The sequence below is a fragment of the Pseudonaja textilis genome, chromosome 2, assembly GCF_049901715.1.
Source record: "Pseudonaja textilis isolate UNSWEBS1 chromosome 2, rPseTex1.2, whole genome shotgun sequence".
NCBI classification, from domain to species: Eukaryota; Metazoa; Chordata; class Lepidosauria; order Squamata; family Elapidae; genus Pseudonaja; species Pseudonaja textilis.
Genome location: NC_141991.1, coordinates 87,579,465 through 87,684,957, shown reverse-complemented (window position 1 = coordinate 87,684,957; position 105,493 = coordinate 87,579,465). Strand labels below are relative to the sequence as shown.

The window sequence follows — 105,493 nt, the reverse complement described above, 5'->3', positions numbered from 1 at the left end:
TTTAAATGGAGTCGGGGGCTTTTCAAAAACTGGTGTTACAATTTGTCTGAAATAATCTGTAGGCAATGGGCATAACTATTTTCTATTTGAAATGACAGAATTGAAATGAGCGAGCATTTGTTTTTTTACAGATATCAAGTAGATATGAAGGTTGAGAACAAATGAGACATTACAGAGAGGGAGCAGTAATATGTTTTCTTTTCCTGCAAAAGTAAGAGCTTAATTTGTTACAACATCCAAAAATGATCAACTGTTGTGTAGTGTTTTTTTTTATCAGCATAAAAATGAGAGTGTTTCTTGTATTTTTTTTTTTCAATTTCCAACTGTCAGGTGGCTGCATCTTTTAAACTTTATTCTGTTTTTCAGACAGCCCCTGTTTTGTTAAATGTTGAGATCAGAAAGAGTCTCATGTTGACTTCTCTTTATTATATTTCTTGGTGATCAGACACAGTGATTTTGTCCCAAGTTTGCAGGGAATAAAAAGATTTGGTGTAAGTAACTGCTGCCATCTACTGACTATAGAAACACTAGATTTATTTTCCTTCATCCATCTTCTTTGTAAATATGTTTTTGTGCTGGCCAGGAAGAAAGAAGGAAAAAAGAAATAGCTTTTACTAAGTAAAGATATTACCGTAGCTCTTTCCTTCAGTTTGAATGTCATATGTATAATAGCATTGTCATTCATTTTGTACAATTTTGCGTGCCAGTTTGGCCTCACTGTGTGACAATCTTGTATTTTAGATGATAGGTATCAAATGGTGCTGTAGAACTTTAGCCTAGGTTGATTTGTACCTTGAAATAACAAGCTCTGGGACATAGGCTGATATTGTTATCGAAAACAAAATTGCCACGAATTAAGGCAACACGCCTGCTGTAGCTTTTCAACCTGAACATTTCAAGATAAAAAGTTTCTTCCCACCTCCCACATCATTTATTGCATATTTGTAATCATAATCTTTGCTGTTCTTTGTTCCAAAGGAAATGATGTGTTGAAGGCAAGACTGCCCTGAACTTCCTGTCACTCAGAAAGAAGAAGCAAGGCAAAGAAAACTTGCTTTATTAGCTCTCTCCCCACTACAGTTTTTGGAGAACTTTGACCTATTTTTAAATTTGTAAATCTTTTAAAATGGTCATAACAATAATTTCATCGAACTATACCTCAGAATGGGCAGCTGGCAACAACCCTCCCCCAGATGTTCTTTGAAATTCCCTCTTAGTTCTTTGCCAAAAACTGAGAAGTGAAATTGAAAGTGTTTTTCTCTTGTTGCTCATTTGCTGAGCAAAGAAGAAAGTGACAAGTTGCAAAGGGTCTTGTGCTTGTGCTCCTCCAAGTTTCCTGGAGCTGCCCCCACTTCCAAGTTGCGTATCTTGCCTAGTGTGTAACAATGGGCCTTTTGAGCGCTTGCCAACTGATCTCAGAAAGGGGACTGCAATGACGGATTATTAAGTGATTTTAATGAGGTTAGTTAGTGCTCTGTGTTTTATCAGAATTCCTGTTGAGGTTTCTGAAGGGAGGAGTTGCCTGTATCTAGATAAAAAGTTGTGCATCAACTGGTTTCCTGCATTTAATAGACATTGACAATCTGCTTTATTTTTCTTTTAGTGCTGAGAAAAATTACAGTTTTTTCTCGTCAGTACAATCCTCAGTAATTCGGGCTATTTTTTCCAATGTATGAGAGATCATTTTTTCCAATACACGAGAACGTGAAAGCAATGAAGAACTCTTGAAAAACTCAATTAGTTGTATGGACAGATAAACCTACTATCGGAAATAAATGCAAGGCACCGCTTCAAGTAAGTAAAAGAAGACTACATTTCAGAATATATCCTTTCAAACATTAATGTACATTTCATATTATTCCCTTTATTCTTTATGTTATTGCATTATTATGTTGTTATTATTCCATTTTTCTTACTTTATGTTAAAGATAACGTTAAAGCTAGCTGCTGTGTCTTAGCTATTTCCAAGACTAATTGAAAGAGACAAAAATGTGATATGGGTGTTTAAGAATTTTCTTTTTAAACAGAAGTTCTTCAGATATTAAAATAACTAAAAGTAGATCTTATATGTAGATATCAAAAAATGGTTTTAAGCAACCTGTTTCTCATATTATGAAAAATTTAAGACACAAATGCATACTGATTTTATTCAAACTTGTGTTTCATTTCCCACTTTGATTTTTACAGCTGTTAGATGGGACTAATATCTTAGAAGCATGCTGCTTAAGTAAATGGGTTTTGTCCAGAGGTTCTATTTTGCCCTCTTTGCAATCTGTGCCATAACCTACCTATGCTTGTAAACCCAGATGTGTTATATTTTTTTCACATAAAGGACATACTTCAGCTTTGAACAGATTGGGATAAAAATTAAATCTGTTTCATTTAATTCATATTTAAATGCAATTAATTGTTATTAATAGCAGAGCTGTATAATCTGAAGCCTGGAACTACAAAAAGTATGGATATGGCTTATATAGCAGAGGGTCACAAATGGAAGCCAGCCATTTCTTTTCTCAGATCTTTAACCTACCATGCTTTCTACCCTAGTTCCAGAGTGTAACCATTCCCCAATATAAAATAATTCTTATGGGTATCCCTTCTTAAAATTTTATGATTTCTCTTTCCCAGAATAAAGCATTTAAATAAATAACTCCCATTTCCCCTAATCATAGAATTAAAAACAACTCTTGAGTAACAAGGACTAAAGAATTCGAATAAATACAAGAAAGTGAATACTTACAGAGTAAAATAGCTGTAGAAACTAGGATGGTGTAGTGGCTAAGACAATAGGCTAGAAACTGGGAGCCTGTGAATTCTAATCCCATCTGAGATACAAAGCCAGCTGGTTACATGGGCCAGTCACTTTCTCTCAACCCTAGAAGCAGGCAATAGCAAACTTACTTCTCAAAAAAAACTTGCAGGGACCAATCCAGGCACTCACCAGGAGTCAAAACTGAATTAAAGGCGTGCATGTATGTGTTCATGCACACACACTGCTGAATTATGTTAAAGAAAGCCTACATCTTATAGCATGCTTATTAATAGAGGTACATCAAAGTTCTATTTCGGACCAGTGCTCTTCAACATCCTCCTAAATGATCTAGATGAAAGAATAGAAAAAGTCTTCATCAAGTTTACATCAAGTTGGAAGGAGTTGATAACACTTTGGAGGCTAGACTCAAGATTCAGAAGGATTTTGACAGATTTGAGCATTGGGCCCTAGCTAACAAGAAGCAGTTCAGTGGTGAGAAAATTAAGGTCCTGCACCTACGCAGGGAAAAAAAATCAAATGCATAAGTATAGAATAGGCAGTATATGGCTCAACAGTAGTAACTGTGAGTGAGATCTAGATATCCTAGTAGACCACCACTTTAGTATTAGCCAGCAGTGTGCTGCAGCTGCCAAAAAAGCCAACACAGTCCTGGGCTGCATCAGCTGAGGGATAGCATCAAGACCATGAAAAGTGATAGTGCCAATTTATGCTGCACTAGTGAAGCCACAGTTGGAATACTGCACCCAGTTCTGTTCACCATGATGCAAAAAGAAAAATGCTATGACTCTATAAAGAGTGCAGAGAAAAGGTGATAAAGGATCTGTAGGATAAATCATATGAAGAACGGTTAAAGGAACAAGGTATTCTGGTCTAAAGAGAAGACATCATAGCTATGTTCGGGGACATGAGGGGTTGCCACAGAGAGGTGGGATTGAATTTATTTTCCAAAGCTCCTGAGGATAGAACAAGAAACAATGATTGGAAGCTCATTAAAGAGAAACCTGAAACTAAGGAGAAACCTTTTGACTGTGAGAACGATTAACTAAGCTTGCCCCCCCAGATTTGTGGGTACATCATCACTGGAAATTTTCAAGAAAGGATTGGACACCCATTTGTCCGAGATGGGATAAGGTCTCCTGCCATAGGCAGGAAGTTGAACAAGAAGGCCTCCAATGTCCCTTCCAGCCCTATGACTCTATGATTCTATAATCATTAATCATTAAATTAAGGAATAGAAGCAGAAAACATGAACAAAAGTTTAACCACTGAACAAAAGCAATATTTTCCTATGCTTCTCCCTATATTTTTCCTGCCAACTTTATTCTCCTGAGTTGCAGTCTGGGCAAGAAATCTGATTTGCGTTCATGCCAGTCTCAGACCTGACTAGGAAGGAAGAAACTTCCAGCTGCACCTTAGAATAGAATAGAATAACAGAGTTTGAAGGGACCTTGGAGGTCTTCTAGTCCAACTCCCTACTTAGGCAGGAAACCCTATAGTACTTCAGACAAACCCACACAGAGATGTACTGTAAATAGAGCTCAAGGCAAACATTTAAGATGCTTTTTTCCTGTGGTAAGAAAGACCACTTCACTTCCATTGCTCAAAGTTGCTTAACTGTTTCATTTTTTTCCCTGAGATCTTGTTTCATTGCCCAAATACAGGCTGCCTTATTCCAGTTTAGGATTGCCAACTCTTGTTACAAGACTTCTCTTTACACACTTTCTCCAGTTCTCCGAATGCTAAGTACAAACTTCACCTTGGTATTTAGAACAATACTGGGATTTATGCTCTGAGTGAAGAAACGTTCAGGTTCAACCTCTGACAGCTCCAGGTAGGAATGGAAAAAATTCTGCCTGAAGAGACTTCGTTGGTGGGATGGTTTCAACATGAGATAAATTTTACGTTTCATCAAGTAGCATTGCAGCTACAAAGAAAATAGTACCACAGCACTCTGGGTAAATGTAAATAGAGCAAAGAACATAATGCTAGTAATTAGGAACAATTTAACATCATGGAACATAATGCTCCTGAGTCTCCACTTCTGTCAAAATGGCCCATGAATAGCTCTTGGTGTTTACTGTCTTTTAGGGCAGTGTTCCCCAACCTTTCCAGCTTGGCAGCCTGGCCCTGGGTGGTGTGTTCATGTGTGAGTGGCAAGTGCACATGCACATCTCCATTTGTATGAGGGATGGGCACGTGAGTCCTCCCCATGCATACATTTACCTTTGCGCATGAGCAGAGGTGCTCGTGTCTGAAGCTCCACTTGCGTGAGTGGAGGGCTTTTGAGTGGAGGGTGTTTGTGAATGGAGCTTTGCACATGAGCACAAGCGCCCTCTGCTTGTAGCCTGGTTTCAAACAGGTCATGGCCCATTAGTGGACCAAGGCCCGTGGACTGGGGGAACCCATTTTAGAAATTCACTTGTTACAGAGGGGATCTTAGGAAGTGGCATACAGACTTCTGGTTTGCAAGGCTTCGGCGGCAGCAGGAATCCGCGATCATGCGCGGTTTCTGCTGCGCTTGCCACTGGAGTGCCCCCGATCCAGCTGGATTTGGGGGCTATAGTTACCCCGTAGAGGTAACTGAAGACAGGGGAGATCCGGCAGGGGTCCAGAGGAATTGCAACCCCCCTCCTCAGCTGGCTTAACTCCCTTTTCCAAAAGCGGTGGAGCGGCGGTCAGCAATGGTCGCCACAAAGAAGCTTTCATCCGGACAAGAATGCCCAGGAGGAAGCTAAGAAGTGAAAGGTTTTGGCTGACCGGGACAACAGGAAGTGACATACAGTCTCCCAAAGACTTCCACCAATTACCTGAGGCTTCCAGTCTCCCTGGCATAGTCATCTGGATTACAGTCAAGTCTGTAATCTTAAGAAAGGCCTGTAACATCCTGCTATGCAGATTGATGCTTCAACTCTACCTGCATCCAATGACCATTGATTATCCTGCATTATTCATGGACTTCAAGATACAGTACTTAGCACAACTGAAGATGCAAGATAGCAGATATTTCTAGCAAGGCTTAAGAGCAAAACAAAATAGCCCAAGAGTGAAAATAGCAACTACAAGGTGAAGAGCAAATGAAGGTGAATCCAACTGACCACCACTTGATAGATGCCATGTGAGCAATGAGAAAGCAACCTGCCAGAAGCAGTTCCCTGTCTTCCAGATGCCTTTTCCTTTAGAGAGCTAGAAGGAGGATTCTAATCTGGAGAAATACCATATTGACCTATTGTGCCATCTATGGAATGAAGACCAGACTGGAGAAACTAGCACTGAAAGAACTGGAATCCATCCCATTGCCAGAAGGAAGGGAACAGGCATCGAGGCTCTATGGGATACTATTCCCTTTGTGCTTCTGGGCTCCTATCCTTTAAGGAAAAAGTGCAACTTTTGGCCAATGTTTTTGGGTTTCCAATGAAAACAGACCTGCAACATTGGAGCTACCGGTTCCGTAGTTGAATTCTGAGAATAAGAATCTGACATGCAGAAGCATGACCACATCTGCATGGTGATAATGAGTGGTATCTAGACAAGATTCTGTTTTGAAAGTGAATATGCTGAAACCAGAGGAAAATATAATTTTTTAGCCTCTTCTGGAAAATTAAACTAAAACCAGACCGCCATTTCACATTTCAGGGAGAAATCAGGAAAATTCAAGGTAAGATTCCTAAACATTTTGAAAGCAGGTGCTATGATTATTTTGATATCCTGCCACACAATAAGAGAAATAAGAATGAATAAAGTGGGGTCGGTGCACGTATAGAAAAAGTGGTGAGTTTTTCTTCTAAAGCTTTGTTCACTCAGGTGAAGAGAAAACAAAATGAGAAAATTTTGGGGAATCACTGGGTTACTGAAGCTTCCCTCTCTGCATTTGATAACAAAGTCTCCTAATTCATAGAGCTAAATGGTATATCTCATGTCTTTTTATCTTGCAATATCTCAGTACATCACAGGGCTTTTGCCTTGTGTGACTTTGAGTTACAATGTCTATGCTTTAGGAATCTCTCTGTGAATATATGCGTGTGTGCATGATGCTATTAATGTTACTTTAAGGATGAGTGCATGGTTTCATTTCATTGCAACTGGTTATTTTTAAGCAAACTTTTTTTTCCAAGTCAAACTCAATTCTTGGTAACCTATATGCAGGGGTGGGATGCTGCCGGTATAACAACTGGTTTGGCGATTGCGTGCTTCGCCTTCAACATCGTAATATTCCATGGGATATGGCAGGGCAATTTGAAAAGATAAGCTTTTCTTGGAAGCATTCTGCCCCCTTAATAGAGAAGGACCAGCAGTAATTCTGTTGATTCTATCATGAGCTGAAGGATCCTGGGTAAAAGGTCCTTCAAAGAGTTAAAGTGGCCCTTCCTAATGCTCCTCCTACTCTTTATTTCTCTGCCTCTTATTAATTTCTCTCTCTGCCAACACACTTTCTCTCTGCTGACCCTCACCCATTCTCTGGCAGAATCATGACCAGCTTTCTCTCTTTCTCTCTCTCTCTTTCCTTTATATCTCTAATGAGTCTTTGGAGAAAAAAGGGAGAATAGTAGAGGCAGAAAAATTGCTTGCTTATGCAGGATTGTATTTACAGGCCCTTCAGTGAAGCACCAGTAGGCTAATCTTTGCAGTGCCTCTTTTACTCTGTTTCCCCAGGAGGTTTAAGCTTGCAGGTCTATGTTTTTATATAATTTTATTTAAAGATTCAAAAGGAAAACAGCAGAATCAATCCTACTCTTAAGGACAAATTGAAAAGAAGAGGGCGGCAAATTTAATTTTGTATGCATGCTCCTGCAAGAAATGATAGGATTATGTGTGTGCTTGCATTTAACAGTAGCCTTGCAAGCAAACATAATTCTGTACATACACACACACACACCACACACACCCCAGTAGTGTGATAGTCAATGAAGCAAACAGTGCGCACTTCAAACAAGTCGGGATATGGATTCCCACAACGTGTTAAGCCTGTAAACTATCCCAGCAATCTTTATCCAGTTCAGCAAGATGCCTTCTCCTCAAAAACACCACATTTTCTTGTGTCCTGGCTTCCTAAGGAAATCCCTTTCCCCTTTAAACAATCAAGGAATTATTGTCCTATTTCCTCTCCCTCCCCTGTTCACTTTTCTGAGCAGCCAAAATACCAACTTACTGACAGTTACAGGACAGGCGTGCAATGCCTTTGCAGCTGCATTCTTTGCATTCCTCTTGTAAGTATTATCTGCCAAAGGTCAAAATGGTAGGTGAGCCATAGACAAACACCTAGGCTTGCCACAGTTCTACTGCTATTATATTATTGCACCCTCTCTGGAAAGCAGAAAATGCTCTGGGTTGCCTATATTGCTTAGCACCTGAAGATTTCTTATGGTGGGACTATTCCGCTTATAAAGTAAGTATTGCTTGCAACTTGTACATATCGGAAGGGCATTTGGCTGCTTTGTAATTATAATGATTAGATTCACAGCACTGATAAAACAGATTTTAGAGTAAAAGAAAAGGGGATCAAAGTCAGGGAGAATCATATTGTTTGGGATGGTTTTGTCTGATCCCAGAATGATAAGCTGGGTCAAATCTATTTAACCCTTGGGCTGGAGATCTCCAGGAAATTCCATACCTGGAAAGCTGGGGGGGAGGTAGGCTTTGTTATTTTTAATCCTGCCTTTATCATTTTGGTAAATTGGTCAAGGACACACCTAATACACCTTCCTATTTTTTCTACTGAAAAAAGCCCAAAGTCACCCAGATGGCTTTTAGGCCTAAGGCAGGAGTAGAGATTTTTAGTCGGGTGCTTTAACCATTAGACCAAAGCGGCTGAAAAATAAATATCCCCAAAGAAAGAGTGTACCAGGAACTATTTGAGCTTATTCTGCCTTGCAAGGGTATTGTGAGGGCCAAAACACAAGACAGCAGAAAGCAATAGTGGTAATTTACAGTGATTCCATCAGGTTTTGTAAAGCAGGAAATATTATTTCAAAATGCCTAATATACGTTTCTTTGACTAAGTGTACCTTGTAGCATCGATGTTACCACAATAGCAAGTGAGGAGGCATAATATTTCAAATATGCCTGTGTATGCAAAGGCCTATTCTTTTAGCTGCAAGGCTCCCTTGAGTTCTCTGTGTCTGTCTGTCTGTCTGTCTGTCTCTCTCTCTCTCTCTCTCTCTCTCTCTCACACACACACACACACACACCAAAACCAAAAACAGGTACAAACACCCCCGTCCCCCTGTACTTTCTTCTTAACTCTGCCATTTCGGTTGATGTTTAACTAGCGGCGAAACTTCTCGCGTTCATTTCAAGGGCAGAGAGGGACACTGGAAAGGGTTGGCTTGCGCAGGTGGCCAGACCAGAAGAGCTAGTTTTAGCAAAAAAACCCAGGCGGGCCCTTCTTCTCTCGATCCAAGCCGCTGGGAATCCGACGGTAAACAAATCGATGGCCCGTTTCTCCAGCGGCCTTTGCCAAGCTTCCCCTCGCATCTCACCGTTAAGGGAGCGGGACGCGCCGCAGGAAGGGCGCAAGCCGCGCCGGCTACACAAGCTTCGCCACGGGAGCTGTTTAAGGGTTTGGCTCCCGGGGAAACTCTGACCTCACCGCGCAAAGGTGCTGCTGGGAAACGGAGCTCCCTTGACAGATAAGCCTCGGAGAGGACATTCCTTTTGCTTTTGCGGGCGAGCCAGCGAGGTTGGCAGGCAGGGTAGGAGGAGCGGAGAAGGGGCGCCCGCCTCCTTTTTTGCGCGGGGAAGCTTGTCCGGATCTCTGAAAGTTTTGGAGTTCCTTCCTCTCGGGAGTCCCTTTGAACCTCGCGACCATCGGGTGGAAGAGGGAAAAGGACACCAGAGGGTCGGAGCCCGAAGTGAATGTCTCCAGATGAAAGGCCAGGTCAGTGAAGTTGGTTCTCCCGGCTGTTTCTCGAAAAGAATGGGTCCCTTCCTGATCGTGGGGTTGTTGGTCCAGGTCCGCCTTCTGGGACAGCCTTATCTGTTACCGCAGCGGCGGCAGCAAAGCCAAAGCATTCCTGGCTCAGTCCTTCTTACGTGCTGGCCTCAGCCAACCCTTGTAAGGTTAAGGATTAGAGCTCCCAACCTGGTCATGGGCACCAAACCTCCACTGTAAATACCCGGATTTTGGCAGCCCATTTTGTTGCAAAGGCCCCGTAATTGGGCTGGGCTGGCAGAAGTTGGGATGGAAGTCCACAAGGGGAGGGATCTCAGGTTCAGGAGGTCTGCTGAGAGCACCCAATGCTATTTCCACTGAATCCCAGGACTTGAGAAATAAAGAGAAAATTATGAATGACTTCTCATTTGAAAGTTTTCATAAGATGACTACAACGCTGTAAAATAACGCCTTTGGGTAGATAATCTCCACCCAACCATGTGATTTTATAGCTTTGTAGTCATTTTATGTTCTTATCTGAAATGATGGAAGAAGCAGTGAAAAGAGATGTTGGGAGGCAGCATCTGGATACTTGCTAGAATTCTGTAAACGAAGCAGGACATTTGTACAATTAAAAAAAGACTTATCTGGAAGAACTTCTGTTAGTGGCACAGGCTGGTGGAATGTTGCATTTTTTTTAAAAGGTTGCAATGTGCTAGCTACTTCCAAGATCCACAGATCTTCCTTGGCAAATGCTCCCCTCAACCTGTACAAATCCTCATAAAATGCTACTTCTTTTTGCCTGAACTCATTGCATAACAAATTATTAACAACAAAGACCCAGCTTCTTTAAATAGCCTCCTTACAACTGAATCCTACCTCTTCCTCCAAAAAATAAAGTGTGCCTTTTTTTTCAAACAACCATCTGAAGGAGGCAGGTGAGACCAGAGGGATTATTAAATTATCTTTAAGGCCACCCACCCTGAGTTTTGAAGTTAGTCAGTCTCTCCAATCCTTGCCTAGCACTTCAGATTATTCAACACATTGGCCTCAGTAGCTAAACAGAGAAATCAAAACCAGCCTGCAGCTATTAATTACCAACAGGCATATCAATCACTTCTTTTCAAAGAAGTGTTGAAGAGCTTCGGTGGCGCAATGGTTAGAATGCAGTACTACAGGCTACTTCTGCTGATTGCCGGCTGTCTGCAATTTGGCAGATCGAATCTCACCAGCTCAAGGTTGACTCAGCCTTCCATCCTTCCGAGGTGGGTAAAATGAGGACCCAAATTGTTGGGGGCAATAGGCTGACTCTGTAAACCACCTAGAAAGGACTGTAAAGAACTGTAAAGTGGCTTGTAAGTCTAAGTGTTATTACTATTGCTAAGAGACATCTCAGTAAAACCTGTATGGTCCAATTCTGCATGTCTGTTCAGAAGTTACTTCCAGGTAAATTCATTGCAGCAACTTTATTATTCCGGGATGCTTTCATTACTTTAGCCCTTTCTTTACATCATTGGTGGAATTAAGATAAGTTTACTTAGGTATAATCTATGATATGCTGGACAAGCAGCATGATTCATGGGAGATGGAGGGTAAATGAGATCAGACTAACAAAAACAGAATCACAGTGTTGTGCACCCTGTTTCTACATCCATTGTAGTGTTGTGTGTGGTCCCATTCTAAGGTGTTCTCACAGATTCCGTTCTCTGCAGCTCTTCTAAAGACTGTTTAGAAGTCTCTGTTCTCTTTGATCCCATCCATTACCTTTTAAAAATTTTCCTCCATCAACCTACAGCTTTGGATAAATTAGCTATGGTTAGTGCCAGACTTGACTTAATGTCTACAGCAAATACATTTAGAATGAAGATCTCTTACTAGTGTGGTTATTTTTCATTCCCCTTTATCAAATAGCTTAGTTGCGGTTTTCCCAGTCTTGAGCAGGGAAACAAACAGGCAAATATTTTTATTTCAACTTTTGATAAAGAATGGGTTCTCAATTCATTGTCCCAGTTATGAGGGTCTCCTTCCCTCCCTCCCTCTCTCTATCTCTCTATCTCCCTCTCCCTCTCTCCCCTTTTTTTGGAACAAGGCTATATTCCCCCTCTGCCCCATGACTAAGATCCTCAGCTCATATTTCCAATGATGATCAGAATCATATTTCTGATGGTTAGCGAAGAGCAATAGGTTACATTCTATAAACTCTCATTAATAAATATGAACGTACGTTGCCCAATTTCAGACATATGCAAAGTACCTAAAATAAACCTTATATAAACATTGCTGACCTTTGGAAGTATAAGATTATTATTCTAGCTAGCCGTGTGCGGGATGGTGGCTTACATTAAGTTGCTCTGTTTTTAGAAAACAGAATATTAAAAAGATTTCCTGGTACAGAATAACAGAGAGGAATATCTCTTTAATTATGAAAAAGCTAGATATGGCGCTGTATCTTTTCATTGTTTCCAATTAAATTGCCAGAAGTCATCAGCTTATCATGAGTGAGAGTGGCGATGGACATGATTTACACAAACAGCGGTTCCCGTATGCCTGATTTGCAACGTGTGCCAACTCAAAAGTTATGAGGTTTCCAAAGGGGCATCCAAATCAACTGTATAAAAAGCTTTTGAGTTTCCCATTACCACCCACCAAAAAGCTCAGAATGCTGAGAATGTGTTGCCTGGCATTTGAAACACAATCCGAAAAGATGTGCATGTGTGTGTGTTTGTGGTGCTGGGAGGAGCAGACCACTGAAATGGGTGAGTTATTCTGAGCATTCCCTGCCTGTTGGGCGACTGGCCCAGCTATACCTCCCACCTCACAAGGCCCATCAACAGATGCATTGTGTTCTGAGAGGCTGGCTTTGCCATAACTAATGGAACGCTTTGAAAGACCTGACGCAGAGATCTGCTTTAGTCTTGTCCTGGGTCTGCTAGAGGGAGGACTTGTGAGGGGGGATCAGTTGGGCTGGTGGACACATGGGCTGCTGCTTTGGTTTCCCTTTACAGAGGAAAGGTTCCATGTGGTCAACAGGTGAGCTGCCTCCAACCCCACCCTTAGCAAAGCGTTAGGACTTTCTGCCTCTTCTTGTTTGCCTTTAAGCCTTTTTGTGACAGCTCTTCATGAATAGCTGGCAATGCTGCAGGAAAAAATAAATAAATCTAACCTGCTTCTCTGTTCTCCATTGTTTCCTGCCTCTCTATCAGCAATTAATGGTTGAGGGGCCTGGAAACACGCCATAAACAGGAAATCTATTGTAATTCAGGGCTGTGAAGCCAGGGGCTTATGGCTTCCCTCATGGAAAATATGTAGCATTTCTCACTTCTAGCTTTCCTGCTCATATGCTTCAAAGGGAGTACTTGATAGTTTTACACTATGTATATTTAATACCTATGTGACTAAGGATGGACGGGTGGAGGAACTTGGATTTGTTGCCTTGTATCAACCATATGCAATTGCTTTTCTGTCTTTTGGGGCAATCTCTTACTATTTCTTCCCTTTTCATTCATGCTTAATATGCTTTTCTCTTGGTTTTCTACATCTTCTCCCCTAGTTTTATAATAATATTCCTTTCAAAATGAGACATTCCAGCTTCACACAGAATGTATGCTGGGACTTATGGATTTATAAAAGAGCAGCTGATTTTTCTATCTTTATAGCTGCAGCACAATAATGATGCTGCTGTTTTTCTGCTGACAGAGGAAACCCCAAATCCCTTTACATCATTTCTTTTCAACTTTCTGCAGGACTAGCTAGAGTAAAATGTTAACAGCAATAGGGATGTACTGGACTTTCTCTATCACCAGAGTAATTTTTCAAAATCAGAACAAAATAGGACCAAATTTGATGTGGGGGAGAGAGGGAGGGAGGGAAGGAAGGAAGGAAGATCATTAGGGCTGCAGAGAAGAGCATATCCCTAATGCATACCAATAGAAAAAGCAATTGAGTATTGGGCCTGAACGTTAGTGATTTGTCAATGCGAAGCTTCTTCTCTTCTTACTCCCAGTCATGTTATCCAGAGTGAAGCTATTACAAGGGATTGGAAAGAATTCCAGAAGCCTTATTCTGCAAGTTCCTCTTCCTTGTTTCCCCCACTAAAGCTGGTCTCGTTAGCCTGAGAAAATCCTGAGCGGTGATTTTTACTCTAGCTTTAATAGTAGCTGTTACTATGAATAATTCATTAACAATTCATACGAAATTATAATAAAACATTTGGCTTTGGTAAGCTTATCTAATAGCTTCAGTGTTGGGAAGAACATGAAACATGAAATAAGAGATATTAATCTTAATGAGTACAATTATGTGACTTCTTTCTTCATTTCACTTAAAGCAATGAGAATGGATTGGATGACGTAAATATGACAAGTTCACAAATGCGTGGTCATCATTAATTATACTGGCTTTTCATTGTGTGGTCTAGTTTGCAGCAGTTTGATTGCAACATCTGAATTTCTGAGAAATGTAGCTGAATACTCTTGATAGTGTTCCTTCCCATGCTTGCAGTGCTGTAGTTTTCAGCAGTGGATTGAAATTAAGCTACTATCTGAGCAATGCAGCCAGGAGCCACAACACTGTAGCTCCTGAACTTAAAAGGATGTTTTGTCAGGCATACAGAGCAGTGGTGGGATTTAAATATTTTTACTACTGGTTCTGTGGGTGTGGCTTGGTGGGCATGGCAGGGGAAAGATACTGTAAAATCTCCAGTCAGAGGTGACCAGAACTGATCAGAACCTGCTGAATATCATCTTTGTACCTAACAGTACCTAACCCATTTCTTCAAACATTAAATGCAGAAATTCTGTATTTTTTTGAATGCTACTCCCCCCACCCCATCATGCATTAGATCATGGATAGTCCATTCTGTTATTTTCCAGAACTTTGGGGCTGCAGTTTTTATAAACTACAGTCAGTATGACCAGAGATGAAGGATTAAGGGAATGCAACTGGCAGCACCTAACTGACTTTCACAATCTCATAAATTAAGCAAAGTTAGCCCTTATATTGGAGAATTACCTGGCTAGTCCAGAGATATTGACTGGCTCGAGAAGTTTAAAAAATAGCTGGAAGAAGGCAGTAGGAAATTAGTTCTATAATGCTAGGGAAAAACTGCTTAGGTACAGTTATATGGAATCAAGCTTAATACAAGGACATCTGACAATGGAAATAATCCAGAGGGTCAGATTGCCCACTCACACCTAGTTCTGCTTATTCCAGATGAAGTGTAAAGTAACCCAGGGTGTGAGAAATCAGAATCATCCATTAGGCTGATATCAGTGCAAAAATGTATCATTGCCCTGTTTCTGTCACTGTATTGATGCTCAAAGAGTAAATTGATACTCAGGGCACTCCACAATCCTGTTCTTATGGAAATGTTGTTATTTAAAAATAAGATTCTGAACATTAGCATAATTTGTGCAAACAGTGGAATTAGTTTCAGTTCACTTATTTAACCATTTAGTTCCCCATTTCTAGGCAGTTTGAACTAAAATAAATAAGTAACTATAGTTGCATTTCTGAACTTTCAGCTGACAACAATTGCAAAAGAGGCAGATCAGATCCATTGTAACAAGGACCTGATTTCTTTGTTTTCTTTCTCTCTGTTTCTGGACTAGCGAAATATACCAGTTAGCATTAACAATATTGGTTTAACTTGTATCTCATTTGCTCCATGCATTTTCCAGGTGCAGAGTCAAAATCATCTTCTATCCAATCTGTACTCCTGGCTACTTGGTCAAGTCTGCAACATTGTCAAGCTGAAACCCCAGAAAAATGCTTCCCAGAGAAGAAGATGGCATCAGGTGCATTTTTTTAAAAAAACCAACCCACAATCTTGTTTTCAGCTTTGAAACTGTGGGTATGGTTGTGTGGGTGACTACAATAGATCATCAAGTGTGGCTTGGCCTGTAGGGTAAAGCTGAGCCCGTAGGTACAGTTTGCACTGTAAAATGAACTTCAGAATTTATTTCAAAGATAATTGAGTATTGAAAGAAAAGGCAACCTTTAGAAAAGATCAAAGCATTTATTGGCATACTGGTAGTCCTCAATTTACAACCATAACTGATCTTGAAATTATAGTTGTAAGTTGTGTTGCTTGTTAAGTGGGCTATTACAACCCCAACCCAAGTTTACAACATTCTATGTGGCAATTGTTAATCAAACATGGAGATAGCAAAGCAAACATGGCAGTCGTTAAGCAAACACATTGTTCGCTATTGGGCAAAAACACTGTAAGTCATGGTCATGTGATCACAGGATGCTGCAAACAGCTGTAAATAAGGGCTGGTTGCTAAATCCCCAAAATGTAGTCATGTGATTGGAGGGGGTGGCGGCTGTTGGAAGTTCAAATCTGGATAAGTAACTTTTTCAGAGTTCATTGTAATTTCAAACAGTCGCTAATTGGCTGGTCATAAGTTGAGCACTACCTGTACATGTTAGCCCTGAATTTAAGTAATTTATCTGTTTTAATTATTTCTATGGAAAGGAGGCAAGAACCCCACAGGATTCTTAAATTTCTATCTCAGAGAAGAGGTAGAAGGGAGAAACAAATTGTTTCCCTCAGAAGTTTCCAGGCCTTCAATTACCCATTAGGGAAAAGGGAGAAGGATAAATGCAACTGCCTGTAAAGGTATTTGAAGTGCTTTGAAGAGATGGTTACTGAAGGAGCAGGTCCTTTTTCACTACTATAGCAAGAGTAAAGAGAGAACTGCCTGGTGGTGTATAATGTGAATGGGGGCAGGTATGTAAGTATGTAAGAGAAAAGTTTAGACCAGTAGACTTGGAATCTTGAACCAGGTCATGGTTACCATAAGCTCACAATGTACTCCTAGGGGTTTCTAGCTCAGATGGCAAAGAAAGATTCCTTATCCCTGAATTAATCAAAGTTCAATGGCAAGTTAGGGCCATTTCCTACTATGTAAAATATGTTATTGCTGTGGCTATATTGTAAATATTTATGTTCTAGGAGCCATCATTTCCCAGAGTCCTTGTTGCAGAATGACTTCAGTTAGCAAAGTGCCTGCACCCATCATAAGGATGAGATTAGTATGATAAGAGCTAGAGTTATTTAGATTTACAATAACTCTGGAAAATATGGTTACCATATAAAATCCGGCTTGTCACTTCCTCCCTTTTTGAGAAAAAAAAATCTTTTATTATAACAAATACAGTGAAGGACATGGCTATGGCGTCCCTGTTACAAGATGTGCCTTTGCGCTATTTGAATTGCTTGTTGGGGGCTTAAAATTCAACCCTACATAGAGAAACTACAAGAAAAAGCAAAACACAGTAGGAGACTTTTTTAAAAAATACAACACGATTAATAAACTTCAAAGAAACCATTATTTTTTACTTGGAACTCCATTAGAGTTTATACTTCAGCATAAATCAAATCACATTTTATGTTTATAGATGGAGCTGACAATGAAGAGGGGAAAATTTAAGTGAGCCTGCCATTGTTTACAACCCATATTCTCTATCTTGGCAGTTTTGAAGCCTTTGTCAGCTATTGATGTATTCCAGACTTTTAAACCTTATCAGACTGCTAGAACAGGTGGGAAAATGCATTGTGGTTTTTAAAAAAGGGGCCTTAGTCTTCAATAATATAATTACTGCCCAAATTTCCTCATTCTGGGAGCTTTATGGCTATGTTTGATATATGAACCTGGCTGGATTTTTCAGTTTATAGCTATTACAGGTTATCTCAGCTTCCCCAAATAAAGCATACAATTGGGTGTAAAACAGCTGCATTTCTTCCAGAACAGCAGCATCCTAGTGCTCCTTTTCTCCAAGGCAGTTTTTGCAGACTCCACTTGAGAGGCACCAGAAAGATTAATGTTACTCTAGAGCAGGGGTGTCAAACTCGTGTCATCAAGGCATCATCATGGGATGTATCATGACCTTTTTCCCCTTCATTAAACTGGGCGTGGGTGTGATGCATCCAGCCCGCAGGCCGTGAGTTTGACAGCCCTGCCGTTTTAGTGATACCAGTTATTATATAGTGAAATGATTTCAAGGATCTCTCATTCAATCAAGGCTTTATTAAAGTAACAAGTTGTGCTTTGTTTTATCAGTAACATTTTGAGTTCACCTCTAAGATTCAAGGCAGGTTAGAATAAACCATCATAAACCATCCAAATTACTTCTGGCACTTCCTATTTTTACTATAAATTTTATTACAAAGTTGATTGATACATTTATTAAGGAATGAATGTCCTAGATATATAATTTCACATGCCGTACACCATATAACTCCTTCAATTGAACTGGCAAGGGGCAAAAGATATGGATATTTAAAAGTGAACTTTCATCTGCACTAAATAATACACAAATATATAATTGTTCTCAGACTCCATATTACCAAAAGTATTTTGATTTATTTAATCTTTCAAGAGCAACATTACAATAACCAGAGAAATGGGAAACTGACATCTCAAATAAAATGAAAGCCCATCTGATGTAGTGGTGAAAGTGTTAGCTTAAAAACCAGGAGGCTGTGAATTCTAGTCCCTCCATAGGCATGAAAAACCAGCTGAGTGACTTTGGTCACCTTCTCTTTCTCAGCCCAGCTCTTTAAAGATTAACTAATTTTATTACCCATAAAATTTCATGGGTCTCATTCACTTCATGAGATAAAATACTCATGAATGAGGTATTTTTAGTTGGGAGAGAAGCAAGTGAAAAGTAATCATGAAAATAGGTAACATGGTTTTAAAGCCTTGAAGAAACAGAAACAACATTCCTTAGATCATGATAATAAATAATGTGGTGATATTACACTGCTGTTTTGTCTTTAAGTCCTTAAAACAATCCTGCCCTTTGTCACAATTCCATTCTCCCTTGCACCTCATTTTCTGTATTTATTCTACTCATCTGATAAAATGTACTTGAATGTCAGAGGATTTTCAAAATAATAAGTGTAGAAAAATGTAAAATGTGGGAATCAATGAGGAAAGTAAAGCTAAAAGTGGCCATCTGGGATGTGGGGTGAGAGTTGGAATACTCTTAGCTTCTCTACCTTGGTAAAAGTCATACCAATTCTACCCCAATACTAAAGGGTATAATAGATTTATTTGGGGAATGTAATTCCCCAAATAAATTCAGTCCCAGCTTAGATTGTAAGTCTGGAAAAGATTTCTGAGACGTCAGGGAGCTGGTGCTACTCAGTTGACATCCTTGGACTTGATTGTCCATTCATTTGTCAGTGTTTAGCAGCTCCTTTTATATTCCCATGTCCCCCTTCAATACAGCCGTACTTTACTTCCTCTAAAAAAGTTGACAGTAGTCCTTCTGCCTGCATGGTGACTTATCAGGTAACCCCAAAGAACTGGATCCAGGAAGTCATCCTGCACAGATAGGAGAGGGCACTCTGGAAACTGAGTCCGTTTCATTGGCAGTAGGGGAAGGGTTCCCAAATGGTAAGTTTTTGTCTTAATTGCTATTTTATGTTGGGAAAGAAGAAAGGAAGGAAGGAAGGAAGGAAGGAAGGAAGGAAGGAAGGAAGGAAGGAAGGAAGGAAGGAAGGAAGGAAGGAAGGAAGGAAGGAAGGGTCATTGAATTTCATTTCTTGGAAATGAGCACTAGTGTTCTTCACATCATATTGCTATTAGCAGTATCAAAGATTGAGCTATGAAAATGGAAGAAGTGAAGGAGAATAAAAATTTTGATAGCTGATCTGTAATACCTGGAAGATGTCAGGGCAAAAGGCATCAAGATTGATCAAATGATGTGCCAATTTCTTATATCAGCTGACACCTTGCCAACAGTTAAGCAGTATTCAAAGTGTTTGTGTGCAGTAGAACCTATTCAGATTTAATTTACAAGTATAGGGTTTACAACTGAAACAGAGCTCCCACTCTGAAACATTTTCAGATAACTATTGATTTCCCTGCAATAATGTATTATGAAGTCAGCCAGAGAGAAAAGGTACATGCTAAAAAAAATGTTTTATCCATGATAGAAAATTTTGGGGGAAATGAAGTGCTCTGACTTAAAACTTGAGAGTAAAATGACAATTGTAGAATTATGTTAATGCCTTTTAATGGATTGCAGTAACAATAAATGGTGAAGGAAATAAGGTCTGGATGGAAAAGGAGTTATTGAGTTCGTTTGGGCAGAGTTAGCAAAGGAGACGTCTTATATTAGGCAGAACTTGGCAAGCATCTTATTCTATAAGTTCCTCTTAGACTTGCTGGGCTGATCAACAATGCCACTTTTTGCCTGTTGAGACCTTTTATGCAATATTTTCTGTTTGTGTGTGAATCTTCTCTGAGCATGGAAGACCAACAGCAACAGAGGTAACCCATACATTCTTAGCATCCCTTCCCAGAACCATGAAGAAACCCAGTTGCTATTTCAACTACTGCACTACTAATCAGATGCTGACTGCAGATGTTTATTGCTTTCCAACTGTAATTACAGGAGTGGGATGCTACTAGTTCTGCCCGGCTCTATAGAACCGGAAGTTCTGGAGAGCAGCAGACACTGAACCAGTTCTGTGTTTGCTGCTGTTTGGCCCACCTGCCCGCCCAGGCTCTTACCTGTCCTTTATTTCCTGCTTTTTCAACCTCAGCTACTTTGCGTGGCACAGATGAGGTTGAAAAAGCAGGAAAAAAAGTGGCTTTTCAGATGCTATGCACCTGCGTGCCGTGCTTTTCAGGTCTCCAGGTGGCACAGCTTAAGATTTTTTTACACATGCGTGCAGCAAAACATAGTCACTGAACTGGTAATTACACCAGTTGAATCCCACCCCTGTGTAATTATGTCACCCAGTGCAGGGATAACCAATATGATACCTTTTAAATGTCTTAAATGGTAACTTTCATAATCTTCAGAAAATGTCTTTTAGCTGGATGCCAACCAACCTTTTTCTTTCTAAGAATCTCTAGAGGAGGATAACTTTCCTGCTTCTGTTCTCTTACATCTTTTAAAAACTAGTGTGGTGGAGCTGATTGTTATGCAGCTATAGCTACAGTTATAGTGTTTTAAATAGGCCTTCCAATAATGAGCATTCCAGAGTCCTTATCTATTCAAAGTGACAGAAGTAAGAAATGTTTAAATGTATCATTTTCTCCCATTTAATTTCTTCTCTTTCTCTTTTTCTTGAAGCAATTTCTCTCTCATTTTCTGTCAAGAGTCGCTCTGCACAAGATCTCAATCTGCAGCTACAAGAAATAGCGAGAAAGAAATTATGGGCCCTGGAAAATGACGATAAAGATGTTTGTGCTGTTTTCAAGGTAAAGTGCTGGTTGCTATTGTTTTCAAAGGAAACTGTATTAGTGTAACTTTTTGAAAAAACAAAACAAAACTGTGAATCAGATCTCTGGTCATCTTGCCATTAATGAAGTAACAGTTCCTCAGTATGATCTTTTGCTGATGTACTGCCTAGAATACCTTTAATTGGAAATACTGAAGATTGAACTACAAGCAAAGCATATGTTGTTGTACAGCTGTATGGCATCTGCTCATAGTGTTTCTCATGGCTGCATAGCCCCACCAGAGGCTGGAACATTACCATCTCCATTTATTATTTATTGCTAAGTGGCATTGTGAGTGCAGTAAAATGTGGAGATCAAACCATCAACAAGCCTCTGACCTATAAAATCAAATGCTATGCGTAAACACACACACACACACACACACACACACACACACACACACACACACACACGGAGCCTTTTCCTCCTATCTCAAAACAATTTAAACATGATGTGTGATAGCTAGGCTAAAACTGCATTGGGCCCAAATTATAGTCATATACTTCATGCCTGTGCAAATTTTAATCTAGATATTTGGACACAATTTAAATGCTGCAGAATGTTTTAGGATGATTTTATCAACATACATTAACATCTTAAATATGCATAGCCCACTCATTCCCACAGTACTGATCTGTAATTATAGTAAAACCACTTGGAAGAGACACAGGGTTTTGGATTTAGGACAAAACTGAAAGACGTATAAGCTGTTTGGGTAAAAACCAACCAAGGGATCATACTCAATGGGCTGATTACAAAATGCTATGTTTTGGGGAACAGAGATGATGGGAAAATAGGAGAATAGATTGTCATATTTTGAAGAAGATACAGCTGGCTAGCACATGGATCTGATCAAGTTTCACTCTATACTTTATTTTAGACCCCATATTTGAGGGTGAATCCTTAATTCTTGATTAGATGTCATTGTCCCAGGGTAGCTCGCACCTTGTCTAAAGTTCTAAATTCCAAATGTCATACCTATAATTTGCAAGAAATACGATAAGGCACATGCTAATCTTTTATGATAGTTAAATTTTCTCATTTTCTGTCTTTTTGCAGGAGCTATCAGCTAGGCTGGCATGCATCCAGGCACAGGAGAATCGCTTTCTGCTTTCCTTCAGAACTGTGGAAGAAATCTGGAAGTTTTCCACTTATTTGGCACTTGGTAAATCACACTCCACTGACAAATGACTGGCATTCCATCAGAGGGGCAGTTGTGGGAACATAAAATATATTGGCCATAGTATTAAGGCAGAACTACAGTGCAAAACATGAACCTCTTCTAATTTTCTTTTCAAAGATTAGTTTAATATGCTATGAATGTCTCTGCTATTCAGGCACTGGAAAAACACACGCTTTGTTGTTCATATGACTCTATGGAATGGCTGACAATTTGGGTTAAACGTTGGTCTGTAATAATAATAATATAAATACTGCTTTGACTTTTGGGGAAAGCACATTGCAGGTTTTCATTCTATCTTTGGTATGATGAAATAGGATATGTGGGTTGCTGCCTGGAACACCTTCTCTTCACTCCTGAGTACTGGTTGAACTGTGCTCAAGTAGATGATACTGAGATTACTGTCACTGTTGATGAGGACTGCATGACCACCATGTATCTGGGTCTTCTCCTCCAGGAAGGTAAGAAACCAAGTCAGAATCCACCCCCCACCCACCCACCCCCGATGCTGTAAAGTAGGTCTCCAGTATGACGAGGAAGAAGGATATGGGAAAAAGATATGCAAGAAAATATTGGATTGGAGGATAAATCTATGCATGTTCAAATATCTCTAAAACTTATTCTGGTAACAGATAGTATCTACACATTTACTTCCAATATCAGGGGACCCTTCCAGCAGCAGAGAACTGTCTAGTACTAATCCTAAGCTATGGCTAGGCAAAGGGTGGAGGAGTTCAGTGTATATAAATAATTTTCTTCAGCTGAAACGAAGTGTTTCTGATCCTTCCCCATTGCAGATGTCTCTGTATGTAATTTTCTACTTCTTTCCCCCCCTTTTTTTGCACGTTAAAAAAACATTTTAAACTATTGGGAAATATTGAACTGTCTCCATGTTAGACTACAGTGAGGAAAAATAATTTGTACTATGTGTTTAAAGTGACATTGAACTATATGAGATATTCTTGCAGAGAAGAAAGCCTCTGAGATCTTTTTGAAGAGAATCCTATGCTAACAGATAATTTCATGGTGGCAGCACCATGACAGGAAAAACCGATGTTAAACTGTCAGCATAGTCTTGGTATTGCATGGAAATTGAAATGACCTGGAATAGAACTTTTAGAGATCTAAAAATGTGCAAGCGTTCTTAGGAAAGTAGATACTGGCACACTATTTGCAGAAGTCATGTTGTTTCTTTCTGTTCTCCTCCTTCTGTCCATAGGCAATTTTTTTGCCAGAGCAACACTCACCGTCCTTGCAGAGGAAGAAGAAGAGGATTTAAAGCTCCTCAGGAATGAATTAGTCCATGTGAAAGACATTGGCCATGAAACTAAGTGGGAAGGGACATCATTGTTGACCGATCAGAAGGGACTGATACATGTCACAACCATAGAGCCATTGCCCCATCCCTTTTACCAGTAAGTAGATTGCCTGCTGCCATGTTTACATCCAGCTGTTGTTCTGTAAGCAGAGGATAAAGGGCTAGTGGAGCTTGGAAAATGTGGTTGGTGGGTAGAGGGTTAAAACAGCTCTTCCCTAGCTTTTCTAAGAGCATATCTATGGTTAAGCAAATAGTTGTTTTAGTCTGGCAAGATTCTGTCTATAGATCAAGAACAATGAAGGAAATTTCTCTTAAGTAGTTCCACGTGTCATTCTTAGTTCTTGGCAAAAGCCCTCCATGGCATAGGACTGGGTTATTTGATTTCCAGATTTCATCTCCCCATCCCAACAGATCCAACAAAATGGGCATGTTCTTGTGCTGTGAACATGCTGAATTCACTTCTACTACTTCAAGCAAAATATCATTTTGTAACTTTGAGATTTAAATCAGTTGCTGTTTCCCATGTGTACTTAAAATCTTATTTTCAACTTCTAATTCACTTATAGCTTTTGCAATAATGTTCTCATTAGATGGTTTGCAAATTTGTTTTTTATGCAAAGATGTATGTTTGTTTAATGGGATTTTGGGAGGGCTCTTCAGTTTCCCCCGTTTGTCATATTGGCCAAATGAAGATTTAGCATGTCAGATTTAAAAGTGCTGTCAAGCTTTTTAAAACAGAAAAATATTTCCTTTTTGTGCTTTTTAAAAGTCATGTCTGTCAAAATGTAGGTAGAAGCTGCATTGAAAGGTCAAATCAATATTCTTTCTACAGAACATTATCTTATTCCTAGACAATCTTCTCTAGATTTACTTTGGCTTCCCTGACTGACAATATCTCTCTGACAATTATTCCTGTCATCTCCTACCTGCCTTTCTTAAAGTGTAGTAGTTGGGGATGTAATTTTGTCTGAAAAGCATTTGCTCTAGTACCAAGCTGAAGTTCAAGATCAACTGTCTCCATCTCCAATAGCATAAGTCAGATATTTTGAAAACACTCATGAGTGATCCTAATATTTGCATCTATATTTTCACTCCAGAATCTTGATTTGTATTATAATTGTGTAACACTCTTTTAAGACAGGCATCTAGACTATTGCTATTACTATTACCATACTTTTGGATCATGGATTCCATGAATGAATTATAAAAGAGGAGTCATGCAAGGAATCTGATGCCATAGAGTAAATCTAATAATTAATTGTCTCCTACCTTGGGCATCAGCCATATAGTTCTCTCAGAGGAGCAGTTTGTTCATAGCTGTTTGCATTTGCAGGTGGTTTTTGAAGAACTATCCAATCAGTTGTGGCATATCCAAAGAAATCAATGGGCCCGACTCTTTGCAGATTGGTGAGTGTAATAAAACTCAAGATCAGTTTGCTTAAAAATTATCAATTGATCATCTCCCTTTTTATTTCACTTGCTGTCTATGTGTCACATTCATAGGATTTTCAAGCAGTCATTTGTTCTCTCTCTCTCTCTGTCTCTTTCTCTCTGTATGTGTGTGTGTATGTGTATGCATGTACTGTATGTATTTACACACACACAAATACACAAACGTGTCTCTGTGTGTATATTTATTTAAAAGAATAAAAACAATACGAATTTTGAAAGAAAAAGAAAAGGAAAGAAAAATAAAAAGTGCAAAGAAAAAATAAAGAAAGGGAAGGAAAGGAGATGTAACGCGAGTTACAGAGAAGCTGCTTCCAATCTTCTTAACAGCAATTAAAAGTACATTGTTATTTTATGCTCTGTCTCTAAGGTTACAACACAGTTTTCTTTTTTTCATAGTCTTTTTAACCATTAAAGCTATAAATCACAAGTTTTTTTTCTTCTCTTCTCAGCAAAAAGTCTATAAAGGGTTACAATATAGTCATTGTCCTTTCTCTAATCAAACAAGTCAATTTTGCTATCTCTGCCAATTCTGTCATCTTCACCAGCCATTTTTCCCTTAAGGATATTTCATAATCTTCAAGCAGTCACCATACATAAAAGCAATCTTTCACAATTATTTTCTAATTGTCTGTCTATTAGTCTCCCAAGAAGAACTCGGTTTTCAATTGAGTATTAATCATTAAAAGTCTTTGCACCATGTGTGTGTATTTGAACCCCAAATTTTCCGGCTTCATTTGTTCTCATTATGGGAGTGTTGCTTTTGAACAGAATGATAAAGTGAGTATAACCCTGCAGGAAAGAGAGAGGGGGGGGGAGGGAGGGAGAGAGAGAGAGAGAGAGAGAAAATGGTGAAACACATAAAAAAATGTTCTGTAGCAGACTCAGAGGAAGCCTATCAGTATGTATGTACAATTTCTATTCCTAATTTATCCAGCCCAGCACGATTATTGTGGTTACCTATTTCGGAGTAGTTTAATTCATAAAAAGACAGACAAAAATACTGCCAAGCATGACATTTGTCTTATTTTAACTAACAAATGGAATCATTGGAAAACATTTTCCTTTCTATTTAGTTTTCTTTAGAACATGCTAGTTTAAAGTCTAAAAATATTGAGAACAATCCCCTCCAGTTTCAAATAATGGATTTTTTGAGGATGTTTGTGTTGATTTGGATTTATGAATGATCATCCCTGGTGCTTCTATTATTTTATAGCCTGCTGAGACAGTGGGGAATTTCATGAATGCTTGGCCAACATTTAAAGTGCTATATTTACACACACACACACACACACACACACACACACACACACACAGGATTTTCCAGCAATCAGTGAAAAAGGGTTTATTTGTTCAGGATGTCACTTTGAACAGTTTTCATTTGCCTTCCTGTTTGGTTAAAAAAAACATCTGTGTGACCAATTTAGACTGAGTTGCTCTCGGTGTTAATTAATCTGCCTTGAGTGGCATCTGGAAAAAGTCGCTGATAACCTATATGAGATCAAGATACCATCCCAGGAAGATATGATATAATGGAATTTGTATTTGTATGAAGCAGGGAAGAAATAAGGGCAGTGGACTAGGTGAAGAAGTAGCAACAAAATGCATCATGTAAGGCAAATATTTTTCTCAATGGCTGTTCCCCTCCTACCCAGAAAACCCTCAGTAACAAATTGAAATGTCTTCAGAACTTCTTATAGGTCTGTAGAATAAATAACTGCCTGGTGTATTTTCTTTTTATTAAAAAAAAACAGACTAGGCTTGCCTGTGAGGTCTAAGCTACTGAAGAAAACAAAAATGTCAAGGAACACAAAGAGTTTTTGTTACCAGGCTTTGTTTGCACACACACTCTCCACTGCCTCTAGCCATGCATTTGCTGTGAGAGAATGACACAATTGTTCAGCCTTCTGACGTGAGAATGGTTTCATTCTATTTTTCAGGCCAAGGGAGGTGCATAGCCACTGAAGATCACAGGGGGAAAAGCTGGGATGAATTGAGTTACTGCAAAGGGGATATCCTAGAGGTGATCGGCTTCTTCATTACGGGTCTCCGTTGGTTTATAGGGAAATCCACTACGAGTGGGATGATTGGCTTTGTCCAAACCAAATCAGTGCAGCTTGAGAGTTATGAATCAATGTAAGTATGACATGTATGTGTTTATATAAAAATAGAAAACATAGGTAGAAACCAAGGCAGAACTCATGACTTTCAAATCATCTAGTTGAAACATGGCATGATCCAAACTTTTTATATTTAAGATGAGAAAAAGCATGCAAAGAAATAAATATTTACTTGTTCAAATCACATGATAAGAATTAAAAAAACAAAACAAAAACCAGAAGGTTTCACCTGCCCTCAATTTTTTCTTGACTATTTGTGGCTGAAATAGTTAGAGGAACACTGAGTTCTCTTTCTCCGTGGATTGTAAGTTTTCTCTGCTCCCAAAGCTGTATGGCATCAAGCAATCAGGATTTATTATTTGAGTTTTGTGGGCTTTTTCATTTTTACTGAATCTTCTCACCAGCTCGAAATTGACTCATCCTTCCAAGGTCAGTAAAATGAGGACCCAGACTGTTGGGGGCAATAGGCTGACTCAGTAAACCGCTTAGCGAGGGCTGTAAAACACTTTGGAGTTGGGTTTAAATGTGCTATCTTAAGCATTATAGCCATTTTCACCAAACTTATTAAACACTCCTTTAGAATATTTTATTAATATTTTATTAAAACATATGCCCTTTTTCTCTCAGTTGTTCTTACATCAGCTATAAATAAGCTTGTCTGAGGTTGTGATAAATGTTACCTATGATATAATAAGCATAAATATTCTGGCAAACATTAGCACAATATTAGAAGAGGTTTCAGTTTTCATGTACAGGAATTACACACTATGTTTATTTTATCATTCTTTGTTGAAGAAGTCCCAGGTGGCTAGATTCATATCTTGAGATATTATCCAAACACTGTTTTACAGACAAATATAGTTAAGTGAACATGTGCTAAGCCAGAATTAACAATGCGTAAAACCTACAGAATTTTATTTTAGGAAGCCTCAAGTAATAGATTTAAAAAACCCACCAAGTATGCAAAAAATTGTGTCATTTAATTTCAATAGGCACTGTGCGTGATTTACACAAACTGATAAACCTGAAGATTCACCAGGAAAAACTGACACAGCAATGTTGTTGTACATTAGTGCAGTTTTAAGAGTAGAAACCAACTCTTAGCTAATAATTAATAGCACTTAGCACTTAGACTTATATACCACTTCACAATGTTTTACAGCCCACTCTAAAAGATTTACAGAGTCAGCATATTGCCCCAGCAAGCTGGGTCCTCATTTTACTGACTTGAAAGTATAGAAGGCTGAGTCAACTTTGAGCTGGTCAGAATTGAAATGCTTCCTACAGTGAAGTTCATTCCATTAATTTGGGGTAGTTTGTCTTTTGCCCAAAGGTTTATAACTTTTTAATAGCTTTGGGATATGTTTTTTTTTTCAGAACATTGGTATAGATTTCTTTTGGCAGAGCTTTCTACAGAGCTCTGACAGAGGTAAATAACTACTAGCCAGGCCAAGATAGGTCAAGGAGTAATTTGGATACTTGGATACAAGATGTAGAATAGGGAAATCATTGCATGGAGACTGAAGGAAATCTGTTGTGGGATTGTGGTTCCTGATAGGTAGGCAGAAAAAAGCAAAAGAAGCCAGGAAATCTATCTCAACCTTTCAATTGAGACAACTATAATACAATATTTTTAGAAAAATGAGTAGGGTTTTATTCAGTGAAGTTTACTGCCAGGATGTTGCCTGAGCATATATATGACAAGCCTCTTTTGAAAATATATTTTTGATTGTTATGTAAAATTCCAAATAGAATTTAATTTGACCACAATGGGACACCAGAATAAAACTGGCAAGCGAAAGAGTAGAGCAGGAAATGTATTTCTGAGCTCTTATTAAAATGTATTTTAATAGAGTTCAACTATTAATGGCTTCATTAATAGTTCAATACCTCAAAGCATTTTATTTAACAATAAATACAAAATTAGTTTTCCATTGCCTTTCTTAAGACTCTTTTTTATTTCTTTGTTTATTTTCTAGTTTAGATTATAACCACAGTATTTCTTGGTTGAGCCAGGGCTAGAAACTGGAAGACCATGAGATTTAGTTCTCCTTTAGACATGAAGCCAGCTAGTCAACCTTGGGCCAGTCATTCTCTCACAGCTTTAGGAAGGCAGCAATGGCAAACCACTTCCCAAAAAAATCCAATCAAGAAAACAGCAGGGATTAGTCCAGTCAGTCACCAGGACTCAACAATGACAGGAAGGCAAAAATAAAATAAACAAAATAGACCTGGTTCTCTCTAATTCAAGTGCTAAGTCTTGATTTTACTTACTTGATATACTTGATTTTCCAAGATCAGTTTCAGTTGATCATGTGCCCATTAAATAGTTACCCTTCCCCCTGTTCTGTTAAAATTTCAAATATAGTTCTTTGTCCAGTCAATGGAAAACAAGCAGATGGGGAGAGAGATGGGAAGCTTTTATCTAAAGTAAGGTAAGGACTTATAAACAATTCAGAATGCAAATCAATAACGACGCTGAGCTAAAGGATGTTCTTCCTCAGTTATTCTGCATCAATGTTAAAATAATTCAGATAAATGCAGTTATATTTAGTTTTGCCATTCTACTCAATTTTACCTGAAGGGAGAGGATATGCCTTTCATGTGATCATTGTAGAATTCTTGGAACGTTACTCCTAGGGAGGACACACCGAGAGTCTTAAGAGATATCTATGAGTTGAATTTGATTATAGGAGCCCTCTTATAGTATAGATTTCTCAAATCACACCCTTTCATTGAATAAATTGACTCTGCTTCCACTTTTGTCCTTATGTAGTGCATCAGGATATTGTGAGAGATTGTTTATCTGCAGCATATTCTTTCCTCTCTTCTCTCCCTATAACTTCGAAGTTACTTTTAAAACAGATTAAATTAAAACATAGGAAAAGTAGGCCTATTAGGATAGATTTTCAATAGACCAGAGTCATGCTTCATGCTAAGGCCAGGGTTCTTTAACAATATTTATTGAGTAGATATTATGAGTAACCAAGTACAAATTTATGTTTGAGTTAATGTCTTCTTGTCTGTCAAAAAACCGTGTAGTTGCATGAAATTGTGGTGGCCACAAGGTGTCGGTATTGTCTTCCACAAGATTGTAACTTTGCTAATGCCTCGAATCTTGTTTTGGTAAGCCCCAACTTATATATCTTCCAATGAGATTTACTTCCAGATAAGTGGCCATTGAATTGCATGCTAAATGATTAAAAGCAGAAACTTACATTTTACATAAAATATCTAGGTATAATCAGTGTTAATAGGTATAATCACTGTTAACAATATTTGAAGAATGCTAACAGTATATGATGAATCATATATAAATATAATTCCTTTAATAGCAAAGGAATTTTAACATTTATATATAAAACTAAACATGACAAGTTTTCTTTAAAAAATTAAATCTGGGAGGATATTTTTGGATTTGATGAATGCTACTGAAGCTTTTTGTCCCTTTACGTTCATTTTAGTGTATCATCCAAAAGGAAAATAGTTCACAGGCCTGATAAAACTGGTCTATTTAGTTGAACCTTCTTTAGACTGTTTTTGTGCTGCAATAATTCACAAAGGGAGAATGATGTATGACATGACATGATTGTACAAAGGCTACTACTCAGGACTTGGGTCACATCACCTGATGCAAGTATATAAATTGTGCCATGGTTGCCACTTCCAAACACTTTTGTGTTGGTGGAATTGTATGAAAATTGGCACTTATTATATCAGTAGTATCAATCCTCAATTATCCAGTCTTTTTTGTTGAAGATATGGAGAATTCACCAACCAGTACTCCATAAAAGAACCTCTTACTAATTTATTGTTTGTATTTTCCTGTTCTATACATTAATATAATATAAGAAATCAATCCAATTCCTGTTGTTATTGCAGAAATCTGGAAAACTAAACAAAAACATAAAAACCCTAAAATATGTTTTTATGCATTCTGTAGTTTTGAAAAATGGGAGAAAATCTCTGAGAAAGTGACACAACGGCAAACGCCTTTGAGTAAAAATATATATTCAAACCAATCATCTATATTAACAATACGTTTTCTAATCAATACTTTTAGCTGTATAAATGTTATTCTGAACAGCAAAGTGGAATAATAGGGACAATACTTGACTCTCTCCCTGTATATTTTCAATATATTTTTTCCTTTGGTTGCTTTTGTTACGACTTCATTGCAAGCATCATTGCCAGAGAAGGTTTTGAATGACTTTAGTGTGTGTGTGTTTGAATCCATCCTATACTTAACTATTGACACCTCCTTGCCTCCTTGCCCTAGGAAGAGAGGGGAGAAAGGACTTCGAACTTCAGGAGAAGGCATAGCTGAGATGTTTGCAAGGACCTTTTAAAAAACATAATTTGGGATGTCAATCAAGTACCTTCCTTTCTATACATTTCCCATATTCAGTGTACTCATTTATTATTCCACAACTTTTTTTCAGCAATGACCCTATGGGGCTGGTTACATTGAACATCATTAAATGGTGCAAGATCATTCTTTAATTTTAGGGATGAGTGGGGATTTGTGCTTGGATTTTTCTAGTCTAATGCTAGATTGAAGGATCTGGATTTTACTTTCTGCATTTTACAGCAGGGACAAGGTAAGTGATGAGGGTGGACGTTCTTTCTCCAAGCTTGTGGGTTAGTTTCCAAATGTTTTGTTACTAGGGTAGGTAATACCTTCAGTGAAGTTTAGGGGATGTCAGTGTCAAAATGTTTGGAAACCAACCTACAAGCTCAGAGAATGAACCTCCATCCTCAATCCTCCACTTGAGCTACAGATATTCACCACCATCGTAAGAGTTAAGTGGGCTCTGGCAACATAAAAGATATTCAGTACTGACTGACCATTCTCTGCCTTTTCATTCCCAACACAGGAGAAAGAGCCCAGTGTTTTTTAGTGAAGAAGAAATTTCTGCCTTCCTCCAGGCTCCATGTAATGGCAATGAGGTATATTACAGTGACCTTCTTAATGAATGGGCACAGACAGACATCACCTCTGTATATAGACTTGGTATGTCTCCATATCACTGGATATTGTTCTTTCTAATGTCTATTTCTTCCCAAATTTTCTGCTGCTCCCTATCTTTATACTATTCACCTTGTGATAGAATATTATCTTTGAAAAATACTCAGGAGGTAGTTCAATGTCATATTGATCTCTGTGTGCTTTAGTTCTTCGATGACATAATAGCAGGTGGATAAGATTTAATAAGGAAGATATAACCAAGGCCATCAGCCTTGTATACATATTACACTAAGCTCTCCTTATCCAGGTATGATTAGAGTACCATATATGCCCATGTACCTGATAATACCTACTTGCTCATCAGGTTTTAGCCCCACACCCTTAAATTTTATTTATCACCTGTTAATCTGTATTAACAGTTATATAGGCATTTCTTCTTTACTTTTTTGTGCTTTGAAGATGCTGCCATTTTTAATTCAAATTGAAGGTTTGCAGAACAAATCTGCTGGCACCATTTTTCCAACAGCATTTGCTCACTTCATTGCCTTTGCATCCTATTTTAGTAATTCTCATAATATTTCAAACTTTTTCATTATTATTAATCACTTTAGCAATATTTTTTTAAAAAATTAAGGTATGTACATTTTTAGACATAAGGCTATTGCACACTTGATAGACTACATATAGTGTAAAACATAACTTTTATATGCAATAGGAAAGCAAAACAATTGTGTGGTCAATTTCATTGCAATATTCACTTTATTGCGGTGATCTGGAAATAGAATAGAATAGAACAGAACAGAACAGAACAGAACAGAATAGAATAGAATACTTTATTGGCCAAGTGTGATTGGACACACAAGGAATTTATCTTGATGTAAATACTCTCAGTATACATAAAGAAAAGGTACATTCGTCAAGAATCAAGAATCATAACGTACAACACTTAATGATAGTCATAGGGTACAATCAACAAACAAATCATACTAGGAAACAGTCAAGTGGGAGGGGATGGGTGATAAGGAGTGGTGAGAAGATTAACAGTAATAATAGTGTACACTTTGTAAATAGTTGAACAGTATTGAGATAATTATTTGTTTAGCAGAGTGATGGCTTTTGGGAAAAAACTGTTCTTGTGTCTAGTTCCGGTGTGCAGTGCTCTATAGTGTTGTTTTGAGGGAAGGAGTTGAAACAGTTTATGTCCGGGATGTGAGGGGTCTGTAAATATTTTCACAGCCCTCTTTTTGACTCATGCAGTATACAAGTCCTCAATTGAAGGCAGGTGGGTAGTAATTGTTTTTTCTGCAGTCCTAATTATCCTCTGAAGTCTGTGTCTGTCCTGTTGGGTTGCAGAACCAAACCAGACAGTTATAGAAGTGCAGATGATAGACTCAATAATTCCTCTGTAGAACTGTATCAGTAGCTCCTTGGGCAGTTTGAGCTTTCTGAGTTGGCGCAGAAAGAACATTCTTTGTTGTGCTTTTTGGATGATGTTTTTGATGTTAGGTGTCCATTTTAGGTCATGTGATATAGTAGAACCTAGAAATTTGAAGGTCTCTACTGTTGATACTGTGTTGTCTAGTATTGTAAGAGGTGGTAGTATAGGAGGGTTTCTTCTAAAGTCTACTACCATTTCTACAGTTTTGAGTGTGTTCAGTTCCAGATTGTTTAGCCTGTGCTCTGTTATATCAAAGGGTAGTTGAACAATAGGATTGAATAGAATTTTCTGTTCAGAAATAATCTAGTACAGAATTTACAGTATACTCTCCCTTAATTGTAGTACAGTCATACAGCTTTATAATCCTTACACTCATTGTATTCTGTCCATGTAGCATTATCTAGATTAGATGGCCTACAAGGTCCCTTCCAACTCTATTAATCTCCCAGGATAAGATTGGACTTCATTTTTTCTTGTGTACACATTGAATGAAGCAACTTAAGCTTGCTATAATGCCAAGTTTGAAGTTTGACCTTTGACCTTGTAGTGGGTTCCTTTGTATATTCCTCTCCTTTTTCTTGATTACACAGATGGTTTTGAACCTATTGCAATGTACCCCCAAAGACCATCAGGTGAGTATGATTGAAAGGGAAAATGGGATCCCACCCCCGCAAAAGTATCACCATAAATGGAATCATATCTTTGTGCTTTATTGATCATTTTCAGATGCTGCTGTACATGGACATAAAAATGGTTGGATGTTTGAAAATTGGGGGAAGCAATCTTATAACAGTTTACTTACTCAAACTGATTCTGAGAAGTCAACTCCAGTGGTTGAATCCTCACCTTCCACCCTGGAACACTTACTTTTGCAAGAGCCAGATGACCTTGATGACCCCAAGTTCTTTATTGATCTAAATGCTGGGCATATGGAAGACTGTGATGTGTTTGACCCTATACTGACTTTCCTCAATCAAGATAGCTATGTGCCTCATTTCCAAAGTCTGTATGACCTCTCTTTTTCCTTCCTCAGTTCTACCTTCTATGGTTTCACCAGTGAAGAGGAGTTAGTCATATATCTGGAAACATCTAGGAACTGGGCTAAGAGGGGCCACCTTGCTTGGGCTCACATTCGGATATGCTACCTTTTGGGCCGCCTCTGTGTCAGGAAGGCCAAGTTCTCCCAAGCGCGAGTCTACTTTGAGGAAGCCATGAATGCTATGGACAAGGGGTTCGAAGATCTACCTCTATTCACATCATTGCATACAAACCTTGCTGCCATTTATTTAAAGCAAAAGATGAAGCAGAAGTTCTTATCCGTGATTGGAAAAGGGGCGACACTTCTGGCCTGCTTGTCTGGACACTGCTTCAGTTCTGAGACTGAACTAGAAGTTGTGATGTACATCTTGAGAGAAGCCATTGCTGCAGGCAACACAACAATGGAGATTAGATCCTGCTTCCTCATTGTCAGGCTCTTCTTGCAGCTCGGCAAATATGATGAGGTTCTTCCTTTTGTAGAACGCTTGCAGTTTCTGAATGCACAACTCACCAGCCAGGTTACTGGTAAACATCCTTTAGATACAATGCCTTTTCTTGCCTATCTGTATGAAAAAAAGTATGTGCCCCATGTAGCTTTAGCGGCTGCCAGGATGTTCTCCCCTAGCAATATAAAAGGTGGCTTCACACCAATTTGGAGAGCTGGATTCATCCTTGCAAACACCTCTAAACTCTTGAAGGTCCAAGAGAAAAGCCACAATGGCATCTCAGCATTGGCTTGCTTCTATCTGCACTGCGGGTTGTCCTTCTCCCACGAAGCTGGGACTGTATCAACTGAAAAAGCATTGTGTGCACTTTTATCCAAATTGTACCTCAAATACGGCATGCTAGAAAAGGCCGTGCATTACTCCAACCAAGCTGTGGCCCTGGGTAAAATGATGGGTGAAGAAGAAGCATTTGAGGCATCCCTTTCTTTGGGGTGGCTCTTTACTTTGAACAATCAACCAGACAAGACCTCAGAGATCATGCAATACCTCCTCTGTTCTCTGAGGCAGACAGATAGTGTCACACAAGATGGGGTGGTTCACAATCTTTTAGCCATTGCCCTTAAAAGAGAAGGGCAGGTGCAAAAGGCAGCAGAGAATTACTTCTGGGCCTTGAAGAAAGCCCAGGAAAATGGGAATCAGCGGAACCAAGCCATTGCCTTAGCCAACTTTGGTTGCCTAATCACATCTTTGGGGGCTTATTATTTAGGAGAATACTATTTTCTCCAGGCCATTCAGTTGTACTTTGAACTCCAGGATGGTGATGATACACACATGGAACTGGTACACATTTTGTTATGGTTGGCTCAGTCCAAGCTAGAGAGATGTAAGGCGGAAGAAAGCATCATCTTTTACGAGCTGGCCTTGGCCATTGCCTTGAAGACTCAAAATGTGATAAGTGAGTACTTATTCTTAGGGGCAGTTGTTCAAGTCAAGGTTGTTATTTGGCTTTATTTATTTTTTTAAAAAAATCTCTATCTTACCTGATGCTATGTAGGTCAACTTCATGTCACTGAGTCCCTCTGCCATTTCTATAATAAAGTGCATCCTGATACCAGAGCCTGCATCATATACCAAGAGCACCACGTTCTCCTAGCTCGGCAACTCCAGGACAAAGAAAAAGAAGGATACCTTCTACAGGACCTTAGCCAACTCTACCAAAGTTTACATACACCCAGGTGAGTCAGCACTCAGGTTCTCTGTTAAATGTTGAAATAATGATTAGGACTCAAAGTGTTACAATATTTTGAACAGTGTTTTGGTTACATTGGACTTTGTCATTCAAAATCAATTCCTTTTTATCATTTTTAAATGAAAAACAATAATATTTACAGCATGAAATTCTAGAATATTGATGTCTTTAAGCCCAAGGGGCATGCATTCCACTGTTTATAATCCATTGAACATTAGATCATAAAGCAAAAAATACCATCTTTTCAAAAAGATTCATTAGTTTTTCATATATTTTCTGCCATTGATTTTTAATGTCAGATGCTTTGAACATTTTGGAAAGAAGGGGAAAAATCTTAAAACAATAAATAATACTAATTTGATATTATTAGTTGATATATATCATTTAGGAAGAATGAAATATTCCCCCATGTTTAGTTGTCTTGGTCTCTGAGAAAAGTGGCACAGATTAATATCTGTGACACTTTAAAACAGAGCACGTTTTCTCTTGGTAGACCAGAAGTCATTTCATCAGTCGTATAATATGTTCACTTGTCAGATAAATACAGATGAGAGAGAGAGAGATTTTGAATATAAAGAAAGAGGCAAAAAGAAAGTTTGTACACAGATTTCTTTGCTTTTAAAAAAGATATAGAAACAATTCTGCATTCAGATGCAGAAAGTCAATATATGTCCTGCAAATTGAGTTCAGAACTCCTTTGTTAACAAGCAATAGTTAACACTTGTGAAGTATTAATATGCCTTGTTACAAGTGGCTGAAAGGAAACACTGGACCCACATACAATAACCAGGATCCAAAAGAAGTGTATGCATGCACAGGAGAAAATCTGTATCAGTCACCAGAAATTTCAAGCTAGGTTTGTCGTAGTGGTTCACTTGCTTCAAGTTCTCACCTTTTCCTTTGTTTTTTTTTCTTTTAATAAATAATTTGTTTGAAACGTTTAAAGAACAGAATAAGTAGCTACATAAGTTTAAAAAAAGCAGAAAAAGATACAGGGAATAAATAAATATCAGCAAAGAAAGATGGATAATTATCATAAAATTTAAAATGTGTTAACTCAATATTTCATTAATTTGTTAATTAAATGTATTGACTTAGATTCCATATATCATCTTAAGAAAAAACATTAAAATCTCTATAACATTCTGAGATCAATATTGATAACATAGTTATTTGTCATTGTTCTAAAAATAAATGGACATAATTATATAAAAGAAAGAAAAGAGCAAAGGGGAAAAAAAGAAAAGAATTAAAAAATAAATATAAAGGAAAAAATCAATAAAAACAATATTAAACTCTAATCTCCCTCCCATTGTTTCTGTCTGGCAACTGCATCAATGTACTTTATGAGCCCTCCAAGGTAGACCAGTCTTGGAAACTTGAGTTATATATACTAATACCACTGTTATTACAAATTTATAATAACAGAATCTTGCATGTCCTTCAGTTTATCTTCCTGAGAACGAGGAAGACTTCAATCTGAAATGCTTACTCCGATTACAGACTGCTCAGAATCGGATTTCTTCATAGCAATGAAGTTATTCTTCTTTCTCAAAGTTATTCCTTTCCCCCATTACTTACTTATAGATATCGAAATTGTTTCTAATTACCTGCTTCAAAGACAGATTTCCTCTTTTCTCAAAGCAGTGGCTTCTTCACAACTAGGCAATGTTGACATAACTACAAAAGGGGAGAGGGACATTAGAAATCTTACATTTGCAGGAAGTCAGAGGCAAGGTTTTAAGCCTATCCCATTCTGGATAGCCTGGTGATAGAATGAGAGGAGAGCAATCTTAATGAATTCACTAGAATAAAAGATTATACATTGGTAACATAGCCATTATTGACTTTGGACACAAACAGCATATTGGTTTCAGAGATGGAGGTATTCCATGATCTAAAGATGTGTATACTGTTCTGGACTAGCAGGCTCGAAAGCCTGCAACTCTGATTGGCCCGCTGATAGCCAATCGTGATTGGTCGCCATAGACCGATGCGATTGGCCAGTAAACGGGCTGCCGTGATTGGCCCTGCCAAGAGCGGCAAACTCAAATCACCTTCATTGGCTGCCTAGCCGCAGCCAGCCCTATATAAGGGGCTGCTGTGGCTGGGATTAGTTGCTCAGATCTGAAGTCACTAATAAAGAGCTGTTGTTGCTATCTGAGTCTTGCCTCCGTTCTTGAACCATCCTCTCAGATCTAACATATACCACAGTGTTTCTTAGCCTTAATACCTTTAAGAGGTGTGGACTTCAACTCCCAGAATTCTCCAGCTGGTTGGGGAATTCTGAGAGTTGAAGTCTGCACATCTTAAAGGTACCAAGGTTAAGAAATGCTGGTCTATCTTCTTGATCTCTGAAGATTGTCACTGATTCAGCTGCAATGCTGTCTGGCAGTTGCCCTGTAATCTAGAGCCTAACCTTTGAGGAAAGACATCTAAAAGCAGAAAGAATAGCACTGCCTATATCCCTCAACCAAGGCAACAGTGAGAATTCTCTAGCTTTAAAGACTTAATGGGTCACATAAAGAAGCATAAAGAAGTCAGTGGCATATGATCTTGCCCCTTAAATGAATGCTTGTGCTATCCTGAATATATGCTACTCAAGAGTTGGTATGAATGGAAGACAATAAAAATGATACTGCCTGTAATTTTTTGAGGAAGAGGAAAATGAATATGGCAAAGAAACTAAAGAGAATGGATTGTTTTTTACCTGGTTCTCACCTTTCTTCAAGATGTTGTGCCTGAAGAAAGCAGTTTGCTGTTATATCTGTTTGGGCTTTCTGTTGGTATCCAAGATCTTGGAAACCATCTCTTCATAACATGATTTTTTTAAACTGTATAATAAAAAAAAACAAATAACCTTTTTTCCTTATTATTTTTAAATCTCTTGAATGCATTCCTTGCAGCTTTATTATTTAATGTTAATTTTTGGTGGCGTGGTGGGATTCACAATGGAATGGATTTTATATATACAGCAATAATAACTTAGATTTAGCTATGATCTCCTTTCAATTATTTCTTATTATGTCCTCTTGCTACAGATCCTGTCCTCTTCCTCCATGTGTGTTTTTCATACTGTAGATTATATGACTACTTTTTTTAGGGGGTACCATTCAACAATTAACATTAATAGTTGGTAGTAGTATTAATAATAGAAATAAGAAGCAGTATTAGGAATATGCAAGTAGGCATGACTTCCAGTAACAGATTGTGCTATACCAATTCCTGTTTAAGGAATTATCACACTCCAGAAATCATATGAGTATAATATCATATGACATCATGTTAAATGATATCATATCATATGATATTTACAGTATATCACATTAGGATAAATGATTAGCAGCTTGTGATATAGTTATTATTCTTTTGTTAGTGATTTAGGCAGTTATGTATCTTTTCATCTGTAGTGAATTTTAAGGAACCTCAGGGCCAGCTAACGTTCTGTTGAAATCTTCCCTCCCTCCCTCCCTCCCTCCCTCCCTCCCTCCTTCCTTCCTTCCTTCCTTCCTTCCTTCCTTCCTTCCTTCCTTCCTTCCTTCCTTCCTTCCTTCCTTCCTTCCTCTCTTTCTTTTGTTCTTCTCTCTCTCAAAAGCCAAAGTTTAGTGCCTGGTAGTCCACATTTATTTGGGCTGTTTGGAAGCTGAGGTAAAACTCTTCTATTTCAAGTGACAGAAAAAATGATAACATAATGTACCAGTGAACATATACCCCACATATTGCAAGATGAGGCCACACATCCAAGGGTTGTGTTGTGTCTCTCTATAAATGCTGGTGGGGTGGTTGACTGTGTTGTTATTTCTTGATTGGTTGATGGAGTTGATGTTTGCAGTTTGGTTGGCTTTTTCGTAAGAACATGTGTTGCTGAAGTATTGGCTGTGTGTCTATCAGCCTCCTGTGTTGTAACGACCTGGGTAATGGGCTGTGTAATGACCGTCTGAGTTTTATTGTTGTGATATCCTGAATCTTGTGCTATAATCTCCTGGGTCGTTGGCTGTGTTCTAACATCCTGAAGTTTTGCGGTGTAACCTCCTGAGTTTTGTGATGTGATATCCTGAGTGGGTGGCTGTGATGTGACATTCGGGTTCTGGTTTGTCTCCGAGTTTGAGGCCTAGCTATGTGTTCATGGCATGTGTCAGTTTGCTTGGTTTGGGGGTCAGGGTGTGTGGCAGCTAGTGATGCAGCCGTGGTCTGGTTTCTGGATGGGGGTTGCCTTTCGTCTATGGGATGGGTTTGGGTTTGAGTCTGGTCAGGGAGATTGGTGTTGGAGTCATGTGTTGTTTTGGATCCGGTGTTGGTTTTCATGGCTGGGACTTATTTGTTGATAAGGGCTAGTTTCCAGATGTCTGGTAGGTGGGAGGTATCATCCCGTTTATTCATGCTATGGGGGTGTTTCTCTATTTCAATGGCTTCCCTGATTATTCTCTTGTTTAAGTGTTCAGTATTGTAGATTAATTTAGTTCCCTCAAAATCAATTTCATGTCCTGTGACTTTAAGGTGCTGGAAAAGGGAGGAAGTATTTTCTTCTTTTCTGACTGTGTTCTTGTGTTCTGAGATGCATGCATTTATTCTCCTGTTGGTTTGTCCAATGTATGTGGCTGGGTAATTGTTGCATGGTATTTCATAAACTCCTTGGTTTTCTAGCTGGAACCTGTCCTTGGGGTTTCTTAGGATGTTGGCTATTTTTTGTTCAATGCCGAAGGCTGTCCTGATATTGTGTTTGTGGAGAATTTTGCTGATTTTGACTGGTGCCTTTGATATAGGGAAGGAGGGCAATACCGTTGTCCTGTTCTGTGTCTCAGTTTTTTGGGGGTGTCCCCCTTAGGATTAGATTGGTAATTGTGTTTCTTCGGAATCAGTTGGAAATTAATACGTTAGTGAGGGTGTGCAATTCTGTTCTCAGGTAGTCTTTGTCGGCCAGGTGTTTGGTTCTGGAGATGAGGATCTTGGCTACGGAGTTGATCTGTGCAGGGTGGTGATGGGATTTTGCATTTAAATAGCGGTTGGTGTGTGTTTTCTTCCGGTGGATGGTGTGTCCTAGGGAGCCATTGGGTTTTTTTGTAAATTAGGATGTCCAGGAGGGGAAGTTGGTTGTTGGCTTCTGTTTCCATGGTGAATTGTATTTTGGGGTGTAGGCTGTTGAGGTGTGTGAGGAAGTTGTCCAGTTTTTCTTTCCCATGTCGCCAAGAGATTACCCAGGAGATTACAGCACAAGATTCAGGACGTCACAACAATAGAACTCAGAAAATCATCACACAGCCCATTACCCAGGTCGTTACAATACAGGAGGCTGATAGACACACAGCCAATACCTCAGCAACACATGTTCTTATGAAAAAGCCAACCAATCTGCAAACATCAACTCCATCAACTAATCAAGAAATAACAACACAGCCAACCTCTCCACCAGTATTTATAGAGAGACGACAGCTCCGATCACGCTTTGCTCACACAAGCATGAAACTTGAAAGCATCAGCCTGAAAATGGCGAGTGGGACCTCGTTGAAACATCGCCAAGTAACTCTCAATCTTACACAGGAAAAGACCCGAACACGCCAAGACCTGCACACCTACACACACACACACATTTCACATGTTATTTGTAGTGAACAGGGTGTGCATCATTCTGAAACTTCTTCTATAGAGTGTCTCCAACATGATAGATAGGGGAAACATATACCACATAGTGTGATATCATTTTATCATGAAACATTATTGGAAATCCAGTTGTCCTTCCATTAAGAGTGATATCTTTAGAATAGGAACTTATCTAAGGGCCTATTTAAAGGTCCATCCGGTTTAAAAAAATGTCTTCATTGGATTTAAAACCAAAGGAAATAATTCAGCCTGTGTGAAGGTCACAATACAGTTTCTTGTAAGGATTGTTTTATAGAGTGGATCAAAATGGGATGGTTTGTTTTGACTATGCATGAGTTTCACTAATTTCTTTGTAATAATGAAATACATGTAAATCCAACAGATCTTTGAAACAGGCATTGGACTGTACCAAGCAGAGCCTCAGAATATTTATTGACCTGGAGGAAACTGTTAAAACAGCCCAGGCCTGGTTACAGGCTGGTAAGCTCTATTATCAAATGCAAGAGAATGAACTTGTGGAAATGTATTTACAGGTACATAAAAAAGTGATTTTCTAAGTTGGTATCTTCCTGGCTTGGGACTTGGTCTTTTTAGTAGCTGTCACTTTTTACCCAACCACTTTGTAGAAGATTATTGCAAAAGTGTGATTTCAATCATTGGATAACATAGATCATTTGTCAATCTTTATAAAATGTGAGTTTTCACTTGTGTCTGGCACATGAGGATTCTGAGTCAGTGTCTAACAATACAAGGTATCACTAACCATAACAGTAAACATCTCTCTTGTTACTATATGTATATATATAGATAGTGGTAGATATTATACATATGGTTGTAGTTCAGCCAAGATATAGGATTTTGGCTGAACCACAGATCTTCTGCATTGCACAAATGCATGTTTTGTGCTCAAAGCTTTATACAAAATGTGCAATTGCAGATTGCACGTTTATCTTAATATTAGGTCATATTAAATATTAATGTTTAATATTGGTTTATCTAATATTTAATACCAAAAATCTATGACTTTCATTTGTGGGTGCAGAATTTAGATTTATAAGCAACATTTGGATTTGTAGTGTGGTGATTTCAGAGATTTGGTAGTAAAAAGTAAGAGGGGGTTGAATAGAAGAGCATTAGAGTTATGAACATCAAACTACCCCCCACCCCCAGGAGAACTGAATGTTCCAAAGTAAAATAATCTTTTCCACCTAATTTCCACTTTTTCCTTCAGAGTTATGAGGTCTTTGCTATTGAAATAAAAAAAAAATGTCATGAAGTGTTCTGTATTTTGTTAGGCATAAGAGTCTTAAAGTGTATGCGGCTAAATTGAAGTGTCTTAAGTTGTTCTGAGCAAATAATCACCCTTTTTCTATGATGCTATTGCTTCAGCTGTTAATCTCTCTGGTTTCCCTTTTCAGGCATCCATAGAGACAGCACTGAAATCCAAAGAGTTGCACCTGGCCATGGGATTATATGAAGAGGCAGGAGATGTCTTCTTCAATGGAATCAAGAACAGGAATCAGGCAGTGCAATATTACAGGGTACCAACTATAAGATATATTTGTACTGACATCTCTAGAGGTTGCCACTAGTGGGTGTTACTATCATTGATGGAAAGAAGCTGTGCAGAAGTAGAAAATTATATGTATGTATGTATGTATGCATGCATGTATGTATGTATGTATGTATGTATGGTATTCAGCTTTGTTCGGGTATTTTCCCATGTCATTATAGTTGTGCTTTTAAAGTTGTAGCAACGTTTCGGCAGAATCTTATCTGCCATCATCAGGCTTCTGTATAGTGTTCGTCTGTGAGTCAGACTTTCACAGCCTTTTCTGTTTTAAATTTGGTGCTAGCCTATTGTTGTGCCAGAATGGTTTTTTCTTCATCCTGATTGGTTAGGAGTCTTGGTCTGTGTTTATTGGTCTTGGAGTTTGCTGTGTTCTGCTTGATTAGTGTTTCTAATATCTTCTGTCTGTTTTATAGCTTTTTTTGTCTTGATTGGCTGGCAACATTGTGTTTCCTAATTTGGAGGCTTTTAGTGCGACTTGGTTCCGAGTAAACGGATGGCTATCTTTGATCTACAGCCCCATGCTGAAGCAGCAGCTTCATATGTACAAAACTCATACCACCTCTTGGAAATGATCAAAGATCTACACATGGAACAAGAAGATCTGCTTGTAAGTTTTGACGTGGTTTCACTATTCACTCAAGTCCCAATAAAAGAAACTCTCGAAATCATCAAAAATAAATACCAACCACCCAAATACCTCATGGAACTAACATAACACTGCTTAACCAACACATATTTCATATACAAAGGAGAAAGATACAAGCAAATTGAAGGAGTCCCTATGGGATCACCACTGTCACCCGTTATTGCAAACCTGTTCATGGAAGAATTCAAATCCAGAGCCCTAGCGAATGCCACCCACAAACCCAAACTATGGTTAAGATACATCGATGACATATTTGTTATTTGGTCCCATGGAAAAGAAAACCTAAACAATTTCCTAACACACCTAAACAGCACACACCCCAAAATCAAATTCACCATGGAAACAGAAACAAACAAACAACTACCATTCCTAGATGTACAAATCTACACAAAAAAAGATGGCACACTACAACACACCATATACCAGAAGAAAACACACACCAACTGCTACCTCAACGCCCAATCCCACTACCACCCAGCACAGATAAACTCCGTAGCCAAAACACTAATTGCCAGAACCAAACGCCTGGCAGACAAGACACACATAAAGACTGAACTATGCACCCTGACTGAAGTACTGACAGCTAATGGCTTCCACAAGAGCAAAATCACTGGCTTGATCCACAAAAACATACTGAGACATAATGGAAACCTAGAAGATGAACAGACCTATGGAACAGCTGTCCTGCCCTACATAAGAGGTTCTACAGACAAAATCAGTAAGATACTACATAAGCATCACATCAAGACTGCCTTCAAAACAGACAGAAAAATAGCAGCCATCCTAAGAAACCCCAAAGATAAAATTTACCTGGAAAACCAAGGCATATATGAAATCCCCTGTGCATCATGCCCTGCCACATACATTGGACAGACCAATAGAAGAATAAGTACCCACCTAGATGAACACAAAAATGCAGTAAAAAAGCTGGAACACACTTCCTCACTAGTCCAACACATGAAAGCCACAGGTCATAGCATTGAGTTCCATGGCACCAAAACTCTAGCCACTATAGAAAACCCCAGCCACAGAATTATCAGAGAAGCCATAGAGATTGAAAAAAGACCTGAAAGCATGAATAGAAGAGATGACTCCACCAAACTGTCAATTATCTGGAAGCCTGCACTCTCAAACAAAAAAATCTCCACACCACAAGCCAGGCAAACACCTGGGCACAAACAGACCCCCCCCCCCGATACCTCCAGCTCAAACACACCCCAACCAGGCACCCAGATGAAACCTAGCTTCCTAATAAATGATAGCCGTCCATTTACTCGGAGTCAAGCCACACTAAAAGCCTCTAATACAAGAAACACAATGTTGCCAGCCAATCAAGATAAAAAAAGCTACAAAACAGACAGAAGATTTTAGAAACACTAATCAAGAAGAACACAGCAAACTCCAAGACCAATAAACACAGACCAAGACTCCCAACCAATCAGGATGAAGAAAAAACCATTCTGGCACAACAGTAGGCTAGCACCAAATTTAAAACAGAAACGGCTGTGAAAGTCTGACTCACAGACTAACACAATACACAAGCCTGATGATGGCAGATGAGATTCTGCCGAAATGTTGCTACATCTTTAAAAGCACAACTATAATGACGTGGGAAAATACCTGAACAAAGCTGAATAACATACATGTAAGCACCCATGAAAACTTAAGAAAACAAACACACACACACACACACACACACACACACATATATGTGTGTGTGTGTGTGTGTTTTAAAGTTTTCGTGGGTATTTATACGTATGGTATTCAGCTTTGTTCGGGTATTTTCCCATGTCATTATAGTTGTGCTTTTAAAGTTGTAGCAATGTTTCGGCAGAATCTCATCTGCCATCATCAGGCTTCTGTATTGTGTTCGTCTGTGAGTCAGACTTTTACACTGGTTTCAGTTTTAAATTTGGGGCTAGCCTACTGGCTTTTTCTTCATCCTGATTGGTTGGGAGTCTTGGTCTGTGTTTATTGGTCTTGGAGTTTGCTGTGTTCTGCTTGATTGGTGTTTCTAATATCTTCTGTCTGTTTTGTGGCGCTTTTTTTTTGTCTTGATTGGCTGGCAACATTGCGTTCCTGTATTGGAGGCTTTTAGTGCGGCTTGGCTCCGAGTAAATGGACGGCTATCATTTGTTAGGAAGCTAGGTTTCATCTGGGTGAGATTCTGCCGAAACGTTGCTACAACTTTAAAAGCACAACTACAATGACGTGGGAAAATACCTGAGAAAGCTGAATACCACACATGTAAGTACCCATGAAGACTTAAGAATATGTATGTATGTATGTATGTATGTATGTATGTATGCATACATACATACATACATCAGACAGAAATCATGAAGGTAGAGGGGACCACCAACCTACTCCAGTGATCCTTCTGTGCCTATGTGCTAATATTACTGGATGAAAAGAAGCATACTGGAATCTGGGGGTATAGTTGAAGGACCACTGATTGTGTTGTGGCTGTTAATTGTGGAAGTAAGATTGTGGTGAAGAATTGTCTTGTTATTGCTCTTTGTGTATGCATCATCTTTTTATTTTAATCATGCCTTCATGATTTGACTGCAAAAACATGATTTGATTGCAAAAGGTCACTGGTTCAGTCCCTAATACCTTCAGGTAATACTGGAAAAGCATTTTTTTTTAAAAAAGAAACCTGGATTGCTGCTGCTGCTGTTGATTGCTAGGGTAAAAATTCATTCTGGTGCAACTGTGGCATTTGACAGCTTGGTGGTGCTTGCAAGAAGTGTCCCTTTCATATGTACTGAGGGATGCATGCTAAAAAAACTTTACTTAAATATCTTTAACTACAAAGTAAGCAAGAGTTCTCTTTCTTTGTGTGTGTGTGTGTGTGTGTGTTGTGTGTGTGTGCTCTTTCCCTCTTTTTAGTAACAAAACCTTACAATCTCTTTTTAAGTGTTCAAAGCATTAATGAAGTTCCCTTTTTTAAAAAAAAAGAAAGGACAAAAATATTTAGCCCTTTCATCTTTAAAAATAAGAAATCAACATTTTTTTAAAGAAAATTGCCTACTTCCTGTAAGTCTATAATGGTCTGATTGATCCAATGGTAGCCTTTTCTTTCATATTAAACAATGTGTGCAAATTGTGTTAAATTGATAGAGACAGAAGGCTTTAATTTTGCTGAATTAAATAGACTTAAATCTGTTTCTAGGCAAAAGCCAAATGGGCAGCCATCCAGTTGCCCAAAACAAGAAAACAAACAAAACAAAATGATCTCAGGTTCATTTAAAGTTCAAGAGAAGGTTAAAATGAGAGCTCACGAAAGTTATGTTTGCGCTTGTTACCTATGAACCTGAACACTGTGAGATATGTTCATCTCAGTTATAAGAAAAAGATGCTAAGGAAAATGATGATCAAAGAGACTGAATCAGGTCTTCTTTGCTTTGTGTGACATCTCTGTGGGACTCTTGGTTGGCTGCAGGGAGAGGATGGATAGTAGAAAGTTATGAAACCACCATGACAAATTGATGTTTTTGCCAGGGAGGAGCTATACCTTTGGCCAGGAAATTGAGAGACACACAAATGGAATTGAGAGTGTTCAACAAGCTAGCTGAACTCCAAATTGGGCTCCACAATTATGAAAATGCTTTGGAATTTGCTACCTTGGCAGTCAGACTCAGTGTGGATGTAGGTAGGTTTATAACACAGGAATATGTAAGTGATTTTCTGAAAATTGTCAATGATTTGTGAGTAGAAAAATAGCCAACATACATCTCTTAGAAGATGGTGTCACCCAAGTCAATTTAAAATGCTCAAGTTGGCCTCAGTAAATGTTTAAAAAGGCACAAAATATCATTACAAAGGTAAGTGAACATTTATTATACTTGACTTCATTTAGAATCAAAGAAACGGTCTTCACAGATTTTATGAATGTACAACCACTAGGAAAAAATTACCACATACATTTATCCTTCCTTCTGATGTCCCAGACAAAGATGACTCAATCAGCATTGTACAAAACATTGCTTGCTTTTGGATACAATAGTTAGTTGACAATGGTATTGCAAGCAAAAGCCTAGAAATTCTTAACTGAAAGCAAATTGAATGTGTTTCTATCAAATAGATTATTTCACGTTTCCTTGTCATTTTCGCTGTCTTTATTTTGTTCTGTAACTGCTCAACATGGGACAACATATTTTTTTCCTAGAGTAGAATATTTCTGAGCTTTTGAAGATGGCACGTTCAATTTCATCGCAGTGAAATTTAATAGCCTACATTATCATGTTTCAAGCAAGGATTCTGTCCTTCCATTTTTTTCATTTCCGCTATGAACGATTGTGTCTATAGCAGGGGTGTCCAACCTTGGCAACTTTAAGACTTGTGGACTGCAACTCCCAGAATTCCTCAGCTGAGGAATTCTGGGAGTTGAAGTCCACAAGTCTTAAAGTTGCCAAGGTTGGACACCCCTGGTCTATAGAAACATTGTATACACATTTTTTCAAGATTGCAGCAATGGACTGTTTAATGAAATTGTCATTTCTTCCCTGTCAGATTGAATTTTTATGATATTAGGAATATCATAAAAATAACAATTGTTTGCATTGATTTTTTTGGTTGTTACTGTAAAACTTTTCAGCATGCAGAATTGTTACTGCACATTAACTTTATGGGGAAGCAAAAAGGTTGTGGCAAGAGAACATGGTGAAGTCTTCACAAATCCTAGGAACTGGGAAGGCAACAATTGAAATGTTGCTGCTTGCGGATTGAAGTACATGGTCTTTCAGGGTTCTAGGAGGAAGGGGAGAATTACAAATGCTCCAGCCTTTACAATCATCCAATAGTCATTTATGCCATTTTGACACTTTTCTTCTTCCAGGAGATCATTTGCAAGAATTGGTTGCCTTTCACCGGCTGGCAACTGTGTATTACCTTCTGCAAATGTATGAGATGGCTGAAGACTGCTACCTGAGGACACTCTCTTTGCATTCACCAGAATTGCAAGGGGTTCAAGAAGCCATATATTACTCCAAGGTTTACTACAGATTGGGAGATCTCACCCTCCATAAATTAAAGGTGAAAGATAGCACCTGTAATGTAATAATGACCAGTAGCATTTTAGTAAAGATGCTCTGGTTTGATTTACTTCACACTTAAAAATGAAGATATTTAGAATCTTGTGAAAATATTGAATGAGTGCAATTTTTTTGCTGCAGTGTTAGCAACTATTCCATTTTCTGGACCTTCAGGTCACCTTTGTTCAGTTAATATTTTTTCAGTTTACAAAAGGGATATATTATTTATGTCAGGCTAATGACATTTATGACAGACTTTGGTCTATGAATGACAAATCATTCAAAGGGGTATACTTTAAAGCTAGGATAAAAGCTAAATTTTACTTTATTCCATTTCAGTTAAGTTGAGCCACGGTGATCCTTTCTCACACACTCAATAATTCCTCATCTTCTTTCAAATTTTTTTTTTGTAAATTTTATTGGAGTTTTCACAAAGAGAAAAAAATACAAATAAAACATCTTTTTTGAAAGCAGCATAATCCTGGGTTACATTTCTTCGTACAGACACAAATTCAGGTTCATGCTCATTTTTATCTTCTATTCCATATCTTATTACTATTTTACATTTTCTGCATAGCTTCTCCCCTCTTTTAATTTTCTCAATTTTATTTTAATTATCTCATCTCAATTCAGATCATTGTATTTATATTTTTTGTCTGTCCTGTTTCAATTATCTATTATCTTTTCTCATTAAACAAAATTTCTCCTGTAGTTATTGATTGGAGTATGACGCCTTTATATCTTTTCCCTAAAGTTGTAACATTCAATATAATACGTAACTTCCATTCGGATTCTGCTTGGTACATTCTTAAAATACACACTGTATTCTTAAAAAAAGAAAAAAATTATAAATGTATATAATTAAAACAACATTCCATTCCAATTCAATTCTATCATTAATGTTAATATATATTAAAGTCTTAATTAACATCTTTAACATTACTTTTCAGTTAAATATCATACTTCTATGGGAACAATTATAAGCTTTCCATAGTTAATTCCCCCCCTCTTCACTTATATTTTGTAAAACATTAACTAATTAAAATGTTCCCATTCCTTCCTAATTCAATTTCCTCATTTATTTTATTTCACTTATTCTATTAACAAACATTTCACTAAATTACACTAACTATTTTATCCCTCATTTTAATCATATGTTGCTTCCAATTTTCTAAAGTTATTTCTATTACTAATATAACAATACAATCTTATGTACCTTTACGAAATCCCTTTTTCAGTTAGATTTTCACCCATTATCTCTACATAGGTCCTGTTTCTCTATATCTTGTCTGGTCCTTTGTAACTTCTTTTCCTTTCCTTCTTCCCTCTCTTCTTCTCTCCCCTTTTTACCCCCTTGTCTCTCTACCTCTATTTCTCTATTCTGTATTCCCCTTTTCTATTGCTTTCCAGTATTATACTTATTTTTCGAATTATTTTTCTTTTCTTTGGTTGTTTTTTTAAGTCTTAAATTCTCCATTTTCTTTCCCCCCTTTCCTTTTTCTTCCCCACATAGAATTACTTGTTCATTAAAGATGGCTTCTTCTTTGTCCCAGTCTTCTTGTTTTGCAGTCTTTTCTTGTTGTTTTTCATAGTTCCAAATCTCCATTTCTAAGAATCGTGCCCTTATTCTTTTTCTCTCCCTTCCTGCTTATGAAAAAGAAAGTTTTTAATGTCTAGAAATCTTTATTATCCCTTTGGCATTTTGTTTTATTTTCAGCTTAATTGCCTATTGATGTCAAAGCGGATTTTTCCGATTTCTTATTTAAGTCTCTTAGTTGTCAGTATAGGGAAGGAGAGAGAAGAAAAAAAAAAAGCCAAACCTTTTCCTTTTCACTTTCCTTCACTGCTTCCGACTCTTCTTTGGGAGCAATGTTATTTTTTGTAAGTTTAAATTCCAGGGTACCTTAGTTATTGCTTTTACAATTTAACCCGGTCAGCCAAAACTTTCACTTCTTATCTTCCTCCTGCACATTCTTTTCCGGTCGAGTTCTTCTTTGTGGTGGCCATTTCTGACCATCGCTGCAACCGCCTTCGGGAAAGGTAATAATGGCCAGCTGAGGAGGAGAGATGCAATTTTCCTCGACCCTGCTGGTGGTCTCCCCCCCTCTTCACCACCTCTATGGGGTGGCTTAGCCCCAAAACCAGCCGGCTCGGGGCGCTCCAGTGGCGAGCCCAGACCGAAACTGCGCACGATCATGGATTTCTATCTGTCACTGAAGCCCTTCAAACCGGAAGGCTATCTTCTTTCAAATTAAAATAGACATTTGGTTGCACTTTGGAGTATAGCAACTGGAGCCAGAATGTAAATATCTCCAAGGAATTATTAAATGTCAGTAAAAGTCTAGAACTCTCTGAATCTTTTTCCTACCCTTTAGTAGTCATCAGAGGTTTTTCAGTCCAGATTTGATACACTCTAATTTAGAAGGGTTCTGGAAGCTTCACATACTGCTTGGAAGAACAACATGTGGCCTGGGTGGCAGGCTGTCAACTGTGATTTATAATATGCCACCCTGTTGTCTTCTACTTTTGATGCTGTCCTTATTTTGTTCTGCGGTTGCCATTCCCTTTCTAAATACCCTTGCTTTGGATATGATTTTCAATAGTTCCACCCTGCTCCTTTAGGAACTCACCTATGTCCCTTTATACATATTATATTATTTCATGCTTATTAATTGTTCTTAACATGTATGAAATTAATGTATTGTTGATTCCAAGCAATCAAATCTGCATTCATTCATTTGCTCTGCATAAGTCATAAACTGGGAGTGTTACTTGGCAACACTCTGCCTCATTAAAAACTTGGAGGGTTGGGGAATGCTTGAAGTATAGGGTTATACTAGTTTCAAGGTTTCTTTGTCATACAGATGTTTTTTTGGGAGTGGGGTGAAGCATCATAACATAGAGTTGGAAAAGCCATTTAAAGTTCCAATCTGTAGCAATAGCAATAGCACTTAAGACTTATATACCACTTCACAGTGATTTCCAGCCCTCTCTAAGTGGTTTACAGAGTCAGCCTATTGCCCCCAACAATCTGGGTCCTCATTTTACTGACCTTGAAAGGATGGAAGGCTGAGTCAACCTTGAGCCTGATGAGATTCAAACTGCCAAATTGCAGTCAGCTGGCAGTCAGCAGAAGTAGGAAGTATTGAAAGGTTTTTCTAAATTTCTTAGGCAATGGACCCTTTTTCATCCCTATCATGCTTTCAGCCTTGACTGGAAATGCTTTCCAGTGCTTTACTTTTGTTTCTTTCTTTTTATTCTCAGGATGAGCAAGATGCAGCCAGTTACTTCTTCTTGGCCTTGGCTGCTGCCACTGAGTTTGGTGACTGCAGTTGGCAAGGCAAGATCCAAGCCAAGTTGGCTCAAATATTTACTGATTCCCAAATAAATAAGAGTCCAAGAGGGTGGACAGCATATCGGGCCCGATGGTTAAGTGAAGGAAGACATGACGTGTGATCCATCTGTTATGGAATTCACAACTCATGAAGAAAGGACATCATTGTCCCTCTGCCAAGAAAAGAAGATAATCATCATCTGGTGCTACTAGTCCCTTGTGTTTCTGAATGAATAGAAATCTTGTGGGCTGTTGTAAATGGATATATGCTGGCCATCAGCTAATGTGTTCTGAGTGAAAAAGCAAGCTCATTTTTTTTTATCAGCAACATGTAAAGAAGACATCACTCACATACATGGGCCTTATTTAAAAGATTAGAGCAGGGGTTCTCAAACTTGTGTCATCATGGCAGCATCATGTGACATATAGGGACTTTATTCTCCTTTGCCAAACCGGTTGTAGGCGTGGCTAGCGTGTGATATATCTGGCCCACAGGCCGTGAGTTTGACAGCCCTGGATTAGAGGGTGTAAAAGAGTCAGTCGAAGCAAGATTGAGAGACAGTTTGGTGTAGTGGTTAAGGCATCAGCTCAGAAACTGGGAGACTGTGAATTCTAGCCCTGCCTTAGGCACAAAGAAAGTTGGGTCACCTTGGGCCAGCCACTTTCATACAATAGCCAATGACTTCTGAAAAATCTCACCAAGAAAACAGCCGACTTCTCCAGGCAGTCTCTGAGAATCAATATGATTGAGCAGAAGGAGGAGGGGGATAGAGCAAGATAATGAATGCACAACATAGGAGCTGAAAAAGTATGTGACTGCAGATTGTCTGTGATAAGAAGTAAATGGGGGTGATCCTTGGAGAGAATATTCAACCTGCCCTCCGATTCATCCTCAGTGCCAAAAGGCAAAGTCCTTTACAAGATAGAGATGAACGGAAAGCCTCTGACAGCCTGAACCAAAGAGAAAGAGTGCAAAAAAATGCTCTTGCAGCAAATGTGATTCTTTGTTCCTGTGTATTTGTATCTTTGCTTAGACCAGGAAGAGGGTAGAATCCACCCAATCATGGCTCTTGTCAAAAAGCGAAGCAAAGCCAGACCTATGTTTCAGTGGAAAACATAATGAAATCCCAGGGCTATAAGCAGGCTATGGAGTAAAAAAAAAAGCATCACAACAAATTGCTTCTATATTATTGCCAAGAAAATAATGCAAGAACATGCATAAAGTCACCAAGTGCCAAGAAGAACTCAAATACCTATCAGTATTTATATTTATTTTGGTTTCTCATTAATATCTGCGTCACACTTCAAATAGGCTAAATTAAAAACCCCAAAGTATCCTTCAGAAAGGATGGAACGTAGAATACCATGTCCTAAGTATGGTTAAGCGAGCTCTTCAGAGGTATCTCCTTCCTTCTTAATGGTTTGCATTGCCAACTCTCCACTGATGCTGAAGAAGAAAAGAAAATGGCTCCTGTATATTTAGAGAAGGAAAGACATGATTGGAAGCCTCTTGGGAAAGCAAAGACATCTCCATACTCAGCCAGATGTATTGGGCTTCCATACTGCTGGAGGATGACTAAAACATTTTCAGATTCTTTGTCTCAGTCAAATACCCTCAGGAAGAGCATGCTTACTACCCCACCATAGTTCTATCGGACATGTAGCTCATTGGATTAGTTTGAATCATTTGCTCTCTGCCCAGCCTACCTCACAAAGTTATGAAGGTTTGTTAACTACACATGAGATGATCTCTACGCACAATGACTTGACTTGGCCTCTTTAGAAGAAAGTCAGGAAATAAAGCCACACACTTCTTTTTGCCTGTAAACTATTGACTGTCCTCATAAACAAGAAGGAAACATTTGTTTTCAAGCTGTTTTTTTTTATAATAGAAATGTGCTTTTTAAAAACAAAAAAAATGAAGTTTGAAATTCTTAGGTTTAATGCTGTGCTAGCTTTGAGATGCTACAGATTTACAGACCATCTTGTAGCCCCACCAAGTATATTCAGTTCAATTGAGAAGTAAAAACCAATTATCTAGGGTTTCTGCATGTGGAAATATTTTGATATGATTAGGGCTAAAAGTGGGAAGCTGAATTGAGATAACCCCATTTTTGATGCTGTGTAGCTATGCTTCCTTTAAAGTTAGGGTACAAATATTTTAGGGGCCATAGAGTGTATATGTCTTCTGAATAGCATGCCAGAAGTAAGATTCATAAAAGGAATGTGACCAGGATTACATCTGATTTAATTACATTTAAAGTTAAACAAATTAGCTGAAGATACAATAGTAGGATAACTCCCTAATTCCTGAATTTTTTTCCTTGAAAATTATAAACAGAATTGGAGCAATCCTGGGTCTTAAAGGCTTTGGAGAGCAGCAGATTGTTTCAATCAAATCATTTTGCTTTATGAAGCACTCTTGAAATATCTTGCCTTGCCTCTAAGATTTTGCTCCTGAAATGAAATGTAACACAGACACAAATTAACCTTATTTTGTTTTTCAGTTTTCAAGAACATACTAGAGGAGCTTGTCCATCCATTTCCATTCTGGGATGAATAGATGCCTCGACCATTTAGAGCAGACCTGATTCCCCATGCAATAAATAATGGTTATGCCAGATTGTGTTTTGAATATTAAGGAAGAAACACAAACCAGTTGCAAGCTTTGTCTCTCTCTTTCCGTCTACTGGCGAAACCCCTGGGGGACTTCCCCTGACCTGTTTCATGTCTGAATGTTTGCACAAAGATATGAATCAAAGTGGTGAAGGACATGTCACAATGAAACTGGAGAGGTATTCACAAAATTAACATTGTTTGTGAAAAATCTTGGTTATACCAGCAGCCATTTTGAAAGCAGAATAATAATTATAATTTTTTCAATTCTATACAAAGCATGGCTGCAGCCATTCACAATGACTTCAGAAGAAATGTTGTAGCACCCAAATGACTAAATACGACAGGGCTGAAAGTTAGATACATGTTAGTTATGCAGATGTCTCCAGGCACATTTTTTATTACCTTGTATGAAAAATGCCTCCAATAGAAAATCTGGATTTGTCTGAAAGACCCACCTAGCATCTTCCAGACATGAGGTAATGATCTGATTCTGTATGACAGCTACCTATGTTTATGTATGATCCTGGGTGTGATCACTGGTTAAACAGTTTAGTATTTGCTTTTTACTTATACCATAGCTCATCTCACCATTAGAGGGCAATAGAGGCAGCATTTTCGATTCCTTTCCATCTTTATTAAGAACAAGAATCTGTTAAGAAATTGATAAAGGCTTTTAGGTAGTCTGAACTTTTAAGACTTATCTGTGGCCGGATATGCTGAGAAACATGACATTCTGTACATTTCTCTACATCCTATACAAATCAAATTTCCTAAAGATATGCACGGAAGCCAAGATTTGTTATCTTACACTCATTTTTTTTTTTAAAAAAAAACAACTCTTACTGCAATAATAAAAAAACAAAAAAAAAAGATTTCTCCATTATTGTTTAAGGGAAAATTTAAAAACAATCCATGTTAGATTGGCAAACTTAAATGATATCATGGTATAGTATGACTTAAGATGGAATATATTATTGGAATAACACTTGTTCTTTGAAAAAATACCGAAGCAATCCAAAAGATATGACAGCATGCACAATCTCTTTTCACATATATATATATGTACTTAGGTCTTTCTTCTTCCTTGTATAGAAACAGATTTATTCTTTCACTTAATTTCTACCTGCTTTGACTTGTCTGGACAATGGCTGGAACAACAGGTGGAAATAAAAGGAGAAAAATATTTTGCTTTCTTCTCCCTGAGCTGGTTGCTGCCTACCTCAGAAAGATGAGTTAAGACATTGCCTGCAGTTCTCCACAGTAATGCCAAGCCGGTCTGCCAAACTCCCAAAGCCCAAATCTTTATTTGGACATTCAAGTTTATGGTTATTTATTTTACTTCCTTGGAAGTAAAAGTGAGTTAGTGAGTGAGTTAATGTAAACAAATCAAGAGGAAAATCTATGGGGCACTTGAATATGCACCAGGAGCATTGTTTGGCCCCTTTCCTTGGTTTTAATTGCTCAAATTCTACTCTTGAGATCCCTTCTCACAGTTCTTGAATATTTCAATATGGCAGTGACAGAAGTATTTTCCTAGGGGGTTGCATTTCCAATTGCCGATATCTGGAATGAGGGCAACATTGGTCCGAATGAGACTTTTTCTGGAAAGCTGGTAGAAAGCAGTACTTGGACTTTAAGTAGAGAAATCCAGTTTCAAGATACCACTTGACCGATCAATCTAATTGGATCTCTCTGGACCAATCACTCTGTTTCAATGAATCCTATGTATGCCATGTTGAATTTAAAAAAAACAACTATATTAATAAAATGAATCTTTCATTAGTTTCAACATGGAGGCCCATTTTGATGGCTTTAGAAATGTTACTGAGAGATTTTGCCTGAAATTAGAGATTTTTACTAAGATGCGCTGCTTTCCTGACTAACCCTTTTGTACTCAGAGACACAAAAGGTGGTGGTTAGAAAAAGCAATCTTTTGAGCATTGGTTAACTTGTGTACTTGGTGCTAAGATACAGCAAGTTCAATTCCCAACGTGCTTGCTTGAAAATCCAAAACACTGAAATCTATTGGGACAGCTTTCTAGCAAGCATGCTTTAACAAATTAGAATGTTAGATTTAGGTCTGCTTAAGTACTTTTGACAGCTGGAAACTCTCGCATCACCTGTAAAATAAGGTGAACATGCATGCCAGCTGAGAAAGTGACTCAAGATCATAAGCTTCTATGTCTCTTTTAATTCACTGCATAGCCTGGGAAATTCAATAAGGGTATTATCGTCCCATTTCAACATGTCCCATGTGGAACAATTTCTTTTTCTTCCTTGACAGAACTTAGTTGTCTTCATAGTGGGAAAGGAAACCTTAGTATCCAGAGATAATTTTTATATTCAAGAGCCACCCCACTGATTTGAAAATGCTGCTAGAAAAGGTCTTCATTCAGAAGACATCCGTATTGGCCTTACATGATAGATAGCTTTTAAAAAAATATTTTGATTGAGAGCTGTCCAAAGTTGATTGAAAGATATGTTACAATAAGTATGTTTTAAATAAAAAAAAATAAAAAATAGGACTTTCTAGTTGTCAATTGTGTACTGTCCTCATCGTTTCCCCGCTGATATTACATTTTGAAAAGCACTGTTTCCCATGGAGTAGGAGTTTATCCCCCTAGCAGAGTATTTGGCATTATGATTTATTTTATGAATGACTGATGATGAAAAATTAGTTGCTGAAGTTTCTGGTAAACACCAAAATGCTGGGTCTATACAACTGAAGACTGGAAAACAGTTGAAGGCTGGAAAATCTGGTTGATCTCAGGAGCTGAAGGAAGGTAAATGGGATGTACATAATGCTGTCATCTGAAAAATAGAAGAGTTTTGCCATCTGCTGTAGATTTATCCTTTGGAAATGCTATAGTGTCATCCTGTATTCCTCTTCTAATTACAGTTGCTTAGGAACGTAAAAAAAAAACCCCTATAAAATAAAAATGCTGAATGAAAGTTAACCCATTAAGGCTAGTACTACAGTTAAAAGTTATGGAGGGAAATAGTTGCTATGGTCGTGATCTTTCACTGAAATTCATAGAGTAAACATTGCTGTAGAAATGAATTGTATATTATGCTGGAGGTGCCCAACATTTGGGGTAAGCTAATAGGTACATTTGAATTTAAAAAACATAATTCAATGCTGTGGAACATATATGTGTGGCCACTCATGAAACACCCATGTCCCAAGGCAAGGGTGGGATTCTACCAGTTCGGACCAGTTCTATAGAACCAGTTGTTATGATTCTGCGTAGTTCGAAGAACCAGCAAATTGTCCACCTGGCTGGCCCTGCCCCTTTCCGCCCACCCTTCCCCCTCCCCTCCCAGTCAGTCTTTATCGTGCATGCACAACAATTGCACACATGCCCGACATCACTAACTGCGTACTTTCCCCCAGTCACTCCTTAAGGTATTTCCTCCCCCGACCATCAGCTGTTCCTATTCCTCGTTTACTTACTGCGTCGCCCAGGAGGCTTCCTGAGGCCCAGGAAAGCAAAAAAGGGAGAGGGGACACAGCACCCCCTCCCTTTTTTGCCTTCCTGGGCCCCAGGGAAGCTTCTTGGGAGCAAAAAAATGCCCCCTCCAGGAGGATCCCCTGAGGGACAGGAGGCCCCAAAATGGAGCACAGGGGGGTTCTGCACGCCCTTAATATGCTCAGTTTTTTTTTCCTTCTTGAGCCCCAAGGAAGCTTCCTGGGAGCAACCCTCCCTTCCCAGGATGCTTCCCTGAGGCCCAGAAGGCCCCAAAATGAGGAGGGGGGGGGGAAAGCTACACCTACCCAGTCACATGGCCATGCCCACCTAGCCACGCCTAGAGAACTGGTTGTTACAAAATTTGAATCCCACCCCTATCCCAAGGCATAACTCTGATGGCGTCACTCCTGCAATTTCTTCTCTATGACCTCTTCTTACCTTTTCTTCCCACTACCTCACACCCTCCCCCCCCCCGCCCCACACACACACCAGCAGAAAGACAGACTTGGAAAGATTCCTAGACTGTAGCTGTGTTCCACATTTTTGAGGATTTGCTTCAACATTCTTGGAAACAAATGTAACACTTCGTAAGTGATTTGTTGTCTGATCACATGAAGCTAAGCAGGGTTAGACTGAATTAATACATGGACTGAAAACTACCAAGATATTTTATAGCTGAAGATGGATTAGGAAGTTTAAAAAAACCCTCATTTTTTTTAAATCAATAATTATTCTAAACCAGAAAACAATAGGTAAACATAAACCAGTTTTAGGGTTTGCATGAGAGCTGCATAGATATATCCATATTGCCATTAGTGCAACTTGAAGGAGGCTTGCTCTGCAAAGCAACTTTAGAGGGCTATGCAGAAAGAGGATTCAAAAAGTCAAGGTGATGGGTATTTTTCATAGATATTTCTGATTGCATAATCCTATCTTCTTATTTTTGTTCAAGTAATTGTTTAAAAAAGAATCCAAGAATATGACCAGGGAGAAAAATGACCAGAAGGACAGGTGTAGTATTTAGTGTCACTTGGACAAACTGCCAGATGATCTATTACTTTGGGGAAATATTGTTACCACCCCTCATTTCAGAAATGCATTCCCTGCCTTTCTGTTTTTATAAGATATTCCTTCCCATAAACATCCCATGCTTCTAAAATGAAAGTCCTAGAAATTGTTCTATCAACATAAACATTAGATGCAGCAAAATAGACATTAGATATCCAAGCTAATAAATTAAGCAGCTGCATATTAAATTCTGTGCAAGGTGCTAGAATATAAACAAATAACAAATAAGAAGCCACAGGGGATGGTCAAAAAGATTGCCAACCAGATGGTGCAATCAAAACTCTACTTGTTTTTAGGTACATTGCACATTTGATGCAAATACAGAATAGACAAAGCTTTCATGGAACCCTCTAGGCTGCCATTTTTACTTTTTCTGGACAGACTCTTGCATACTGATACAGGAAAAAGTCCTCAGTTGTACCTACCATGGATGAGCTGTGTATGCTATTTTGCCCAAACCCAGTCCATATGGCTCTTTTAATATATAGAAGATGAATTAGAATACAGGAACATTTTTTCAACAGCAATTCCTCAACAGTGATTTAATCTGATCTGTTGGGAAAAAAAAGACCAGTGAGGTTACAATGGATAAAGCACAAGTCAGCAATGTTTTAAAGCAAGGCCCAGTTTATTTATTTATTTATTATTAAATTTATATGGCACACGTGATAAGGCAATGGTGGGTGGGTTACAAACTGTAAAAAGATAAAGAGGAAAAAAAATTAAATTTAAAAACCATGCAAAACATAGAACCAAGGTGACAAGACTGCATGGGGATGAAATCTTCTTACCCTATCAACCATCTCTAGGGGTAAGTTCCCCACTCAGGGCCCCAAACTAATTAGCAAAATCAGATTTTAACATCCTTCTGGAAGGCCAAAAGAGTGGCAGAAGTTCTCATTTCTGGTGGTGGAGTGTTCCATAGGGACATGTGGCCACAGTGGAAAAGGTTCTCCTTGATCCTGCCTGCTGGAATTCTTAACAGACAGGGTCTGTAGCAGTCCCCTTCTATTAGAGTGAATGGGATGGGCTAGTTCTATTGGGTTGAATTGTCTCTTCAGATATCCTGAAGATATCTATTTGTAAAAATGTTTGTTGGATATTTGTTGGATTTTTACAGGATACAGTTTGAACCACTCTGGGGACTGCATGGACAATGGGGGTGTGTGTGTCTGGCATGTTATGGTCCATAGGGCCATTGAGAGTTGGACACAACTTAGCTAAGTCTTAACAATTGAACAACAATAACAAGAGGACTACATGGGGCTCAAAGGTTTGGTTGTCCATCCCAATCAACAAATCATTTTATTTATTCCTTACATGTATATAGCTGCCCACTCATGAAACATGTGTCTCGGCAGCGTATAAAAGAAGCCATAGAACAAACATTAAAACACCCTATTATTTTAAAAAGATCAACTTTTTAAAAAGAGTCTATCTTTGGTGTAAAAGATAATACAAACATTTCAACAAATGATCATTTTCTGAGATCCCAAACACTGTTGGCATAATCACATTTTGAGGGCCTGGGAACCTGGATAATAGCTCTACATAATTCTTCATATCAAATGTAGAGGACTCCTACTTGTAAGTATTTTTACAAGGAATCTTTCCCAACTTAATTTCTTAGGTATCTATATACAGGAAAGCTTGGCGATTATTGTGAAATACAGTGAAGAGCTGCAATTCCATGGTTGTAAAATCATATGTGAATAAATAATACAGCCAGTTCAGGAAGAACCTAAACCCGTGATGGCGAACCTATGGCAAGCGTGCCACAGATGGCAGGCAGAGCCATTTGTGCTGACACGCGAGCTGCAGGCAAATTTACCTCACTGTGCATATGCCCACCTCACAGCTGATTTTTGGCCAGTTTGAGGTCTTTTTCAGCCTCCCAAAGGCTTGAGGAAGGCTTCTGCAGGCTTCTACAAGCTTTGCAGGCCTAAATCTAGCTCCGTGTCATCACTTCCAGTATTTTCGGAAAAACTGGAAGTGACAAAACAGGGCTAGATGTCAGCCTATAAAGCTTGTAGAAGCCTGCAGAAGCCTTCCTCAAGCCTTTGGGAGGCCGAAAAAGGCCTCAAACCAGCCAAAAATCAGCTGTGAGGCACAGTGCAAGGGGGCAGTGGGGTGGTGGTGGGTGGGGATTGCGCGCGCATGCATAGGGGACATGGGGGCACATTGCTTTTTAGGTGCTGGCACACAAGAGTGAGCGTACAAGCGTGTGCACAATTTTGGGCACAGGAACCCAAAAAGGTTAGCCACCACAGACCTAAACAGACTGAGCAGATGAAGAAAAAATGTACAAGGAAAAAGACAGAATGTTCAAAGATTCTGAAATTAGAAAAAAATGGCTAAAAGACTCATTAGCATGTCAGAAGAATAATAGGTTTTCTAATCTGCTCAGAAGTAAAAGGGGTTAGAAGCAATAATTCTACAGGACATGTCTTATTTGTATTGAGTCTGACATTACTTCAATATGTAGAAAGCAAGAAGGAATGAATACATGCCATTCACATGGCAGATCTTTCTAGTTAGCTCTTGACAAATTGGCATTTTCAAATATTTAAAAGGTTGCCACAAAGAAAAGAAAAATCCCTTCAAGGGTTTTATTAGAGCGACAGGGCAAAATTCAGAACAACCCTCAAGAAATGCTATTTTGCAACTGCAAGAGTATGCCTAATTTTTGCTAATCCCCCTTTATCCAGATGTTATCCAGAAGTCATCTTCTGCAGCATTTTGGAGGGTCTTCTGTATTTTCTTCCATGTTTCAAAGCAGCTTCTGATGTCCACAAATGACTGCAAAAGAAAGAGCATACTGGAAAGCTTCAGTAACACAAGCGACACTCTTCTCATGCATCTGTATTTCCCCTAGAGTTAACATTTGGGAGAATTATTTTCAGCCACAGAATTGGATCGTCTCAAAAGAGTCTGACATATTGTACAAAAGACCCCAAGTGATGCATGGGCTGCTTGAAAGAGAAGACTTTCTGACACAAGTAAGTGTTTGGCCTGGAGGACCATTTCTCTCCCAGTGCTATTGTTGGCCTGAATTCATCTTACCCTGCTCTTTTATGCTCCCTGGAGTTCCTTGGGGATCCTCCTTATCACAAAGCAGGAAGCAAGGGCCGGAAACTTGGCAACAAGATACTTCTTTTACAGAAGTGATAGGAAACAGCCTAAGTGCCAACAATTCTTGCAACACTGCTTAATAATGTTAAACAGTGGATGGAGGAGAATGCAACTTCTAAACATGAAGCCTGCCATGAGACAATCCAGGAATGGAAATAAAAATACTGAAATTAGCGTCCAAACTCCAGAAGCAAAACAAGGTGCTTTGGCCAAAAAGCCATCTCCAGAGAGCTCTCCCTTTCTTTTAATTCAGCAAGAAATCTGCAAGATTATCAGACTGATTGTGACAAAGAGAAGTGTCTGTCTTCCCATTGGCGTCATTACTGACCTTTCTGGAAATAAATCTTTACTTGTTCTGGTGAATGGTTTTGGTTTGATTGAACAAGTGGTACAAATTAGAAAATTGCAGCCTTTGGATCATTGCATTACTCCAAACGGCTAACCACATCTGAGAGAGGGAGGAATAATTCAGATGATGATATGAGAGCATTTTCATCTACAATACTATCTGTGGGTAACTGGTCAAGCTGTGCCATCTCAATTCTAAGAAGTTGGTTTGATTATTTTCATAAAGTGAAAGATCCAACAGCAGAATGATTTTTTTAAAAAAATGAGTGATTGTCCTTATTCAATCATAGAGATGAACTGTATACTTTAAATTAACTGTATATTCTGAAAATCAATTAATTTAATTGTTCTACAATACATTCAATTAGGTTGGTTTCTCTGGCTATGAACATTCAAGTTCAGTGCAGGTATTCCTGGATTCTTTTTCTGTTAGTTTCAGAAAGCAGATGCAACTTAATTCCAGAGACAATCTTAAATGAATCTGTTATAGGTCAATGTTAATAATAATCATACCAGTTTCTTCTCTGAACTAATACATGAAGGAAATTCATTTTACCCAAACAATGGACAACTTCTTTGAAAATCATCAGTGGTCAAGATGGGCATGGCCACTGAGGAGGTACCAAAATAGAATGGGGCTACATCCAATTCTTGTCTACTAGTTGTCTATTCCTGGTTTACACAATTTAGGAAAGTGTCCATCATGGCCGTCAAAAAGGTCTGATTCTGTAACTGGAAGCTACTTGAATTGAATGGCCAGCATGACCTTTGCACTTTGTCAACCTTGATAATGTTTTCTACTTAATTTTAGAGAGGCCAGTGCCAAGATTAACATTCTTTTGGGGGAAAGTAACTTGTACATCAATTCCAAATTCTGGATAAGAAATGCCTTCATTCCCACCCCAAACTGTTCCTTTAAGATAAAAAGCAACTTAAAGGTTTGTTAGAGGCAATCTATGACTGCAATTACTTCATTAAAATTTGCAAAGACTGTTCTACAACTTATACCTTCTAGATGTATATTGACTATAATTCTCAAGGCTTTAGGGTGGCTGGTGTGTGTGTGTGCCCTATGTGTGTATTTAATTGAGCATTACAACCAGTTCAATTTTTCTTGTCATGAATCAGAGTTATTTCTGAACAGGATTTTAATAGAACTTACTTTGATCTCTTTCCTTAATTAAAAAATGTAAACACTTTTGGCTTTACTTCATTCAGGATGATAAGTTTCCTACAGAAAAAAAAAAAACCTCTCTAAGCAGTTTACGGAGTCAGCCTATTGCCCCCAACAATCTGGGTCCTCATTTTATCAACCTTGGAAGGATGGAAGGCTGAGTCAACCTCAAGCAGGTGCGACTCAAACTGCCAAACTGCAGAAGTAGCCTGCAGTACTGCATTCTAACCCCTGCACCTCCACGGTTTCAAATCCATATGAATAAAAAACAAAAGTGTCTCATGATCTTCAAATTATCCAGAGAGAAGTAGAGATAAATTCATTTTTAGAGGAAAGTTGTCTTCATTTCTGTCCCCTATAAGACCATATTTTCCAATACAGTACATACGGTCATGGAATCATAACATTGTAGAAAGGGACATTTTAGGACATCAGGTTCAATCCAATCCCCTATTCAGGGCAGGAATCCAAATTAAATCATTTCCAGTATTTATCATCCAACTTCTGTTTGAAAACATCACAAAAGGAAAGCCTAGAATGCTCTCTTAGTAACTGGTTCCATAGTCAAACTGTTCATACTGTTCCTTAGCATTGAACTAGAATCTTGCCTTCCTGTAAATTAAAACCAAGATCTCATATCCTGACTTTTGGGACAGAAGATCTTGTACTTCTGAATAAAAATCTTCTTCAGATACTTGAAATGCATTTGATTGCCACCATCATTCTGCCAAGAATGTGTTAGTGTGTGTGTGTGTGTGTGTGTGTGTGTGTGTGTGTGTGTGTGTGTGTGTTGAATTTTACTCTATTAGTCTTTGAACTAAAATATAATTTCATTTTGATTAGGAGAAGCAAGACCTTCCCTCACTTTTTCCTTCACATCAGGTTGGGAGACATTGGCTCCTAAGAAAATGCTAAGAATTAATTATAGAACAAAAGCAAGAGGCCAGTGCCAGAAATTACTATAAACATCATTTTCCCTTATCCCTTGACCTATTGTGTGGAGGTATTCTGCTGCAAGGCCTTTTTTTTAAAAAAAAAAAAGCCACTGTATTGAGCTGACTTTTTGGTACTCTGTTTTTTTTAAAAAAGCATTTACAGCATTATTTCTTTGATATAGTGTTGTGCACACTACTTCTGTCTTTCAAATGCAAATACCAGCTTGCCCTCATAGTTGTGTATGTCAAAAGTAATGATAACCATGCAAAACAGAGCTGTGTGTGGCCTCCCTTAGAAATGGACATAAGATTGAAAATTGATGTGGAGAATTTGGAAACATTCTATGTTTTAAGTTCCAGCTCTGTCTTGATTCCTTCACCCAGGAAAGCTATAAAAAGGGGTATACAATTTGAGGCCCCAAGAAGGTATCCAGCCTCCTGTAAAAGGCCTTTCAGTTGTTGATGTCATTCTTAAAGTGACAAAAGGTGAAAAGTATTAAGGGCATGGAAAGGGAATATATTAATAGTATTTAATTAATAAACTGAACAGGAAACAATTAATGAATTACTTAATTAAGGTTTTGTTCTGCCCATATGTTTGTCCTGTCATAAAACAAGGTACAACCTGGTCTCTTTCATTTGTTTTAAATCTCAGATTCTATGTTCAAACCCAGCTCCTCCATTTTTCCCAAGATGCTGTTCCGGTTCTGTGCTTTATGACTGTGTACATAAAATAGAGAAAGAAAAAGCATTTTTGAAACTACTTCTAGAAACTATGAGAAAATATCTTAGGAACTGTGAAAGTCAGCAAGACTTTCACAAGTGTTTTGCCATTGCCTCCTTCCTAGGGTTGAAAGAGAGGGACTGGCTGAAAGTTACCTAATTGGCTTGGCGCCTAAGGCAGGACTATAACTCTCAGTCTCCAGTTTCTGCCCTGGTCCCTTCATTAAAGAAGCATAAATGTACATGTATAGGTGCAAATATATATCACACTGCGCGTGTACAAACTGTACATACAAGCCTGAATAATTTCTAGCACTAAAAGAAAACCATCCCAATTAGAATTCTGTTTTCCACCAAATTGAATACTTCCTATGGCCTTATTGTTTAGAGTTGTAATATTTGTCTCTGGAATTGGGGCTAATATGGAAGCATTTGAAGTAGCCAGCTTTTCCAAGAATCAAACCTCTGAGATTACCATCTGCTCATCTCAATCATATCCAAAACCTTTGTCAGTCCTTCAAAAGCAAGCATTTAGCCCATACAAAATACCATTGGCTTTCCATAAATAAATAAAAGTGGTACAAGAGAGAAAGTGATTGCTGTAGTGAAGCTCTCATTAAGGTACCTGATCATCGCCAGAGGGAAATTGGGAAGACCTCTGGCTCTCTTTTCTTCAACAACATGTTCACCTTGCATGTTATTATCAGAGGGAGGGAAGGATAGGAATCAACCCATGGTTTATGACTAGGGCTTAGAGAGAGCTAAGTTGTTAATCAAAGTGGCATTTATTACTATTTACAATAGATTACAATCAACAGCTGGCAACATTTACAGTATTCCACGCGTATTCTAAGACAACTCACATGTCCATATATATTAAGTGAACCCAAATCTCCAACATGCATTATCAAGCCCATTTCTGAACGTTCCTAAAATGTGTCAGAAGCACACAGCTTTCATCTACCTATTCTCCCACAGATCCTTTTCTAATTGCAGGCATAGGAATGCAGACTGTTTACTTAGCAAACTTTGTTTCCCTTTCCAAAGAATAGAAGTCAGGTATTACCTAAAATGGTGGGGGAAGTGGGGGGGGGGGGGAGAGAAGAAAACACACATTTGCATTTTAATCAAAACTCGCTTGTCAGCACCTAAATCCACCTCCTTTCTTTTATGGCTCTGCACCAATCCAGAGCTACATTGTTTTATGGTTTTCTGAAGATTTGATTCCCTTCCAGGCAGCCTATACCGCCAGGTATTTTTCACTAAAACCTCATCAGTTGATTACACTTGTCATCTGATCTTCTGCTATGTAGCTCTGGATCTTCTTGTTCCTGTGCTCACTTAGATGCTCCTTTTACTATCATTATCTCCTTTGAACCTCAAATAAACTCTTCCCTCCATCTCCTCACTGCCTATCTCTTTTGGTCTTACACTCTTTGTCTCAAAAATAAATAGACTGTATAGATTATATAGAGATAGATAGATAGATAGATAGATAGATAGATAGATAGATAGATAGACAGACAGACAGACAGGACAGAGATGATGATGGACAGACAGACAGACAGACAGACAGACAGTGTGGACCAGATTGCAAATGGTTTAAGGACTGAATTATTAAGGAGTTTTTTTTAACTGCTGACATACTTTGAATATTGCAACCTAGAAGTAAGGAGAAACTTCCTAGCAGTGAGAACAATTAACCAATGGAACAGCTTGCCCTCAGAAGTTATGGGTGCTTCATCACTGGAGGCTTTTAAGAAGAGACTAAATAGCCACTTGTCTGAAATGGTACAGGGTCTTCTGCTTAGCAGGAGGTTGGACTAAAAGACCTCTACTTGGGTCCTTCCCAACTTTGTTTTTCTATATTTTGCATCTTGGCATTTACAATGCTGAATCTGAGGAGGAGGTTGTTATATCATGGCCGCTCATCCTGCCACAATCCTATTCCAATTTAATAACCCAGCAGCCATCAGATTCATGGCTACTTAAGCAGCTTCTCAGACACTATCAGTTTCCTATCTGCCAATCACCAATTCCCCTTTAATTACACTTTCTAGTTTCTGCTGTCATATTCGATTTCTTGAACAAAAACCAAAAGCCACAAAAACTATGTATGAGCAGAAATTATTAGATTAACACGTAATTTCTCTTTCAGTACTGAAGGAAAAACATGCTCTCTTATCATAGTGTTATCAGACCATAACCTTGCTTTACACAAGTCATTGAAACACATTACATAGGTCTCTTGGTATGTGGTAAAACCAAGGAGGGAAAAACAAACAAGCATGTAGACTAAAAGTACTCCTAGGAAAAAAATCAAGCACTTTCCCCTAACTTGGTATCCTTCATATGTATTGGCCTTAAGAAACAGAAATCATAACTAGCATAAGTATCTGAGTATTTATGGGGCATGTGGACCAAAAGTGCTTCTTCGGTAGGAAAAGCCCATTTTTTCCACCTTCCGTTCACTTTGACGGACCTTTCCGTCTGCAGCCCAACTCCTAAATTGCCAAACAAGCAGCCTTCCACCAAGTCTCATTTCCAAGGAATCGAAGCAAATGCTTTTATGCTCTTTCCTTCACTTTGTTTTGTTCATTTTATTTTAATCATGTTTACATCCTTCAACTCTCTTTTCCAATGTTAGGGTGGTCTGCAATAGAAAGTACGATGACATGATTTACGCCCTTATTAATCTCAAGGTAAGCAATTGCACCACTCTGCAGCTCAAGCAGACTGGTGGCTGCAGCTGAAATTATCTTGCCATTTCACGTCATTTCTGGCATTAATCATAGCTTAGCAATTAGCTGCAGAACGTCTGCTATATGGAAATCATAAGAACAAAGCATTTAAATTTAAAATGGATAAATTAGGATGACATTTATTAATAAAGCGTTGCATATAAGGGGCTTTGGAGCCTACAGTTTAAATATCATTTCCCTGTCATTACATGCCCACACAGCAAGGCATGGGACTCTCTAATGGAAATCAAACAATTTCCCCTAACTTGATATCATTCACATGTATTGGCCTTAAGAAACAGAAATCACAATCAGCATGAAAGCATCTGAGTATTTATGGGGCTTCCAGAATCAGCCAAGGATCCTGCAATTATCACAACAGATTCTCATTCCATTATCCAGCTCCCTGGATCCTAAATATCTTTTAGAGACTTATTTGTTGTATATCATCCAGATTCCAGAAGATACTAACTTGTACACCTGCCTTTCATTTCTCTCATTTCAAAGATGATTGAAAGGTGGGAGGGGGAATTACAATAATAAAATTAGATAGCCCCTCCAAATTAGTTTTAATAATACACACCTAGCTGTATGTATCCCTTAATGGGGTGTGACCATTAGAATGGCTAATACACTGCCTGGATCAATGGAACACAAGCTAGACTCTTGATCAGATGGTGGATTAAGTCAATGTTTTTCCTTGTGGAAAAGTCCATATAATTAGCACTTTATGATTCAATTGTATTTGTGACAGTGGAGTGTAACTTAGCAAGATATCTCTTGTATATTACATGAAAAGAAGTGCCAAAATTGCAAGGCTATAAATCCGAGGATTTGAACTATCCTCCTGTTTTTCATTATTCCACAGAAATACCTAATAAAATCTGCCTGGCTAAGGATCAGTGAGTGCAGCAGCACAACAAGAAATCAAACAAGTTTACTTGGCTTGGTTAGGGAAAGTCATAACTTCTGAGATTACTGCTTTTTACAAGAGGTCAATTGTCCAGTGTACACAGTATTTTGACTCAACTATTCCACATGATAAACTGCAATGAAGAAGTGAAAAAAATATAGATGTTTTGCAGCATAAAGAGAACACTGACTCTGGTTATTTCATGCTGATTAGAAGAAATATTAACAACTTTTCATCCTTCTTTCTGACTTACTAGAATTTTTCTCCATGATACAGGTAGTCCTCAACTTATGGCCACAACTGAGCCCAAAATTTCTGTTGCTAAGTGAGACATTTGTTAAGTGAGCTTTGTGCCATTTTACAACCTTTCTTGCCACAGTTGTTAAGTGAGTCACTGCCGTTGCTAAGTTAGCAACTCGGTTGTTAAGTGAATCTGGCTTACCCATTAATGGCCCTTGCTTGTCAGAAGGTCACAAAAGGGGATCACATGACTATCCATCATAAATATGAACCAGTTGCCAAGCATCGGAATTTTGATCACATGGCCATGGGGATGTGTAGAGTTGTAATTGCAGGAATGTTCCTATCTCGGATGGCAAACCTCAGATAAAGAATGTTTCCAAGCAAATACAACTCAGGTAAACAAAGTCACTAATCTAAAGGAGGATTAGAGAGAGAAAGTAAACATATATTAGACTTTAACTAGAGATAATTAATTGTATGGATTACTGTGCTAAACAGTAACGAAAGTTAAGCAGTAACCAAAGTTAACGAGTGATGGAGGATAACTAAAAATGTGTATAAATGCAAGACTAGACTCCAATAAAGATCATCATGATTCAGTTGTTCATGATCAAACAACTCGACTGCCTCATCATTACAACAGGGATGCTGCAATGGTCATAAGTGTGAAAAATGGTCATAAGTCACTTTTTAAAGTGCTGTTGTAACTTTTGATGGTCACTAAATGAACTGTTTTAAGTTGAAGACTATCTGACATGTGCCACAGAGATGACAGTATTGCCTATAAGCTAAGTAGCAAATGTTTTTGCAAGCTTCCTTTGAGCCTTATTACAACCTATGATGACATATGCTTGAGAGACTAAAAGTCTGATCATTCTTTGATTAGCTAGACAGAGGAAATAGTATTTTTAGATAAGAAAGACCTAACGAGGGAGCATAGGAAAATATGGAACAAAACATAAGATCACACTTATGCAGCCATCCAAAACCTGAATTATATTTCCCAGCATTCTCAGTAATGGCCATCCTGGCCCTGAAATTATGGAAGCTGATGCTTAGTATCTGGGGAGTCCTCGATAAGGAAGTTTATTCTAACTACAACAGCCATTGGTTCTCTCTCTTGTACATGGACGAATCTATTGAAATGTCCATCACTATCACAGGCCAGCAAAGAAAACTTGGATACCCTGGAATTCATATCACAATGATCAAAGGGCGATCCAAGATTTCTTTTTAGACCATCAAGTGCTGCTACATAAAGAGCATCACATCATGTTTATCAGTGTCTAGTCAGTGCAGCCTAGAATAGAAACCCAAAGAGATTCATCCTCCATAAAAGGCTTCTTTTCTACTCAGGCAGAAGGGTTCAAATGCACATTCCTGCCTTATCTATCTCCTCCTACTCTTGCACTGTGAGGCCAGACATGACTATGGTTGTGCAAAGCTACATCTCATTCTCCCTTTAAAATGAGAGGGCATAAATTTACTAGAATTATAAACACTGACCAAACTGCAATAGCCATATAGGAAAGTAACAATGGAAAAATGGTATAACTGAATTATGGAGTATGCTGCAAGATGTAATAGATTGCAGATACATGTTTGGATAGCTTTAAAAACAAGATTGGGTAACTTCATGGAGGACGAGACTCTCAGGGCCAACATGCTCTAGTGGCAATGTGATTGATACCAATATTGATTCAGTATCAGATACAATATTAGTTGATGTGGACCCAGAGGTTTATAGAGGGATTCTAGGCTGATTAAAAATAACACTAAATGCCTTCGCTCTGATTCAACAAGACACTTGCTATTTCTAAAATTCAGTGGAGTGGAGTTATTGGAAATTACTCTTTTCCCAGTTTAATTTCCAAACAATTAAACTCATACCACCATTGAGCTCTGGCAGCACAGGTTGAGGTTGGCTCAGCCTTCCATCGTTCTAAGGTTGGTAAAACGAGGACCTAGATTGTTGGGGGCAAAAAACTGGCATTGTAAACCATGCTGTAAAAGCTGTTGCTATTGCTATATTTATTCATTATATTTAAATAAGAACTTATTGTGTGTGTTATTGTTACATGAAGGCTTGTCCTTGATATTGTTTAGCAAAACAAGTTAACCATACATATGAATTTGGAAAAAAATATAGCAATCATGTATATATTTATTTTTCATCTGGTGGCTGTAATTATGCCTGTTTTAGGCATATACCTAAGTGCAGGGCATAAGCAGAAGGGAAATAAATAACTGCCCACGTAATTGAAATCCCATGCTACTTCCAGGAGAATATGGTGAACTGAAGATGTCTCTGAGAAAGTGAAGGTGACAATTGCAGAAAAGACAAAGAACCAGTGAATGGGCCTTCTCAGAACCTCTCTGAACAAGGAGAGGATGGGAAATCACCCCATGTGGTCCAAAGGGTTACTTCTTGTGAAGAGATCAGCAGGTTTGAGCACTGAGATCTGAAGAGTTTTTTGGAGACTCATTTTTACTGGATATACTGACAGGTCATCTCCTACATTTACAAAGAAAAAACAAAAAACCCCAAACAAAAATAGCAGAAGTTTTTTAAAAAAATTAAAGAGAAAATAGAAATGACAAATCAAAATGGCTTTTTACTGCATTTAGCAGAAATCTGTGCAATGAGATAAAGAGGAATTGAAGAGAAATCAAATCCTGCAACAATATCTGAATGAATCAAAGGCAATTACTGTCAGAAGTAAAAGGAGACCATGTAAAATTTGCTTATATGATCAAGGATAAAATAAGATATGCATTTGTAAAGTTCTGAAAACCATTTATAGACTTTTTTGCTGACACCAGGATTGAAAAGTTGAAGTGTTATAGTTTTACTTATAGATAAGAGATGGCTATAGGATGAAAAAATAATTGTATTCCTATAGGGGGGTGAATAGTTATCAAATTTGTTTATACTTGTGATGAAGGTTAAAAGTGACTCCTTTATTTCTTTTCTTTTTCTTTAGCATGGTCTTTCCTTTTTTTCTTTTTTCTTTTCCTTGACATTTGTGCTCTCTATTTTCCTCTGTTTCTAAATTTAGTTTTGTTAGTATTTATTACTGTAATCAAATTCTTTAATAAAAATTATACACACACACACATAGAGGTGAAACTCAAAAAATTAGAATATCGTGCAAAAGTTCATTTATTTCAGAAATGCATCTTAAAAGGTGAACCTAATATATGAGATAGACTCATTACATGCAAACCAAGATAGTTCAAATCGTGATGTATCATAATTGAGATGATTATGGCTTACAACTCATGAAAACCCCAAAGCCACAATCTCAGAAAATTAGAATATTGTTCAATATTCTAGGCTCAAAGTGTCCCACTCCAGTCAGCTAATTAAGCCATAACACCTGCAAAGGGTTCCTCAGTCTTTAAATGGTCTCTCAGTCTGGTTCAGTAGGAATCACAATCATGGGAAAGACTGCTGACCTGACAGTTGTGCAGAAAACCATCACTGACACCCTCCATAAGGAGGGAAAGCCTCAAAAGGTAATTGCAAAAGAAGTTGGATGTTCCCAAAGTGCTGTGGAAGGGAAAAGTGTGGAAGAAAAAGGTGCACAAGCAGCAGGGATGACCGCAGCCTGGAGAGGATTGTCAGGAAAAGGCCATTCAAAAGTGTTGGGGACTTTCACAAGGAGTAGAGTGAGGCTGGAGTCAGTGCATCAAGAGTCACCACACACAGACGGATCCTGGACATGGGCTTCAAATATCGTATTCCTCTTGTCAAGCCGCTCCTGAACAACAAACAATGTCAGAAGCGTCTTATCTAGGCTAAAGAAAAACAGACCTGGTCTGGTCCACTATGAAGTTTCCACAGTCTGTGTTGATTTGGGGAGCCATGTCATCTGCTGGTGTTGGTCCACTGTGCTTCATTAAGTCCAGGGTCAACGCAGCCGTCTACCAGGAGATTTTGGAGCACTTCATGCTTCCTTCCGCAGATGAGCTTTATAGGGATGCTGAGTTCATTTTCCAGCAGGACTTGGCACCTGCCCACACTGCCAAAAGCAACAAAACCTGGTTCAATGGCCGTGGAATTACTCTGCTTGATTGGCCAGCAAACTTGCCTGACCTGAACCCCATAGAGAATCTATGGGGCATTGCCAAGAGAAAGATGAGAGACATGAGGCCGAACAATGCAGAAGAGCTGAAGGCCGCTATTGAAGCATCCTGGTCTTCCATAACACCTCAGCAGTGCCACAGGCTGATAGCTTCCATGTCACGCTGCATTGAGGCAATCATTGCTGCAAAAGGGGTCCAAACCAAGTACTGAGTACATATGCATGCTTATACTTTTCAGAGGTCCGATATTGTTCTATGCATAATCCTTGTTTTATTGATTGCATGTAATATTCTAATTTTCTGAGATTGTGGATTTGGGGTTTTCATGAACTGTAAGCCATAATCATCACAATTATGACAAATCACGGCTTGAACTATCTTGCTTTGCGTGTAATGAGTCAATCTCATATATTAGTTTCACCTTTTAAGTTGCATTACTGAAATAAATGAACTTTTGCAAGATATTCTAATTTTTCAAGTTTCACCTGTTTATAAAAATCCATGCAACTAGCAATTTCTCACTAAATCAGGAAACATTTGAGTTTTTCCAGAGTGTTAGTACTGACAGGAAGAGAGAAGAATGTAAGGAAAGGGGAAAAACTTCACAGGAAAAAAGTCTATGCCAGCTCCTATATTCATATGTTAGGAAACCAATAGAGAAGCTTCAAAAATGCCAATTTCTGAACAGGAAAGTAATTTAGAGATTGCTTTGGAAAATACTGTATTTAACTGGCATCATCAAAACAATACATACTTTACTTTCATGTCTACTGTGCATCCTGTGATCATGACATGCTAAAGGTTAAAAAAAGATTTTGCAGGCCCTTTTTCTCCAAAAGAAGAGGGTTTTTTTTACCATAGAGAAAAAGAAAAATTTATCCGCATGCTTTTAGGAAGTGCTTTAAGCTTATTGACTGTTCCATCAACCACGGTTCCTCAAAAACATGCTGACTATCATTTCCTTTAGCAAGTTAGATAAAAGCAAGGCTAAAATAATTATCTTTTACTGAATGGGTAAAGCTCCCCTTAAGAGGGAAAGTCAAGTTTGCCATGGAGAAGATGAATCAACAAATATTCAATTTTATCATCTTCTCCTGTTGGAATTGAGTCTTGTATATATAATAATTTTTGCTATGTTCTAACAGACATCATTTAATCCTATAAAGCAGAGGCAATCACTGTAGAGATTAAGATGCGGGGGCTAGAACTGAGAAGACTCAAATTGAATTCTAACTTTAGCATAGGAAACTTAATTTTTTATTTTATTTATTTATTTTGATTTGTCAATCACATAAGATAATAGGTATAAGTATATACATAGTTATGAATACATGAATGGGTACATATAAGAAAAATAAAAGAAACAATAGGACAGGGACAGTAGGCACGTTGGTGCGCTTATGCACACCCGCTACAGACCTCTTAGGAAAGGGGTGAGGTCAATAGTAAATACTCTAAGGTTAAAGTTTTTGGGGTTTAGAGAAGAAACCACAGAGTCAGGTAGAGTAATTCCAGACATTGATCACTCTGTTGCTGAAGTCATTTTTCCTGCAATCAAGTTTGGTGTGGTTAACTTTGAGTTTTTGTCTCTTGTGTGCTCTTGTGTTGTTATGGTTGAAGCTGAAGTATTCATTGACAGGTAGGACATTGTAATGTATGACTTTATATACTATACTTAGATCGGACTGAAGGTGGCGTAGTTCTAGGTTTTCTAGGTCTAGAATTTCAAGTCTGGTGGCATAAGGTATTCTACAACAAATAGAGGAGTGTAGAACTCTTCTTGTGAAATATTTCTGGACTTTTTCAACTGTGCTAATATCAGATACGTAATGTGGGTTCCAGACTGATGAGCTGTATTCGCGTATTGGTCTAGCAAATGTTTTGTATGCTCTAGTTAGTAGTGTGATATTACCAGAGAAAAAGCTATGTAGGATTAGGTTAACAATCCTTAATGCCTTTTTGGCTATGTAGTTACAGTGGGCTCTAGCACTTAGATCATTAGAGATGAGTATTCCAAGGTCCTTGACAGAGTTTGGATCATCAACAAGGTATTGACTATTCAGCTTGTATTTATTTTCTGTTTTTTTTTTTTTTTGCCAATATGTAGGACAGAGCATTTATTTGTTGAGATTTGAAGTTGCCATTTGTTTGACCATTCTGATACATAGTCAAGATCTTTTTGAAGGGTAGCAGTATTGTCTGTGGTGTTGAACAGCTTTACAACATCAGTGAAGAGAACACAGTTGCTCTTAATGTGATCACAGAGGTCATTTATGTAGAGTATGGAGAGAGTTGGTCCTAGAACACTGCCTTGGGGGACACCACTATTGACAGGTACAGAATTTGATAGGACACTCCGAATTTTGACCATTTGTTGTCTGTTTGACAGGAATACTTCTATCCAGTTATGCAGTTGTCCAGAGATACCATAAGATTTTAGTTTTAGGAGTAGTTTGTTATGTACCACTGAATCAGACTTTACAGAAGTCTATGTAGATTGCGTCTATTGTTTTGCCCTGATCGAGTTGTGTAGTCCATATGTTTTTGCAGTGTAAGAGTTGCAGATTACAAGATAGTTTTTTTCTGAAACCAAATTGTTTATTAGAGAGTAGGTTGTTTGTCTCTAAGTGGAGGATAATGGATTGATTAATAATTGATTCCATGACTTTACAGGTTTTGCAGCAAAAAGAGATTGGTCTGTAATTTTCAACTAGGCTGGGGCCTCTCTTTTTGAAGATGGGGATGATTGTGGCTTGTGACCATAGGTTAGGCAAGGAGCTGGTCCTGAAAGATTTTTCAAATATTATGCTTAGAGGTTTGGCTATGGCAATGGATAGCTTTTTTAAGAAGTAGGCACATATTCCATCTGGTCCAATAGATAGAGATGGTTTTAGATTGCGTAGTGCTTTTTCAACATTGTCTTCTGAAAAATCGATATGTATTAGATCATTGTAGTTTTCTGTGGTTCAGCTAGGAAATATTGGGCATGATCCATTGCTGTTTACAAATACTGAGCCAAAGAATGTGTTAAAGAGGTTGGCTTTATTGGTATCATCGTTGCAGTCTTTACCATTAGGTGCTATCAGGGGTGGGATGGACCTTCAGTCTTTTAGTTTGTTGTTTGCAAAATTGTAAAAAGCGAGGATGGAATTGATGCATAGAAGGTTTTCCTCTTGTTTATTGTGATAATTGGTGCATTCAGTCTTTATCTGGTGGCATAAAGTTTTGTATCAGCTTTTGAAGTTCGCAATGTGACCAGATTTGTTTCTCCGCCAGAGTGATCTCTTTTTGGATTGAAGTTTCCTTATTGTTATGGGTAATCTGTTTTTTGTTTTGTTTTGGGAGTTGTTATTGATGACTCTTTTGACTTCAAGTAAAAATATCTTGTAATGGTCTTCTACAGTATTGCATCCAGTGAATAGAGATTGCCAATCAAGGAATGAAAGATCATTGTCTATAAGATCATAGTTGCTTTTTTTGAAGTTATAATTGGGGATTACATCATTGTGATGATTTTTGTGTGGGTGTATGTTGAATCAAAAGTCAATCATATTGTGGTCACTTGGAAAAGGGTTCTTCAGTTTGTATTCCATAAATTAAATTCAAACTATTGCAGAAGATGAGATTGAGACAGTTGTTTAGTCTAGTGTTGTTGGTTACTAGTTGTTCCAGTCCCAGATTTGTAACAGCATTGTAGAAGGTTGCATGTATGGATTCAGTTGTACATTCCTTTAGGGTCCAGTTAATATGAGGTAGATTGAAGTCACCAAGAAAGATAAAAGCGTGTGGGCAGGATGTTGCCCATGTTAGTAGTGAATTCAGTTTGTCATAATCAGGTGCTCTGTAACATAGTAAGAATCGAAATGTGATATTTAAGGATAGTTCACAGATGATGGTCTTAGGAAGAGCAAGCTCTTGGGTAACTTGGATATTTTTTAGATGTAAGGACTTTTTCAGATGTAAAGAGATTGCAACACCACTTCCTCTACAAATTTCATGATCTGATCAGTAAACATGATAGTCTCTTATTGTGGTAATGGAGTGAGGGAGAGATGCATTGAGCCATGTTTCACAGACAAAAATGATGTCGAATTTAGCCATATTTAGTAAGAGGAGAAATTCCGGTATTTTATTCACAAGGCTTCTTGCATTGAGTAGCTTGCATTTAAGGCCAGCTGTAGTTGGAATTGAGGTAGTTAGGGGCATGCATGCCTAGTCTTGGGTGATGGTGGATTGGTTGAGGTAGGGTGGTGGTTGAAGGTTAAAGCTGAGTTCAGGTTGTGTGACTTACTTTTGATACAGTCAGCATGGTAGTCAATGTACAGGTCCGTCTCTCCATTTTCTAGACATTTTTTTGAGTTCAGTGCAGAGTACATGGGAGCGGGCACATTGCTGTATGGTTAGGTCAGGGCGACAACGGAGGTTCTTATGGTTGGTGTTGGTTTTGGTGAGTGAATTTATAGTGTAAATGAATTTATGTTTGCTTGATTCATTTTTGCAAATGACCCTGCAGAAGCGTGGGGCCACGGAGCCGTCTCTGTTTTTGAGCTCTCGGCCAATGCAGGAAATGTCAAGTATTTCATCAGGGGAGATGGTTGATGCTTGATAATCACTGATGATGTTCCGGACAGTTGTGCTGTCATCATTGTCATTGATGTCCTCTAAACCAAATAAGATGACATTTGGATGTTTCCGTTCGTGCTCAACAGCTTCTCTGATGATGATTGGTATATCATTATTTGTCTGATTTATGTTTTTTTGTGGATTGGGTTGTGGTTGTAGGGTAGAGATGTGGTTTGTAGCCGTTGGATGTTCAGGTTCTTGCATTGTATCTTTTTTTCAAGGTAGGATAATCTTTCTTTTAAAGTGTCCAGGGATGCTACTATGGTGTCAAGGGCATATTGCCCTGCGCCGTGTGGCCCCCAAAGCTGCAAAACAGTGCGGAGTGCTCTCGGGGTAGGAAATAAAAGAACTTTGCAAAGGCCTTGGCTGGGAATTTGAAATCACCTTCGAGTGCGACCTCTCCGAAGGTGAGTCCCCGCCGATCCCCTTTTTTTTTCCAGGGCTTCCAGGCTTAAACTTTGCAAAGGCAAAGTTTGCATGCGGGAGCGTCTTCCCGCCGAGGAGTGGGAAGGGTTCCGCCCGGCGGGCGGGCTGCTTGGAGTGGGCTGCTTGGAGCCACCTAAAGCTAGGCCGCTGCTGGTGGAGCCTTGCCCTGCCTTGGTGCCCTGTTTCCTGGCTCGGCGGTCCTGCTCAGGCGGCACTTTAAAAGCCTGCTCCCAGCACCCGAGCAACTTCCCAGCAACTTACGGCTTCCTTTTTCCTCGCGGGCGCTCATGCCTGGCCCCGAGCCGCGTGGCAGAGGGGAAACCCGGAGTGCTGCCGGCTTGCCTTCTCCAAGCAGCCCGCCCACCCGCCGGGTGGAACCCTTTCTGCTTTTTGGCAGGAAGACGCTCCCGCCTGCAAACTTTGCCTGTGCAAAGTTTAAGCCTGGAAGCCCCGGAAACTCGAGCAACTTCCCAGCAACTTGCGGCTTCCTTTTAACTCGCGGGCACTCGCGCCTGGCCCCAAGCCACGTGGCAGAGGGGAAGCCCAGAGCGCCGCCAGGTCACCTCCTCCAAGCAGCCTGCCTGCCCACAGTTTCCAGCTGTGTATCTGTGGCTTTGTTAATCAGTTTCACAAGGAAGCCAGCAAAGAGAGCAGAAGCTTAGACACTCCAGTGGGTCACTTAATCAGTTCTAACCTTGGGTGGCTTATTTCTACATAGTTTGATTAAGTCCTGCCTGACTTGGTGGTTAAAACATTATTGGGGACCTGTTCTTTTCCTATCAAAGTTGTTGTTTTTGTTATTGTTCTCTCTAGGATTACAGGAACTTTCCCTGTTTGAAGGATTACATCATTTTATATTCTTCAGCTATCAATGGATTGGGTTATACTTCAGTTACCTCTTCTCAGCAAGAGCCATGGCCTATCTTAAATGATAGGAATTGTAGTCCAATCCTGTTAGAGCCACCAAATTAGGTGGGGCTAGATAGAGTACACAAAGGAAAGAGACAAGAATGATGAGCTCAGGTACAGTTATAGCATTACTGGATTACTGTTAGGTATGAAGAACCTGATCCACATGTTCAATTAGCTACTTTATTGGTCATGCCTACTTCACAGGAATCTTCCCAGACTGATAGCTTGTACCTGGGCCAGACGATATAAGGTTCAATGGCATTTAAGGGAGTTGGGCCTTACCTCTTGTGCCTATGTAAGGATTCCAGACTAATTACCTTCTTGATTCCTCCCCAGGTCGCTCTCTGACAGTTACAGTAGCAAAGTAATGACAACAAATGCTTTTCGGGTGTTTTGCTTGCTACAGTTTGATCCAGAATAAAAACTTGTTTGAGTTTTAGCATTGTGTTTCTCCTTCAAATCTAATATCACCCTCCTTCTATGATGTTCCCTTCAGTGCCTTGTTCAATTGTTCCCTTTAATTCACATAGTCATTGTCTGTTCCCAAATAAGATGTTTTCATTGTCTCCTTTAATATAGCCAAAAGAAGAAAAATGCAGAGAGGAAGAGAAGGAGCACTTTGCTTGAGGAACAAAAAGCAGAAGGACATGTGTCTTTAGCAAAATGAAGACTTTTCTAACCACAGCCATTTATTAAAAGCTGTGCTGATGGGAGACAAGAGACCTTTCCAAGCCTTTATTTTTAATAGCTGTAAAATTGGCCATTGATGCTGGATGCATTTAAGAAAAATAAAGGCAGTTGGAGAATAAGAGCAAGCCTTAAGTATATGTTCCATAGAGTGTTTCATTTTGATTTGCACTTTGATTTGCCTGCAATCAGATAGACCTTTTTATTAAAAGCCATTCATTACAGTATTGATTTTTTTTATATTGCCTCATTACACACAATGAGCACTTAAAAGTTTTAAAGTAAACTTCCCTTTCTCCTGTTTTTTAGTCATTCCATTATGTGTCAGTGTATCCACATGCATGTTTATTGGCACATCACAACTAATATTGTACAATATTAGCCCTTAATAGGCTCTGGTGAAAATGAGTCTTTACTAGTTTTTCTCAAGTTGCATTAACTCATGTGTAAGACTTAAAGATAACCAGCCTTCTGAAACCTGGTTCCCTGGGACAGTTATTTTAGGAGCCTTGTAAAAAGAGTGGTAGTAGAAGAATAGAGGAATGCTTGTACCTTTCACTTACATTGGAGTATATGTCTCTGCTATAGTTAGATGGTGGGATATTTAGTCCAGCAGAGCTGGAAAATATTAGGTTGGGAAAGGTTTCTTAATGTTTTGGCTAGTTTTTTATAGCTCCATATTTGAAGGCAAGTGCTGAACTCTAGCGATTGTCCTGTGATTGGCCAGTCCCAAGAAGCCTGCAATTATGGACATAATATATTTAGATTTCAGCAAGGCATTCGGTAAAGTAGACCACAACCTACTTCTTAGTAAGCTGGAAAAAAGTGGAATAGATAGCACCACCATTAGATGGACTCACAACTGGCTGGCAAACGGTACTCAACAAGTAGTCCTTAATGGGTCTAAGTCTTCATGGAGGGAAGTAAACAGTGAGGTGCCACAAGGTTCCGTCTTAGGCCCAGTACTCTTCAATATCTTCATTAATGACTTAGATGAGGGAATAGAAGGGGAACTTACTAAATTTTCAGATGATACTAAGCTGGCAGGAATAGCTAACAAGAAGATAGGCTCAAGATCCAGATGGATCTTGATAGACTAGAACACTGGGCCATATATAATAAAATGAAATTCAATATAGAGAAAAGTAAAGTCCTACACTTAGGCAAGAAAAACCAAAAGTACACATATAGACTGGGTGAAACCAGGCTCAATAGCAGTAACTGTGAGAGGGATCTTGAAGTTTTAGTGGACAACCAGCTAAATATGAGCCAGCAGTGTGCAGCAGCAGCCAAAAAAGCTAATGCAATCCTAAGTTGTATTAACAGGGGGATACAGTCAAGATCAAGGGAAGTACTAATACCACTCTATAAAGCCTTAGTAAGACCACACCTAGAGTGCATCCAGTTTTGGTCACCACATTATAAAAAAGATGTTGAGACTCTAGAAATAGTACAGAGAAGATCAACCAGGATGATTAGGAGACTGGGGGCTAAAACATACAATGAATGGTTGCAGGAACTGGGCTTGGCTAGTCTAGTAAAGAGAAGGACCAGGGGAGACATGATAGCGGTCTTCCAATATTTGAGGGGCTGCCACAGGGAGGAAGGGGTCAAGCTATTTTTTAAAGCTCCTATAGGCCAGACAAGGAATAATGGATGGAAACTGAACAAGGAGAGATTTAACCTGGAAACAAGGAGAAACTTTCTGACAGTGAGAACAATCAACCAATGGAACAGCTTGCCCTCGGAAGTTGTGGGAGCGCCATCAGTTGAGACTTTCAAGAAGAGATTGGACTGCCATTTGTCAGAAATGGTGTAGGGACTCCTGCTTGGGTGGGGGGTTGGGCTAGATGACCTACAAGGTCCCTTCCAACTCTGATTAACTGTAATCTGTAATTCCTCTGAAGAGCCATCTTTGGCTTTTTTAAAAAAATTAAAGGGTTAAAAAGAAGCCTTTCCCAGTTTGATTGGACTACAGTCAGGGGTGGGCTGCTGGGGGTTCACAGGGGTTCAGGGGAACCTGTAGCTAAGATTCTGCACAGTTCAGAGAATCCCCAAATCCCATTCCTGGCTTGCCCGCCCCACCCCACCCCTCCCAGGCATCCCAACATGGCCTGTTTTGGATGCAGGTAAGTGCAGGGCGCACATGGAGGGTCGGGGAGGGTGAAAAATGGATCTCCCAGAAGCTTGAGAAGTCCAGAAATGGGCTCATTTCTGGCTTCCAGAGAGCCTCCAGAGCCTGGGGAGGCTGTTTTCACCCTCCCAGAAGCTCAAGGAAAGCCTCCAGAGCCCGGGAAGGGCAAAAACACCCCTCCCATGGTGCAGGAGGCTGACTAGGCCACACCCACCATGGCCATGCACATCCAGTAACTGGGCAAAGAACCCGTTGCTAAAATTTTTGAAGCCTACCCCTCACTACAGTGACCTTCCACCTACTAGAAATGATTTGGAAGACTTGGTGTGTTCTACTTTGAGGATTGCTGATCTGATATGAAGAGTTGCTTTTTCCTTAGAAGTCAACTATTAAGCTGATCCAACCTATTTTATGGTGATCATTACTTTCTTCCTTCACACAGAGAAGATTTAGAGGTGTGACATGAACTTCTTTTCCAATGGCTACATCAATATTCATTCTTATGTAAACAGAACCTACTGTTGCTGGAACCACTTCAGATTATTCATATTGATTCAGCAACTTCTAATGATTGAATGCAATATTCTTCAAAGCTAACATTTAACAGGAAAACTTGATTTAATTTGTTGCTTTTTGCCTAATGGAACATTCTGTCAATTTGTAAATGAGGAATCGCATGATTATCTTTTTAATAAAAAAAAAATCCCGTTTCTGAACAATTTGCATCTAACCTGAGTAGAATAAAATAAAGTGTGCATAGTTTCAAGTCTCCAGTTTCTGAGGGAATTTTTTTTAAAAGGAAAGCAAGGACAAAATGCTATCGTAAAGAAAGCAGCTGGTTTTAACAGCCTTGAATGATTAGGTGTTTTGTGAGAGAAAATACCCTTCATGCTGAAGGAGATAGGTGCAAACATATATCTCAGATGGGGATATATTTGAGAGGGAATAGATGGTCTACCATCCTTCTCTCTCAGAATGAGGCTTTTGAGGGCAGCTTTAAAAAATATTTTTAAGAGTATTGGGCGTTGAAGGGGCAAAAGCGGCTGAAGTCTACAAATTTTTGAGGAAAATCTTGCTTATTTTTCAATCTCCAGAAATCCCCTCTGAAATAAGCTCTAGTCCTGCTGATGTGGGTTGTGACATGTTGTACAAAGACATGCACATATGGGCCTTGCACATCACTGCTACGGGATAATCACAAAAGAACTAAAGTGAGAAATTGGTATCAGTCCAAAATGAAGAGACATCATCTTTCTCCTGGGCTAGTGACAAAAAACCACGCATGCAGCCACAACAGCAAAAGAGCCTTTCAGGAAATTAGATCTCAAAATTGCACATATCATTTTTCTTCAAGTAGAAATATTATTAAGCCCATACCTGCTGGCATTGCTATTGTGATTGAATAACCTGGTTTCATCTCTCCCGGGACATTACAAGGGTTGAGACTAAAGCAAAATGACCATTGCTTTGCCTGATTGCAATATATGGTAAGAGTTGATAATAACTTTAGCACTCTGGGACCTTAGCTTGCAATGACAGAATACTGCAATCTGTGAACCCAGGCTGTTGATTTTTCAAAGCACGTTTCTTTTCACCCATTCTTATCTGAATGTTCCTCAAACTGCAAAGGCTCAGTGCTATTTAGGAGAAAGATGAATGCTTCTCTTCTTTCATCTGCATACCCTATGCAGCGCAGATTCGAAAGTAACTCATGGTTTGCAGTGACAAATTCAAGCTGTGACAAATTCAAACTGATTTGTTTTTAAAATATTGCATTAATTGACTTGGGGAAAAAATGAAATGAAGAATGTGCTGCATTACAGTTCTCCAAAAGTGCAGCCATTGCTTAAGAAGGATGCATGGATAAATTAATATAACTGGATGGCACCCAGAACGTGGGGTGGAAATGTTAGATCCTCCCAAAGATTCTGGTTTTCCAATTGTACTCAGGTAATGGATTTTAAAATATTGGTGAAATTCTTAGAAATGGCCAGCATATCAGCTAATTCCTCATGATGGTTTCAAGCATTCCTAATGATGAATTTTGAATGCACTCAGTGCATTTGCAACAGCGTATCAAAGATCTGGAAGTCCAACAGGACCAATGGAGCATTCAATTTCAAGCCCCTTTTTACAAAACAGCAAGATGGTTCTATTTTCAAATTTGGAAGTGCACTGCCTTTAGCACACATTAACATTCTCCCCACAGCAATTTGAGTTCTATATTAAAAATAAATATAAATACACCTGAATAATATTTGCATTAGAGAAATATATACAGAACTGTAACTGTTAATTCTTATAATAAAAATTCTACTTGGTTTCTTTTTTCATTCTGTTGTATTTTAAAGCACTTTTAAATGGTTTCTAAAAGATGGCTGTATTTGCGTTATGATTATTTTAGTGTTTTTTTGTTCTTTTTCTTGTGTGTTATAGAGTGTGGTAGCAAAGAATGCTTCCTGTACAAAAGACTATCATAACTTGATTACAGCTTGCCCACTTCCAACAGGACCAATGGAGCATTCAATTTCAAGCCCCTTTTTACAAAACAGCAAGATGGTTCTATTTTCAAATTTGGAAGTGCACTGCCTTTAGCACACATTAACATTCTCCCCACAGCAATTTGAGTTCTATATTAAAAATAAATATAAATACACCTGAATAATATTTGCATTAGAGAAATATATACAGAACTGTAACTGTTAATTCTTATAATAAAAATTCTACTTGGTTTCTTTTTTCATTCTGTTGTATTTTAAAGCACTTTTAAATGGTTTCTAAAAGATGGCTGTATTTGCGTTATGATTATTTTAGTGTTTTTTTGTTCTTTTTCTTGTGTGTTATAGAGTGTGGTAGCAAAGAATGCTTCCTGTACAAAAGACTATCATAACTTGATTACAGCTTGCCCACTTCCTGGGGGGAAAAAATCTGCAAATGCCCATGCTTTCAACAGTGCTTTTAGCAAAATCTCAACTGTGATGGATGTAACAGTACTGGAAGGAATCACCAAATTAAACCTGGATTCCTGTGGTCCTTTAGAGAACATCCCAGAGCCTATAGACATTTTCCATTTTTCTACCCTGAATGCAAATAGAAAGACATCTGGCCTTGGAGGAGAAAACCTAATTCCCCCATCCCAATAAGCAGAAATTTAATGGTGTAGCTTTTTTTCATACTATTTTATCTAACAACTTGACATATTTGTTTGCAAAGAACATAATAGCTTTTGAATGAGCCAATATTGTTGGGTATCACGACCTGCAATTGCAGTGGTGCTCATCATGAAAAGGGTCAAGATATTATCAAGTCAAGATCAGCCAAATGCTGCTTATGTAAGTGTGCAAAATTCTTAGACAAGTTTATACCCATCTCTGTATATACTCTGTCTGTGTGTGTACACACACACACACACACACACACACACACACTTATCAGGGGTCTCAAACTCTAGGCCTGTGGGCTGGATGTGTCATACACTGGCCACACCCACCCCCATTTTAGAGAAGGAGGAAAAGTCATGATACGTCACTTGATAACAATATGACACTGTGAGTTTGATACCCCTAATTTATATCTATAGATATAGATATATACTATAGATATAGATATATAGTATAGATAGATATAGATATACAGTAGATATAGATACTACATGTACATACATACACATTCGCTGTATACTTACTTGGGGTATCTCGTCCAATATCACAGATTAACCAGGTCTAGAAGGCTGGGTATTACCTGGATGGGAGATTTGAAAAGACTGCCAGGATTCTAGGATAACTTTAGAAGTTAAAAAAAATGTCCCCAAAGACAAACTATTTTCACATCCAGCAGCAAATTATATAGGCATGACTGTGTAGTCACCTTGAGTTGAACTTGAACTGAAAAAGGTTTTACCTACTGTTATGTCTCACCTTTCCAATGAGGATGGAAAGTCCACAACTCTGACAAAATACGAGCAGGCAAGAAGATTCAGTAGTTATAGAGTTAATTCTTTGAAGCAGGCAGTATCACACACGCTGCCTGCCAAGTCCGATATGATAAGAGCAACATAAAACACAAAGTCTTTCAGGAAACAGACTGCACCGAAGCTCCACAGAAAAACTCACACTAAATTAACACGTTTTCCCAAACAAGAACCCAGAGCTAACCGAAGAGCTAACCCAGAGCTAACCACCAAATCTGTCGCTGGTTCAACTTCCTCGCAGTGGACAAGTGCTCCAAATTACGATGATCCATCCAAACCTCCACCTTGTGCCGGGCCCCCTCAAGATGATGTTGCCAGGTCTCAAACGCAGCCTTGATAGCCAGCAACTCTTTTTCCCAGATAGTATAGTTGTGCTCGGAAGGAGTGAGTTTCCGAGAATAGTAAGTGCAGGGAAAAAGAGGTGCGCCATCCGCTGGGGCTTGCAACAACACAGCCCCAATAGCCACGTTGGACGCATCTGTCTCCACCACAAACGGATGATGTGGATCAGGATGCCTCAGGATAGGTTCTGTGATAAAGGCCTTCTTCAGAGCCTCAAAGGCCTGTTGCTGCGGTGGCCCCCAATGTAACGGGACCTTCTTTCTAAGGAGCTGAGTGATGGGATCTGTCAGCTTGGCAAAACCCGGGATGAAGGTCCGATAATAATTAGTGAACCCCAAGAGACGTTGAACGTCTTTCACTCAACGAGGGGCTTCCCAACTACACAAAGCCTCCACTTTACGCGGGTCCATGGCAATGCCTTCGGGAGATATGATGTGCTCCAAGAACTCTATGGAAGTCTGGAAAAAGAAGCAATTCTCCAGCATTGCATAGAGTTGATGCTCCTGAAGACGTTGCAATACCTGACGAACTTGTTGAATATGGTTGTCCCTGGACCTGGAATAAATCAAAATGTCGTTCAGGTACACCACCACGAACCAATCAAGCATGTCCCAGAACACGTCATACATCAGGTGCTGGAAGACCGTGGGGGCATTGATCAACCCAAACGGCATCACGGTGTGTTCAAAATGGCCGTATCGGGTGCCAAATGGCATCTTCCATTCGTCCCCCTCTCGCATCTGCACCAGGTTGTAGGCCCCTCGAAGATCGAGCTTGGTGAAGACAGTAGCCTCCCGTAACTGCTCCATCAACTCTGGAATAAGCGTCAAGGGATAACTATTCCGCACTGTAATGGCGTTCAACTGGCGGTAATCGCAGCACAAGCGCAAGTCTCCCGTCTTCTTTTTAACGAAAAGAACGGGAGCAGAAAGAGGGGACAACGATGGCCGGATAAACCCCCAGGCCAAATTCTTTTCCAAGAAATCATGAAGGGCGGCCAATTCAGGCTCAAACATAGAATACAGGAGTCCCTTGGGTAGTGGAGCATCGGGCAGAAGGTTCACGGGACAGTCCTAGGGTCGATGCAGGGGTAACCAATCCGCCTCCTTCTCACTAAATACATCAGAGAAATTGGAGAGTTCAGGAGGTACGGAGACGGCGGGGGTGGCGATGTCCTGGCCAGCACAGGTGTGACCTAAATGGTCCATGTACTGGAGACTCGGGAATGAAATGGCATTCTGCACCCATGCCACCCGAGGATCATGTAACCGTAACCATGCCATTCTGAGGACCAAGCAGAGATGGAGGTCCGCTGTGATATAAAAACTAATCGCCTCCTCATGGTCCCCAATAACCAGGCGCAACGGCTGGGTAGCGAAACGAATGGGCCCAGCATGAAGTTCCCGCCCATCAATTGTTTCCACCTTGATTGGAGGCTCCACCGCAACCAAGGGGATGTCAAAATGAGTTGCAAAGGCCTGGTCCATAAAACTGGTCATAGCCCCCGAGTCCACCAATGCAATTGCAGGAATCCCCTCCGACCGGGACGACAAGAAAACCCGAGTGTCTAGAAGTAAATGTCAAGGGGGTCCAGAGTCCACCTCTGCTACTTCAGGTGGTTGGTTGATACGTGCCCGACCTAGGGTTTCCCCGAGGCCAGGCCTGCCCCATTTCCTGACTGATCAAGTTTCGATTCGGGCACTGGCTTGCATGCCCCCCGTTGTTTAACAGAACAGGAATTCACAAAATGTCCAGGCTCCCCACAATATAGCCATAAGCCTCCCTGGAGTCTCCGTGTGCGTTCTTGGGCCATCAAATGAGGTCGGATCACACCCAACTCCATCGGCTCCTCGGCCCTGACCACGGCACTGTGGGAGACCTGGGGCACTGGTTGTACAGGATGCTGTGGCCTTGAGGTGGATGGCTGCTCCAGAACGGGGTGTCGAGTCTTGTGCCGTTGAAGTCGGGCGTCAATGCGTAAGCATTGCACCACCAGATCGTCGAGGGTCGGGGCCAGCTCCACGTGAACCAACTCGTCCTCTATGTCCTCCAACAGGCCATCTTGGAAAGCGTCCATTAAAGCTGCTTCATTCCACACAGAGTCCAAACAGAACAGTCAAAACTCTGAAATGAACTCCTGCAAGGTGCGTTTCCCCTGGCGAAGTTCCTTCAGGTGTCTGGCTGCTATCTGAGCCCATATGGGGTCCTCATACATTAGTCTCAGGTGACACCAAAACCCCTGATAGTCCGTTAGCAATGGATTGTCTTGCACCAACAAAGGAGTGGCCCACCTGGCAGCCGAGCCCGACAGAAGGCTGATTACAAACCCCACCCGAGCCCAGTCATCAGGAAAATCCTCCGGCCTCAGAGCCATAAACAAGTGGCACTGTCCCATGAAAGCCGGGAACATTTTAGGCTGCCCAGAGAACTTATCCGGCACAGCTACTGGGCATTTCCTACAGGGAGGGGCAGGAGGAGCAGCAGGAGCCTGCAGCAGAGTGAGTTGATTAATCAGCTGAGTAACTTGCTGCTGCAAAACTTGGTTATCATTCTGCAGCTGATTAAACTGCTGCTGCTGCTGCTGCTGCTGTTGATCCATCTTGGTCAAAAGATGGCTTTTGTTATGGTTCAGGACAAAAATGTTATGTCTCACCTTTCCAATGAGGATGGAAAGTCCACAACTCTGACAAAATACGAGCAGGCAAGAAGATTCAGTAGTTATAGAGTTAATTCTTTGAAGCAGGCAGTATCACACACGCTGCCTGCCAAGTCCGATATGATAAGAGCAACATAAATCACAAAGTCTTTCAGGAAACAGACTGCACCGAAGCTCCACAGAAAAACTCACACTAAATTAACACGTTGTCCCGAACAAGAACCCAGAGCTAACACACCCACTTTTATTCCCTGTGGGGCGTGTCAGTCTCTCATCTCAGTCTCTGATTTGTCCTTTCTTTCTGCATTGCATCTCACGCTTTTGCCTGCATCTTTGCCTCGCATCAAACCAACATTCCTCAGCCAGAGGCTCTGATACGCCCTCCTGGTTATCTGCCGACACCTGAGGCACAACCAGGGAGGAAGGTCTTGCCGAAGAGGAAAGTCCTGGGGAGGAAGGCAATTCTAAATCCTCTAACAAAGCAGGCTCAAACCTCAGAGCCAAATCCTCTTCTTCCTCATTATCCAAGTCTGTGTCCTCTAACAAAGCAGGCTCAAACCTCAGAGCCAAATCCTCCTCTTCCTCATTACCCAAGTCTGTGTCCTCTAACAAAGCAGGCTCAAACCTCAGAGCCAAATCCTCCTCTTCCTCATTATCCAAGTCTGTGTCCTCTAACAGAGCAGGCTCAAACCTCCAAGTCACAACACCTACCTTCACACAGATGGGTTTATTGAAATAATAGCTGATGGAAAGTTAACGTGACTAAAGAAGAAGAATAGGAACCAACTATATCTACTTGGATGACTATTCTTAAACATGAATCCTATACATGTTATAAAATGAAAGACAAATGAAAGACAAAAGGCAATCATTTTCTATCACTATTGTACCTTTTCAAGTTTTTACAGTTCATTTTATGACAATCATTCATTTTTATCAACATAACACTAAGAAACTAGTGGTGCTAGACAAATAATCAAGAGATCAAATTATATCAGTAACTGCTTTCCAATTTCAGATGGCCCATCAGGTGTAAAATGCTTCATTTCATAGTTCATAATACAGTAGATGGTATTTGGCTCAACAGTAGTAACTGTGAGACAGATCTAGGTGTCCTTGTGAACAACCACTTAAGTAGGCATCAGCAGGGTGCTGCAGCTGCCAAAAAAGCCAATGCAATCCTAGGCTTCATCAACAGTATTATCAAGATTACGTGAAGTGTTAGTACTGGTAAGATCATACTTGGAATACTGCATCCAATTTTGGTCACCATGATACAAAAATATGTTGAGACTCAAGAGAAACAAAGATGATTAGAGGACCAGAGACTAAAGTGTACAATGAATGGCTGCAAGAACTGGGTATGTCTATTCTAATGAAAAGAAGGACTAGAGGTGACATGATAGCAGTCTTCCAATATTTGAAGGGTTGTCACAGAGAAGAGTGGACCACCTATTCTCCAAAGCACCTGAGGACAGGAGAAGAAGTAATGGATAGAAACTTATCAAAGAGAGATCCAACCTAGAAGTAAGAAGAGATTTCCAATCACTGAGGAAAATTAATCAGTGGAACAGCTTGCCCCCTGAAGTTGTGGGTCTTCAATGGAGGTTCTAAAAAAGGGGATTGGACCGCCATTTATCCAGAATGGTATAGGGCAGTGATGGCAAATCTTTTGGCACCAAATGCCTAAAGCGTGTGTGCGCACTCAAATGCATGCACGTGTGCATGCATACCCCAAACACCCTGTGCATGTGGCCCCTGCACATGCCCCCCACCCCCTACACATGCACAGTAGAGACCAGCTGGCCGGTGGGAGGTGCGTATGCAAGTATGGTGGACCTGAGCTGAGGCAACGGTGTGCACGTGCCCACAGAGAGGGCTCTGCGTGCCACATGTGACACGTGTGCCATAGGCTCACCACCACAGGTATAGGGTATCCCTGCTTGAGAAGACAGTTGGATTAGAAGATCTCTGAGGTCTCTTCTGTTATTTTGCATTCATGTAGCCAGACTGTAAGATCAATTGTTAATTTACTTTGAACTAGTCTCCCCCCCCACCAATTCCAATGGCACGATCGCTAGCCATGGTCCTGAATCCAAGCCAAAAATGTCAGCCAGGACCAGCCAAAGCTCTTAAACAGGAAGAACTGTATCAGGCATCCTTTATAAGTTCTGACTTGTTTGGTTATCTAATTTGGACATCAGTACCTCCAATTGAGCAGGACAGTAAAGAAGAAAGAACTGCATAAACAGGTGGTTCAACTAATGGGAGAAATTCAGTTAAGCCAAAGTAAAATGAATTAGCCTGGCCCATCGCCTGGGGAAAAGATTTTCTGCTCATTTGCATTTCAAATAGATACCAAATAAAACAAAGCAGGCACATTATTTGTTGTGAAAGACAACATCCCAGTAGGCAGGTATATACTCTCCAGATTACGTTAAAACTAATTTCATTTAGCATCAAAATCTCACCTTTTCCATTACATTATGTTTCCCAAGGTTTTATAAGAAGTAAACTTTCTTAGAATGTTGTCTACAGAATTCAGGAAGAATTGTCGCTCCACGCACATTTAATTACCATGGAAACAAAGTCATGGCACCAAGCGCAGAAGCAGAGAGGTGACAATATGCAAATAGAAGCCTTCCCCCACTCCTCCACAAGGGCTGATGTTAGCCTTGTGGAGGCAGAAAGAAAACAATACATACCCAGAAAGGAGGGGAAATTGATCTAAAACAAGGCTTTTCACAGTTGAAGTTAAGCCAGTCTGCAGTAGAAGAAGCATTTGCAGCATTTGCTATGGTGGGAAAAAATATTTTCAGACACCTTCAAATCAAAATATATTTCCAAATAATGAATGAGAGCTACCTGCAGGAGTCTTTGGCTGGGTTTATGCAACATACTAAACTCTGAGCAAAGAAAATACATTTGCTGTGTTCATGCAACATAGCGCAGTCAAACAGCATGTAATGAGAAAAGAACTCTGAGTTCCATAATGAAGATTGCCTGGTCTTCCATGTTAGAATGCTTCCCCCTTTCTAACCATTTTGTTCTATTTAATTCATTATAGCAATAGCACTTAATTCGTTATAGCAATAGCACTTCGCAATGCTTTACAGCCCTCTTTAAGCAGTTTATAGAGTTAGCCTAATGTCCCCAACAATCTGGGTCCTCATTTTACTGATCTCAGAAGAATGGAAGGTTCAACCAACCTTGAGCCTAGTGAGATTCGAACTATCAAATTGCATGCAGTCGCAGTCAGCAGAAGTAGCCTGTAGTACTGCATTCTAACCACTGTGCCACCATGGCTTATCCTCCTGTTCCTTCTTTTCCTAGAAGCAATAAATTCAAGATGGGCTACTCCTACCAATACAACGGTGTGACAGGCATTTGAAAATCATTGCTGATCCAATAAACACCTTTCAATTCAATATTTATTTTCACATCTGGTGATGAAATCAGAAAGCCTTGCAAATGACCTTTGAACCTGAAAGCAATTGCAGAGCTACAGTTGTCAATCCCAGATTTAAAATAGGAAGAGAAGAATTGCTGAGAGTTTCCAGAAAGTTTTGATGTGAACCGCAAACAGGAATGGTATCAAAGGGATGGGAATAATCATGACAGCTTCTCCCTTAATATTGGCTTGCTGTCAACTTCCCTTTCCTACCTTGCTTATTTCTACCTATTTTGGTGCCAGGGCATCCTATGGCACTCAAAAAGTGTGAAGCTAACAAGTGCTGGAGTACCAAATTGTCAACTGTTTTCACTGGTTCAGTGGCTACTACTCTGCATTACTGAAACCGGTGGATGAATGCCTATCAGAGATGGTATTCAGCAAGTTCTGACCCATTCTGGAGAATCAGTAGTGGAAATTTTGAGTAGTTCGGAGAACCAGCAAATACCATCTCTGGCTGGCCCTGCCCTCATCTATTCTCTGCCTTCCTAGCCCCAGCTGATCAGCTGGGTCTTCTTTTGTTGCCCTGCATAGGAGAATGGAGCTGGAAAGCAGGTTAGTGGGGTGGGGAGGGAATGGCAATTTTGCAGTAACTTTCCCCACGGAGTGAGGAGAGAATGAAGATTTTACAGTATCCTTCCCCTGCCATACTCAACAAGCTACACTCACCAAGCCACGCCCACATAACCGGTAGTAAAAAAAAATGAATCCCACCACTAATGCCTATGTGTGCTCATTTGAAGTCTTTTGTCTCATGTCAGGAAAGAATTATAAATTACAAAAGGAGTATGTGGCAGCACAATGTGCTGCATATTGCAGAAGTTGAGTCTTGAAATCAGAAAACTGATAGAGAGAACATGGGATAGAGAGGAATTAAGAAAACAAGTCTGCATGACTGACAGCTGCTTCTTCCTGCTGCCTTACCTTGGGGGAAAAAGACTCAGCACTGGGAAACATGAACTGGTAGTATCTATGGGGAGATGACCTTCTGTCCAATGTTTCCTGCTTGAAGGACAGATTGGTACTAGGATATCATGCTGATAGCACCTGCTTGACTTGAAAGAGGGAGTTTGCTGATGCAGAGGAGAAATGCATGCCAATGCTGCCTACGGGAAATACAATAGGATGGCCAAAGTTACTTTGCTTGAGGCTGCTCTGCTTTGAAGACTCCTTCCACTGAAGGAACTCAGGGCTGCCTTCCTGCAGTTATAAGAGAGGACAAAAAGTACCCTCAGGTTAGTTAATTTCTCAATTCTCTCATCACTTTAATCAATCCCTCTATCTCAAATCACTTGCTTGAAAGTCGTACCCTGTCTCCTGTACCATCTTACATGCCCATTTTTTCCAAACAAAGGGGTGAAGTGAGACTGCATATGAATCCACTTCCTGTTTTACTTCAAAATATTGGTCTAAACAACTTCTAATGCTGACTGAGAGAGAAGATTCTTTCCTGCTGTACACTGATGTTGCAGCCACTCTTTAACTTTCAACTGAAAGGGCCTAAGAAGGGCCTCTGAATTTTTGGTTCCTATTGTTCTGGGGTAAAAATGATAATTTATTCAAAGATCAATGTCCCGATCTTTTCTAAGTGTTTAATTAAATACAAGTAGTAGATCGATGGACTTAAAGTAGAGCATGCTGAAATATTTAGATATCTGGATGTTGTTCTCCAGGTCTTGTGTTCCTGGATGGCACAGATTATAGATATTACAGAATCTTTCCTGAGGTGTGTCACCATGGTTTTCAGATCTTTTTTCCAAAATGAGGGCTTGCACATCCCTCATTTCATTCATTGTTAGAAATAGAGCAAACGAGAAACACCAGAAAATGTGGGAGTGTGAAATGTTCCCTTTGCAGAATAACAACTCCTTGTTTTCTGTCTGCTTCTAGTTTTCTTAACTAGTCAATGTTAGATGTTGACTGACTATACTCAAACCTAATTGTGGGGGAAGGATGTTGAGGAAATTTGTCTCCTTCTCCGAGTTGTTTTGTGAAGATGTTTTCTACTTCTGTGGATCTCAAGGGCTGGCAATGAAAGCCGAGAGACAATTGAGATCCCTATTAACATATATAAAGATCGGTGGGATTTTTGGATCCCATTAGGTGTTCAAATGGAGACATAGGGTTACCTTCTCTGTGGGATATAAAAAAGAAGCACTGTGATTGTTCATTTTGTAACTTATGTATATAGCTTAAACTCTTTTTTATCCACAATATATGCAATATTGATCGTGGCAGAATGCAAAAAGGGCATTTAATCCTCTACCTTCATGATAAAGCCTAAATCTAAATCACATTCACAGTTTCTATAAGCCGTAAAGGCAAATGAGATAATTTAAATGCATGATGTGTTAGTGGGAGTTATTCACATGTATTTTTCTTTTGACACAGGAAAAAAATAAGCTCAATGCAGAAATTGACCTCAGATATCATGTTCATGTTGACTCTTTAGGCTGACCCCCTTTGTACCAGAGGTGGTATTCAGCAGGTTCTGATCAGTTCTAGAGAACCGGTAGTGGAAATTGGACTGACTGGAGATTTTACAGTATCCTTCCCCTGCCATGCCCACCAAGCCACACCCACAGAACTGGTAGTAAAAAAAAATGAATCCCACCACTGCTTTGTACTGATAATCATTGAAAAGAGTATATCTGCTTCATTTTTTTAATGTGATAGAAAATAGCATTTACAATAACAAACTAGCAAGGTGTCATACAAACCAAATGGCATTGCAGTTCTTTAGAGATAAGAGACCAATCCTTTCGATTCGTTGTCACTGGCCAAGAATTGGGCAATAGATAATGTTACTGGCATCAAATATACAAATATATACATTTCTTTAAGGTCTAAAGTTATTCAAGAATTGACTCTATTTTACATGCTCCTTCACTGAAAAAGCAGTGCCGCAACAGAAATCAGAAGCGAAGGTGTTAAATAATTTCTTCTAGAGATAAACCCAAATCGCTTTCTCCCTCCTGCTTTCATTTAATAGCTTGCTCAGAGCTGGCATCCATGTACGACTACAACCATTTTTGTCACGTTGTCTTACTCTTGTTTTCCAGAGTAAAAGAAGTCTTAATTACTATAATTTTATTTTTGTTGAACACCCTCTCTTTTCTTGGCCCTTTTCTGCCAGCATGAAATGTACAGATGGCACACATCCAGCTGGTTTCTATTTATTTCTCCAACAGGAAATTGAACTAAGTTACTCAATAAAATAGATGGAAGTTAAAAAAAAATTATTTATAATAGATCACTTGCTAAGATGCTGCAATTTGTAAAAAGAAGTTTTAGTTTCCATAGGGACAAGATATAATGAGTTATGCCTAACATTCTTTTATAATCAGTGCTATCAAATATATTGAAGTATTTAATTTATTGTGCTTTGCCTGACTGTTGGTGAGTCACAAAAGTGTTAATAAAAAGAGAGTGACTATGATGTTGTAAAGAATCATTTGAAGCAAAAAGATTTCCTTCCCAGGTTTGAAATAGAAGAAAAATATGAGATTTTCAGTCCTTATTAAAGTTAACATTGAAGTAATCAAATACTTTCAGGCCTCCACACTTCAGAATTATGATTTTTAAGAATGCACCAATGATATACAGGATTGGGCCTTATAAAAGACATTTTAATCTCAAATTTAACATTCTTAATCTCAAATCCTTGGTTTGACTTTTTCCTGATGGAAAGCAGTTTGGCCTTATTTAGATTAAGATTCCATTTGTTCACTTTCATTTAATCCATCATTTACAACATACGATGAATTAGAAATCCAATAGCTTTCCTGAATTGATCTGCAAAGAAGAAAGAATGTCGGCTGTCTTTCAGATATGTGAACCAAGTACTAAGGAAGAGGTGGAGGGAGGTAATGGAGAAAGTCTCTCTGGGTTGCAGGAAGTGCTCAGTCATTGGTGAGAACAACATCTAGAGAAGAAATGTTGGGACTGGAGATGAGAAGGGAGGTGGAAATGGCTACAAATGGATATGGAGTATGTTTAAGGTGCTGATGAAAAGGGAAAGACTGGAAAAGATGAGATGAAATAGATTTCTCCATGAGTTGGGTTGAGGTATGAAGAGTGTTGCGAGAAGGGGGAAATAATGAAAGAGTGATAAGCAGGAAGAATTAATGATAGGAAGCAGGCCATCCTCAGAGTGATGCGGTGGCCTAGGGGTGGAGCTCTTGCCTCACAATCAGGAGGTAGTGAGTTCGATCCTAGGTAGTGGCAGATATTTCTCTTTGGGCTGAATAAAACTCCGCATTGGCAACAGGAAGGGCATCCAGCCAGTAAACACTCTGCTCCATTCAGTTTCCCAGACCCCACCCTGCAAGGGATTATGGGGTCATAAAAAGGAGATGATGAAGAAGAAGGCCATCCTCAAGGAAAGGAAGACTGGAAATCTAATTTGAACCCCACTGCCAGCCTCTTGACCTTTTCTTAGAAGATAGATTGTGAAGCTTTGGTGAATAACAAACTGCATATTACTGAATGCTAGGTCTGCCTGTAATTTTCTCCACAATTTGGATGAGAAGTGAGGTCCAATGTGCATCACTAGGACCAGACATGGAGAGTAAGAGGGTGCAGATAGTCCTCGACTTGTAACCGTTCATTTGCTGATGATTCAAAGTTAAAACAAGAGCACTGGAAAAAAAAACGTGACTTATGATCAGTTTTCACACTTTATGACCATTGTAGCAATCCCATGGTCATGTGTTCAAAATCCAGACTTTTGGCAATTGACTCATATTTATGACGGTTGCAGTGTCCCGGGGTCATATGATGCCCTTTTGCGAAATTCTGACAAACAAAGTCAATGGAGGAGCCAGATTGACTTAAGAACAGTTTGATTAATTTAACAGTTACAGAGATTGACTTAACAACTGTGGCAACGAAGTTTGTAAAATGGGGCAAACTCTCTTAGCAAATGTTTCACTTAGCAACAGAAATTTTGGGCTCAATTATGGTTGTCAATATGTATGTATGTATGTATGTATGTATGTATGTATGTATACACCTATCTACCTACCTAGTCCCAGTTTTAAAAAAACTACTACCAGTTCTGTGGGCGTGGCTTGGTGGGCATGGCTCGGCTTGGTGGACGTGGCTTGGTGGGCATGGCAGGGGAAGGATACTGTGAAATCTCCATTCCCTCCCCACCCCACTAACCTGCTTTCCAGCTCCTTTCTCCTGTGCAGGGCAACGAAAGAAGACTCAGCCAATCAGCTGGGACTTGGGAGGCAGAGAATAGATGAGGGCGAAGCCAATCAGGGGTGGTAGTTGCTGGTTCTCCGAACTATTCAAAATTTCCACTACCGGTTCTCCAGAACTGGTCAGAACCTGCTGAATACCACCTCTACTACTTACCTACCCACCCACCTACCTACCTTCCTACCTACCTACCTACATACATACATCATACTCTAATGGGTAAAGGGGAGAGTTAATGACTAGGTTCAGAAGATGTATAATTAATCTTTTTTAAAAAAAAACAATCTATTCTATCATTCAGAAATGATATGCTTGGAATAGATGCCCTATTTGTCAACAATAGATTCTTACTTTCTACTTTTAAATTAGATGTTTTCATGCTATGTTTAATATTTAATATATGCAGTATGTGATGTAGAGCAATGGTTGCCAACTGGTGGACCACGAGAAAATTTTGGTGGTCCGCAGAGAAATGTCACACCCCCAGAGCATTGCATTAGGAACAACACGAGGTAGTGAAGGGAGCAGGGAAAGGGCAGAGGGGGAAACTGGCCTGGCCACCGGGTTGCTTCTTCTGCTTTTTTCTTCTTCTGCTTTTGGCTGCATGCATGGAAAGCAGCAAAAGTCTTTCTCTCCCCTAAACTCCGCCAGAAATGAATCTTTGGGAGCCTGCAAGGCATCCTGCTCCAAGAGGCTGCACCGGCAAAGACTCGTTTCTGGCGGAGTGTGGGGGAGAGAAAGAAAGACTTCTGTTGCTTCGGCTGTTTTCCTTGCATGAAGCCTGAGAACGGAGCTCAAAAGCAGGCTAGGAATGTAGCTGCCTTGGAGCGGGTGAGGGCGTGTGAGGGAGAGAGAGAAAGAGAAAGAGAAAGAAAATCACCAGCCCTCGAGGTTAGATCAGATCTCTTCCCCCTCCCTCTCTCTGAAAATGGAGCTCAAAAGCAGGCTAGGACTGGGACTACCTTGGTGGATCTCTCTGTGTGTGTGTGTGTGTGTGTGAGAGAGAGAGAGAGAAAGAGAGAGAGAACACATCACCAGCCCTCCGAGGTTAGATCAGATTCTCTCTCTCTCCCCCTCCCCTTCTCCCTCCCACCAATGTCAGCAAGCCACATCAGTCAAAATTCATATTAGTGGTCCGCGGGGTTTAAAATAATAAGTTTGGTGGTGAGGTCCAAAAGGTTGGCGACCCCTGATGTAGAGAACCAGTTTGGCACAGTGGTTTAAGGCATGGAAACGGGAGACCGTGAGTTCTAATCATGCCTCAGGCAGAAAGCCAGCTGGGTGACTTGAGACTACTCACCCTCTCTCGGCCCCAGAAAGCAGACAATAGCAAGTCCCTTCTAAAAATCTTGCCAACTATATTACAAGGTCTTCTCCTTAAAATTTCCGGAAGCTAAGAATGATTTGAAGGTATTGTATATCAGACTGTGTAAACATATTTTTCTTTTACTGTTCCTTTTTGTTTTATCTGTTAATGTCGGTTATTTATTAATGGGGGTTTATGGGGAAGGGAGAAATGGAGTATTTTGTATGTTGTTTAAGTTAATAATAGCATTAAAATATTTTCATAAATAATTGAGCATACTGACAACACTCCTACACATGAAAGGACTATGAAAAGATTCTGAGGGGAAAGAAAGTTGAAGGAAGATACCTCAGGACTGAAAAATCTTTATATAATTACAGAGTAACAGAGTTGAAAGGGACCTTGGAGGTCTTCTAGTCCAACCCCCTGATCAAGCAGGAAACCCTTTAACAGAGATCTCCAAAATAACCTTCCCTTCAAAAGAAGACAAGCTGGTTTGGTGAGTTTGGGCCAATCACTGTCCAACCCACTTCACAGGGTTTTCAGTTGTGGGGAAAACAGGAGGGTGGAACATCATGCATGCTTTGAGTTTATAAAGAACGGTGAAATATAAATCACACAAACAGCAAATGGATGCCAAGAAAGAGCCCAATAATCACTAAATATGTTCAGTGTGCTTCCAATTAACTGTTAGCTAAAAAAGGAGAAATGGAATGGGAATGACTGGTAAAGGCAGAAATAAAAAACATACAGGTAATCCTCAGTTTATATAGATTCATTTAGCAGTCCTTTGAAGTTTTAGTGGCACCATATAGTAGTATGGTGGTTATGACCAGTCTTTGGAATTCCCTGTACAGCTATAAATCAGGAAGAGAAATCAGTTCAGTGCACCAGACTGGCAATGTCATCCATAACAAACCACAATGACATTAATTCAATAAAATGTATGTGATGACATCATGATATAAATACTTACACATGACTTACATATATAAAAATATCTAAGTCGCAGTATTTGCATGATGACATCACAATCCCCACCCACCCCCATGTCACACTGAGGACACCTGCGTAAATTGGTCACTGGTGGGCCTAAGAAGGACAGGGCCAGATTAAACTAAAGGCCTAATCTAATCCAGAATTTTGTGGTGAAACAAGTTCAAGCAAGACATCAGTACAATAGCATAACTCTTGCTTCCCAGCAACCAGGGAAAAGTACATTCATATTGAAGGTAATATATAAACACCACAGAAAATAATTGAGAGAAAAAGTCAGTTCAGTACATTTCTTAAACTAGTGGTTATTTTAGCATCTTTGGGCAACAAAGTTCATAAATTATGTGCCTGGTTCTGGATTATACTATTCATAGAAGAATGATCACCGTTATTGAATGATCCTGAATTAAAGTTTTCTGGCCAAATTCACTATTCATGCTCTCCGTAAATTTGTATGTAACTATCATATCCTATTTTTTTCAGGTTAAAAGTAAGAATGACCTAAATCTCATAGTGTTTGTTCACAAATAAGTTACTGAACACTAACTTCCAATTTTCTACATTTTTTTTTACCTTTTCATAATGCTTTCTAGAGAAAAAAGCAACAGAACTGCATACAGTGTTCTAAAAGTGGGAGTTCAGTAGAAATTCAATGGGTGGCAGTATCATATCTGCTGTTTTATTTTCAATCATTTTTCTAATAATTCTTAAGAGAGAACTCGCTCCTTTTTTAGTAGTATGGCAAATTGCACTTACATTTCCCAGAAACTTCCTGCTGTGATCTAAAGATCTATTTCCTGGAAACCTCATAAGCATATATGTAAAGCTGCTAGGATTCTTTGTTTGTTTTAATCCCAATATTTATCATTTTGCTCTTGGTGATTTAAAAACCTTTACAAATATTATTCAGGCCAATCATACAATGTGAGAAGTTAGTTTTAGAGTGCCTGACAGTTTATTTGGGATTTCATCATTGTCAATAAATGTGTATTATCTGCAAACATCACTGCTACTTCAATCTCAAATCCAGATTATTTGGAAATTAGGAAATTGATCTGATCCCAATATAGACCCGTCTGGCAGTCCTGTCATTAGACAGGATGAGATGGTTACCTGAAGTGATGGATTTGAGTTGTTGAAAGTGTAACCCAATCTGGCCTGTACCTTCTAAAACAAATCTGCAGTCACATCATTATTGCTGCAGCAAGAGTCATCTGCTAGAATTTGGGGAAAGCCAATAGAAATTGGCTTCCCCATTTTGCTCTCCCGAATGCTTGGTCAGCAGCTTAGTGCTAGGATGACTACTGAGGCCATATCTGATATGAACTTCAGGATCAATTCATGTCTAAATCCAGCCCTTCCTAAATCTGAACTCATCTACTCTTCTATTTGATTAACCACCTGCACATTTCCCCCTCTTTATTCCTTCTTTGTTTCTTTTCTTTCTTTTTGGAAGATCCTTCTGGCTTCAAAGAAGATTTTTAATTAATGATTCTGGGGTGGATCATATGGAATTCATAAAGGCAAGGTTGTCCTCTTCATTTCCGCCTCTGATGATAGTTGCAGTGATCAACTCTCCTCCTCCATTTCCTTCTTAAGACAAAACTGTAGTCCAAAAAACAATTATCAGTTTTAAACTCTTCTGCATAGCCTAGCAAGATACTATGGGTTAAAAGAATAAATCACATAACTTGTGGTTCATCTTTCATACTTTTTTTTCTCAATTCAACTAGCAAAATAAAGGATTGAGCATTACAGATCTGAATATTAAATTAAATCCAGCAGCAAGAACAAAGCAACACATTTATGTCCAGCATGACATTATTGTCTAATATTGTCCAACATATTTCAAAGTTGAAAGAGTTACCTTTAGAAGAAGATAGTTCCCTAGACTCCCTGAAACATGCCCTGCAAAAATAAATCTTGAACAAGCCTTCATTCTTATATTTCTCATATTAGAAAGCAGGATAAACATGTTGTGACTCGGAGGTTTGAGCCTGCTCTGTCAGAAGACATAGGCTCGAGTGATGAGGAAGATCTGGCATTGAGGTTTGAGCCTGCTTTGTTGGGAGACACAGACAGGAGTCAGGAGGAAGAGGAGGACTTGGCTCTGAGGTTTGAGCCTGCTTTGCTTTGCTTCGGAATCATCTTCCTCCCCAGTATCTTCCTCCCTGATTGTGCCTCAGGTGTCGGCAGATAATCAGGAGAGTGTGCTGGATTCATTGGCTGAAGATCAAGCCGAGAAATGCTGGTCTGATGCAAGGCAAAGACGCAGGCAGAAATGTGAAATACAATGTAAAAGGAAATGTCAAATCAGGGACTGAGAAAAGAGACTGACACGCCCCTCAGGGAAAATAAGGGGGCGTGTTAGCTCTGAATCCCTGTTCGGGTCAACTTGTTTATTTGAGTTAGCAGTTTGGACAAATTATCTGAGTGGCGTTCACCTCTGATTTATGGTTCTGCTCGTTATCGGACTTGGCAGGCAGCTTCTGGAAAACTGCCAAGGAAGGCTTCAGCCAAAGGAAGTTAACTCTGTCGTTCCTGTTCCTGTCTGTTTGTGTATTTTCCTTTGGAAATTTGGACTCTCACCTCGTGGCCACAGGTGAGACAGAACATAAACATATACCCATTTGTCATCAGCGGTCAAACTTCATAAGGGAAACATACATGAAAGAAATGGCTAAACTAGATGTCCTGAAATTTATAGCAAGTGATATTTACACTACAAAATGTTTGGCAATAAAATATCTTGAGCATAATGCCATTTCCATTGGAGATAGCATGTATGTTTGTTTTGTATTTCATGTGATGAAAAAGGAAGGGTGTTACTTGTCCATAATACTACTGAAACTTCCTGATCCATCATCCTGTTTATTTTATTACCCTTGCTAGTAACAACCACTTGTGGACTGGATGCCTAAAAAAGGAAATATATTTTTATATTGATTGCAGGAAATACAACTTCAGCAACAGAGTGGTCAATGTCTGAAATACACTATCTGATTCTGTGGTTTCTTCCCAAATCCCAAAAACTTTAACTGTCTACTGTTGACCTCACCCCTTTCCTAAGAGATCTGTAAGAGGTATGCAACCAACATGCCTACCATCCCTGTCCTAATGTTCCTTTTTATTCATATCCATTTCATGTATTCATAATCATGTTTCTACTTATACCTGTTATCTAATACTTACTTGACAAATAAAATAAATAAAAATGAATTTAAAAAAGCAAAGCAGTTTGATACAAGAACTTGTTTAGAAGCCATATTACTGTTTCCTTGATATCATTAATAAGGCTCACTCCCAGCCCTTACTTTTGTAAAGCTTATTTCAGGAAAAAGTTCAACTAAATATGGTCTTGTCCTTGTTTCATTTATTTTTAAGCACCAATCTTTGCAATGATGACGACACATGGCTAATACAAATAGCCAATGTCTCAACTAATGTTGATCTTCTCTCTTAATATAAATACCATGTCAGTTTTTACCAGGTATTTTTTATATCTAATCAACCTTGCAGTCCCCTCCAGATAACCATAGGGCTACTGGTGAAGAATGAAAAAAATGCTCTTATCATTAGGAAGTGTCAGAGGTGAAGAACCAGATCCACACATGCAGAGTTCAAGCTAACCACTTTGTTAAGTTCTGCATATAATATAAGAATCTCCCCAGTTTGGCAGGTCACTCTTGGGAACAATTAGATAAGTTTCCAAGGAACCTGGGGGAGAGTCAGTCCTAACCCTTTTGTGTTTGCATAGTAACTCCAGGCTAAGTCTGCATTTGATCCCTCCTCCCTGCCAAGGCAGGTGCTTCCCAACAGGAAGTTTTTCTTAGCACCTTACTACGGTAGATATTCAAATACAATGGCAATTAAAGCTCAACTGGATGCCTAAAGTTCAAAATAATCAACTGAGCAGCATCTTCAGCACAGGGTAAGGGGATGGTGTTGGTCAGACTGATAACAAGAAAATAGTGGCTTTGCAGCATCACAGTGCATAGAGAGTAAGACAGATGACCTTAACAGAAAGTTGCAAGAATCATTTCCTAAGAAAAGAGTGAAAAGACATTATTGAAACCCTAGGAGCAAGGTAGCACATGAAAGCAACTCCTTTATTCGCCTCCTTTATTCACTAGGTTATAAGAACAAAGAGAAATGAGCAGCATGGTGACTAGAGTGAAGAGGCATGCCTCATACTTGGGAGGTTGAGAGTTCAATCTTAGGCAGTGACAGATGTTTCATCTGTCAACACAAAGAGAAAATATCTGCTGTGAACTCCACACAGGCGTCAAGAAAGGCTTCTAGCCAGTAAACACTTAGCTTTACTCAGTCGCCCCCACCACCATCCTGATAAAAGGGTCATAAAAAGAAAAACAAAAAAGAAGGGAGAGAGATACCATTCAATCGAAGTCACAAGACTCTGCTATGATAACCTATCTCGATACAGTGAAATTCTAGTCTTACCACAGAGTTGATTTCTGGTCCTTTCGGCTAGAGGAACTGATAGTGTTCAAGTCCTGGGCCTTTTCTATGTGCAGCACAATATTTTTTAAATTTTATTTATTAGTCAAGCAAGTATTAGATAATAGGTATAAGTATAAGCATGGAATGGAATACGAATAAACATGAAAAATGGAAACATGGAATATGAATAAACATGAAATGGATACGAATAAAAAAGAAACAATAGGACAGGGATGGTAGGCACTTTGGTGTGCTTATGCACGCCCCCTACAGACCTCTTAGGAAAGGGGTGAGGTCAATAGTAGACAGTCTAAGGTTAAAGTTTTTGGGGTTTGGGGAAGAAACCACAGAGTCAGGTAGAGTATTCCAGACATTGACCACTCTGTTGCTGAAGTCATATTTCCTGCAATCATGTTTGGTGAAGTTTACCTTGAGTTTGTAATCTATTGTGTACACATCCAAATGAGGTGGAGCTTGCCACAAGATGGAGCAAACGTGTCATTTGTTTCAATTAAAGCAACGAGTTCCAATGGCCACCATTGTAAATCTGCACACTAAAGATGTAATCATATAGCCACAATG

At 39.2% G+C, this 105,493-nt stretch overlaps 1 protein-coding gene across 9 annotated transcripts; it reads left to right on the top strand.

Annotated features, from left to right (window-relative positions):
- Positions 1–1,272: 1,272 nt before the first annotated feature.
- SH3TC2 (SH3 domain and tetratricopeptide repeats 2) lies at positions 1,273–55,719 on the top strand. 9 transcript variants are annotated; one of them, XM_087924537.1, is made up of 20 exons: positions 1,273–1,461; positions 1,604–1,794; positions 15,320–15,436; positions 17,046–17,187; positions 18,947–19,051; positions 20,742–20,869; positions 21,950–22,055; positions 22,388–22,531; positions 23,290–23,485; positions 24,722–24,795; positions 26,778–26,973; positions 31,835–31,971; positions 33,955–33,996; positions 34,091–35,803; positions 35,903–36,083; positions 42,078–42,228; positions 43,114–43,236; positions 47,419–47,569; positions 48,755–48,951; positions 52,215–55,719. In XM_087924537.1, exons 8-20 carry the CDS (start codon positions 22,495–22,497, stop codon positions 52,404–52,406), a joined length of 3,390 nt encoding a protein of 1,129 aa, XP_087780663.1. In that variant the 5' UTR covers positions 1,273–1,461; positions 1,604–1,794; positions 15,320–15,436; positions 17,046–17,187; positions 18,947–19,051; positions 20,742–20,869; positions 21,950–22,055; positions 22,388–22,494; the 3' UTR covers positions 52,407–55,719. The 9 variants fall into 9 exon arrangements, 8 of the variants coding, with proteins under 8 accessions (XP_087780663.1, XP_087780658.1, XP_087780657.1 ...); XM_087924532.1 differs by lacking the exons at positions 1,273–1,461; positions 17,046–17,187 and having other exon boundaries at positions 1,647–1,794; XR_015741762.1 differs by lacking the exons at positions 1,273–1,461; positions 1,604–1,794; positions 17,046–17,187 and adding an exon at positions 7,912–7,977 and having other exon boundaries at positions 42,078–42,175; positions 52,215–52,558.
- The last annotated feature ends 49,774 nt before the right edge of the window (positions 55,720–105,493 follow it).

What these genes read in the sequence shown, in the direction of transcription:
- SH3TC2 (XM_087924531.1), top strand. Translation starts at nt 7,944, where the DNA reads ATGCCTTTGCAGCTGCATTCTTTGCATTCCTCTT. An exon ending in GGGTCTTCTCCTCCAGGAAG is followed by an intron (nt 22,532 to 23,289) that starts GTAAGAAACCAA and finishes TTCTGTCCATAG; the next exon opens with GCAATTTTTTTGCCAGAGCA. An exon ending in CTTGAGAGTTATGAATCAAT is followed by an intron (nt 26,974 to 31,834) that starts GTAAGTATGACA and finishes TTCCCAACACAG; the next exon opens with GAGAAAGAGCCCAGTGTTTT.